The sequence below is a fragment of the Calliphora vicina genome, chromosome 1, assembly GCF_958450345.1.
Source record: "Calliphora vicina chromosome 1, idCalVici1.1, whole genome shotgun sequence".
Taxonomy (NCBI): domain Eukaryota; kingdom Metazoa; phylum Arthropoda; class Insecta; order Diptera; family Calliphoridae; genus Calliphora; species Calliphora vicina.
Window position 1 is genome coordinate 61,783,789 of NC_088780.1, and position 144,179 is coordinate 61,927,967.

Sequence of the window (144,179 nt, forward strand, 5' to 3'; positions counted from 1 at the left end):
TTTTTCAGAATAACTTCTGAATTTGAAGGTGTTTCTGAAATTTGTTGACACAATTTGTAATGTACAGCAAGTCCTATAACCCACGCTAGGTCATTTTCCATGTTTTTTCCATCGTTCTCTGATCATTTAGTGGTGTCCCGTTTTGGAAATTTCAAAATGTGGCAAGTCTATTTCTAATTGATGCGCTGTCCTTATTATTTCGCACAGCTAAAAACAGCCTCTCAACAATTAATAATTTGTTATTTATCAGCATTTCTCTCATTTTACTATTTGGCTGATTTTTTTATTCGATTCGAAATTTTCAGGAGATGGTTTGTAAAGAAAAAAATTCCTGGTAAAACTCTGAAATTTTAAGTTTTTAATATATTCTTATTTTTAACATTGAATATGAATAGGAGAAATGGGAAAACGGAAAAAACTTCCGGGGATTTTGTTCATAATTGAGCTGATTTTTCACTTCTCATTTTTCTTAATACGAGAAAACCATCAATCTTTAAATGAATATGTATTGATTGTTTTTTGATTAATAACACGGTGCTACGATGGAAAAAAACTTGGAAAACGGCCTAGCGGTCTTGCTGAGTACACTACAAATTGTCTCTAAACATTTCAGAAACACCCTCAAATTCAGAAGTTATTCTGAAAAAACCGTTTTCAGTGATGTTCGTCGACTTATCGACCTGTAGCTTAGTCAGTTTTTGTCCGACTTTAAATTTTTTAACGGGTTTGTAAAGAAAACTGATTACGCTTTAAAATGACGTGCATTTTTTGAAGAAGCTTAGGTTTTCTCTAGAAGCTTAGGTTTATTGCAAATGTTTAAAAAACAGTATTCAAATATGGAATTTTTTTAAGATATCGGAAAAAGTACCATTATTTACCCAATTTTACAACTTTCAATCGAATTCCGGAACGTGTTCTAGTTATCCGATTGCACTTAAATTTTGCACTAATTAGTTTTAGCTGCTAATGAACAAAAGAAGACCCATCGAAAGCAAATCTATTTTTTAAGGGCATGTCTAATACCTACATATATAGAAAATTTAGTTCTTAACAAAACATGGTTTTAATTATTCAAATCGGGTGAAAATTCTAAAAGTTATTCAACTTTTAATTAACACCATTTTTAGTATTTTCTCCCCTAGCGCATATAAATCAAAAAAACAAAAAACTGTAGAAAAAAAATATTTGTAAAATTTTGAATTTACAAGGTAAATTTTTTCGAACTTTTTTCAAAAAAGTTTAATAACTTTTGCAAATATAAACCGATTTTATAAACTTTTTATAAAAACTTACGCAATTTTTTTTTATATACATTTTGTGCATACATTTTATGAAAGCTTAATTCTTTGTCTATCCATAATTGTTTATAATTTTGAAATCGGTCTAAAAACCTACTCAAAAACTGTTTTTTTCAAAATATCTCAAAATTTTGAGGGTGTTTCAAAATCTTTGAAAACGGTTTTAGTATGTCCTCACCTAGGCCTACAACCCCCATTAGGTCGCTTTTCAAGTTCTGACAAAAAGTGTCATTTTGTAGCAGAGTGTAATTGTTTCACTTGTTGTTGCATACATATATGTAATAAAAACTGCATAATAGCTTTTCAAGCAATAAATTGATAAAAATTTGAGTTATTTTTTCTTTTACTGAAATTTTTGTGTTTTAATTCTATATGAAACACAAATCATTAATAAATTTCTTGTCAAAATAAGAAAAATTAGTAGTCATTTTTAAAACTTCGAGGCACATTCGGCACGGGAAAGAGCTAAAACTTTAACAATCGTATTTTTACACTAAATGACACAATTCTAGACGTGAGCATCTATAAAAATCGAAAATCGATTTTATAAAACCACCATAATATGCACATATCGTCTTTGCGCCAATAAAAATGTTCATGTGTAATTTAAAACAAATTTTCATTCGACTATCTGAAACCCTTACTGCCAAACTATTCTCAATTATGTCCATTGGTTCCAAAGTTATCAAAAATATAAATGTGTAGTTTTACATGTTATTCAACTATTGGATTTTTTGTTGGCGCATCGACGATATTTATTTACATTTTATGACATCAAAATTGATTTGATTTTATGATATTTTTTATTAATTATTTAATTAGTCTATTTTGATAACTATAAGTAAGATACAATGGATAAACGGCCAAAATTAGATTGTAAAGGAAATTGGGATTCGGAATCTGTTAAGAATTACACCTCATTAAATCAGATTAAGAAGCAGTTGCATGGTGGTAATTGGTCATATTTATGTCGGCATCCAGAAGTAAGACAACAGAGATACATACATACATATGTACATAGTTCAAAATTGAAATGTTTGTATATTAATCGAATTTTCCTGTTTTGTTATGCACTTAGTTGAGGGCTATAATACGTGTATTTCTCCATGAACTTATCAACAAACAACCGGAAAATATTAATGAATTTTCAGCTGCTCTATTTAATTGCAACAACTCTCCTCTGCTTGTTACCAAAGTTTGTTTTCAATGCATATTTATTTTTTTATATACAATTCAGTGTCAAATGTAACTTACAGATCAATCAACAGTTGAGACGGGTCAATGAGAATCTAAAGCAAAGTCGCTGGTCCCAATACGATGGCGAAATGTTTTTCTCAGAAATAGACTCAACACATTCGCTACTTTCAAGAGCCTCAATCGGTACCGACATAGACAACATGCTTCGCTATGCAATGTTAATGAGAGATAGAAAGTAAGAACTTTACATTGAATTTAAACTTTATTGCAATAATACAAAATCGAAATGTAATAAATAAATAAATAAATAAATAAATAAAAAAGTAGTATGTGGTTACTAAAACAACACTTATTCTATAACATTTGATGACTATTCTTATTGAATCGCAGCACCTTGTGGGCGAATGATACTATCGCTGAAGCTGGCTGTGTTGAAGCAAGGTCACAAAATATGTGACACTGATTGTCTCTGCCGCCAGTAGGGGGACGTGCCACAAATGCAAATATGGATTTATTGAGGGTGCGTTCGAATCCGGCATCGTATGTTAAAACAGTATAAAAGCGATTATCGGGATCCATGGCGATATGGGAAATGTTGTTTGGTGTATAATGTCGCCGAAAGAACATTAGTCTCTTGTTGTCTGTCAGTGTAATGCCGTTTTGCGATACCTTGAAATGTACTTCTATAGGTGACGGTAAAGCTGATTGTGCATACATTTCATGGACTGTTTTGCGTATGGCTTCGTCACCGGTCAATGACTCCATATTCATGCTAAATAAGTATAAAACGTTGCAAGCAGCTCCTTGTTCAAGCAATTGTTTTTGACTGTGAATCAGTTCGGCATCTTCGGGCGTGAGCATTAAGTCTCTAGTCGGTATAATGAGTTTGCAGGGCAGAGCCAGCTGATTGATAGAGTGCTGGTAGACTAAGGCCGATAGTGACGTAAACGTGGGTTCATTGGAACAACCTTTTAGTCGTACTCCTCGAGTAGTTGGTTCTAAAAGAAAATGGCGTACTAGTACATCGCTGTTCGTATTCGTTTCAGGTACTGCTACACCCTGTGGGGGTTTATACACCCTTAATACCAAACCAAAGGCATTTTTGTATGTTGTTGAGTTGCGTATGATAAATGTTCCAGGTGGAGCTTGTCGTAGTAGAGCAACGGCTTCCTCTCGTGTCATATGTGGTTTATACCAATATTCCGATGAATCTCTGGCAAATTTCACTAAATGTGGTGCCACATCATGTGGTGTTTCTGGATTATTTTTGTTAGCGACTTTCGCCTTTTGGTTACTCGAAATTAATGCAGGTAGCTTGAGAGGTGAACGACGTTCTTTAGTGTTGATCGTTACCGTTTGCTCTCGCTGAAGTGAGGGGGAGCCAGGTGTTACCATGGGGTAGGGACTAACACAACGTTCTTCAATTGTAGATTTGTTTGATACTGGGAAAGCTGGTGTTTCCGGCCGACCAGGTTCAGCTAGTATAAGTGCAGGTTCGTACTTACTGGGTGCCTCAACTACAGCTGTAGACATGCCACATTTACTGGTATTATCATGATCTTTTTCATCCGGCAAATCGATTGTCTCAACATGTTTGACTATCTCTCTACAGAGATTTTCCTTATAACCGTCAGTTGCATCATATGACTTGAACTGCAAGGTTCGTTTGTTTAATTTCTCTTGAAGTTCGTCCAAATCTTTTTGTATGGCAGCATTTTGAGCCTCCTTAAGGGCATGGTTTTGTTCTCTCAATGACTGTTCTCTACGTTCTCTTAACATTTCCTCAAATTCTTCACGTGACGGTGTCTTCTTCAAAACCGGTCTCGATGGAGAAATGCTCGGACGTCCGGATCTTCTCAACATTGAGGGACTAGGAGGTAACATAGCTGGTGCCTTATTAGCTTTTGGAGACTCTGGTAGCTCTTCGATACTGACATGATTAAAATCACGCCTCTGTACAGGAGGACTAGGTGGTAGAAAATGTGATGTTTTAGGGGCCTTTGAAGACTCTGGCAGTTCCTCTATATCTACATGGTTAAGATCACTTCTTTTGAAACCTTTTGGTAAGTTGCCATATGTAAATGGCTGTGCATGTTCTCTGGCATGATAAGGAATTTCATTTTCACTATCGTCCGATTCGCACGATATTTCATAATTCAACTTGATATCATTTTCACTTAAAAGCGGATTTCTTGATGTTTCTATTGTGGTCATTTAATAATTTTACCGAATTAGAAGCAAAAAAAAAACACTTTTATTTTATAAATGGAAACAAATTTCAAAAGCAACAAAATAAAAAAATAAATACTCTTTCGTTTTAAAATAGCACGATGCGCCTAGATCGCAAAGCTTCTCGAGATATACTAAATTAATTAGAGCACACGTTCGTTTGCCATCTGTTTTGCTGCGACTTTTCCACTGCCAATATTTAGTGAGCATAGATCTACATATGTACATATATACAAGCACACATATGCCCAAGCAGATTTGATTAGATTTCTATTGCATGTATGTATGTGCGTTTATTTCAAAATTACTATGTGATTCCGTTTAGTACATCAAAAACACCGAGAACATTGGCGCTCTAACGTCCACTCACGAACAGTGGAGCACAAATCCGGACATTAATTTTAAATGTGTATTGGATTATGAAGATTATTTAGCATGCACTCTTTACATTATGCAGAGTACATATTTTTCATCAAATGATTCAGAATAAATTCAATGACGCACAATAAATGCGATTCTTATAAATTTGACGTTTTAAAGAAATTCAGATTATAAGGTATAGCAGTGGTCGTCACTCATAGCCACCAGGCGCCGAACACGATCTACTATTTAGATATTCAAAACAATCTTTAGTTTTATTTGTCAGCGTTTTTAATTTTTTTTTAGTTGTTCTGAATTTTACTCGTATTCTACACAAAATTATCTTTTATTTGACATCAATTTTGTTGATCTAAATTCCAGGATATATTGATGATATCACAAGGATGTTGAAAATTATTTTTTTTCAGTTTCATCCTTATATGTTTGACCTATGGTAAAAGGGTTAAAAATTTGTTTGCGAAATACAATAAAAACATATCAATAAACTAATTTATATAAAACAAGTAAGAGAGCTATATTCGGCTGTGCCGAATCTTATATACCCTTCAACAAATTTTACTTCAAAATACAAATTTTAAATATTTTTTTCCAAAGTTGTTTTTTTAATTTTTTGGAAAAAGAAATTTTTCGAATTGTTCTTTTAAATTTAAAAATTTTATTTTTATAAATTTTAATTTTTTTTTTGGTGAAAAAAAAATTCGGGTTAAAATATATTTTTCCGATTTTGACCCATTGTAGGTTCAACTTACTATGTCGTTGCAAAGGTCTTTGAAATATCTATCATTAGATTATTGTCCATATTGTCTATATTAATGACTTAGTAATCCAAATATAGGTGAAAAATAGGTAAAAAAGCGAGGTTGTCCTGGTTTTTTCCTCATACCTCAGCCATTGGTGGACCGATTTCGCTGATTTTAAATAGGAATTTTCTCGAAAGCATGTCTGACAGAATTATTGAAGATATCTGGGGTCTTCAGAAAATTGATTTCCACAGACAGACATACGACGGACATGGCTTAATCGACTCCGCTATCTATAAGGATCCAGAATATATATACTTTATAGGGTCGGAAAATTGTATTGTGGAAATTACAAATGGAATGCCAAACTTATATACATATATACCCTTCTCACGAAGGTGAAGGATATAAAAATTTAAATTTTCAATATTTTTCGCATGTTTTTCTTATTAAAAAAACACCTACATGATTATACTTAAACTAAAGATTTATTTTTGTATAGTTACACTAGTTTACAAATCAAACATTTTTGTTTGCTCATGGAATGAAACTTATATTTTTGAGAAGAGCTAGGGACGCTAGTTAATTGACCATTTTTAGTTTCCCACCTATACGTCAAAATTTTGAGATATGTATATGGGTTTTTATTTTTCACCTGCCCTGAGTACTACTAATGCATACTGTAGTGTACCGAATTGTGGTAATTAAGTATTTACATCGTATTTGGGTACTCAACACTCTGCCGAAGCTACTAAATACTTTCAGAGTTGTATTTTTTTTGACAAAATCCAAAATAAATACTGTTTAAAAGTACATCTTTCCTGTAGATAAACGTTAATAAATCGCTATTAAATACAAAACTCTAAAGTATACTTTTATAAAAACTATTTTAAAATGTCTTCTAGAAAGTGTAAAATAAACCTAGACCATTTTTTTTTATTTGCGGAAAAATAATTCAGTCAAATCGAGGTTTTCCTATAACACAAACAGTGCAAAATGCTTATTTACATTGAAAAATTTCGTAAAAGCTTTAGATAAGACAAGACCAGCATTTCAATTTTTATGCAGCGTGTTCCCGAGTCTTTCTGAGGCTAAATTAAAAGAAGGGATATTTGTGGGTTCTCAAATAAGAAAAATTTTGGGTGATACAAAATTTTAGTGTCTATTAACCGATGTTGAAAATGCAGCATGGAATTCTTTTAAAATTGTTGTTCAAGAATTTTTGGGGAATAATAAAAGTCAAAATTACAGAGATATTGTTGCGAATTTATTACATAATTTAGAACTGATGGGTGTAAATATATCTCTCAAAATTCACTTTTTACATTCTCATGTGGATTTTTTACCGGAAAACCTCGGACACATGAGTGACGAACATGGAGAGCGTTTCCATCAAGATTTGAAGTTTTTCGAGAGGAATAATCAAGGTTTTTGGGATCATAATATGCTAGGAGACTACTATTGGAGTGTCGTGAGGGAGACAAATGAAAATAATTATAAAAAAGGACTAAAACACTTCACTTTTAAATTTTTTTCCTAATTTAATGTACATTTTTATATGTTTCGTTTTTAATAAATATCTCAAAAGTTTGACGTCCAGGATTTTTTTTAATATTTTTTCCGAAGTTAGAAGACCTAAATACACAAATCCCCATATGTTTCAATTCATGAGCAAAAACGTTGTAAACTAGTGTTATCAATCATATCCCTGTGTTATCAATTATATATATTTTGGTCAATATATTTTGATAATTCATAAAAGTTCTCATATACATAAAATGTAAATGTAACCAAATTAATTTTTTTGTAACGAAATACCTACATTAAAGTATACACTTCTAAATATAAGTGTGTATTTTTAAATCATCCAATTATTCCGACAGATTTATAAAATGCTATACTTTGCAACTAATAAACCACTGTGTTCATTCATTATTATGGTGTTGATGTAGAAATTATTTTGAGCAAAGCAATGAAAAACCAAAAAACTATTTTCTCTATTGTGTGTTTTTTTTTATACCCTACACCACCATAATGGGGAGGGTATTATGCATATATGCAGATGTTTGTAACGTACAAAAGTATTTGTCTAACACCCACCTTAAAGAATCACTTTCTGAGTCGATTAAACGATGTCCGTCCCTCCGTCTGGCTGGCTGTCCATGTAAACCTTGTGCTTAAAGTACAGGTCGCAATTTTGAAGATATTTCGATATAATTTGGTACATGAAATTGTTTCCGCCCAGGATTGAAACTGTCTGAAATGAGTCCATTATTTCACCTAGCCCCCATACAAATGTCCCTCCGGTCAATAGTGTTTAATTTATATAGATATTTACACAGATTTTCTCCAAATAAGCAAATTTTATTATGATCGGTCCATAATTACTTAGTCATAGCACCCATATAAGGCCCAGTTTAACGAGCATAAATTTCTTAAAAATGTTGGTATCGACATAGAATTAAACAGAAATAAGTTTCATATAGACATAAATCACGTGATCTATTTTCATGGCGATCGGTGCATAATTGCTGATAGCACCCATATAGGCCCACTTCCGAAAATCGCTCACGAAAATTAATTATTGATATTTTTAAAGAAAAATACTTTTGATCATTTACTCAGTGTAGGGTAATATATGGTCGGGCCTGACCAATCATATTTTCTTACTTGTTTTTAGTGTGTATTTGTTGAATCTTTACCCCGAAAAAGTGTGACGCGAAAAACTACAAAAACAACAATATCGTGTCTAAATCTGTTGGCCAATGGTTCCTCTATGCGTTTGTTTTCGTTTTTATTACAGTCGTAGTCATCTAATGAATTTTTATTTAGTTTTGGAGAAAACACCTCACAAAATGTGTCATATTTGATCGTAAAAAAAAACAAAAAAAAATATGCTTTTTATTATTATTATTATTTGTATTCTATTAAATTATTTAAATATGTACTAACAGTACTGTGCAGAATGATGGGAACTATAATATCGTATCCTATCTGTTGACTTTATATTTCGCGTTGATTTTGTTATACTAGTGGGATTTTTCTGAAACTTGAACACCGCACAGTGGTATAGAAAAAAAGATTGAAATAAATCTGTAACTTCGAATCGGTTAGTCCGATTTGAATGCAAAATCTTACATTAAAACGCACGATGTTAATTGAAAACAGGGTTCCCAGATTGTTTTCGAGACTTATCCCCAAATATAAATTTTTCAAATATAAATATTTCAGATTTTACCTTGTGCCCAATCTTCACTTTCCCAGATGGAATTATGCTTTTTTTTGAGTTGTTAATTTTGTTTGCCATTTTTAATGATACAAATTCTTCATTTGAAATATAGCTTCTTCTTCTAAAACAAACATTTACGTCTATTGATAATACATAATAACAAGGATTGTCAGTATAAATAAAATGTCAAATAAATAAAATATTTCGATATTAAAATAAACTCTTTCGATTGTAAAATAAACTCTTACATAAATAAAATAGATCAATTCCGTAAATACGAAAAATAACAAAAAATAAAAAGTAAAATAAAAATCCCCAAAAATATTCGAAAAATCCCCAAAACATACAACATTGCCCCAACTGTTCCGCTTATACCCAAACACGATTATTTATCCCCATTTACAAAATAAAATCCCCAATTTGGGGGAAAACCCCCTAATCTGACAACACTGATTGAAAATAAAACAAAAAGTTTTCAGAGAATTATCTTAATATTTTTTATTATGATAGATGGTGTTCATCACACTGTGATTGAAATTGGACGTGTTTTATTTTTACTCCGAGTTAATTTGTTATTTTAATGATTCTTTCGGAAAATAAATATAAAATAGACCTGTTTATTAATTACGCGAAAGGACGCTTTTAATTTAATAATATTATTAAATAAAAAAAATCAAAACAAAAACTAAAAGACAAATAAGTGAAAATTCTTTATTTTTTTTTTTGAACCTTGTGCATTAACTATTAACCCAATACCGCCCACTGTAACATATACGTAACGTAGACATTCCTTAATATTTAACTGAATTATCAATTTACTAAATAATATACAAATGTGCTTTCATGTTTATTTTATGTGTTAATGTCCCTCCTGCAGCTACAAATTATTATTTCCCTAGTTCTCCTCTTCTTGGGGTGGTGTAACGATATTTTGTAAAGTTTGTTTTTTGAAAGCTTCAAAAATAAGACATATGAAGACTCGAAGACTATTTTAAACATAATTAATACATGCATACTTATAGAAAGCATATAAAATTATATTATTGACGGGTAAAAAAAAATATTGGAGGTATATAGTAGAAAGTGAAGAAAGCAGGTGTTACGTATTTGTATCACTGGGCAGCACTCAGTTATTTTTGGGCCACTTTTTTTACATTACAAATATGAACAAATATCAACATATTTGGCATTAGTTTTACTTTTACAGTATTTTTTTACGGGTATTTAACATTGGATGATGAAGCCACACAATATCTTGAGGAGCTTTTGTCAGATGATGGCCAGGAAAATATTATGGAACAAGTGGTCATAGAGCCGCCCAGTGCTAACTATTTGGCATCTGATGAAGACTCTGGAGATAGAGATGGTAGTGGGCAATGGGCTCCCACAAAATTTGCCCAAAGCTAATTTCAATTCGGAAGTACGGATCATTTTGCGATGATGATCAGAAAAACGCGGAAGACATGGAACATTTTTTGAAATTTAGAACTGACATTGCAAGATGTTATAAATAACCTTCCCATGAATAGTGGACGCTATTCATGGGGATGTTATTTATACCAAATTAACCAGATTTTCCCGAAAGTATAAGAATCATGGTTCCCTATAAACGACTATAATCAAAATATGGTCGGAAATGATAGTATGGACCCTAATGTAAATGCATATAGAATTGGGGCGCTTGGAAAGAATTGGTGGTTTTCAATATTTAGATGGCTAGGAGATGTTTCAATACAAAATGCTTGGATTTTACATCGTAAGGCAGGAGGGAGCATGTCGCAGTTAAGATTTCGTCGTACAATAGCAACTCGGTATTGTAAATCTTATGGCAGTAAAAAACCACCTCAGAGTTATCGTTTAGTATTCAAACAGATATGATGGGGTAAATCACTTTGTCGTCGAAACAAAGGACAAAAAAGACGTAGTTGTTCATGTCTGAACTGCTTGTGCATTACATGATTTTAAATATACCAGTATTTTCCAACAAAAAAATAAAAAATATACAAAATTTTATGAATTACATTATATATTTGTTTATTTATTTTTTTATTATTTTTATTGTGTAAAACATACTAAATTAAAATAAATGTTTTCTGTTATGTTTTATTTAATAAATGGAAGTTTTTGTTAAGTTTTTTTATAATAAAAATACGTTACATTTGGAAAAATGCAAGGTCCAAAAATTGGATGTACTGCCCACTGTTACGTATGTATATGTAACAGCCTCCAAAACCCATTCTAGGCCAATTGGAACATTTTTTTTATTAAAATAAGTTCATTTGCATAAAGTAAATTGCTGTTCATTAATTTATATAGTCTAGATCGCTGTGGATACGTTACAGTTAATGCAGATGATTGTTTTTAACCGCCAAGCCTGTTAACCGTGCTCGTTCTTGTTCCCCCGCATTGTCAACAAGTAATGATTGTCAAACAAAAGAAAACCCAAAAGCTGTTAATCTGGAGTTACCAAAAAATACAAATACTTTATTTACGCCTGAAAGTATGCTAGCAATATCAGCTTCAGAAACGAAATCCATCACACCGACTACAATTAAAATTAACCCATTAAGCGGCGCTATACCCAAGATTAGTCAACCATTAAATAAAGATAATAAATCCCAAATACAGGTTGGAATGGACCGGTATGTTACAGTATTAAAACGGGCACGAAGTCACAAGTCTTCGAAAGCTGCACCCTTGGCTAAATTATATAAGGATAGTGAACCTGCTAGACTAATCAATGAAAATCGTTTTTCTATTCTGGAATGTGAAACAGATGAACCAGTAAATAAAATTACCTCTACAAGAACACCCCCTATTTACTTGAGAGAAAATAATTCAAATTCACTAGTTCAGAGCCTGGTTATCCCAATCAAGAAAGGCACGATTCATGAAACTAAAATACAGGTCAATAGTGAAAACGATTATAGAAAGGTTGTAACAGATTTTGAAACTCAAAAGAAAAGTTTTTACACTTATCAGCTGAAAGGAAGCAAGGGTCAACAAGTTATAATAAATCGTATTAACTGTAATGTTGAACCACTCGAAATAAAGCAAAGCTTAGAAGATAAAGGTTTTAAGACAAAAAATGTAATAAACATTAGAAATCGCGAAAAAAAACCCCAGCCACTCTTCCGTGTCACAAATCTGGAAAAAATGAAACACATCCCATATATAACCTGAAGTACTTATTGCATCGTAAAATTACGGTAGAAGAACCACATAAACGATTTGGCCCCGTCCAATGTATGAATTGCCAAGAATATGGACACACCAAGGCATATTGCAAATTGCCACCCGTATGTGTTATTTGTGGAGAGTTGCATAACACATCCCAATGTAACAAATCCAAGGATGATCCTAAAATGAAAAAATGCAGCAATTGCGGAGGTAACCACACAGCGAACTACAGGGGTTGTCCTGTCTACTCAATTGTTAAAAAATCACAAAGCCATAAACCGAAGATTTTCGCCGCTCAGCCATTAAATAACATCAATTTTAAATACCCCCCTTGCAACAGACATATGACAACAAAGAAACATATGCAAATGTACTAAGAAACAACCAAACGCAGACGCAAGTCCGTCAACCACAAAACCAAAATATGAACCCAGAGGTAAGAGAGCAATCGCCAATTTTCAATTTTACCAGACTAGAATCTACAATAGAAACTCTTGTGCAATCGGTAAATAACTTTACAAACTCAATGAGTAACATGATTAGGGTTTTGGGTACGGGAATTCCCGCCCGGGAAATTAGATTATTCAATCAATATTGAAAAAGAAAATCCTAAACATTTAAAATCAAATGCTGTAGCAAAAAATTTAGATTGTCTTTATAATGTTTTATTAACCTTAAAGCCACCACTGTTTAAAACGAATGAGTTTTCTTGGTGTCTGGAAACTTTGCCACTAAAATAAGAAATCGCCAAATGACTTACTGAATGCATTTTGAAAACTCATTTTTTTTAAAATATGGTTCTTGACGAACATATAACATTATTTATATGAAATTTTGTGATACTTAATTGCTCTTTTGCTCTACTACAAGGACAAGAGCTCTACATCATGAATATCGCTAATATTTCATTTATAGTAACAAATGATCTCCAAATATTTTATCAAACATTTTTTTTTGGTTTTATGTTAGTAGAATTGTAATGTATTGTTTTTGATTTTCTTTTAAAAAAATTAAAAAAAATTTTAAAATAATAGGTCTGTTCATTTACTTTCCCAGTAAATAATTGCAACGAGAGAATAAAATCAAAATTTACAAAATTACTCTCTTAAAATCTCAAAAATAGTAAAAAGTAAATGAACGCTTTTCCAGTAACAATTTTTTTATACACACAATTTTCATATTTTATTCCTTTTAAAATGTATAAATACTAGGGTATTCGAATTATTCGATTTTTCTCTTGTTCGAATAAAACGAATAATTCGAATAAGGGATTTTAACTCGTTCGAATAATTCGATCACACGTTTAAAATTAATCGAATTATTCGAATAATTTAAATTTTTTAAAAAAAGTAAAGAATGAAGTTTTGATGTCGGTTTTTTAATATTTTATTGTTTAAGAAAAACAATAAATAACGTTAAAGTTAACAATTCAAGTATTGATAATGTTAAAAAACTTTCGAAAACAAAGTCCATTATTAAATTTCAACAGAAATATTCTGATCAGATTAACTTCCGAACAATCTACAAAACAATGGACTAGCAAACCCTTTAGTTTCCGTTTTGGAGTTATGTTTTAAAACATTTGAGCTGGTTGGACATGATCCTGAATTCAAATGCAATATAAACGTTAAGAACTATTTTATGTCGTTCATTAATTCGGGTTTTAAATTTAGTAACTATTTCTTTAGTAAATTAATTATTCATTATTTCTAAATTATTTATAACAAATTGAATTATACATCAAGCTCTATCAACGTTGTCTTGGGGAATTACGCAATAAAGTGAATCTGTCCAAAGTTTGATATCATTGTCAGTGAAAGTGGCTAATTTGAAGTCAGGCAGTGCAACAAAACGTTAGTTTGCAATATTTGTGTTTATCATTCGATTTATTAAATATTTTTCAACACTTACGTACACGGTTAATAACATCACTTATATACATATATTTTACGATCATGGCCTTCATCTATTTCAATGTAATCAATGTTTCAAAATCATCACATTCAACTCCACATTAATCTAAGGTAATATTTTGATTATTTATTGCGATTTTTCTAATATTTCGCCAGCTAAATAACAAATATTTTATTCCGTACCTTTAATTTTCATTGGTTCAAGTCCTAATTTAAAAATTTTGAAAGATTTGTTTTTAGATGTATAACTTCTTGCAGTAATATTTATATATTTATAGAAGGAGCTATCGGAACACTCATCTACAGTGTCTTTAGCTATTTGAAATTTTGAAAAATTTGAAGCAATTTAATAAATTTAAATATACAGTGGTGGCCACCAATTTAAGACAAATACTTGAATTTTTTTCATCAACTGAATTTTAAGTGCGATAGAGCCAAAATAAAAGTACCTCTAAGGGTATGAAATTTATTATTAATGTTTCTAGTTTCTGAAAAATGTTTGGAAAAATCGGTAAAACATATATGGACAAAGATATGTGGAAATACGTTGACCCACCACAGCGAACATCCGCTGTTAATAACATGATATGACCGAAACTAATGGAACTAAAACTACGAAATTTGGTCCGAATATTTTATAATAATAAAAATATAATGATATAAATGTGAGAAAATATGTTTATTTAAAAAAAAAAATTTTGGTCAAGTTGTAGAAAAATCTTATGAGTTCGTGGTGAATATGTATGAATTGCTACAGTCGAATAAAACACACTTGTGTGTTAAAACAGTCCTCATGCATACATATTTGTGGAAATATTTGAAAAAATAATTGACAATCACGTGGAATTTAGAAAACAATTTTTGTCTTAAATTCCTGGCCACCGCTGTATATGAACATTTATTCGTTTTATTCGATTATTCTCATTTTCTTCAATTTCTCACATTTTCTTCAATTTTATTGAAAATTCATTTTCATATCTAATATTATTATACCCTTCACCTTCGTGAGAAGGGTATATATAAGTTTGTCATTCCGTTTGTAATTTCTACATTTTTCATTTCCGACCCTATAAAGTATATATATTCTGGATCCTTATAGATAGCGGAGTCGATTAAGCCACGTCCGTCTGTCTGTCTGTCTGTCTGTCTGTCTGTCTGTCTGTCTGTCTGTCTGTCTGTCTGTCTGTCTGTCTGTCTGTCTGTCTGTCTGTCTGTCTGTCTGTCTGTCTGTCTGTCTGTCTGTCTGTCTGTCTGTCTGTCTGTCTGTCTGTCTGTCTGTCTGTCTGTCTGTCTGTCTGTCTGTCTGTCTGTCTGTCTGTCTGTCTGTCTGTCTGTCTGTCTGTCTGTCTGTCTGTCTGTCTGTCTGTCTGTCTGTCTGTCTGTCTGTCTGTCTGTCTGTCTGTTGAAATCAATTTTCTGAAGACCCCAGATATCTTCGGGATCCAAATCTCCAATAATTCTGTCAGACATGCTTTCGAGAAGTTTGCTATTTAAAAGCAGCAAAATCTGTCCATAAATAATGGAGATATGAGCAAAAAACCGGGACAACCTCGATGTTTGACCTATTTTTGATCTATATCTGGATTACTAAGTCATTAATATAGACAATATGGGTATCTAATGATAGATATTTCAAAGTCCATTGCAACGATGTAGATAAGGCTATAGTAAGTTGGACCTGCAATGGGTCAAAATCGGGAAAAATATTTTTTAAACCGAATTTTTTTTTCATCAAAAAATTTTTTTTCTCATACATTTTTTTCCAAAAAAAAACTTTAAAAATTAAAAAAATTTAAAAATTTTTTTTTTAAAAAATTTGGAAAAAACTTTTTTTAAAAAATTTGGAAAAAACTTTTTTTAAAAAAAATTAAAAATAATTAAATTTTGTTTACCCAAAAATATTTAAAAAAATGTATTTTAAAGTATAATTTGGTGAAGGGTATATAAGATTCGGCACAGCCGAATATAGCTCTCTTACTTGTTTTTTACTTATTTTTCTAGTTGAAAATTAAATTTTTCATTCCCGTTTCCCGGGAAATAAAATTATCCGGGAAACCCCAAACCCTAAACATGATGCAAGAAATGCTTAAGATGCAATCAATGTTATTGCAGGCTGTGCTTAACAGACCATGAACTGCCTAAGAATATGTTTTTGGAACGCTAACGGCATTCGCCAACATAAAAACGAACTCGAGTATTTTCTAAAAAGTCATGAAGTTGATATAATGTTAGTTTCGGAAACCCATTTGACGTCTAGAAGTTTATTTAAGATAAATGGCTATGTTTTTTATGGCACAAATGATCCAAGAGATAGAGCATGTGGAGGCTCTGGAATTTTAATTAAAACCCGTATCAAACACCATTCCATGTGTGATTATCTTCAAGCTACGACAATCTGTTTGGATGATTGCTACAAAAACCTATTAATTTCGTCGATATATTCACCTTCAAGGTTTTCGATTACTGAAAACAAATATGAACATTTTTACGAATCACTAGGACCCCGATTCCTGTAACCCCGAAAGGTCGCGCTTTGCTTAATACAATTTCTAAATTGAATTTGAATGTGCTGTCGAGCGGAGAACCAACATACTGGCCTAATGACCCAAGCAAAATACCCGATGTAACTGATTTTGCTGTTACAAAAAATTTACCAATGGAACTAATGCAGGTTAAATCTTCATTAGAATTATCCTCGGATCACTCACCCACCTTCGTTACTCTATTGAACCCCCTAGAAATAGTATCCCCGACTGGTCACTCTGCAATATCAAGCACGTAAATAAATTGGTTGAAATATAGAAAATATATTAGCACACGCAGTACATAAAATATATCGCTAAGAACACCAGAAGATATCGATATCTCACTCACAAATTTTGAACAAAACTTAAAACTTGCTGTTGAACACGCCATTCAAATAACCCAACAAATAAGATACAATAGACTCTATTCTGCAGACATTGAACAGTTATTAGGCAACTCTACAGATCCCCTCAACTTAAAACGGAGCTTAGAAAATGTCGCAAACGCCTAAATATCTGCCGCACTTAGATGCCACCCAGTACTCAAATTACTCTCTATGGCGAGCTACAAACAAATTAAAAAGACCTGTTATGAGCAGACCTCCTCTACGTAATTCTATTGGAGGCTGGGCGAGAAACGATACTGAAAAAGGAAACCTGTTTGTTAGTCATCTAAAGAATGTATTTTTCCCAAACGAGTCAAACGACATAATAGAGTTACCACCTACTTTACCCCATATTACTCCAGCTGAACCACTTCGTTTTGAGATTTCAGAGATTGTCAAGGCTATTGTTGATTTAAACTCCAAAAAATCACCTGGTATTGATAAAATCAGTAACAAGATGCTCATCGAGCTACCCCAAATATCATTAAGAATAATCATTAAGAAAAGATCACAGTAATATAGAATCATATAGATTGGCCTATTGTCAAATATATAAAAGCTATTCGAAAAACTGTTAATGCACAAGTTAAAGCCGATAGTGAATCATTTTGATTGAATTCCAACTCATCAATTCGGATTTCGAGAAAAACATAACACCATAGAACAAACTCACAGGTTGGTAGAAATCATATCCAAGACATTTGAAGAAAAAAAATATTGTTCAGCACTCTTCATCGACGTTTCGCAAGCCTTCGACAAAGTATGGCATGAAGGATTATCGATAAAAATAAAACAATATTTACCAGTGAACACACACAAGCTTCTAGAAGGTTATTTAAGTCATCGAAAGTTCGTTCTTAAAGAGGGAGACTTCATAAGTTCACCACAGCCTATTGAAGCAGGCGTACCCCAAGGAAGTATACTGGGTCCCTTCCTATATTTGCTATATACTTGTGACAGCTATACTAGCCATTCTTGAAAACCCCCAAGAAACATCTGTACTTACTGGCAACACCGTTTCGTGGTGAGAGCGGAGAGAGTGTATAACTAATACAATCGTAAAATGCAATAGTATAGGTTGCCTTTCCCTGATCTAGACCGACGTCTTACCCGGAAAAAGCATATAGATACGAAATTGACTCAAATGAAGTTAAAATCACTACAAATTTACTGGCTAATTGGTAAAAACTCGAGATTGAGTTTAGATTGCAAACTTTTGCTGTACAGCTCAATAATAAAACCCATATGGTGCTATGGAATTCAATTATGGGGCACGACCTCAGCTTCTAATATTGAAAAAAATTCAAAGATTCCAAAATAAAATATTACGAATGATAACAGCAGCGCCTTGGTATGTGAGAAATATTAACATTCATAAGGACCTAGGTGAAAAGTGAAATAAAAAAACAAGCGGAGTCATATTTGAAAAAGTTAGAAGTTCACCCAAACCCACTAGCACGAACATTAATGAGAAGTAATGGCTACATCCGACTAAGAAGAAGGAATTCAACAGACCTGCGCTGATGATAGGATCTATAAATTAAACATAATTTTTTCGTTCAACTGTGGTGGGACGTAAATAAAAAATAATATTTAGATTTAAGATTTGAACAAATTATTGATAGTTCACATTATTTTGTGAAGATACAATAAATAAAATATGAAATAAAAATAAAAAAAAAAATATATTAGATCAGGGGCCGAATTACCGCATTCGATATCGAGTAAAATCGATCGTAATTTTCTTATTTGAGATTACGGCATTCGATATCGAGCATGAAATTTAGTACATTTTGTTATAATTACGATATCGAAATTATTTTTCGATACGATAGTTCATTCGATCACGAGTGCGGTAATTCGGCCCCAGGATTAGCAACGCTTCACTTTGCACTTATAAAATTTCATTTTTTGGCAAAGTGATAAGTGTTTCTGTTCCACAATATTCTTTGCAATAAGCTAATTTTTGCAAAGTCTTTGTTATTTTTGCCCTCTTTGCTAAGTCGTTGCTCTCTTTACAAAGTCTTTGCGCTCTCCGTGCATAGTGTTCCACAAAGCATTTGCATTTCTGTCTCTCTTTTCTCTTTGCTTTGCTAAATAGAACGTGTTAAAATTAGCCGCAAAATAAAATTGGAAAAAAACTTGCACTGTTACATGTGATTAAAGAACAAGTAAGAGAGCTATATTCGGATGTGCCGAATCTTATATACCCTTCACCAAATTATACTTTGAAATAAAAATTTTAAATATTTGTAGGTAAACAAATATTTTTTTAATATTCATTTCAAAATGTTTTTAATTTTCTTAGTGACAAAAATTTTATGTCAAAATTTTTTTTTTAAATTATTTATTTATTTACTTTTTTAGTGACAATTTTATGCCAAACATTTTTTGTAAAAAATTTATTTTTTAATATTTTTGCTTTTTTTAATTAAAGTTTTGTAGTCATGAAAAATTAATTTGGTCTCTCTAATATCTTGTTATAACAGCGTCTTCACTATAGTCGAACAAAAATTTACGTCTTAACTTTTTTAAAGCTTCACTAGTTATAGCAATATGAATTTTTAAGGCGATCGTTTACCTTGCAAATTTTTGATATACTTATCAAAATTTGATTTGCAAAAATAGAAATTACAGTTTTTGTGGAACGAAACAGCATAATTATTTGCAAAATCTTTGCAAATTACACTTATCAATTTCAACTTATCACTTATCAAATTTTATAGTTCTGAGGAACATAACGTTTTGCAAATTGACCAAAAATTTGATAAGTGCAAAGTGAAAAGTTGATAAGTTGTTTTGTGGAATAGGGCCGCCTACTTATAATTATCATAATATCGCACTTGTTCCTCTAAAGGGAGTCAACTCAAAATTTACAAATTTTCAGTAGAGGCAAAAAACTGTTTTTTTTGGAATATTTACAATGAAAGTTGAAAACAATTATGGCATTGTAAAGAAATATGAGTAAGAAGTATACAACGGTAGTTGTTTTTGTAATTTTTTCAGGGATTATTGAAAAATAACAAGTTTTTTGAGTTGTTCCCCTTTATGTGAAATTTGTTCATTTATATAGTGGTGTCATTTCATGTTGTGCCAGTTTAACTGAGAATTCTGTTTAATTCTAATAAACATGTCACTTATGGTTAGAAATATCAAACTTATGTATCCTAAAGTAAATCAAATTTATATTATTCAGTTTAAAATGATTTAATTAATGTTTATTCACATACATACATAACAAAAAATAGTAATAAATTTTAAAATGAATGAAAATTAGATATCTATTATGTTTTTGTAGTACGATTCGTAATACTCTTTTGGAATGATGTTTTTTTTTACCAATTCACTTATGTCTACTTTTTTAATTTCCGATAATGGTAACTTTTCGGAATAAGCAGAACAAAGCCTGAAAGGAGAAAAATGGTTAATTTTTTTACAACTTGTATTGCTAATTTTAATTAATAAAAACTTACTTAAGATTATTCCAATCGTCAGAAGACTTTAAGTTTTTTTTTTTTACATACACCTTGTCAAATTTTGTTTCTTTATAAGATGTTTTGTATAAAAACGAATCTAAGTTATCCTTTTCTACTCGTAGAACTTTAATGTTATTCCATTTAACTTTTTGGTTGCCCTCATTTATAACAAAATTTTGGCCCCATTCTTCTTGTAGTGACTTAAGGTCGTAAAATGCATCATGCGATAATTGGTGAACTGCATATGGAGTTCCGGTCTTTTTAGCGGCTGTTATTAAGGTGGTATATTGATCTGGCGTATATATTGGTTTGCTACCTAGATATCTCTTCACTTGTTTTTCTATTACGCTATGTACGTTGTCTCCTTCGTTTTGAGAGTGGCCTTGGATCAAATACTTGTGTGTAATGCTTCGTAAATTATACTTTTGAACTGCATAAAAGTACATTGAAAGTAAATACTTATTTTTTTGCTGTCCACAGCAGTTGTCTGAATAAAATATTAAATCTAAATCTTGGACGTTATCTGTTTTTTGTACAAGATTATTAATATACAAAAGTACACAAGTTCCAATCTCATTGGAGCCACGCTTTCCTTCCACTTCGGTCCAAAAAAAGCAATCAACATTTTTAACATAAAGGTCGCTGATGGTAAAATTATAGCAGTTTATTTTACTTTTGTAATAAAAGGAAGTTGTAAATCCTTTTGGCAATGGAAGGACTGCCTGCAGATCATATACAGCAACATTGCCTTTTTTCTTATCTAATTCTTTTTCTTCTCTACATAATTTCTTTTCTTCCTGGTGTAAAGTGTAGACTTCAATCAAATCTCTTTTGCCATTTTCGTCTGAATTCTTGAACGATTCGCAGAGTTCACATTGGTCTTTCTTAGGTTTAAAAAAAGATAAGTTAAATTCTCCATTGAATATCCTGTAGAACATAATTTTACTTCCGGGCGTTAAATTCTCTGATTCGCGATTCTCTTTGTAGTCCCTGTATAGATCTGCAATACTTTTACCACTTTCAATATATTCACGTGTCGTTTGAGCTCGCAAATAATGAGACTCAATTTTAGGTATATTTTTTATAAATTCCCGTATACTATTCCTAATTTCAGAGCTTACTTTCAGATGATTGTTATGCTTTCCACGAAGGTCACCCTCTACAAATCCTTCTTCATTCTTTTTTCTAACTGCTGTATCTATAACTTTGTTGGTTATATCAAGGGTTGCTTTAAAAAATGTCTTACATACCCTTATTGATTTTGAGTCGACTTTCAAGGAAAAACTGTTATTTAGTCTACGAAAATCTTGTGTGCAGACGTACCTATATTTTGGTTTAATTGGCTTTGTATGGCTATCTATAAACTCCCTTTGTCTTTGTAGGTCACCAAATGACCAATATTTGTGGAAAATTTGCATGCGTGTTGATTCGGTTATTTTTTCGCTGCATCGCAAACGACACTTTTCTCCGCAAGGTGGGCGCAAACTTCTAGATTTTACATTTTTTTTGGATTCAGATAACGATGTATACTGAAGTCCGAAGTCTCTTAAAAATTTTTGTTGTTTTTGCTTTTTATTTTTTGTGGAATTATAGCGGTATATCTTTCTTTTTCGACTAATTGCTTCTTCTACCTGATTTTCGAAGTCCGAAGAACTGCTTTCAGAAACTGCCGATGTATGAAACTCGTCCTCAGAATTGTCTATGAATGGATCCTCCGTACTATCATCGCTATTCTCAACGAAATAAGCTGAATAGTGTTCTAGATTCGCACACGTCATCGTCAAAAATTTAAGTTTTTATGTAAACCAGGCGAGAATTGTTCAAAATAATTATTTTTTTGTGCTATTTCTATTGTAAAACAAATTAACAACAGTTTTGTTTAATGAAAAAACTAAGAATTAAAATCATGGACTACTGACTAGGCATGATAGAAATAAAATGATAAGTAATTTTTGCTGTTTTTTTAAGGTTTTTGTATAGTGACTAGCTAAAACTCGGATGGGAAAATACTGTAATAATTTTAAGAAAATCGGTCCAGCATTTAGCAGTCTATAGAGTTCAGACATACATGCATACAAATGTACAAGCGCACATTCAGTTTTTTGTATATAGTTTAAAATGTCACAATAATTTCATAAATATAGAAACAAAACGAAATATAACAGCACAATAAACTTACCTATAACAACTAAAAAGAGACAACACAAAATCGAACATTATCAAAGTAAACCGCTGTGACATAAACACTAGCACAACTTAAAATATTTCTCTTTAGTTGAAACACAACTGATATGAATTCAGCTTACATTTGGGGACAACTCAAAATATTTCTCTTTAGTTGACTCTGGAGAAGCTACTTTTATATCAAGAAGAGGGATACAACTGTATTTTTTTGGCGAAAGAGTAGAGAAAATGATGTAAGATTTTTACAGCGGGTAGATATGACCACTGTACATCGATTTCCTGCAAAAAGTGAAAATTGAAAAATTTTGAGTTGACGCTCTTTAGAGGAACCAGTGCGATATGTTAATTAAATACTTATTTATAAAGGAGTTTAATAATAAATTTATTTCAATAAGCGAGCTTATAGGGATCCTTTAAAACAATACATTAATTAAGAATCTTCTTTTAAAAATCCCATTATTTCATATGATATTCGTAAATTCTAAACTTATTTACAAATTTATGTACATTTCAACTAATATTAAGTAAATTACTTAAACCAATAACAAAACATCACAATAGAAAACATATAATATGAAAAAATATTTCAACATTTAAAAATTGAATGCGTTTAATGCACTTCCCAAAGATCATTGATTCTTTTGTCCTGTCAAACCTCCTAGTATTTGTTTAACAAAACTTCGCAATTCCAAGGGATCCTCGTTGTTAAAATCATCCATAACCATTTGCATCTGATCCTTAAGGCCATCTGATATCGATGTAGTGATGCGATCTTTAAACAGATTCGTTATGGGACTTAAAATTACGCCGGTCAAGTGTCTAATAAATCGTGTTTGATCCAATTGTACTTGAATATTTCTGAAATAAGAATAAAGGTAAAATAATCAATTGATTTTTAAAAATATGTACAAGTTATTTAATTGTATGTTGTGGTATTTAGCTATGTAGAAAAAAATATAAAGGGTACTCATTTAAACGCTTAAGTTTCCCATTTGTGCAAATTTGCGCGACGTGTTTCATGAACCCACCTTTTCAATTTTGTGCAAGTTTATACAGAAAATTTATACATATTTTATAAAAATGTCAAATAAAAATAAATTCAACAAAAGCTTTAAATTTTTTTTTCAATTGTATAATTATTAATTTAAAAAATGTTGAATGAAAGTTAAATCATTGGAACAAATGGTGGTCTACATACATAGTTGATGTTCTAGCTGTTGGTTAATGTTTTCATACATAATGCCATTCTGTTCCAAAGTTTGATTTTTATTTCTTATAAATAAAAGTAAACAAAAGCGGCTGATTCATTAAATGCACAATAAATTCAAGTTTGCGAGTCTAAATTGTCGCGCAAACTTATCGGAGTTGTGCAAACGAATTTCCATACATTTTTTGACAGTTCATTTGCGAGAGTGTAAAAATACACAGATTTCAAAGTTTGCGAGACATTTAAGCGTTTACATGAGGCCCCTTATGAATTTTGTTTATTTAAGGGGATTTATTTCTTTTGTATAGCTTTTTAATAAGTGTTTATAAAGCTTATCCTTGGTGGCTTATTTTTTTTTAAACAAACACAAACTGCGAAGCGTTTTGCTTGTCTGCGAACCCGCAACCCTTAGATTAATAGTTCAGCACACTATCGACCGGGCTATCGGGTCACCCATATTTATCCTTATCACTTGTTATGTAAATTCCCTTTTGATTATGTGGTTTATGCAAAAATCGCTTGTAGAATTCATTAATTCTTATGAAACGTATAAATATTGTATTTTGTTACGAAAGCAAATTTTATCACGAATGCGGCAATTCGGCCTCTGGTAGTATTATTGCTTTAGTAATTAATTATTTAATAACTTTAAATAAGACTTTTATGAATCCAAGCATACGAACCTAAATTGAATAACACGAAAATCGTACAATTTCATCTTAAATGTTAAAATATCGACGGCCAATTCAGCATAGATAACTACATCCTCCAGTGATCCGATTACTTTGCCAAATCCTTCCAAAGCCATGAGTTTTAACAAAAAGTTGTACTCGAACTAAAATAAAAATTTTATTAAGTTAATTGTTATTGAAAAACCGATAATTAAAAATAAACTCATAAAAATGAATGCATTTTCAGAGCGATTTCTTCTGCCGATGCACGTTTGGTTGAACCATGTTCAAATTGGCGCTTAATTGATTTTTTAGAATTAATATTTATTTATTAAATTTGGTTTTGGGTAAAACATCAATAGTAGCTAAAATCGTTGTTCTAGTTTACATAGTTTTTCTGCATTATACTGTCAAAGTGGAAAAATGTTTCGTATTATTGGTAAGTGATTAAAATTAAATTAAGTTTTTTTTATTTAAAACATTTAAAAGCTAACTTTTTATGATGGAACCATCAACTTCAGGTATTTGAGTATATGAATAAGAAACCTTTATTTGGTTTTTTTTGTAAAAGTAATTTGGTTTTTTTTTTTTTTTTTAAAATTTCCAAATTTAGAGTATTTTTAATTTTTGATGGATAATAACTAATTATGTTTTTGGTTGTTTGTTTTTAAAATATATAAAAAAAAGTACAACATTTAGGCTTTTGTTTTAACAAAAAAATGTTGCGCATGTTTGCCCGCCTTTCTTTAAATTAAGATTTTATGAAAGACTCGAGCTGTGGGGGAAATGAAAAAAATGGAAATGAATCTGATTTTAATAAAATTCCCCATGGCTATAGACGAGGTGTAGCTGAGTTTAAGTTTTGAATTTTGAGTTTAAACATTAAGAGCCGGAGCCTCAAAGTGAGGTAACCCGTGAATATGACAAATTAAAAATCATGCCAACGATTTTTATATACGTTGAATCTACAAGAAGACCCCTACAAAAACCAGTGCTATACCCATATACATATATTTTAAAAAGTATTCTTTTTGCGTATTTTTTTTCGAAAGAAGTATTTACATTAATGTTTAGTTATACAGAAAATAATGTTTTTGTACTATAGAAGAAAAATAATTTAAAAATTTGTATTACTGCGAGGTTCAGAGTGTTATTATTTATACCAATACCAAATTATACCAATTTTTTATGTAAATTTCAATTTAATGCTAAAAGTTTTTTGGGACCTTTTTTTGCCAAAGGTATTCTATAAATTTTGTAATTCTTAAACATTTTATACATTTTTGAAAATAAAACACAAAAAGAGTGTTTTATGTGCATAAAATATGCTCTTATAAACGAAAAATATGCTCTTAAATAGTGTTTATAAAAACCCGTCTTTTTAAAATACCGGTTTGTCGGTTAACCGAAAATTGGAATGTTTTAGAAACCCGGATTTTCGGTTAAACCGGTTAAACCGGTTAACCGTCATATATGTGTAGAAAACATAAAAGTCCAATAAAGTATATACAGCTGTAAAATTTTTGGTTTTTAGTAGTCTGGAATGGTTAATATTAAATAACTATGAATATCGAGCCCTTAGCGCCAAATTATCGTAAGCGACAAAACACAAATTTTACAGGAGAAGGTTTTCTTGATTATTTTGAAATTTATATGTACATAGAATTAAAAATGTTATGATGCGATATAATATAAATTCGTTCAGGCTATTTGTCTATTTTTCAAAAATATTGATAACTTTTGACAATTAAAAATTCATGGAATACTTTATTGAAAAATATGAAAAAAAATGTTTTTTATTGAATTTTTGCATAGACACAAATTTTTCGAATTGAAATTAAATTTTTATTTATGAATAGTTTTTAATGAAATTTCACAGTTATGTAGATTTTATGGAAAACTAAAAATGAATTTTGAAATTTATTATCAGCAATCCCGCAATTCCCAAAAAAGTGCTGAAAAAAATCCAAAAATGGGAATTTTTAGTTTTTTGGCAATAATATCCATACCAGGGTCGGGGTTATCGAAACCCTTTACAAAATAATTAGAAACATATTAGGCCACCTAAAATTGGTTACTATATTTTGATATCGAATATGCGATTTTAGATTTTTTGCCCTAAAATTTAATTTTACATAAAAAATAGGTGGTTTATAAATGGACCTGGTCCCTTCGGTAACAAAAATTTTTTAACTTTTTTTCATTTAAAACATTTTATGAAAACTTAGCTTTCAGAAAGTATATATTACTTATACATCCTCTTAGAAATTTTTTGCGATAACTTAAAAAGAAAAAAGTACTTTTTTCCCAGAAAATTAGCGAACAATCGTCTTTTTAAAATTTTTTAAATTCGAATGCTTATAACTTTGGACTTAATCATTATTTTTAAACAATTCTTTTTCTATTTGACACATAAATGTGTTGTTACTCCAACAAATGAAAATCGGAAAATATTTGGACCCGCTGTTATCAAAAAACTGGAGTGCGTTGGGTAAAAATTTTGAAAATTTAATTTTCAAATGCGAAAGAGATATTTGACAGCTAGGACAAGATTTTTTATAGTGCTCGATGAGAAAATTATATGTGTGTAATTTTTTGGAAATCGGAACACAAACGAATAAATTATATTGTTTTAAAAATAAAACATGCCCGAGGTGTCCTACTTTAAGGACCCTTGGTCGCGCCTCCGGTGGGCCCATGAAGTCAAGGTTCAAAACTTAAACTCGACAACACTTTTTCTTTGCCATTTGGAAGTTACAGATTTATTTCCCTCTTTTTTTCGATACCACTGTGTGTCGCTTACGATAAAATTCGTTTTCTGTAAAATATAAATATTGACTTACGCTAAAATCTTACCCGCAATTTTGATATTCTGAGAACGCTAAAACATCCGACTGATGTTTTCCATAAAATTTTAGTTTTTGCAATAAAAAAAAATTTAGAAAATGTCGCTTACGATAATTTGGCGCTAAGGGCTCGATATTCAAAAGTGTTAAGTCCATTTTATTTTGTAAAAATTTCAAAATTATTATCTCAGTCAAATGGAATTGAGTATAAATATGTTACTAAATATATAATACTTGTTTTAATTACTGGTTTATTCATCAAATTTCAACCAAAAAATGTAAATCAATTTTTTAAATAAATATTTGATAATTTTGAAATTTTTATCACCTCGACTTTCTGATATGAAACAGAAAATATTACAAGTCCCACAAAGGACCTATAAGATTCAAACGCACTTCTTAGCTGTGATTATTTGTCATAATAATTCATACCAAATATGTAAGTAATAAAACTCCATTGTATTTGTATTGTAAAACTGCAGTTTAGGTTTCAAATCAAATCGATAATGTGTGTACAGGTACCGTGAAATAGCTTCCAAATGAAATAACTCCCCACTAAAAGATGAAATAACACCCAACAAAAAAAGCTTAGCGTTCGGCCGAAGCCCAGCAATGCAAAAAACTTTTCAGAGCGAAGCCAGTTTTTGATACACCCCAGAGTAGAAAACCTTAGCGCCCGGCAATGCAAAAAACTTTTCTGAGCGAAGCCAGATTTTGATACACCCCAGAGTAGAAAACCTTAGCGCCCAATGCAAAACAAATATTCTGAGTGAAGCCAGATTTTGACACATCCCAGAGGAGTATTGCGCTACGCAATGCAAAAAATGTTTGGTAAGCGAAGAATAATTTCACATTTAAAGTTCCTTTTTTTAGATTGCATAAATAAATTTCTTCGGATTGGGAATTATTTCATTTCTTTTGGGATTTATTTCATTGGGAGTTATTTCGCTTTTTTGGGAGTAATATTTTTAAAATTATGAAACCGCCGATTATTGGGAGTAATTTCATTTTACCCTTTGGTAGTTATTTCATTTTTCAAGTTTGGGAGTTATTTCATTTTTGATGGGAATTATTTCATAGGGAGTTATTTCATTGGGATATATACCGTCAACGGTACCGTGAAATAGCTCCCAAATGAAATAACACCCCACGAAAAAATGAAATAACACCCAACAAATTTGTTATACAACTTAGGACTTATTTCATTATGAAACAACTCCTAACGCATAGGGAGTTATTTCATAATTTTTTGTTGGGAGTTATTTCATAATGCAATAACTCCTAATGAAACAACTCCTAATGAGATTTTTGTTGGGTTTTATTTCATTTTATTTTGGGAATTAGGAGTTATTTCACTGTATTGGGAGTTATTTCATTTTTGTTGGGTTCTACTTTGCAAAAGCAGAACCCATAAATATCAAAAAATGGCTTCACTCAGAAAAGTTTTTTGCCTTTGGCCGGGCGCTAAAGTTTTCTCCTCTGTGGTGTATCAAAAACCGGCTTCTCACAGAAAAGATTCTTTTTACATCGTCGGCCTTAGTCAGGTTGCAACGATTTCTTAATCTGGTGCGAAATGAAAATCGGCTTTCTGAAATATTATAAAACCTTTCTGCAATGAAAGAAATCTTTTCTGAGCGAAGCCAGATTTTGATACACCCCGGAGGAGAAAACCTTAGCGCCCGGCCGAAGGCCGACAATGCAAAAAACTTTTCAGAGCGAAGCCAGTTTTTGATACACCCCAGAGGAGAAAACCTTAGCGCACGGCCGAAGGCCGGCAATGCAAAAAACATTTCTGAGCAAAGCCAGTTTTTGATACACCCCAAAGAAGAAAACCTTAGCGCCCGGCCGAAGGCCCGCAATGCAAAACAAATTTTCTGAGTTAAGCCAGTTTTTGACACATCAATATGCCACAATAGGCCCGCAATGCAAAAAATGTTTGGTAAGCGAAGAATAATTTCACATTTGTAGTTCCTTTTTTTAGATTACATACATAAATTTCTTCGGATTGGGAATTATTTCATTTCTATTGGGAGATATTTCGCTTTTTTGGGACTAACAAACTTATGAAACCGCCGATTATTGGGAGTAATTTCATTTTACCCTTTGGTAGTTATTTCATTTTTCAAGTTTGGGAATTATTTCATTTTTGATGGGAATTATTTCACTGGGAGTTATTTCATTGGGAGTTATTTCATTTGAGAGTTATTTCATTTGGTACCCTTGTTGACCAAGTTATTAGCGAATTTAGATATTTTGAGTTTTTTTTTTTAAAAATTTACTTTTGGCCAGACATATGAGTGATCACAGATCGAGCTTTTTTGATTAAACTGTTATTAGATTAAACGTTTAGGGAATCCCCTTATATAAAAATGTGTTTGCATCCTCTAAATTAATTTTTATACCCTACACCACCATAGTGGGGAGGGTATTATGCGTTTGTGCAGATGTTTGTAACGCCCAAAAATATTCGATGTCCGTCTGGTTGGCTGGCTGGCTGTCTGTCCATGTAAACCTTGTGCGCAGAGTACAGGTCGCAATTTTGAAGATATTTCGATAAAATTTGGTACGTATTATTTTCGATCAAGGACCAAGCCTATTGAAACTGGCTGAAATCGGTCCATTATTTCACCTAGCCCCCATACAAATGTCCTTCCGAAATTGGACTTTATCGGTCATAAATGTTTAATTTATAAATGTAGATCGTGTCACCAAATTTTGTTACGATTGGTCCATAATTAGTCATAGCTCCCATATAGACCCGCTTCAGAAAATCACTTTAACGTGCATAAATAGCTTAAAAATGTTGGTATACTCACAAAATTCTACATAGTAAACTTTGATTACATAAGTAAACTTTGATATTGACATAAATCACACGACCTAATTTCATGGTGATCGGTCCATAATTGGTCATAGCCCCCATAGGCCCACTTCCGAAAATCACTCAAAAATATAAATTATTGAAATTTTAAAAGAAAACAATTTTTGCTCTTTTACTTAGTGTAGGGTATTATATGGTCGGGCTTGACCGACCATACTTTCTTACTTGTCTTGTATGACAACGAATGAGTAATTTTATTTGCTATGTAATTTTATTTCCATGGACATTTTTTCGTGATCTCATTTTCGAATTTCAATTAATAATTTTAGTTTTATATTTTGATAAAGCAGTTAATAATAAAAGAATTTCACGTTCAAGCGTGTAAAACACAGGTTTATATTGTAAAATTTTATATTTTTCTGATGGAGTTTGACAATCGCTAACATGAACAATTTCATTTTCGATTTTAGATAAATCGAAAAAAGTGGGAGTAAAAGTAGGCGTGGTCAATTTTTCCATCAGTAAAAACATAAATTGGATAATAAAAAAAATTAGCCAAATCGGTGCAGCCGTTTTCTGATTTTGGATAAATCGAAAGAAGTGGGCGTAAAAGTAGACTTGGTGAATTTTTCATTCCCTAAAAACCTAAGTTTTTTGTCTAAATCGGCCGTTCTCGACTGATGCAATTACCAACGAACGACATTTGATTTTTATTTATATAGATTTGGATAGGAAGTCTTCATTAATTACATTTTTTCCACTTCATTACCATACAATGTCCAGCATATTTCAGCTATAAGCGTTCTTCTATGGGTGCGCATTAAACATGCCCTTAAACAATAGATTTGCTTTGGATGGGTCTTATTTGTTCATTAGCAGCTAAAACTAACTACTGCAAAATTTAAGTGCAATCGGATAACTAGAACACGTGCCGGAAATCGATTGAAGGTTGTAAAATTTGGTAAATAATGGTACTTTTTCCGATATCTTAAAAAAATTCCCTATTAAAATACTGTTTTTTAAACATTTGCAATAAACCTAAGCTTCTAGAGAAAATTATCTTTCTAACAAGGTATAAAACAATAATTTCGAATGAAAAATAACAAAGTTATACGAGTTTTATCTGACCAAATATTGAGCAAAAAGTACTCGCATTTCTATTGTTAACATAGTTGTTTACATAACTTTTGAATGCAAAACAGTGAGCAAATAATACAAAAATATCGTTTTTCTTGAATATATGACGTAGGGAAATGCTAATAACTTGGTTATCTTTAACTCGATGTTCATGTTTTATACCTTGTTAGCAAGATAATTTTCTCTAGAAGCTTAGGTTTATTGAAAATGTTTAAAAACCAATATATAAATATGAAATTTTTTTAAGATATCGAAAAAGGTACCATTATTTACCCAATTTTACAACATTCAATCGATTTCCGGCACGTGAAGTTAGTTTTAGATACTAACGAACAAAATAAGACCCATCCAAAGCAAATCTATTTTTTAAGCGCATGTCTAGTGCGCATGTTAAATTTTAAATAAAATTCTTAATAAATGCGAAATTAACCCTAAGCTCTCTTTTGATGTGTCTTATTTCTGACTTTCTGGTTGAATTTTCCGTTTTGGTGTATGCAGGGACTTATAGTAAAATTTCACGGATAATATTTTTGTGGAACATTTTAACTCCTTAAATCCCTGTTTTAATGGAGTTTGTTGCTATTTTTTAAAAGAAGGACAAAAAAATACCCATGCCTTGAGGATTTAGAGTTAACATATTCCACAAAAGTTTTCTCCGTAACATTTAGCATAATTTTACTGAATGCATTTTATACTGCTGTGTTAATGGTGCTTTTTGCTCATATTTAAAAGAAGGACAAAAAAGACCCATGCCTTAAGGATTTAGAGGGTTAAAATATTCTAAAAAAATGTTCTATATAAATTTGCTGAACACATTTTATACCTAAAATGTAAGGATCACATGGTTTCTTATGCCTATTAACAATAAGAATGTGTCAGAGATGGGAAACATTAACCCTCCCTGAAATGAAATTCAGATGTAAACTTTCAAAACGCCGATACACGTGCCTTTTTTTTTGTCTCCTCTATCAAAAATTTATTGAACGGACCTAGTCATTTTTTTTGGTGTTGTACAGTGTTATGAGTGAAGCTATTTAAAAAAAAAATAATAAACTAAATGCATGCTTCATTATTATTCGGTTTTTTTAGTTTTACCATAAAATTCAATGCTTTAAATCTGAATATTTATAAATTATAAATTATTTGTAAAATCGGGAAACACACATTAATTAACATCAAACAAATAAAGTTAGCTGAATAAACATTGTTATTCTCAAGATTTGTTTGTAAAAGCCGCGATGGGTCGTAAGGAAAAAATACGCTTTCTCATTACAAAAAAGAAAAAAATATTGCTTTCGTGAATTTAAAAAACCGAAATCATCAGTTAAAATTAGGTAAGGAGCTTATAAAAAAATATGAAGACGTAATTTTTCTCGAAGGAAGCAAATTTAACTTTGCTTGGTGTGGTGGACGCCGAATTAGAAGCTAAAAGTAAAAAATATTACTCCAACAGTTAACCATGGAGGAGGAAGTGTAATGGTTTGGGGCTGCATATCACCGACAAAGGTTGGGAAACTGGTATTTATCGAAGGCATTATGAACAAGGATGTTTATTTGAACATTTTGAGAGTCAGTTTGTAACAATCTGCAGAAAAAAGCATAAAGCTCACGTTGTTTTTGAGTGGTTGCTTTATAAATGTCCAAAAGTGATTAAAAGGCCTGCTCAGTCCACAGACATGAAGCCCTTAGAAAATTTATAGGACCATTTATATCGCCGAGTCCGCGGAAATCCCGTTTCTTCGAAAACCGAACTCAAAAAAAGGCTGCAGGTAGAATGGGATAAAATCATGATGATTACTTGCAAAAATTTATTTAAAATATGCCAAAACGCCTTTCTGAGGTTATAAAACATAAGAGCTATCCAACCCGATATTTGTATTAAATTTTTATTTAAAAAGTTAAATAAACTTCAAACTTATTTTTAAGGTTTACATTAGTACACATTAATATTTCAGTTTATCAGAAATTTGCTTTATGTTTATTTTTGGTTGTTTATTTTGCATAAATTATTCACCAAATTCATATATACAGTGAGCCTCAAAAGTGAGTATACACCAAAAATTATTTGATTTTTTTTAGATAATAAAAATCTTAAAATTTATCTATAGATTAAAATTTAAAATTTCGGTTTGTTGGAGAATGGGCTGAAAAATAGATTCGGTTGTGAAAAAAAAAGATTTAAGTCGGACTATAATGATTTTCGTGACCTTAAAAAAAATCTAATAATTTTTGGTGTATACTCATTTTTGAGGCTCACTGTATGTATATGAAATTATATTGTATCATTTTTAAAGAAAATAAATACATGGCCATTATTAAACATTCTTACCTGTAAATTTTTGATATTCAAATAGAATCGAGTTAAAAATGATTTATCCTTATAAGTCATGTAGGCCGGTCCATAACGTTCTATGCCTGCAACATTGTAGACGATGCCATTTGTTAGGTAAAGTCCAGCTTCGTATGTTAAAAACAGGGGCTTCTGAAACAAATAGTTTGAAATATCTTGCTCTTGGTTTTGGTTGACGAAAAACGTCCTCTTTTAATGCGTTACCTACCACAGATAGATTCTCTTTGATATCAGGCAGTTGTAAATGCTCTATTTGTAGTTTTTGCAAATGTTCCAGCAGCAGAGGTATAACAGTATCGACTTCTTCATTTATTATCGACCAACCAACTTCAGCATCGTCTTCATTGTCCCTTCGAGATCTCGTCTTTATTTCACTTTCTACATTTTGATTTAAATTCACTTGCATTGATTGCAAACTGTTCAGCTGTCTGCCAAAATTAATGTATAGATCGAAAAGAAAAAAAAATTATTTACAAAATAATATTGTTTGGTGGTCTGTGTAATAATAAAAAAATTAATTAATTTTTTAATCGAAACTTAAAAAACATGACTACATTTTCAAATCAACATTGATTTCAATGGTTTAAATGGTGCATTTCCATTATGGCGTGACATGACATTTGTACGACAAAATGTTAAAAAAAATAATGAATAATGTTAAAACATTATTCAGAAAAAATATTGCAAAAATTTTAGGGTCAATTGAAGATATTAGCAAAAATATGCGGTTGCGTGACGTTACCAAAAACAGAAGAGCGGTTTGACTTGCATTACAAGATTGCATAACTCTGTGAATTGGGCAAGACTTTTTGAATAAAACCTTCTGTAGTAGGATTTGGAATAATATATATTTATTTTCCAAATTATAAAATTTAAAAATCTTTCCTCGCTTTTTATTTGTTAGCATTAGTATCTGACGTGACATTACATGACGTTACATTACCAAATTTCCATTTGATATATTTTTTGGTTAAGAAATAAGAAAAAGAAAACAAGTATGTAAGTATGGTGGGTCAAGTCATATAATACCCTACACTGTGTAACATTTCCTTTTAATTTCAATAATTTATTTTCCTAAATGATTTTCGGAAGTTGGTGTTATATGGGAGCTATGACTAATTATGAACCGATCGTCATGAAATTAGGTCGCGTAATTTATGTCTATATGAAACTTATTTATTGTTGAATTTTATGTGGATATCTACATTTTTAAGAGATTTATGCTCTTTAAAATGATTTTCAGAAGCGGGACTTATATATAATTTGCTATTTTCAAGTAAAAAATATATTTTTTGCTTCAATTTGTTATAACTACTGAGCCGATTAAAACGCAATATATAAACGGATTTTATATAAACGGATTTTTTTTTCTTAGCTTGGTCCATATAATTCTCTGTGCCAAATTTCAGCGCTCTTCGACCACATTTGCCAAAAAATGTATAAAGCCATCCCTCTGTGAGGCGGACATGGCTCAATCGACTTAGAATTTCATAAGGATCAAGAAAATATATACTTTGTTGGGTCTCAGATGAATATTTCTCAATGTTACATACGGAATGACAAACTTATTGGTGGTGGTGGAGGGTATAAAAAATCTATCCATAGAATTAAAAAAATTTACCATTTTTGTACATAGGTAACCATGATGCATCAAATCTATATACTGGTTGCTGTTGACCTGCGTTATACATCAACTATCTTAACAATGTATTTTTCCCAATTCTTCAAACTTTTTTCGCTAGCATGGGCGATCTTTGTGTTCCGTGTCAATATCGCCACTTCAGAACCGAACAAACCACATCTCGCATGTTGAAACCGATGGAGCACATTCACCATAAGCAATCGGTGTGCTTCAGCGGTACTTTTTTCAAATTAAAGAAGTAAAGCAAAACTTCCTTCATATGGCACTTTGTTGGCGCAAAATTCGACATCTATAATTTAAAAAAAAGTGCCGCTAAAGCACACGGATTGCTCATCAAAGCTTAATGTTCAAAAAATAAGTGAGAATGATAGATATTTACTCTTCGAAATGACATATGTTATTAAAAACAAAAACCGCATTTAAAAGATACGCCATCTATTGTAAATCCCACATTAACAAGCATTTAAGTATTAAATTATTTTTTAATATTTGAGTGTTAAATTGATTTTTGAAAGCGGCGATGAACATAAGATGGACATAATAAAGGACATTTTTTGTTGTTTTAGAATTCAACACAGATTGAAAAATAACTGGTTGTGTAAACAAACTCTTTTCTGAATAAATATTTTTTTAAAATACAAAATTTCAAGCATTGCTATTGTCAGCGTAGAGATAATAATGAGACTAAATGTTTGTCTGGTGTGACGTTATCTTATAATATCATTAAAAGATAATAAAAAATTAACCGTTAATTGATTTTTTTTTGCTCTTTTGCATTTATTTTACGGCAGTAGCAAAAGTTTTGCGGTAAGATAAGGTGACCATACGTCCTCTTTTTTAGAAGACAATCATCTATTTTAACTGGCTGTCATCTATAAAATTTGTGTCCTCTATATGTCATCTTTTTTCATAATCTGCCATCTTTTGTCATCTTAATTTTTAAAATCAAAACAAATTTTGTAAATACTAGACTTTATGCTACAATTTTCAATAGTTTCATTAAAATCGTCCTAAAAATATACATATAACGTTTCGCTATCTTTCAATTAGAAATTAAGAGTTAACGTCTTCCGATCTTAGTAAAACTTTCAGAGTATGTTTAAAATTATCTGTACTATAATATTCTTTATTTAAAATTCATAACAGTAAGAAAATTGGGACATAAAACCTCGTCGTAGCTATTAGGAGATATTCGCATTTGAAAATTTAATTTTCAACATTTTTACCCTACCTACACCAGTATTTTGGTGACCGCGGTTCCAAATATTCTCCGATTTTATCCATTTTTCCTTTATAGGATTAACAATCTATATATCAAATAAAGAAAGAAGTGTTTAAAAATTATGACTGAGTCCAAAGTTACATGCATTTGAATATAAAAAAATTTAAAAAGGCGATTTTTCGCAATTTTTTTGGGAAAACAGTACTTTTATTCTTTTTAAGTTATCTAAAAATGTTCTAAGAGGATGTATAATGAATTTGTACTTTTTGAAAAGCTAACTTTACGCCAAACATTTTAAATGAAAAAAACATTTCTAATTTTTAATACCGACGGGACCTGAGTTCATTCAAAAAATGCCTATTTTTATGTAAAATTCAAATTTAGGGCAAAAATTCTCAAATCGCATACTCGATATCAAAATATAGTAACCTATTTTAGATGGCCCAATAAGTTCTTAATTATCTTGTCAAGGGTTCCGATAACCCCGCCCCTATTATGGATATTATAGCCAAAAAACGAAAAAATCCCATTTTTGGGATTTTTCAAGATTTTTTTGGGAATTGCGGGAAACTTGATAACAAATTTCAAAATTTGTTTTTATTTTTCCATTTTAAATAGAAAAATCTACATAACTGTGAAATTTAATTAAAAAATATCTATGCAAAATTCAATAAAAAGCATTTTTTTGTCATATTTTTCAAAAAAAAGTATTCCATGAATTTTTTAATTGTCAAAAGTTATATACATTTTTGAAAAGCAGACAAAATCCTCTATCCATTGATATATAACATGTCTACCTTACGTTTTTTAAGTGGCAAATTAATTAGGGAAAACTTAACAACTCGCTGAGCATTAACCCCTGGTCCCGCTCCTGGTGGGGTCATGAGGTCCAAATTCAAAACTTAAACTCGACTACACTTCCTCTTTGCGCATGTGAAATTTCATTCAAATCAACGTAAGAGTTTAGAAGTTACAGATTTATTTCCCTCTTTTTTTATTCTCATACCACTGTGCGTCGTAGCGCCAAAAACACGCGTTAACGTTATCCTAATAATACACTTCTAGTGGGGGACTGTACCCTGAAATGTTTCTTCGTCCATACAATCTTGGAGCACTCTAATATACATACATATGTATATGTGAACGTAAATTTGTCTGTAAAATATGTAAAAAATGTTGAATTCAAATAAATTTTTTAATTTTTTCTTTATGTCATCTATTTTCATTTTCAAAATCTGGTCGCCTTAGGTAAGAGTGCAATTGCACAATTATTCCTAGAAATATAAATTGTAATTAGAAGATGCCCTTAGCAATGAAACACAACTGACCAAAACGAGAATAAGTTTATTCCGAAACTGCTCTGTCAACTCTGATCGAAAGTGTTTAAACACATTAATTAAAAGTTATGATGATAATAACAATAATGATGTTGAGGATGTGGAAATTGGACTTTTCGAAATATTTATTATATTATTTTAAACCTAATTGTAAAATAACATTTTTAATTATTTTTGTAACTGCCAAAAAAACTCATAGATTGGTAAACAAATTTTACCATTTTTATTATTATAAAATGTTTTTAAATAATTCATTCTAGAACGAGTGTTATCAAAAACCTTTCAGACTATTTAATGACGACATTCTAACTAATAACGATCTAGTTAGTTACGAGTGTTGTCAGAAACATTTCATTCTATTTAATGACGACATTCTAACTAATAACGATGCAATCACTTCTAAAACCCGTTCTTTAGAACACAACACCAGTTATTTGGAAATAGTGATACTTATATTCGGTTTAGACTAGTTCTGTAGATCTCTAATTAGTTCTGAAACATTATACTTATATATCTCAAAAAATTTTACATACAATTATCTTTTAATATCAAAATTAATATTAAAAATTAAATTATATAGTTGGACAAATAGGAATACACAAATTATAATATATTGTGGATGCAACATACTTATGTGAAAGTAGAGTTTCCAAAAAACTGAAAAAATTCAAAACCACGGTTTCGGTTTTAAAAAATTGAAAACCGATCGTTTTCGGTTTTGTGGTAATTTATTAAATATTAAGTGTTATAGAAACAAAATGAGTTGATAATATAGGAAATACTATACAAATTTAAAATTCAAAGTTGACAGGTGTTCAAGAGGATAGTGGCAAATTTATTTTAATGGTACTTTTTTAATACGTATTTTAAATTAGCTAGCATATATATAATAAAGTTGGCTAATATACTTCTCAGTAAAGAAATAATCAAGAATAGGGTGCTCAATGGTATTATGATACCAAAAAAGGAGAACTAAAACAAACTAAGGAGTACTTTTTGGTTTTTCAAAATGGTACTTTTTGAATTTATTGAATATTGAACCTAGAATCTAGGAAATTACTTACTTTAGAATCATGGAAACTTGTCGGGGGTTTGAGTGTGGATAATTGGTACTTTTTCTTCGAATGGTACCTTTTATTATATTAAATTATTTTACTCATATACATAATAGTTGCCTGATATGCTTCTGAGTAAAGAAAGAATCAAGGATAGATTACATTAATTGCATTGAGATAACAAAAACTATTAGTATTTTTTCGTTCTCCGAATAGTATTTTTGTAAATTTGTATAATAACACTATACAACAAAATCAAATTTTTTCCAAAATTACAATATCCGACCAATAAATTTAGATAGAGATAGAGGAGACAAAAAAAAGACACGTGTATCGACTTTGAAAGTTTACATCTGAATTTCATTTGAGGGGGGTTAAAGTTTCCCAACTCTGGCACATTCTTATTGTTAATCGGCATAAGAAACCATGTGATCCAAGGCGAATTTATTTATACAAGGTGGAGTCAGTCAAACAGCTGATAATTTTTTTTTCACTTTTTGGTTCTAACAATTGTTAACTGTAACAGTTAACTGTCAAAGCTTGATTTTATATTTAAATATCTACATTAGGCATATAATTAATTTTGGCTATATTTTTGGCATACCACCACGTGATGGCCAATGTTGTATAAGTAATGAAAATCATTTTTTTAGGTCATTTGGAATCAAAAACATCACGCACCAACACCAATTTCTAAAATAAACCAAATTTTTTTTTCTCTGAAAAATTATATAAATAATTTCATATTTTTTTTGCAAGTGTGAAGAATACTTCCCTTTTTAAAGTATGTCCGCAGTTATTATTAAAATAAAATATATTGTTTTTCAAAATAATTGAAAAAATTTAATGAAAAACTTTATTGCGTTTGGTGCGTGAACTTTTTTAACAACCGCGAAAAAATAATACCGTGGTTTTTATATTTTTAATACTCTATACGACTATGCTATGCCAATTTGCATATTTGCAAAAATTGTCAATAGTTATATCCCTAATCTACATATTCTAAGCTTATTAACAAAATATTTATTTTATTCAATTATCTACACTATATTAAGTTTAAATAATTATTTGTTTAATTTTTCATTTTGGTTTTTTGACATTTGTTAAGACCAATCGTTGTTTTTGTAGAACTCACACCACCTTGTATAAATTCGACTTGATGTGATCCTTACATTTTAAGTATAAAATGTGTTCAGCAAATTTGTGTAAAATGTTACGGAGAACATTTTTGTAGAATATGTTAACCCTCTAAATTCTCAAGGCATGGGTCTTTTTAAAAAAGAACAAAAAACACCATTAAAACATGGATTTAAAGGGTTAAAATGTTCCGCAAAAATATTATCCGTGAAATTTTACTATAAGTGAATACACATTTTATTTGGTGTTGTACAGTGTAATGATCTTATAAGCTGAAAATTAAACACATATGATTCTGACCGAGTTATAATCTTAAACAGGTACTTTTTTCCATTTAATATTACTTATTGACTATTTTATAATAGTAAACCTAAAAATTAAAAATTAGGCACACATGATTCTGAATGAGTTAGATTTCACAAAAGGTGACTTTAGTGGTATATTTTTATCGGATATTTGAAAATAACTAAGTCTTTGTTACAAAAATTTTACATAATTTTTTTAAATTAAATAAATAAAGTCATTTGAAGTTTAATTGCCAGGAAATACTCGTATAATCAATATTTTTAAACATGTTTCCTTGCCTGGGAAACGGAGCCTGCTACATCATCTGAAGCAATTGTGGAGCAGCAGAACTAAAGGTACTTTTATGAAAATTTAAAAATTTTGAGAAATTGATTTCAATCCAAATATTATAAAAATACCAAAAAATCAATTTGTAAAAAAATTCGAAAAAGTATATACGCTTTGTTCTGCGGCTGCTCAATTATTGTAATACAATTTAAAAAATTTAAAGAAATCTTAAGATAATTTTACATCGACTTGTTTTTAGAAAAATTATATGAATCATTTGATGAAAAAGTTTGTTTTTCATTTCTAAATTTTTAATTTTTCTACTGAAAATAGATTAGTAATAAAAACCGAAGAATAATTGTCGGTTTCGGTTTTAGGCCTTGAAAATAGCGAAACTCTATGTGAAACCAATCATCTTACAAAAACCTTTCAAACACAATTCAATAAAACGTATTATAACGCGCTTTTATCTCTAAATAACTATGTATATTTTATATTGTATGAGTCTTCTTATGTTTATTCTATAAATAATATAAACCAAACAAACAATAAATATTATAAAAACTACGATTAATAATAAGTCATACGTGAAACTAGAACAAGTACTCTCTATAAAAATAGTTCTCGAAATTTAAAAAAATTAGTTGAAATTTAATATCTGATATCTTATTTTGAATTTAAGCGTATAGCAAATTCCTAATCTACGGAAAATTCTAAGAACTTTTCCAGAAGAAACCTGGTTCTAAAATCAAAATCGAGCTTCCGGTTTTTAACGAGAAGATTTGGAGCTCAAGACCTCTTTTGCTAGGAGACCTCGGGTATGTTCAATTTTAAAAATAATAATATTTCTTCGTTTGTGTTCAAAAAATTACTTATATATAGAATCTTCTCGTCGAGTACTACATATAACATCTCGTAGCTATCAATTATCTCTTATAGCGTAAGAGATATTGGCATTTGAATAATACATTTTTAACATTTTTACCCACCCTACTCCAGTTTTTTGATGACCGCGGTTTCAAATATTTTTTCCGATTTTCTCTATTTTTAATTTATAGGACTAACAAGAAATGTATATATAACATAAAGAAAAAATTGATTAAAAATAATGACTGAGTCCAAAGTTATGCTTATTCTTTTTAAGTTATCTAAAAAAATTTCTAAGAAGATGCGTAAAGAATATATAGCTACGAGATGTTATATGTAGTACTCGACGAGAAGATTCTATATATATGTAATTTTTTTGAAATCGGAACACAAACGAAGAAATATTATTATTTTTAAAATTGAACATACCCGAGGTCTCCTAGCAAAAGAGGTCTTGAGCTCCAAATCTTCTCGTAAAAAACCGGAAGCTCGATTTTGATTTTAGAACCATGGTTTCTTCTGAAAAAGTTCATAGAATTTTCCGTAGATTACGAATTTGCTATACGCTTTACCACGTTTTTTGGGCCCGAACAAATTGACCCACCCTACTGCCCACAGTCCACTCTAATCCAATACAACTTTCTGAACTTAGTTGTATTATAATAAAATTCTCACTAATACCTTTTGATAACAACGTAATACTACAAAGTGCAAGTATGATTGACAATTAACACATTTATTATAAAAATGGAAGATAATGCGATTGACTTTCAAATATTAAAACGTAAGTAGATAATTAATTTAATGCAATAACGTATGATGATTGTTGAGTTTCATGACCACGTACAATTTATATTACGTATACCTATATATGCATTTACAATTTTATCGCACTTACCCGAATTTATCTTTCGACTCAACCGCATTTAACAATGTAAGAACCGGCAAAACAATTAACAAATTGTTTACAAACATTTTCACTTGTAGTTGTTTTTTATTGACAGAAATAAAAATAATAGATGGTGGCAATTTACAAGTAAATTAAATAATTAAAGAAAGACTGCGTTGAAGTCCGCTTTAAATTAATTCTAATGTCAGCCGGGATCACTTCAGAACATTTGAGACTTTTAATAACTTGATGATTTCATAGCAACAAGATCACGTACATATGGACTCACTCGCTTGTAATATCTCTACATTCAGATTGAACGAACTGAGATTATAATTTCAACTGAAATATAATAAACATTAAATGAATAAATAAATAAATTAAAAAAAGTACATACTACATTCATACATACAAAAAATGTACACAATTTAATATTCTACTAGCAAATTGTTAATAATCTTTTTATATATTTATTTAATTATTTATTTATAAGTGCAAGGTAAGCATGAAATGAATCGATATTTATAAGTTTACTACAGTCAAGCGAAATTAAACACATTCTAATTTAATTTTATAAAAACTAAAATTAAATAACACAGTAATTCGAAATTGAACGAAATACACTCATATGCAGGGGATCTCATGTAGCAATTCTGTTTTGTTGGATTATATAGATTACGGAAATACTTATAGTTTTTCTCGATCACTTCGTTTTAGGGATTCTTAAAGTCACAACTTCAAAACATCATAAATATGTATGATATTTTGAAACTAATTTTAAAATTCATTCTTTACGGTAGTTTAAAGTCACTATGTTCCCCAAATAAAACAAAATATGTATGTATGTTTTTAAAAAAAATTATAACAACATGATCAAGATGCATTAACCAGGTGGCAGCGTAACTACAACAATACAAGAACAATAGTAATTTTTGTTTGTATAATCCCTTCTAAACTGTCAAAAAGAAGTTCACAAAAACGCACTTTTTAAAATGAAATAGTTTTTTAGCACAAAAACACACGTGACAAAAACACGCTTTTATTATATTAAACTAGTTGATCACCCCGCCCCGGCTTCGCCCGGTAGCATTTACTAATGTTAGTTCTTCAAGTTTCTCCAACCCACTCACACCAGCCTGTTCTTATTTATTTGTAAATAAAATATCTAAATTTGTACTGCATACTTTAGGGAGCTTTTTTATTACAGTTGACTGGACTCACAAAAAAAAGAATTTCCGAGTTTTACCCGGAATTTTTGAATTTTTTTTCTTTACAAACCATCTCCTCAAAATTTCGAATCGAATAAAAAAAATCTGCCAAATCGCCCCAGCCGTTCTCACGTGATGACATTACATACATGGACCATTTCAGTTTTATATATATAGAAGATAGATATAAAGGAATCTAATAAATTTAAACATGTTTTTGAAATTTCAAAAGGGAAAACATGAGTAGAGTAAAATAAATAGTCACACAAACAATATTTTCCTTCACAGCGCACAGTGGTATAGAAAAAAAAATATAGGAAATAAATATGTAACTTCTAAACGGCAAGTCCGATTTGAATGAAATTTCACACGCACAAAGAGGAAGTGCTGTTAAGTGTAAGTTTTGAACTTGGGCCCACCAAGGGCGCGACCAAGGATCCTCAAAGTAGGACACCTCGGGTATGTTACATTTTTAAAACGATCCTATTTCTTCGTTTGTGTTCCGATTTCAAAAAAAATACATATATAGAATCTCTCCATAGAGCACTACAAAAAACCTCAATTATCAATAGCTATGAATTATCTCTTATAGCTTAGGACCTATACACATTTGAAAATTAAATTTTCAAAATTTTTACCCATCCTACTCCAGTTTTTTGATAACAGCTGATCCAAATATTTCCCGATTTTCTCCAATTTTCCTTTATTGAAGTAACAACACATGTATGTGTCAAATAGAATTTGTGCATTTGAATTTAAAAAATTCGATTTTTCGCTAATGTTTTTTCGGAGAATGGTTTCATAGCATATCTCAGCTGTTTTAATTGAGAAATTTGGGCTGGAAACTGGAAAATTTTATATTTTCTTTTTAAGGTAGTTCTAAAGACATTTTTATTTTTAATAATTTTACATGTAAAAAATATATTATGTTTGCACTTTTTCTTAAAATCACTCTATTAAAATCAATTAAGAAGAGAAAAGTGTAAGGAGAACAAAAATAGTTCGATTAACGGTTAATTTTTACTTTGAATCTTATCTATGTTTTAATCGTACGTTCGCGACCTAAAAAATCATTTTATTGTAATTACCTTGCATTAAACGTCAACTGGAGCCAGACAGAACACATTTTAATTAAGCTCGGTGTCACTAATTTGTAAATAAAAAAAACTTCTGGGTTACAATTAAATAAAGTTTTTTTTTATTTGCAAGTAAAGTAAGTAAATTTTTTTTATAAAGAATGCATTTATTTTCTTAACACGTATCAGAACGATAAATATAATTTTTTTTGGCCCAAGAACGAAGCCTATCGAAACTGGCTGAAATCGGTCCATTATTTCACATAGCCTCCATACAAATGTCCGTACGAAATTGGACTTTATCGGACATAAATGTTTAATTTATACAGGTATATACTTGGGTATTCATTCGACTAATGATCGTTTTATTAATCGAATAATTTCGTACGAATAATTATTCGAACAATTTAAAAATGGCCATTTTCGAATAACGAATAATTCGGACAATTTTATATAGAACAATCGAATAAATGTTCATATATATTTAAATTTATTAAATTGCTTAAAAATTTTCATAATTTCAAATTCAAATAAGTAATAATAACTCACAAAAATTGTATTGTTTCTGAAATTAGACAAAGGGACTTCCTATCACTGTAGGTGAGTGTTCCGATAGCTCCTTCTATAAATATATAAATATTACTGCAAGAAGTAACTTAGGAATTGAACCAATGAAAATAAAAGGTACGGAATAAAATATTTGTTATTTTGCTGGCTAAGTAATGAATACGTATTATCATCGAAAAACACCGAAAACCCACAAAATTGTTTGTGTGTCTACAATATGCGTTGCAAGTTGATTTTAAAAATGTCGCCAACAACAAATGTTCTTGCAAAGAACGAAATGTTCTTGCTATGTTGAACGAATTAAAAGAAAATATTAAGGGAAAGCCAGTACTGTCATGTTGTCAATATTATAAAAGTACTGAAAAAAATATTTTCGTTAATTTTTTTTTTTAAATTAATGAAATTTATTTTTAAAAATGTCATTAATATGTGTTGTTGTATATTTGTGTTTTATTTTATTTTTTAAATACATAGAAAATCTGCTATTTTCTTTTACAAATTTCTAGTAAATTGATATAAAACTCATTCTTGGTAACACTGTTTCTTTATTTGTCATTTTGCTTGCGATAAGTGACAAAAATTTACTTGCAAGCTGTGCTGCAGAATGTGTTAGTAAAAAACTGTGAGTGTATTGAGTTTTAATAATCAAAATTTTAACATAGATTAAAGTGGAGTTGAATGCGATGGAGAATGTGATTTTGAAACGTTCGTCGAAAGTGATATTGAGAATGACATTTATAATGATTACATTATCTGATCTTTAATAAATCGAATGATAAACACAAATATTGCAAACTAACGTTTTGTTGCAAGAAAAGCATGCAACAACATGATTTTGAACACCGTTGAACATCTTTGTTTAACATAGTAATAAACTTTTTTCGTATTTGTAAATGCATCAATCATGAACTGCCTGATTTCAAATTAGCTACGTTCATTACAATGATATCAAACTTTGGACAGATTCCCTTTATTGTATAATTCCCCAAGACCACTTTATTAAGCAAAGATTTGGCAACGTTGATAGAGTTTAACCCATTCCCAGCCATTGTACCTGCTTGAGTACAGAAAAAAGGCTATATTCAAATACTCATAAATTTTTTAACAAGATAAATTTGACTTTTTTTGTGATTTTGCATTCAACACACTGTGCTTTTAAACATCAAACATACAAATTTTAAAAAAATAATACCCTTAAGGTATATTTTGTCCTGTTTTTATAATGCTACATCATTTTTTGGAATATTAGCGAGGTTAGTAACAATTGAGCTGCGGAGAGCAAACACAGTTTTACGAAAGCAAGAGTTTTTTATAATTTTATGAAGTAGAGTTATTATGTGTACATTTTATAAAAATGTATAAGAAAAAATAATTTTTTGGGACAAAGTTGTGTGATTAGGAAAATCGGTGTACCCAATTGGGTACAATGGCTTGATATGTATTATTTTTTTTAAGATTTTTCTTACGCTAAAATAGAATTTCAGACCATCAAAGTTTTTAATGCAAATGTTTTAAAAACTAGATTTTTTGGAAAAATATGAGCACCACAATTTTGATAGCTATTATTTTATCAGATCCGGATTGTAATATGGATGAAGATGAAGGTGTTGCTGACGACTGTGTTAGAGATCGCATGTACCAGGTGAAATATAAGTATTTTGTGACAGTGATAGCGACGATGATGTTCCACTTGAGATGTTCTGACAGAAAATAATGCCCTCAAGATCAAGCAAAACAAATTCTATTTGGATACTATTTTTTGAACAATGAGTTCAATATTATTTCATACTTGAATGGGAAAAGGTTATTAGTTTAATCATTTAGCAGGCTTGCATTTATGCATCGCAAGCTAATAAACACAATTTATCCTTCAACGCAGAAGATTTGAATATATTCTTGAGTATTTTGCTTTACAGTGGATTTCGCTCTATGCCAAAAGAAGATATGTATTGGGTGCTCTGCGAGGATACTCGCACTCCAAAATTTCCGAAATTATATCACGGAACAGATTCAATGAAATAAAACGTTTTGTTAATTTGGCTGATAACACTAATTTAGATGCTACTGACAAGGTGAGACCCATATACAATTTACACCGGCTTCAGGTGTCGCAACTACTCCTGGAAACCAATTTCCTTAAAGGATAAAAAATCCCCTACGATGGGGTGAATGTCATAACAGAATAAGATGGTTGTCTGAACAATGCGATATTGCGATGTGTTGAAAAAGTAATGTTTTAAAAATGTTCACACATTATAAAAATAGCATACACTTTACGCCATTGTACCCTTTCAGGTACAGCCCCAAAAACACGTTTCCTAAAATTTTTTTTTAATTTTCTATGTTCTTTAGTTTAAATAAATAAATGAATTTAAAAATTTTTCATTTTAAATGGTCTTGGTTTTTAATGGGTTAATGTATAATACAATTTATTATAAATAATTTAGAAATAGTGAATAATTAATTTACTAACGAATTAGTTACTCAATTTAAAACCCGAATTAATGAACGACATAAAAAAGTTTTAATACGTTTATATTGTATTTGAATTCAGGATCATGTCCAACTAGCTCTAATTTTTTAAAGCATAGATCCAAAACGGAAACTAAAGGGTTTGCTAGTCAATGGTTTTGTAGATTGTTCGGGAGTTAATCTGATCAGAATATTTCTGTTGAAAATTTAATAATGGACTTTGTTTTCGAATGTTTTTTAACATTATCAATACTTGAATTGTTAACTTTAACGTTATTTTTTGGTTTTCTTTAACAATAAAATATAAAAAAACCGACATCAAAACTTCATTATTTACTTTTTTGTGACGTGTGACCGAATTATTCGAACAAGTTAAAATCTCTTATTCGAATTATTCGTTTTATTCGAATACCCTAGTATATACACAAATATTGTTCCAAATAAGTATATACCGAATTCATGTCACCAAATTTTATTATGACCGGTCTATACTTAGTCATATCTGCCATATAAGACCCGATGCACATAAAATTCAACATAATTAACTTTCATAAAGACATACTAAATCACACGACCTAATTTCATGGTGATCTTTCAATAATTGGTCATAGCTCCCATAACTTCCGAAAATCACACATTGAAATTTTAAAAGAAAAATGTTTTTGCTCATTTACTTAGTGTAGGGTATTATATGATCATACCGATCATACTTTCTTACTTGTTTGTTAAGGAAATTTTAAGATATTTATGGGAAAATGCATGGTGATAATAATAAAAAAAACATATGGAAATATCGGCCGAAAGTCCACTGATGAAATCATATTGGGCCCTATGGAATAGTTTACAATTGTTAAATAACTGCTTATACAGCATATGGGAAAGTGCTGACGGTAAAACAGTGACAAATCTAATTGTTGTACCATCCTCTAAAATAAACGAAGTAATGAAAGAGTTTCATGACGGTACCAGTGGTGGTCATCTTGGTGTGACAAAAACCTTAGAGAAGCTAAAACAACGTTTTTATTGGGTGGGTTGTCAGCAAGCAGTAGCCGATTGTGTAGCCAATTGTCCACAATGCATAGCAGCGAAGGGCCCAGTAAGAAGAAGTCGTGGACAACTTCAGCAGTATAACTCAAGTGCGCCATTCGAGCGGATTGCGATGGATGTGTCAGGCCCTTGCCCTGTCCGTGATGTTGGAAACCGTTATGTTTTAGTGGTTATGGATTATTTCAGCAAATGGCTTTTCTATTGGCATACAGGTCAGCTGTTCATGACTCGACCTCTCGAACACCAGCAAAAATTGTCTTCGGGACAGAACTCAAGTTGCCTGGTGATTTATAATTCGGTATTAAGCCCTCATCAAATAATGAAAACACTTCCCAAGAGCAAGATGACCTTAACGAACTTCACGAATTCGTACGCAGACGAATAAAAATTATCAGCGACAAAATGAAAGCCAGATACGATCGAGCAGCGAATTCTGAGGGATTTAATGAAGGCCAACTTGTACTGCGTATAACCCACAACGCAAGAAAGGACTGTCTCCCAAACTACAAACCCATTGGGATGGACCATACAAGGTGATTAAGAAATTAAACGACGTGGTGTACAGAATACAGAAAGAAAAGAGCCCGAGATCTAAAATGAAGGTCGTACATCTAGAACGACTAGCCGCATATGGGAGAACTGAATCTATGCCTATTCGGGACGAACAGGCTTAAGCGGAGGCAGTCTTACGAAATTGTACTTGAATTCAAATATAACGATTTTAAGGGCTGATTTAAAAGTAGCATAATGCTTTCAAATAACAGTGCTGTAATAGCAAACTGTAACATATCTGTGGGCATTGTTAAATAAAAGCTTTCAGTTGGCCATTGATCGTAAGTTGGCAACGCCGTTTGAATTCGAATATTCAGTTAAAGAACATTGTAGAAAGTACACCACAGATGGCGTATGATCTAGAATATTCGAACTTTGACAGTATAAATAGTGGCAGAGGTTGCAGTCGTGAGTGAGTTTATCAGAGACGCTTTTCGAATAAACATCAACTGAGTGCCTTAAAGTGTGTTGTGTTTTTCAAGTAAATTCGTGTACACTATAAATTGTGTCTGTATTTCTGAGAATTTATAAACGTGTATAAAAAACATTGAGTGGCTATTTAATTCTGTTGTTGTTGTACATTTTAAATAGATAAAGAGTTGTTACAATTTTTAAACTACTAAACGGCTTTTATTTGCAATCAAAAGTATCCGGTTTATTTAAAGGAAATAAACCAGCGTTTTAAAAAGGTTAAAACGTAACAATATATATTTTTTTTTTGTTTACGAAAAATATTTTATTTTTGTTTCATTGCGGTCTAACGTGTAGTAGGTTTTTCAAAAAAGAGAAGTCCAAATAAGTTTATTTCAAGTGTTTACTTCAACATTGCAGTACCAACAATGTCATCGCAAGATTTGAGTTTTGGCCATAAATTGTGTATTTCTAGACCTATGTGACATGTCCCAATACATATGGAATACATTCCGTTTGACCTCCCGTTTACAGAGGGGTCACACTCGTGCCTTATTATATGGTGTTTTCTCCAGCACTGAAGTTAATTTTTGGTGGTTTAAATATTCTGTGTTTAGTCACTAAATAAAGAAAAAGTCATACACCAGTGCTCATGCGTATTCCTAGTTGTCTCGTTGAGTGGACAACGACTACTAAAATGTAAGAGCATAAGAATACGTGTGATTTGATTCTGCACAATTGTGCTATGGGCTGCGCATTACTGGTTTAGTCACTAAACCAGTAAAGGCTGGGTTAGCCGACCGTTGATGTAATGTAACCGTAATGTTGACTTAACGTAACACTTTAGTGCAATTATAGAACATTAAAAACGTGTCATATGATTTTGACATAAACAAACAAATTTAAACAGCTGTTTGAAAGTGTTATCAACACAATTGTTTTAAATACTGTTCAAGCGATTTTATAATTTTTTTCTGCGATTTTAAAAAAAAAATTATTAAACTTTTTTGGTAATAGTATTAAAAAACCGTATTTTTTTTACACATAATGTATTCATCGTCATTGTGAAGTGCTTCGAAGTGACTTCATATACAGACTTTATTTATTAAAGGTCCGATAACTTAAAAATTAATTAATTAAATTGCCTTTATGTTCGTAATAGTAATAGTTAACTTTAAGGGTACCTTTTTCTATTGCTTAAAGTTTCACCTTCACTATTTCGAACATAAAGGCAAGTTGTAATAATTTAATATTTTCAAACTTATTACTTTCGACTATTATTAGTATACATTTTATAAATGCCTGTATGAACTAATTTGTATAATAAGTAATACACACTGTACCTCTTCAAACCCTCGCCATCAAGCTTCGTATGTCTGCCTTTCAATTTCTGCATTGTAAAAGTGGACTATGCGCATTTCACTGGTTACTGAGGCCAGATCATCAGGAAACCTTTTCCCAAAAGGCTTTAGAAAAACTAAAGATACAAATCAAACTATAGAGTGAATGAGAATTACAGACACTCAAGCTTTATTTGTAAAAATATCAAAGCTTAAACAAAACATCAACAATAAACAGTGAGTTTATCTTTTCTTACATTTTGTTTTTTATTTATGTATTTATATCATTGAAATATTTAAAACATTGAAAATATTGTTAAGCGTTCTGAGTAGTGTTTATAAAAAACCGACTTTTTAAAAAACCGGTTTATCGGTTAACCGAAAATTGGCCTTTTTTAAAAAACCGGTTTTTCGGTTAACCGACATTGAAAAACCGGTTAACCGTCATATATGTGTAAAAGCATAAAATGTCCTATAAAGTATACACAGCTTTAAAATTTGTAGTTTTTAGTAGTCAGGAATGGTTAATGGCTAAGTCCATTTTGTTTTGTAAAAATTTCAAAATTATTATCTCAGTCAAATGGAATTGAGTATAAATTTTTTACTAACTATATGATACTTGTTTTAATTATTGATTTTTTCATTAAATTTCAACCAAAAAATATAAATCAATTTTTTAATTAAATATTTGATAATTTTGAAATTTATTATCACCTCGACTTTCTGATATGAAACAGAAAATGTTACAAGTCCCAAAAAAGGACCCAAACGCACTTCTTCTTACTGTTTATTTGTCATTATAAATCATAACAAATATGTAAGTAATAAAACTCCATTATCAGATCTCATAAATATTTCAAATCATGGATTTTAGAACGTTTTTTGTCTCTCCTGTAATATTTCTGAAAAGGACTTTGTACACTAAGCTAACGAAGATTTAGATTAACTTCTAGAATTATGCGGAATTTAATTTTTAATTTAAATTTATTCTGAAAAAGTTTTTAAGTAAACCCATCGTCCTCTACTATTTAGAATCATTGAAATTCTTAAAAATATCAATCTAAAGAGGTCTGTATTGTAAATCATTAGTTTAGGTTTCAAATCAGACCAATGATGTGTGTACAATGAATATAAAAAATGCACAAAACCATGAGATTTCTTAAGTTTAGACCTAAATTTTAAAAACCGGTTAACCGAGTGATAAAAACCGGTTAACCGAAAATCAACATTTCAAATTAACCGGTTCGCAAAAAACCGAGATTTCGAAGAAAAATCGGTTTTTCGGTTAACCGGTTTATAAACACTAGTTCTGAGCATAAGTATTTTTCATACAAGACTTTTAAAATCAACAAGTTGGCAACACCGTTAGTAAATGTCACGTAGAAACGTAAAGAAATTCTGTTTTTCACAGGTTCAGACGTTGCAGTTAAGTTACATTTTGTCACTATAACTGCTTTAACTACTTTACACACAATAGAAAGGATCAGCTGTTCCGTTCCGTTAAGGTTACACTACATTACAGTCGGCTAATCCACCCTTAATGCACTAAACTTTAGTGCAGTGATGTTCACGCCATACAACAATTGTTCAAAAAATTTACACACATTTGTTACGCTCTTTTAAAAACTCTTGTTCATTCAGTGATGTTAACTTTTTAATTTCGATTACCGTACAGCCCTAAAAAAATTACCGTTTTTTAAGTAAAATTACCGTATGTAAAGTTTTGTACAAAAATAATAATATTTTCTTATTGAAACAGGTTTATTTTTATAATTCAATATATCGAGGGCCTATATTCAAAACTCTCTATCTTAAAAAACACAACTTTTCAGGAAAGCCAAAATATTTTTTTTTCGCGTATTACTTGATTTATTAAAATTCGGTATGCTACAATTATTTTAAAGCAACTACTGAATCTCACATATAATTTGTTTTTAAAATTTTGCATTATTTATATTTTCTTCTCAAAATATTCAATTCAAAAGATATGATAAGATAGAGGATTTTGCATTTTAATAGAATTAAATTATTTTGATTTCATTTATGCCATCTGTCAGTTTTTAATGTGATTTATTTAGATAACGGCTAATAATACAACATAATATAAAAAACACTTTAAAAGTAGACACTTTTTAAGCAAACTCCAACTTTAACCATTAATTGTTATGCCATGGAAATTATATTTTCCAAAAACAAAAAGGTAAAATATTTCCATGGTAATTCATTTTTTTAAATGATTGAAAAATGTAAAATTCATGTTCAGCATTCAAAAATTAGTAAGAACACATGAATTGCAAGAAGAAATTATTCCAAAAAAAATATTTGAAAAGATAGAGACTTTTGCATTCGGAAAAAAATAATTGTATAACATAGAGAAATAACAAAAATGCAAATAAAATAGTAAAAAACAATATGCTTGTAAGAAATTCACATCATAGATGAGGGCTGTTTTATTGAACATTTTACCATCAAAAACTAATTTTCATGAATATCAAAGATAGAGGGTTTTGAATATAGGACCAATTTTGTAAAACAGCAGAATACCATTTTTATCAACATATTTTATTTGCCTTTTTCCTTATCAATTTCATTAAATTCATCCATTTGAACATTTTCTGGGAAATGCAAAACTAAAGGATATTTTAATATTACAGAAATATTGGTATCGAACAAATGGGGGATTTATTACATCAATATTTTTAATGATTGCATTTGATTTGATTCAAAAAAATGTTTGCAACAGTTTTTAATACTAATTTTCAAGCAAAAACTTTACTTACAAATAAGCCGAAAAATAAGGGGAATTTGACGATTCGACTACTTATTTTTCTATTGAAAGAAGTCATTATTTTTGTTCGCGATGTCCCAAAAGTAATCCTTTATATTTTGGCCGGAAATAAGTTGTTTTGTTAGTAGAGTTATTTATAGAATTTTGTATTTGCAAACAAAAAATAAAAAAAAAATAAGTCGCAGCCAAGAGTCGAACCATCAACCATCCGTTTGCTTGTCTGTTGTTGTACTCACTACACCACTGCTTAGTTATTTTATTGTGCGTCAAATAATGGTTTTCACACAGTAATGCAATATTCTTTTGTGTTTTTCTAAAAATTAACATGCAATAAAAAAATGGGCAAATTGAAAAAAAGTAACAGTTTTTTTGTTTTCTTTGTTTATTTTATAGTGAAGTCTAAAAAACAAAAACAGTATACTTAAAAAATAAGTTATTAAAAAAGACATTACTTAAGTAGCAATTGTAGCTTTGTAAGCGAAGTTTTTGCTGGGTTGTTTGTATTTATATCCATACCTGAAAGACTTGCGGTAGTTGGTTATCATCATCCTCAAAATTTTATTATTATTTTAATGAGAAATATGTATGTATATCATATGTAGACACATTATGGAAATATAACTTTTGCGATATAATTCATAAAAATTTAAACTTTTTAAAATTACCGTACAAATGTAGAAATTACCTGCCTACCGTACGGAGGACTAAATTACCGTACAATACGGTAATTACCGTACGGTTAACATCACTGTGTTCATTCATCGTTTAGCAAGCGATGTAAACACATGCGACGGACTATCGTAATTTTTTTTCAGAAATTTGTTAAGCATTGTTGTTGGTTGTTTTTGAACGAAGCATAGCAAACACACGCGTTTCAATTACAATTGGACACAAAACAACAAAGTCAGAAATAAATAAAAAAATTTAGAGAATTTCGGCCGTATAATGTGTATTTTTTTATTTCCTTAAAATTTAAATTACATTAATTTAATAAATTGGTTATATCTGGCAAAAATTCTAAATCTAAACATTCTTTATTTTGTTCTTATTTTAAGTGTTTGACATTATGTTTGCTGGGTAGCTCTCTCACCAATACATCTTCATTTTTATTTTTGCACATCACTGGTTTAGTGCTACTTTTAGCTTCTCTAGCTGTGATTATTCTTTGCAATGCCAGCTCTCGAATGCGGTCTATATCTTTAAGTTGATTTTCCGGGTTAGCAAAAAAAAACATTTCTTTCGATAACAGAATCAACAACTGATCTCATATTTTCCCGTAAAAAACGAGAGTACATAATCAGATGAAAAATATGTTTGGCTCCTTTTTTAAAAGACGTTTTTTGTTTGATTAGAAAATTTTCTGATGGATTAAGGGTACTTACGTAAACTCTGAGTAGACGATTAGCAGAGGTAAGCCAACTCAAGTGCGCAATTTTTCCAGGTTTACGGTTTGCCAGCTCAGGACTACAATAACCAGTTTTGTACAACTTTACATATCTCATAAAGATATTTTTGATCCGTAATTGTGGATCGACCACATTTTTCGGCAACACTGATTGAAAAATGACGTTGCAAAATCGACAACGGTTGTGTCATTTTGACACCATACGGTGACACTTTTTTTGACACCGTACGTTTACAATTTGTAAACAAACAGGTACGAAACGACAACGCAATGTTATTAAATTAAACACCGACGCATTTCAACGTGAGTTGCTGTGCTTTGTTTTTATAAGTGAGTTTTAATTTTATTTACATTAAAACATTTTAATAAATATAATGATAAAAGTGAAGTAAATAAATGGTTTAAAAACCAAAATATGAAAGAAAGAGTAATTGTGTTTAATAGCGAATTTGTGTTGATGCAGATGAAGATCCATGCAGTGAGAATATCACCAAATCCAGTGACGACATACAACTCCAAAAAATCCTGGAAACAATAAATAATCCTTCAGTTTTTCTACATTAAAAAGGTAAGTAGAGCTATATATATATATATATATATATATATATTTAGGCCGGGTCGATTTGTACGGAGGATCAAAAAGTAAAAAATCGTATAGCAGAAACGTAATCTACGGAAAATTCTAAGAAAGTTTCCCCAAGAAACCATAGGTCTAAAATCAAATCCTATCTTGCGCATTTCGTATTTTATCTAATAAAAAAAACTATTAAAAAAAATATATGGGCAAATCCTGCGTGACGAACGTTTCATTCGTACACGTTTTCATATTTAAATATGAAAATTTTTTGGTTTTCCAAATAAGATACTTCCAATGTACTATACGCTATAGTTAGATTTAAGTGCAATTCCAAATGGCATAAGATATTACCTTTTAGTTGCCATTTCTTGCGAAATAATTGATCGCAAAGGTTTGTGACGCATGTTACAAAAAGTGGAAGTAACATTAAATGTTGAAGTGTTTATTCTAGAGTATCCAAAACCGAAAACCGGTCAACCGATTTTTTCATCTTTGTAAACTCCACCGGTTTCGGTTTTTTTAACTTTTCGGTTTTTTGACAAACCGGTTTTTGTAAGACGGTTAACCGGTTTTAATGAAATATATTTTCTAAAGCTCATTCAATCATATATATGAAAAACTTTGATACCATTTTTAAAAATATTGATTTATTTTATAGAAAATTATAGCATTTGACAATATTTCGTAAAAGATATAAAATAATTGCATAAAGATAGAGCCTTAGGAATTCAAAATTGCTAAACTTCCGAAGATTTAGTACACAATTCTTAACAAATTTCTTATTAGCGTCCACAAACAAAAATAAATATGTATAAGGAGACCTTTTTCATATTAAATAAAAATTTGATATAAACCGGTTAACCGGTTTTTTTTTAAGATAAAAACCAAAACCGTTTAACTGGCTTTTTTAAAAGGCAATAATCAAAACCGGTTTTTTCAAAAACACACTTTTTCGGTTAAACCGGAAACCGGTTTTTCAAATTTGCCGGTTTTTTGGACACTCTAGTTTATTCGTAACTTCAGCGAATTTGGCATAATAAAGCACACAAAATCTTATTCCTAAAAGAAAGATGAATGAAAGAGAATTCTAATATAATTTATTTGCATGAACGTTCATTTGCCGTTTTTATAAAAATCCGAGAACATTTAGTGACGCACGTTTTATCCAGATGCTTGAAAAGTATCTCCTTTTCCGTGAGATGTTGCGAAAAATTCCATTCAAAGTGAAATTACTCAAAATTTATTTGTATTTAAATTGAATGGTCAAAAATATAGCTGTCAGTCGAACATCCCAGTTGGACATGTCTTCAAGACAACGTCGACGATGCGTACACGACAATGTTAAATCCTAGACGACACGTAGGCGACAGCCCATACAAATCGTTGACGACTTTTTCGAACAAAGGGCACTTAAATCGTACGCGACAATGTGAGCGACATTATCATGCACATTGTCGTTGACGATCATATGGATGACAATGTGGTTAAAGTTGTCATCGACGACTATAAACACGAATTTTCTCTCATGGCATCGTTGATGACAGTTAGCTACTGTATCTTCCATATTGTCGTTGATGACCATATAGTGGACACTATCCATAATCCGGTCGTCAATATTCCTACTTTGTAACCAGACTTTTTTGTAGAAATAGATTATGTTTTTTATTCATTAATTATATTAAATAATTTTATTAATGCTAAACATATTTATTAATGCATATAAAATATTTTAAATAAATAAAATTATACAGTTTATTTAATTCATTTTTAAATAATACATTTATAATTTCGAAAATATAATCAATTCATTTAATTATTACGGGGGATTTTGTTTGTCTTTTTTTTTGACCGGTATTATTCTTGAACATTACCTCGTCCATCAGCCACATACAAATTTTGACCCGGAAGTTGTAAAATGTCTGCCAGCACATAAGTTTCATCATCCAGGTGTATATTTTTATAAAATTTGCCTTAAATTTTTTCTCTAGTTCTTTTGCTTCTAAAGTTAAAGAACAACTTATACGACTTCAACCCAGCATTAGCTTTGGCTCTGCGCACAAAATAATCAGAGTATTTAACTTTACGAGCTGCTTTTCTGATAGAAGTGTTCGTTGCTCTTCGAAAGAGTTGTTCGACAGTATTTGATATTGGTAATATCTGTCAGACCTTTTACTGATCCAGGTTTTCATTAAATATTCAAGTCATCCTCTTACTGATTAATGGATTCTGAAACGATGAACCTTCAGATGTTTTGCTATTATAGATTTTCAAGAAAATAGCAAAAGATCTGAAGGTTCATCGCCACACTGTTTCGTTACTTTTTTCGCCGTTACGCACTTTAACCACCTTTCACTAGAACTTTAAAAACTCAACTGAATATCTATACGTTCCTCCTGCGTTAGTTTGTTTTGTTTTCTTATTTTCTGTTAAAGTCCCGCTATTTTGCATTTTTAAATGAAGAAGTGTTTAAGACTTCGTCGCTCATCTGGTTGTCAATATAGTTTGAAAGACGTCAAAATGCATGCAATTGTATTACTGATCTCACAACAGTATTACTGATGATAAGCTGAATACATTGTCGCTCATCTTGTCGTGGATGTGGCTTGATACAGGTCAATATGCATGCACTTGTCGCTCACATTGTCCTGAATAATATTTTATTCAATACAAGATCATGAAATTGTCGTTAGCTAATCAACAATGGAGCTTCAAACACGACAACATATGCGACTTTGATTTATACTTGTCCTCACAGGCATTGTATAGACGACAAATTATAAAATGTCCTGAAGACAACATTGACGAAAATTTCGTCCATGACTCTCTGGCCAACTGGGATCTTGTTAACATTTAAGTAATGATAAAAACACATTAAAAAAATATTTTTTTTTGTATAAAATTAAGATATCTGCGCTAGTGTTGGATTTGATAATCATTTTTGTATGAATGACCATAGAAATACATTTTGTTTATATATAAAATATAATACACATGTATGATATATCTAGTCTAATATTACAATTAAAAATTTCAAGTTTGATTCATTTAAAAATTTTTTTGTTGGTAGACTGTTTCTGGGATTTGCCCATATGTACATTAAAGTTCGTTTGTTACCAGGTCACGTCATTTGTTTTTCGGATATCATGACTTTTCTGAAGCTTTTTGCGCAAGTAAAAATAATGGCGTCCTTTTTGTTGGAAAATTTTCAATCCTTGTGGCGGTTCAACGCACCTAAAGATGCGCATTTTGATCACATTTTTCTTTAGAGCAAAAACGGTTGAATATTTTGCAAATCTGATTGCACCAGTCGATTGTGCATCAAACATTAATACAATTGTTGTTTTTTGAATCCTTAAAAATAATTCCAAAAACCCACAACAGGGTCGCACATTTCATAAACAAAATAAAAAAAAGTATTTTAGATTTTTTAAATATACACATGAAAGGACATTTTAAGCTTATCAAAATGGTACCAATATTTCTTTTCTATCACAACCCGTTAAAAAGTTATGTGGCTAAAAATATTTTGTAAAGGCAAGCTAATAAAAAAATTTATAAACTTTTTTTAACAATATAAATTAAATAAATAACTTTGAAGCCACATAACTTTTTAACCGTTAGAAAGGAAATATTGGTGCCGTTTTGCTAAGTTTAAAATGGCTTTTCATCGTGCATGTTTAAAAAAAACTAAAATTATTTTTTAATTTTTTTATGAGATTTGCGCTGTTGTGGGTTTTTAGAACTAGGTTTTTGGGGAAAAAAATGTATGACAAAAAAAATTTTTTGATGAAAAAAAAATTCGGGTTAAAAAATATTTTTCCCGATTTTGACTCATTGTAGGTCCAACTTACTATAGCCTTATCTACATCGTTGCAATGGACTTTGAAATATCTATCATCAGATAACCATATTGTCTTTATTAATGACTTCGTAATACAGATATATATCAAAAATAGGTCAAAAATCGAGGTTGTCCCGGTTTTTTGCTCATATCTCCGTTATTTATGGACCGATTTTGCTGATTTTAAATAGCAAACTTCTCGAAAGCATGTCTGACAGAATTATTTGGATATCTGGGGTCGATTCTGCTATCTATAAGGATCCAGAATATATATACTTTATAGGGTCGGAAATGAAAAATGTAGAAATTACAAACGGAATGACAAACTTATATATACCCTTCTCACGAAGGTGAAGGGTATAACAAGAAACAAATTAAATTATTCAAAACTTAATAAAATTTATGTTTTTTGTTATTATTTGTATCTTTTGTATGAATTTATGTATATAAGTGAATATTTTAGTTTTGGTCAAAAAAAATGGCTCGCCAGACCTATGTGCATTGATTGGAACTTTCTTAGGTTTTGAACATGAACAAAATTCAAATGAAGTGCATTTGCAAGCAGCATGACTCAGATGACTCCAAAAAACACATTCGTTTGTTTTCGACACCACCATAATGGGTGGATATATTGGGTTAGTGCTGAAATTTGTAACGTGCAAAAATATTGTCCTAACACCCACTTAAGTATACCAATCTGCCCAGGACCACTTATTGGTTTTGTTTTTCTGAACATTATTTCTATAATATATTTTTATTTATACATACATTATTCGTGTTTAAATTTGGCTTCTATTCATGGACTATTTTTCTTATTCTAAACTGAAATGTTTAATTATTCAAAGAAAATATAATTTTTTCCTCGTTTATTCGAATGACAATCCCGATGTGTACATATTGTTACCTTAATATAGAAAGCCCCTAACTCGTGTTTTTTTTTTAATCCCAGATTTTCTTTTTTTGATCATATATCATATTTAGCCAAAAAATCAAAACATAAAAAAAACACGAGTTAGGTCCTTTCTATATTAAGGTAACGATATGTTATATTATTTCTTGTAAAAACAATCCATTGTATATTTAATCGCCAACAAGACAATACGGATCATTATTCAACAAATTTACAACTTAAATTAAACGCTTTGGTGAATAGATAAAAACTACAGAAAAAACTTAACAATAAGTTTGTTCGTTCAGTTCACAAACAAATATTTTGTTTATTATTTTAATCACATACATTTGTTTGTATGGAAACAAACATACTACATACATACATACATGTTTGTATTAATACTAGGGCGGTACTTTTTTTGTAAATATAAGAAACATTGTCGAATAGAGCAATCATAGAAAGTTGTAAAGAAAATTTATTACTTTTTCACGATTTTAACAAAGTTTACACTCAACGTATACAATATACTTATACATATGTATGTATGCAAATTAATACATAGACACACTGCCGCCCAATTGAATAGACATTTTCAGAAATATTTTTGTCTATCAATATCTTCCGAACGAACGAAATTATCTTAACCATAATTTCATTTAATTATGATATTATAAGGTTTATGTACTTGTTTAAGTAAAAATCTAAAAATTACGATGTCATATACATTTGTAAATAAGATACCCTGGTTATCTGGTAAATTTCGTTTTACGTTTGTTTCATAACCGAAACCGGTTTTTCGGTTTACTGACTTCGATTAAACCGTTTAACCGACATTGAAAGGAATTATTTTAAAAGTTTAAACAATTCTTTTTTATATGTAGAAAACTTTGTAGTTTTTAGTAGTCAGTGCTAATTCCATTTTATTTTGCAAAAATTTCAAAATTATTATCTCAGTAAAATACTTGTTTTAATTATTGGTTTATTCATTAAATTTCAATCTTTCCTGTAATATTCCTGAAAAGGATTAATAAAATAAAATTTTAAGGACAAAACACACTAATGAAATCAAATTTATTAAAAGAAGGTATGTACATCAAATTCAATATAACGTTAGGGAAAATCATCACTAAGTTTTTAATGAATCATTAGCAAGATTTATCCTAAACTTCTAGAGTTATGCGGAATTTAATATTAATTTTTAACAGTTTCGTTATGTGCGCACTTGGTTCTGAAAAAGTTTATAAGTAAAATCATCGTCCTCAACTTTTTAGAATCATTGTAATTCATAAACAAATTGTGTCGATAGAGGTTTATATTGTATATCAGCAGTTTAGGTTTAAAATCAGACCAAATGTTTGATATAATGTGTAGATAATTTTTGCAATTGAAAACACATTTTTGTTATTTTTTGTGTTTCAATTACGAAAATTATCTATTCAATAATATTTTTTCTGTGTTATTTTAGTCCCAAATTTTAAAAGCCGTTTTTAAAAAATCAATTGAAAATCAACATTTTAAATTAACCGGTTCGCAAAAAACTGAGATTTCGAAGAAAAACCGATAGCCCTTAGAAGGTAATAGCTCTCATATAAGGACCACTTCCGAAAAACACATTAACTACAAAATATTTTATACATATCGATATTAAAACAAATTTTTACACAGATCAGTAATATTTAAGCAAAAACCATTTTGCTAGATTTTGTGTATATTGGACCAATATACCAATATATATTTGACCATTGTCCCCATATAAGGACCTCTTTCGAAATTCAATTAAAAACCTCTTAAAAATACCGTTATCAGGTATCAGTTTGACAAAAATAATTTTCATACATATTAAAATCAATGGTCCCATATAATAAGGTGATCAGATTTTGAAAATGAAAATAGATGACGTAAAGAAAAAAATTATTTAAATTCAAGATATTTTACTGAATAATTTACGTTCACATATACATATGTATGTATATTAGAGTGATCCACGATTGTATGAACGAAGAAACATTTCAGGGTACAGGCCGTCCCCCACAAGAAGTGTATTATTAGGATGATAGGAAAACAACTGGTGGCGCAACGACGCGTTGTTGAAGATTTGAGGTACATTTAAAAGGGGAAAAAATAATTTTTTTAAGTTTTGGTAAAAATTTTGAGAAATATTAAATTAAAATCTAATTTTTACTTAAAATGTATCCATATTTACTTGTATTTGAGTTTTTGTCTACGTAGGAAACCGGGAACTTATTCGCAGGTATGATCAAAAAAATTTAATTTAATTAACGGTAGTTTCAAAACTCCATTTCAAATTTAAAAAAAAAATTTGTTTAACAAATTTCAGAATTTTTTGATCATCTTAATGGGATTTATAAAGAATATAAAAGGGAATAAAAATATGAAAAAATTATGTCAATATCTCCTCTATTTTTTCAGAACCTGCTATTTAAATTTTGCGATTTTCGGGAAAAACTAATTATTTGGCCATATTTTGGCGAATGAGCCCAATTTACTTACTGTTATGAATTTTAAATAAAACTATTCAGAATATTATAGTACAGATAATTTTAAACATACTCTGAAAGTTTTACTAAAATCGGAAAACGTTAACCCTTAAATCGTGAAGGTCAAATATTTCAATATTTGGAATTTCTAATTGAAAGATAGCGAAACGTTATATATTTTTAGGACGATTTTAATGAAACTTTAGAAAATTGTTGCATAAAGTCTAGTATTTACAAAATTTGTTTTGATTTTAAAAATTAATATGACAAAAGATGGCAGATTATGAAAAAAGATGACATATAGAGGACACAAATTTTATAGATGACAGCCAATTAAAATAGATGATTGTCCTCTAAAAAGAGGACGTATACCTTATATATAATGACTACATTCGAAAAATACATTGACCTAACAAATATTGATATTAAACCAGCATACTACTGGATTTTGTGAATATCACTCCATATTTGACCATATATCCCATATAAGTCCATATAAGGACCTCTTCCGAAAAACACATTAACCTATATAAATATTTGAAATATAGTATATCGAACTAAAATTGTATTTAAATCAATTTGTATCCTGAAATAATACTATCGGATTTTTTAAATATCGGTCTATATTTAACCATAGCCCCCATAAAAATTTGTATATCAGGTTGAAATTAAACACCGAGTCTTATGAAGATCGGCTAATAACACTGTTCAACGACATTTTTGGTCGAAACGAGCATTATACTAACTGAAAAAAATGTTGTAAGTTAATGTCTGAGAGAATTTTTATTGTTAGAGTTATATTGTGGAATTTTATGGGGATCATTTTTGTGGAAGATCTTTAAGGATTAAAATATTCTGCGAATATTTTTTCCGTAAAATTTCCGAAGATACAAAAGTTTTAAATAAAGCTCTTTACTCTTAATTAGCAAAATTATAATTTCAAGTTCTGACAAAAAGCAGTGTGTTTGTCATTAATCTTATAAACTATAAATTGTTGAAATGTACACACAGGACAGAATCGGTAGTTATATCAATTGTAAATTGCTGAATTAGATAAGATTATTAAGCATTTGAAATAAATTGTCTTCTGCTCTATTGTTTGTCTTTCTGACAATATGTATATAAATACATACTGAGTATACTCATACTGAGTATGTATATTTTATTCTTTACACCAATATAGTTTCTATAATTATCATTACAATTAGGTTGAGGGAATTTAAGATTCGGCACAGCCGAATATTGTTTTCTAACTTGTATCAATTGTTTTGAAACATAATTTTTACCATTAAAAAATGCCTAAAATATACGTTATAATTTTGAAAAATCTCTCTAACTCCGGAATAATAGGCTTTTACAAGGAAGATAAAACTATATTATAACACTGCGAATGTTTTGTAGTATTCTGGTAAAAAAAATAATTTATAGTTATTTCCTTCTTTGATAATATTAGAAAAAATTGTCTATTCCTAAAATATGTCACGAATCTTGCCCGTTTTTATACCCTTCACGTTCTTGAGAAGGGTATATATAAGTTTGTCATTCCGTTTGTAATTTCTACATTTTTCATTTCCGACCCTATAAAGTATATATATTCTGGATCCTTATAGATAGCGGAATCGATTAAGCCATGTCCGTCTGTCTGTCTGTCCGTCTGTTGAAATCAATTTTCTGAAGATCCCAGATATCTTTGGGATCCAAATCTTCAATATTCTGTCAGATACGCATTCGAGAAGTTTGCTATTTAAAATCAGCAAAATCGGTCCACTAATGGCTGAGATATGAAGAAAAAACCAGGACAACCTCGATTTTTGACCTACATATATCTGGATTACAAAGTCATTAATATAGACAATATGGATATCTAATGATAGATATTTCAAAGACCTTTGCAATGGCGTATATAAAACCATAGTAAATTGGACATACAATGGGTCAAAATCGCAAAAATATTTTTTAACCCGATTTTTTTTTCACCAAAAATTTTTTTCCAAAATATTAAAAAAAATCGAAAAAAAACAATTCGAAAATTTTTTTTTCCATAAAATTAAAAAACTGCAAAAAAATTAATTTTGTTTACCTGAAAATATTTAAATTTTTTATTTTGAAGTATAATTTGGTAAAGAATATATAAGATTCGGCACAGCCGAATGTAGCTCTGTTACTTGTTTTATGTCATTTGATTCTGATTCTCTTTGAAGTCTAAATTAAGATTTTATTCCATAGCCTGAAGTGTTCGAAGGAAATTTGGTACTACCACAATTTGTTAGCATTACTTAACTAATAATAATTCGAGAGAGAATCTTCCAATTTTGAAGTAATTTAACTTGAAATTGTTTAAACTTTAAAGACAGGCAAATTCATTACTCAATCAATTCAAAAATAATAATAAAAAGTATAACATTCTATTTCATTTTTTATAGAAAGTTGAAAGAAGTTAATCAAATGAATAAATGTAATTTTTAAAAATTATTTTTCTACTTTACAACTGCAATAACATAAGCTTTGAACTACAGCAACAAAATTAAATAAAATGTAGATGTCGAACTTATTGAAGTGAACGACAGTGTACATACATACATGCATGTGTGTGTATGTATGAATATTTATGGAGATGTGTATTTACGTAAATACATACATTGTACGTATCGGAGTGTAATAAACTTTGAACTTGCTAAAGCATAAAAAATATACATTTAATTTAAATTAAATGTTGAACAACATACAAACAAAGCAAATAAACAAAAAATAATAGAATAAAATTGCATGCGTGCATAAATGTCAAATTCATTATTTCATTAATTGTTTACATTTTATGCATACATATAAGTATAAGTATAGGGCGATCGGTCCGGTTTTTAATAACCGGTTATAACCGTTTTTTTGCTAGGTCGGTCTCGGTTTTTTGAAAAGCTCACATTTCGAATATCGAAGAAACCGGGTTTTTCTCCTCGAATAGCCGGTTTTTTCTAAAAGTGTGTTAAAAAAATAATCAAAATCCAAAAAAAAATTAAAACAAATACTCTATTTTAGAAGACTTTTTATATTTACCTAGCGTTTACACATGCAAGTGACAGTTGCAAAAACTCAATATATTCATACTTTTGCACTACACAATTGTGTAAATTTACACATGCATAGTGATTGTGTTAGTGCAAACATATGAATGTGTTCAGTTACTTGCACTGTTACTTGCATGTGTAAGCCCCAGGTTAGAAAATCTCACAAGTGATCTGGAAAGCCTGAAAACTTACTCAATGCTTTGTTTTCTATATCTCCTACAAATACACCAAGTAAAAGATAATTTTCAATGTCTAGTTTTATAAAAACAAAAAAAAAATCGAGATACTCCAAAGCATTTAAACTGTGTTTTACTTATTCCTAAGAGATTATTTTACCTTCATAAGGTATTCAAATTTACTGACGTTAGAAAAAATGCAATTTTAATTTCAAAATGGGTAACATTTTACCCAAAGACCTTATGAAGGATTAGGTCTTCAGCAAGTATGATGAAAAGAGAGAGATATATGTATCAGAGAACGGATTGAATTCTCTATTTTGTGGTTTTGAATGCATTCTCATAAAATGAGCCTTTTGTAGACAATATACATTAATTCTGTAAAGCAATACATGACATTATTCATAAAATGGAGTGCAACGAAAAATTATGCTTATATTGCTTGTCTTTTATAAAAGTAAGCTAACACTCCCAAAAGCAACGAATACTTAACGAATGGTGTGAATGGTTTTAATGCTAATAGAGTGAATTTACGTACATGTTAAAAGTTTTAATGTTACACAAGTTTAACTTAACATATTGGTGTTGCACAGTGGTATAGAAAAAAAATAGAGGGAAATAAATCTGTAACTTCTAGACGCTTAGTCCGAAATATTATCGAGTTTAATTTTTGAGTTTCGACCTCATAGGCCCACCAGATGCGCGGCCAGGGGTCCCCAAAGTAGGACACCTCGGGTATGTTACATTATTAAAACGATCCTATTTCTTCTTTTGGGTTCCGATTTCCAAAAAAATTACATATAAAGAATCTGCTTGTCGCGTACTATAAAAAACCTCATCGTAGCTACCAATTATCGCTTTAGTTTAGGAGATATTCGTATTTTAAAATTAAATTTTCAAAATTTTTACCCACCCTACTCCAGTTTTTTGATAATATCGGATCTAAATTTTTTCCCGATTTTCTCCATTTTTATTTAATTGGACTAACAATAACTTCTAAAAACCTAAATGAAATAAAATATCAAACACTCACTTTTAGAAAAAATTAAATATTAATTTCAAAATGGGTCAAATTTTAACCAAAGACCTTGTGAAGAATAAAAGAAGTAATCAAAATGGTTTTAATCGCTATTATTTTAATAAATAAAACTGTTTTTCTTCTTATTTCTATGTGTTTTAATATTTTTACAAAAAATCGATTAACCGGTTATTATAAAAAACCGAAACCGGTTTATATTAAATAGCAATTTTTCGAAGAAACCGAAAACCGGTTTTTAAAAAATGTCGAAGAATCGATCACCCTAATAAGTATGTACATTAGACTTGCCCTTAAGAAATTTGCTTCGGATGGATCTTATTTTGTTCTTTAGTATCTAAAACAAAATTCGTTGCTAATCGGATAACGAGTACCCATGTCGATAATCAATTAAAATATACATATGGGAGAATCCATATCAAAACGGACATAAAACTGCTATTTTCGGATTTGACATCTTCGATTGTAAAGAAATTTAAAACACATATTAGTATTCCAAAGGGTTCCTCAAATCAATTACTTTTTCATCAGACCCTTTCCATTTCAAATATATCGCGATTTGAAAATTGAAAAATTTGTTAAAATTGTCTATAATTATTTACATAATTTTTGATTCCATTTTAAAGCCTTAAAATGGTGTGAATGAAATTGTTTACTTTCAAAAGTTTAAAGGTCAAATTTCGGAGTATATATTTCAATGTAAAAAATATCAAAGATCGCGGTGTTAAAAATTAAAAAAAAAATATATTGTATGAGGACACCTAAACTCTCTCCTATATTCGTGCAAAATAATTTCGATGAAGACTCCATTAGTTCAGGAGTTTTAAAGAAAAACATTACTAAAAGTACGTTTTTTCATATAAATTCATATAAAAATTTAAGCACCTGTGTTTTACCATATAAATTGAAATTGATTCAACTGTTCTGTTTTCTATTTGCTTAAATTTTTATATGCACACTGCCCACTCAGAATTCCCATTGAATTTGAACCATAAAGAATAACCAACTTGCAAAATAATTTGGAATGAATGCACAATGACACATAAGAAATTGCTCGAAGTGCTCGACAAGTCCCTGCGTGATTTTCGAGGAAACAACCAACCGATGCACTATAGGTAATTTTACCCATTTTGCGGCAAAAATTAATTTTTTGAACTTTCATGAATGCATTTTTTGTTGTTGGTATTTGATAAAGAAAACATTAACGCAAACAACTTCAAGTTTTGTTTTTTGTAAAAAAAGTAATATTTAAGAAAAATATTTCGTAAAAAAAAATTTTTTTTTACGAAAGACTCATACTTTGACATAACCTTTAATTTTATAATATTTTCTGAAAAATTAACTTTGGATCAACTTTTAAAAAGTTGGCCGAATTTGGCCGGGTTTAAACAATCAGAAACGTGTTAAATGTAGAATTTTGAGTTTAATTTGTCAATTTCATGTTGCACTATTTGAGAAATATCATTTTTCGTAGGCAGCCTACGCTTGCAAAATAGCGAACTTGCGGAAGTTTGGATGGATGAACAAAAGAAAGAGGAGAAGAATGCTGCTGTTTTTTTAAAAATTACGCCGCCATATTGGATCCGTCATTTTGAATTTGAAAAATTCTACCTCAGATTCGAAATCAGCAATCTTGGATACCGATTTTCATGAAAATCAGAAGACATTTCTAAATTTACGCCGCCATATTGGATCCGCCATTTGGAATTTTCCTTATAGTTTTGGCCACAAAAATGGGTAAAATTACCTATAGTGGCGATGGGAGCCGCTGATTGTATACGCAAAAATATTTTTCACGTTTGTGTGCAACTACACGTGTATTTAGATGTGCATAAACATGTTGTTGTTGTTCTTCAAGCAAATTTAAAACGTTTTTTAACACTTTTATGGAAAGAATTTTTAAAAAAAAATTTATATTGTGCACATCTAGAGAAAATAATGTTTTAAACCATATAGGTTTCATCAATATTGGTGGACAATAATATACTTAAAAGTGTACCACAAAAAACGTGTGGCCTATTTATATATAAGATATACATATATAGAGTCCGAATTACCGAATTAGATATCGAGTAAAACTGATCGTAATTTTCTTATTCAAGTTTATGGCATTCGATATTGATTAAGATATATAGTAAATTTTATTATAATTTCGATACGATAGCTCATTCGATCACGAATGCGGTAATTCAGCCCCAGTTTTTTATACGATTTAGTTGGCTAAATATTCTCTACATAACATTCTCTATATTGTATACTTAATTCTGGTATTTGTCAGTACTTAAAACAGGGACTTATGGTAGAGGAGGGAACGCTCACGAGATTCTTTATGTATGCTTGAATAATATTATTTAAACTAGGAAATCGATTTAATAAATCACTAAGAGCTAGTTTCTGGGATAGAGATAATCTACATTCTTCGCTTAAACCTAAATTAAACTAAAAATTGTGTTTCTCACTTATTGTTTATATGGTATATAATCTAGGTTTAACTGAGCATCATTGGTGAGTTAAACCTAAGTATAAAATGCCAAAGCACAAACAGATGAAAAATAAAATAAACAAATCAGCACAGCAACTCTTTGTTTTTATTTGCTTTATTAACATCAATATAATTTTTAATATACATTTTATATACTTTAGTGTAACTTTTTCTTTTAGCAAGTTAAAATTTACAAAAAAAGTTATGTAACGCGGTTACTTTTTCTTATAAAATTTATAGTATTGCCATATTTATATGAAAAAATTTGAAGAATAAACATGTGATTTGACTGAACAGTATGGCAATGCTAACAAAATTAATCTACTAGTGAGAAACACAATCATTGGTTAAATTCCGGCAAAATATGTTTCAGGATTAATATAACAACGTGTTAAGCTGAGTTTAACTGACAAGTCCTTCTGATTCAGTTTTTTCTAAATTGAGCTAATCTCCTAGATACATTTTTTCAAACGATAAAAAGTTTGATTTGAAAATTTACTTTAAAAACAAGTAAGAGAGCTATATTCGGCTGTGCCGAATCTTATATACCCTTCACCAAATTGTACTTCAAAATAAAAAATTTAAATATTTTTAAGTGAACATTTTTTTTTCAGTTTTTTTAATTTTTTGGAAAAAAAAATTTTTCAAATTGTTTTTTTTTTAAATTTTAAATTTTTTTTTTTAATTTTAAAAAAATTGATTTCAACAGACGGACATGGCTTAATCGACTCCGCTATCTATAAGGATACAGAATATATATACTTTATGGGGTCGGAAATGAAAAATGTAGAAATTACAAACGGAATGACAAACTTATATATACCCTTCTTACGAAGGTGAAGGGTATAATAAGAGGTTGTTTTTATATCATTAAATTCTAAATTGTTGTAGTACAAATTTGTTAACTTTGGTTGCGAAATAAGTTTTTGTTCATATCGTTTAAAAGTTGTAGAGTGTATGAAAGGAACTCCAAATATATTTTTGTTATACCGATGCTTAAACAATGAAAGCAATCTTAAAATTTTATGGTTGGCTAATTAAAAGAAATGTTGGTATTTTGAAATTTATATAACACTAGTTGATCGCCCCGGCTTCGCCCGGTAGCATTTACTAATGTTCTTCAAGTTTCTTCAACCCACTCACACCAGCCTGTTCTTATTTATTTGCAAAAAAAATATCTAAATTTGTACTGCATACTTTAGGGAGCTTTTTTATTACAGTTGACTGGACTCACAAAAAAAAGAATTTTCGAGTTTTACCCGGAATTTTTTTAATTTTTTTCCATCTCCTGAAATCACCATCTCGAATCAAATAAAAAAAATCAGCCAAATCGCTCCAGCGGTTCTCACGTGATGACATTACATACATGGACCATTTCATTTTTATATAGATAGATTTTGGAGTTTCAACAAAAATATGACGCGATATTTTTTATTATACCTTAATTTAAATTTTCTAACTTCTAGTATGATTTTAAGGCCACTAGGTGTATGAAATGACAGCTGTATTAATTACATACGATATTTTCCAGACTTATTTAAGTGTCTATAAACAGAGTTACAATTTTTGTATCTGGTGAAATCTTCCAATTATAATAAATTACAAATAAATCACACTATTGTTTAGAAACATCCATGGCTTGATATGAATTTAAACTTTAAATTTTAAAGTACTAAAAATGTTTACTAATTTTTCATCTTGTACTTACTTTATTTAGACGCAGTGCTGAAAAGTTACGAAAATAAGGTCCATAACAAGAAAATTATATATGTTACGTAGAAAAGTTACGAAAAATATAACCAAACGGCACCACAGATTGTGATAAATATCTAAAGGAAATTTAGACCATTCGGTTAATTGTCTGATAAAGTTTCAGAATATTAAGCGACAAATCTGACAAAAGTCTAACTGAAAAATTAAAGCGAAAAATTTAGCCATTTTCCAGCTAGATCTAGCGATTTTATTTTCATTTAGCCATAACAAATGGCTAAATTTTATCTAGCGGGTGATCTAGACGTTTTATTTTAATTTAGCCTTTTTTAATTTAAAACTTTTATTTAACATTTTTGGAATATCACTCAATATCACACAGAAAAAAGAAATTCATAATCGAACATGACTTTTTCTTCCCAAACTTTTTCATTCAGAATGTTCATAAATATTATAAAGTTCTACATGACGGAAATTTTTTCCTTTTTTTGATATTTTATAATAAATTGCATTACAATTATATTACGTAATGATTTTGTTAAAATATCTTTATATAATGGCCCTATATTGACCAATCATTCAAGATTAATCAACAAAATCTGAAATGTAAACCATATCAATAAAAATAATTAAACATGCATTAACATTAAAGAATTTCATCTGTTTCAAATAATGCAGTCAATTTCGCGCATATTTTCACATTTTATAGCTGAAAATCATAAAAAGTAAAAAAATTTCCAAGGAAAATTTCAAACATTTTTAAACAACATAAAATATTTTTTTGAAGCCTCCTAGATTTTATTTGAAAACAAAAATTATAAACAAAATCATACTATGGGGGGATTCAAATGGTCTGCTATTTGATCGTATTGTCATAATCTCGTAAAATATTTTTTTAGTTTAAACAAATCTTGTTGTGCTGCAAACAAAAAAAAGTGTTATTTTATGACAAACCAATAAACATAGTTCAAAAAGTCTTATTAGTTTATAACATTTTGTTTGAAAACCAACAAAAATTTATTTATACTAAAAAAATATTTTATGAAATTATGACAATACGACCTAATAGGAGACCGTTTGAATCCCCCATATGTATTCCTGAAATTATTTATAAATGTATAAATTGAAAATCAAATCATGCTATTTATGTTGAAACTTTTTTCCATACGGTAACATAGAGACGAGACGTAATTGTCAAAAACCTAAGTCTGCTGTCAATAACCTAACTCTTGCAACAACAAAATACATACTAGTCAATATATTTTGTTGTTGTATCAGACATATGATTTGTTGTATTTTTTGTGTTTGACAAATCGGAGTGTCTCGTCTCTATGTTTAATTCTCTATGCTTTTTTCTGTGAGCTTTTTGTCAAAATTAAAACAATATTTTTTTTATTAAATAACAAAGAAACAACTTCGCATATAATTTCATCCGTTTTTTTATGCCCTTCACCTTCGTGAGAATGGTATACGTCCCCTCATTAAAACAATAGTGTATAAGCATATACACCATTCTTTTTTTTATTGCATAGTAAGAATATGCATAACCTATTCAAAATTTGTGGTCAAAAGATCAATTGAAATATTTCTTTTGTTCTAGATGTCTACTAACACAAAAATTTTAAACTCAATTATTTCGAAATGGCAAAAATATTATACACTATTGTTTTATTAAGGGGACGATATATAAGTTTGTCATTCCGTTTGTAATTTCCACAATATAATTATCCGACCCTATAAAGTATATATATTCTGGATCCTTATAGATAGCGGAGTCGGTTGAAATCAACTCTTCGAAGCCCCCAAATAACTTACATACACGATTTATACATCAACAACCGCAATTTTGTACCTGTTTTTACCTATAACTGGATTACTAAGTCATTAATATAGACAATATGGATATCTAATGATAGATATTTCAAAGACCTTTGCAACGACGTATATAAGACCATAGTAATTTGGACCTATAATGGGTAAAAATCGGAAAAAATATTGTTTAATCCTCCGTTATTCGCAATCATTTTCAATCGAGACTAGTCGCAATGTATAAAATTGATATCAATGAAAGAAAGGCGCGTTTGAAAATAATATCTTCACTTTTTATTTCAAAAACATAAAAACAATATTAAATTCAAAGTATTTAAAAGAATAATACAAATAAAATTGCAGTACAAATATATTTCTATCAAAAAATAGCTTAAAACTTAGGGTGTTAAAAAAAAATTTACAATAAAAAACGTTTGCATGTATCAACTAGATCAGTTGCGAGTAACGGAGGGTCAACCTCCATTTTTTTTACCAAAAAAATAAAAAAAAAAAATTTAGTAAAACAATTCGAAAAAATGTATTCCAAAAAATTAAAAAAACAACTATAGAAAAAAAAATTTTTGTTTATCTAAAAATATTATATTGATGTATAATTTGGTGAAGGGTATATAAGATTCGGCACAGCCGAATATAGCTCTCTTACTTGTTTAAATACACATTCAGTCCAATTATGAATAAAAAATTCCCCGGAAGTTTTTTCCCATTGAATTTGAATTCCAGAAAAGGGAAAGAACTCCCGGTGAATTTTTATTCATAATTGTGCTGATTATGCATTCGCCTGCAGATGATTGATGGCAGAAAATATTATTGGTTTTTGAAATTGTTTCCAAATAAAACGCATTAGAAAACTAGACAGATTTATGGAACACATTTTTTAAAATATATACATATATATATCTGCTAAGTTTTTGTAGTTTTTTGAAAACTAGTAAAGTTGAACTCACTTAAAAAGTAATGTGTATCAATTTGTATTCACTTATTTTGGTTTTCAGCCATTTTTAATACCCAATATTGCTAAAACTACCAACGATTTTTTATAAAAAAAAACAGTTATACACATGATTTTCAGTAGAAAATAGTTACCTATAGCAACAAATCGTTCTGAGTTCATAGGAATTTGTAAAACTATCTATTGGGATTTTCAGTCGTTTTCATTATTTGTTTAAACGGTTGCGAGTACCATATATTCATCATTTACTACAATCGAATTGTCAATAGTACTTGCAACCGTCCAAATTCGATTGGCGACAAATTCGGTTCTCTTTGTAGTTATTTTAACATGTACGGGTGTTAATTGACCTCAAATAGTCAGTTAAAATGATATCTCATAAACAGTCTAATAAACGATTGCCTGTAAACAAACCTTCCTCCATAAACTCTTCAATAAGTGTAGTTTAATTTAAAATTCAATACGATAAAGGAAAATTGGTACTCTTTCTTTTAATGGTTCTTTTTTAATATGTATTTTAAATTACTTAGTTTATATACATTAACATTGGCTAATATGCTTCTCAGTAATATAATAATCAAGAATTGGGGGCTCAATGGTATTATAATACCAAAAAAAGGAGAACTAAACCAAACTAAGCAGTACTTTTCCGTTCTTAAAATTATACTTTTTGAATGTTCCATAATATTGAACCTAGAATCAGAAAATTACTACCACAAATGAATTAAAACCCCAAAATTCATTATGAATTAAAACCCAAAAGTTTAAATGAAATAAATCGCCAACAAAAGGAACTAAACCCCCAAACCAAAATGAAAAAAAAAACGGATTCGCATACTAAAAACTTTTTGCTTTGTCCACTTTCGGCCGAGCGCAAAGGTTTTCTCCTCTGGGGTGTATCAAAAACTGGCTTCGCCCAGAATGCGCAATGTAAAAATCTTTTCTGAGCGAAGCCAGTTTTTGATAGGAGAAAACCTTTGCGCCCGGCCAAAGGCCGGCAATGCAAAACCATTTTTCTGAGCGAAGCCAATTTTTGAAACACCCCAGAGTAATTTCATTATGAAATAAATCCCAGAACTAGAGACATGTTATCTTGAATTAGTACTAATTCACAAAGGGAGACTTAATAGTACTATTTTTTGGGTGCCCCGATAGACCAGTCGATAGTGTGCTGGACTATTAATCTGAGGGTTTCGGGTTCGATTCCCGTCAGAGACCCTGGGTGTATCTGCAGGCAAGCAGTTTCTGTTCGTTTTTAAAAAAAAAAAAATAAAAAAATTTCTTTCTTCCAATTGGGATGGCAAAGCACACCGGCCATATCGGATATTTGAAAATAAGTAAGTATTTGTAACAACTATTTTGCATTATTGTTTTTAAATTAAATAAATAAACAGTCATTTGAAGTTTAATTGTCAGGAAATACTCCTATGATCAATATTTTTAAATGAATTTGTGTCATTCTTTATTAACAGGTTTAGTTGCTTAGCCTACGAAAGGTAGCCTTCAACATCATCTGAAGCAATTTTTGTAATACAATTTAAAAAATTTAAAGAAATCTTAAGATATTTGATCAGATTTGTTTTTAGAGAAATTATATGAATCATTGATGAATGAAAAAGTTTTTTTTGTCATTCCTAAATTTTTAATTTTTTTACTGAAAATAATTTAAAAGTGAAAACCGAATAATAATTGTCGGTTATGGATTTAGGCCTTGAAAAACCGCGGTTTCGGTTTCGGTTAAAACCGAACACGAAACTCTACTCTAGATTACTTAAAGTAACTTAAGTGAGGATAGGCTTCACACTAGATTATTTGGGATGTATATAGTAAACAATTGACTTCTATCTGAACTACAAAGAGCACATTCGTGTCAGACAATTAGTGACAATTACTGTCTATAAGGGATACATTAACTACTTGCTTAACTGCTGAGATCTCTAGTTTATTACCTTATTTATCGTTTCCTTGTTAATTTTGTATGGTTTTCCAAAATGCGATAATAATTTCTTTAACAAAACTAAAGAAATATCAGGCTTCGAATATATCAACGAATTTTGAATTTTAAACAAAATGTTTTGTGCGATACTAAATATAAACATCTATGTATGTACATTATTAATATTAATTATATTATTATAGATACAATGCACTAGACGTAAATAAAACATATGCATGGATTTGTTATTGTTTCTTATTTTATTTATTCTAAGAAATATTTAAATTAAAAACACACACTTACACTTTACGAGTAATATAATTAATTTTTTTTTTTGAGAAATAATATTAATATTTTTCAAAAAGTTTAACTTGTATATTTTTGCAGTTATTAACACTTCAATTAATAATACATATCAATTAATAATTTAGAGACACTTTTCATAAATTTCTAGGTGTAACGAGGAAGTAATAATTTGAAAGTCACAATCAATATTTATTTATTCGGATGTACATATTTTATATTATATGTACTATGTAGGTACCTACGTAACTATTTATGAATATACTAAGTACGAAAACATTCACATATGTACAAGTAACAAAAATAAGTAACAGAAATTATTTATATGCATATAGGTATTAGTATTTTCTATTTTTTCTTTTTTTTAATTTTTATTGTATATGCGAACGCTGTTGATTTGTTGTCTATTTATTTGTACAATATCTCGACTACTGAACGTACCGGTACGTCTGAAAGCGTTCGGAAGCACCGATTTATTTCTTTACACTGCTACTTGTGAATTGTTGTTGTTTTGGTTTGATTGTTGTTTTAGCGTTGCTCTATGAAAGTACGTAGCTTAAGTAAGTAGTTAAATACTACAACAATTGCTGTCTGCCTACGTACATATGTGTGTATGTATATTAGTATGTATGTACATTAGACCAGCCCCTAAATAGCCTGTAAAATCATATGGATATAATTTGGCTCTTAAGTCTCTAAAACAAATATTTTTGTTTAACTTTTGCAATTTAAATATTTTTTTTTTGTTTCGATTAAATTTTTTTTTAACAAGATAGAAACACTAATGTCGAATTTTGGCTAAGAATTTTTTTTTCACTAAATTTACAAATTTTTGTTCACAAAGCTGAAAAAATGTTAATTTTATATACAGGCAAATCCCGGTATAACGAACGATATGTTGTCAGGCCCATTCGTTAAATTGAAAAATTCGTTATATCGATATGTTTTTTTTTTTAATTTTGGACAACTTTTTTTCTATTTTGGAATTTAACTAAACGTATGTCGTTTTGATCCCTAGGTTGGATGAGCGGTGTGACATTAGGAGGCATGAATATCGAATATCGTCCGTTGTATATATTTAGTAGTTTTTACTAATTGTTCTTCTAGAGGATGTCTTTTATCCACGATTAATAAAGCTTTCATTGTAAGGGATTTCGATTCTGAAACTGCTTCAACCTTTAGAAAATAAAACTCAGGGACAAACATTAAAAAAAACAAGTAAGAGTGCTATATTCGGCTATGCCGAATCTTATATACCCTTCACCTTTGTTGTGGATGCATTATTATTTTTTATAATTAGTAAATATGTATGTACATTGCCCACTTTCAGCGTACAGCATCCTAAATTTATCAAGAACACAAAAAACAACAACAACGCCAAACGAAACAAAACACCAAAAGAAAAAACAAAAACAAAATACGCAAGCCAATGAAACCAACACACATCCAAACATACGTTTAATTGTATAAAAAACAACTCCAAAAGAAACAAAACACAAAAGAAAAACAAAATACGCAAAGCATGCACATCCAAACATACGATTTGTTGCTTTTTTGTCAAAAAAACCAACACACAACCAAACAAACGTTTAGTTGTATAAAAAACAACAACAACGCCAAAGCAACAACCATACGTTTTGTTGCTTTTTTGTCAAAGCATGCAATACATTGTGTTTTTTGATGAAATTTTCAGAGGTTGTCTCGGATTTTTGCTCATATCTCCGTTATTTATGGACGGATTTTGCTGATTTTAAATAGCAAAATTCTCGAAAGTATGTCTGACAGAATTGTTGAAGATTTGGATCCCGGAGATATCTGGGGCCTTCAGAAAATTGATTTCAACAGACAGACAGACAGACAGACGGACGGACAGACAGACAGACAGACGGACATGGCTTAATCGACTCCGCTATCTATAAGGATCCAGAATATATATACTTTATAGGGTCGGAAATGAAAAATGTAGAAATTACAAACGGAATGACAAACTTATATATACCCTTCTCACGAAGGAGAAGGGTATAAAAACAGATTTTGAAGGTTCCAGATTCCACTTAATTTGTGTAAAGATAATTTACAGGAAAAACTTATTCACCATGAAATTTTTGTTTTTATTTTCTTCAAAATACATGTTGAGAATTTTGTTATTCCATATTTCATACATTCATCTAAATTTTTAGTTTTTCGTTCAATGAAATTCTTCTATGGTTTCCCATATTTAATTCACGCGAATTATAGCCTGTTTCACAATATCGAATGAAAGATTTCGTTCTCATTCTAAGCGGAAGAAAGTTGATTTTGGATTCCCTAACTTCATGTTGATGTGAAGGAATCAGTTTTCTTTCGCTTAGAATGCGAACGAAATCTTTCATTCGATATTGTGAAAACAAGCAATTAAAATCACTATAGAAAAAATGACAGCAGCTATTATTAAAGATACTGTAACGACTTATTTTCTTATTTTTACATTCTTTCTTATACTTTCTGTTCATTATATTCAGCGTACCATTTTCGAAATATTCGCTATATAAGGTTGTCAATGTTAAAAATTTGGTCGTTTGTTTGATTTTGTTTGTTTTTTTTTCATCATTCGTTATATCGAGCATATAATTTAGAAATGTTCGTTATAGAGTAACTTCGGGTAATGTGGACTACCGTATTGTTTCTTCTAAATTTTGGCCACAATATATATGGATATTAAAAAAGTTGTGAAGCAATATATTAGCTAATATATTCCCTAATTATACCCTTCACCTTCGTGAGAAGGGTATATATAAGTTTGTCATTCCGTTTGTAATTTCTACATTTTTCATTTCCGACCCTATAAAGTATATATATTCTAGATCCTTATAGATAGCGGAGTCGATTAAGCCATGTCCGTCTGTCTGTCTGTCTGTCTGTCTGTCTGTCTGTCTGTCTGTCTGTCTGTCTGTCTGTCTGTCTGTCTGTCTGTCTGTCTGTCTGTCTGTCTGTCTGTCTGTCTGTCTGTCTGTCTGTCTGTCTGTCTGTCTGTCTGTCTGTCTGTCTGTCTGTCTGTCTGTCCGTCTGTCTGTCTGTTGAAATCAGTTTTCTGAAGACCCCAGATATCTTCGGGATCCAAATCTTCAATAATTCTGTCAGACATGCTTTCCAGAATTTTGCTATTTAAAATCAGCAAAATCGGTCCACAAATGGCTGAGATATGAGGAAAAAACCAAGACAACATCGATTTTTGACCTATTTTTTTGCCTATATCTGGATTACTAAGACATTAATATAGACAATATGGATATCTAATGATAGATATTTCAAAGACATTTGCAACGACGTATATAAGACCATAGTAAGTTGGACCTACAATGGGTCAAAATCGGGAAAAAAATTTTGAACCCGAATTTTTTTTTTAAAAAAAAAAAAATTTAAAAAACAAAAAAAAATTTTTTAAAATTTTAAAAAAAAAAAATTTTTAAAATTTAAAAAAAAAAATTTTAAAATTTAAAAAAAAAAAAATTTTAAAATTTAAAAAAAAAAAATTTTTTAAATTTAAAAAAAAAAAAATTTTAAAATTTAAAAAAAAAAAAAATTTAAAATAACAATCGAAAAATTTTTTTTTCCAAAAAATTCAAAAAACAACTGGAAAAAAAGTTAAATTTTGTTTACCTAAAAATATTTAAAATTTTGAAGTATAATTTGGTGAAGGGTATATAAGATTCGGCACTGCCGAATATAGCACTCTTACTTGTTGTTTTTGCAGTTGAAAATTTTTTCCGTCAAAGGATAAAAAAATTATATGAAAATATTGTAAGGAACCCAAAAACCAGCATTAAAAAAATTGGAGGGTAATATGGACCACTATATTAGGGTAATGTGGACTAGTATTTAATACATAAAATTCATGAACCAGCTAATCATGAATGATTAAAAAATTTAATTTCAATATATTTTTATTAATACAAACTAAAAAGTCGCGTTCTTGGCTTAGATATATTGCTTACAAAGTACATAGTTATTGTCGGGTAATATGGACCAGTAGTACATAATCAAGTAATTTAAGTGGTCCACATTAAACGAACTTGGGTTACAGTGGTAAAAAAATATTTTTACCTAATAATCTAAATGTGCTTAAATTCTTACCAAATATATGCAAAACTACGTGTCCACTTTAACTATATAAAACAACCAAACATTAAATTCTACAAAGTAACTGTACCAAATTTTGATTCTTACTTGAGCCGTAAAAAATGTTGAGCACGCGCATTAATTTCAATACAAGAATAAATAGCCAACATATCAATTACTCATGAAAGCAAATGTGCAATTGTCGTTTCAAACAAATTGTAAAATGTACGACAAATCAGTTTTATCATACCTTCAATAGTTTCTGAAAAAATACACTGGTCCACATTAGACGCATAGTCCACAATACCCGAAGTTACTCTATAAGGTGGCCAATGTTACGAATTTGACCGTGCGTTAAATCGGATTTTCATTAAAGTGAGATTCGTTATACCGGGATTTGCCGGTACTTTGTTTTACTCATTTTATAACGTTTAGTTTAAGATATAACTCTGTATGAATTTATGTCAATTTACTTTAACGCTTATTTTTAAATGCAACTCAGAATTTAACGTTTATGCATTAAACACATTCAAGGCAGCAGCAGGCTACCAACTTCTATCTGTCAAAAATAAAATGCACACGTTTATGCCACGTTGCCACATGCAAGTAATTACTTGCAAGTAATAAATACGTATTATCATCGAAAAACAACAAAATATTTTGTGTGTTACTAAAAAACTATGAGTGTATTGAGTTTTTCGAACTTGCACTTGCATGTGGCAACGGGGGCTTATATGTAGACCATTATTTTGACGACATCACAGCTACACGGCCACACGACTACTTATGCCGCTGCAGTCGAATTAGGCGAATTTCTATTTTTGTCAACTGCAAAACAGAAATAGTGTTGCTAATATAATATAAAATGTAAATCAAATTAGTGCTAAAAAATATATATTTTTTTACTTAATTAACATAAGTTTCTGATAACCATATTGAAATAAATTAATAACACGTACATAATTAATTATAACCATATATATATGTATTTTTACTCAAAATAATTGTTTAAATCTTAATTACTCTGGAATTTTGTACGGTTATTTTTTATTAAAGATACCACTGAATTATAAATCAGCTGTTTACTTTGAAGCTGCAGCTGCCGCACGACTGCAACTGCAGCCAGAAGCATTTGTGTTCGTGAAGCCTGCTGTCATCAATGTGTCTTTAATGCATAACGCTTAATTTTAAATGCAACTCAGAATTTAACGTTTACTTTACATAAACCCTATGCTTATTTTGAATACTATTTAGAGTCAACTCTGTGCATTGACATTACTATTGTAAATACCATTTAAACAACCATGCTTAAAAATGGTATAAAAGCAGCGATACTGCTGTGAAGAAGTTGAGTAGTATTTTAAAGCTCAAACAATAGACATCATTTTTCGGACTTATTACAAGTACCGGACGTGCACTTTTTATTGAGTTGAGAATCTAAAACTACTAGTAAAAGTCTTTTATATTAAATTCATAAATTTTTTGTTTTTAATTAATTACTACATACAATCTTCGTTATAAGATTGTCGCAGTTTTATTTTAATTTAAGCTGTATTTTGTTCCTACTTTGATAGTAAAAAAATAATATTTACTTGTCTTGCTGCAACTTCGCATTAATACACAAATTGCAGATTAAAATTTTGCACAATTTCTGTATAAAAATATAATTTTAATTAAATATTCTTTATTTGTACATTCAGTTTGTATTTTAATTGTTATACCCTTCACCTTCGTGAGAAGGGTATATATAAGTTTGTCATTCCGTTTGTAATTCCCACTATGTAAGTTTCCGACCCTATAAAGTATATATATTCTGGATCTTTATAGATAGCGGAGTCGATTAAGCCATGTCCGTCTGTCTGTCTGTTGAAATCAATTTTCTGAAGGCCCCAGATATCTCCGGGATCCAAATCTTCAACAATTCTGTCAGACATGCTTTCGAGAATTTTGCTATTTAAAGTCAGCAAAAGCCGTCCATAAATAACTGAAAAGTTCATCAAAAAAACACAATTTATTGCATGCTTTGAAAAAAGCAACAAACCGTATGTTTGGATGTGTATTGGTTTCATTGCTTTGCGAATTTTGTTTTTTTTGTGTTTTGTTTCTTTTGGCGTTGTTGTTGTTTTTTATACAACTAACTCAGCAGTTAAGCAAGTAGTCAATGTATCCAGTAATTGTCACAAATGTCTTATCACTTGACTAACTCCAATTTATATATTTTGGTCATTTGACACGTGTGAGCACTTTGTAGTGCAGAGAGAAGACAATTGGTTACTTTATACAAATTGTGTTGATATAATTCTCATACAGTTTATTTTTATTTTTGCTTAAGTATCTGGTATACCATGTAACATAGCATGAAGTCAATAGCCACTTTAGTGCCTCTTAGTAACCTATGGAGAAGTCACTTCATACTTTTTTTTTGTACTGCACTTTATTTTACCCACCAGAAGCGTTGACTACTTTCGACAGCTATCAGATTGTCACATTGTATCAAAAGAGTCAATTGAACCCCTGCTTAGGACATGTACGTGTTAAAATAACTAGTCAAGTAGCTGATCAAGTAACCAGTTACAAAGCTAGTAAGGTAACTGACGCTATGTAACCAGTATGTGAATCTAATGCATTGCCTAATTTGGACCAGCTATTAGACAGTCCCACTATAATCAAAAAGAGACAATTGACCCCCTGCCTAAGACATGTCCGTGTTAAAATGACTAGTCACGTGGCTATCGAAGTCACTAGCTCCCACCCTAAAGGATGGGTAAAATCACTAGTTCGGTACTGTCTCCTCGAACTGCTGGGAAACGTATGTTTGGTTGTGTGTTGGTTTTATTGCGTTGCGTATGTTGGTTTTGTTTTGACAAAAAAGCAACAAAACATATGTATGTTTGGATGTGTGTTGGTTTACATGTTAACTCATAACATACAATTGGTCAATTCACAAGGTTATCATGTCATATTGCCCTAATATTTCACAATGGTTTGAAAATATTGATATTGCCTTTCAAGATAAAAATTTCCTAAAATAATACTAATCTGTATGCTATGTTTGCGTTATCGTAACCAACTAGTCGGATAACCGAGCCACCGAGTCGTTAAATATGAGGACAATAGACATGATAGGAGACCTTGTGAATTGACCAAATATATAAATTTTACTCCCTGTCTATACTTGACAAATATTTATCATAACAATTAATGACGTTTGTTGTCAAGACAAAGTTGTCTGAGCAAAAGCACTAACAATTTTGTCATAACGAAGCAATAATACTAATAAATGTAGACTATACCTGATAATTTGTTATCTTGATAACCATTTTGACGTTTATCATGATAAAAATTTATCAGGTATAGACAGGGGGTTATGAAATTGTCTGTGAGCGTTAGAAAAAAAAAACACAGCACATATGTATATTTTGTTAGAACTATAATTTTGTACAAAGAATAAGTTTTTTTTCACATGAAACGAAGTGCAGGTTTAATGTACATGTTATTCACCAGCCTTGATCTTGTTAAGCTTTTGAGTTTGGAGACAGCTAATTTACGTTTATTTTTGTTTGTTTGTTCAATTCACTACACTTACATACACACAGTGTCGGTCAAAATAATTTGTGCTAATTTAACATAATTATAATTTTTCTCACATATCGTTCATAACCACAGAGAAATACACATAGAGGAGGAACTCTACATAAACCAATATACTTTCTGTTCTGTATCTTCTGAAAAGTTTTCGATTCGGAAAAATAAAGAAATTTATGCAATGTACAATATACAAATCTTTATAAAATGTCAACATAAGGTTAATTCAATGACAAGTTGTTTTTTAGATAATTCAAATTCTAATAGAATAAGTATCCCTGTTTTTCTTCACATGCAGAAAGGGATGCAAGCAAATATTCAAGTTATCTTTTAAAAACGGTGGTATATTTCCTTTAAATAAACCGGATTATTTTAAATTGTAACAACTCTTCTCTTTATTCATATTCACTAGGGATGCCAAACGGGACTGGGTTTTACAAATCCCGGGATTCGGAATTTTGGAAATGTAAATCCCGGGATCCCTGGATTTTTCGGGACTTCGGGATTTTAATTAAATGTCAAAAAACATCAACTTTAACAATAAAAACTATTTATTTCGTTAATACACTAAGTAGAAATATAACAAAGCAAAAACTAATAGATTGAACTAAAATATATATAAAGTATTGCGGAAACCGGGCTACATTTGTCCCTAGTCCCCATACATGGTCCCCTTCAGAAAATGACTTTAACATTCATAATTGTCTTATAATAATTAATATAGTGATAAAATTTAATAAACAAGTTGTATATGAAAATTAATCTTTCTACCAACTCTTGTGAGGACCAGTCCATAATAATATAACCTCTATATCAGAAAATATTTTATTGTCAATAAATAATTTATATATAATGATATTAACATAAATTTCATTCATTCATAAATACTGATTCAAGTCCCCATAGAAGACCAAAACTTCATATTGATGGTGGGTATAAAAGATGAATATAACACTCTTACTTGTTTTATATTAGTATTATAACGCCCATTTTCACAATGTACGATTATTTCATTTTAACCGGGAAATTAACTAACTGTCGGTTTGTTTAACGGGGACCATTTAACCAACGGTTACCGATTTACGTTTCACCATCATTTGATTACTTAACCAAAGCATTCAGTAGAAAGTATGGCAATAATGCATACATTTGTTTACGAAAAATAGTGTAATGAAAGATTGAAATATAAAAAATTGTCTAAAAGACGGCATAAAAAATAATAGTTTGTGTTTTCTTAGTGGTATAATAAAAAAAAAGTATAAAACTCAAAAATATTAAGGTACCTAACTGTAAAATTTACAGAACAAACTGAACAACAATTACTGAAAACCAACAAGCAAAAGTGCACATTTGTTGTTTGGTTTGTAAGTGCAATATCCGGGTGGTATATGGATCACCCCGTGCAAAATTTACTTTTCTTCGCTTTACACTTTTAAAAATTATAAATATTACAAAAATATAAATGTTTTTCCATGTTCTTTTATTATATTTCTTACAATTAAGATTGTAACCGGCGAAATTTGTTCGGTTATATTTAACAGCAACTTTGTTGTTAAATAGTGTCAATTAAGAATTAATCGTACATTGTGAAATTAAAATTAGCCTAACTTGCGGTTAAAGTTCACGTTAACTTTTAATCGTACATTGTGAGAATGGCCGTAAGTATGCTAAAATTTAGCTTTCTAGGTTTCATCCTAAAATATTAAAAAAATCTCGTAATTTTCGGGATTTGTTAATCCTGAAAAATCCAGGGATTGTTTTTCACAAATCCCGGGATTCGGGAAATCCCGATCCCGAAAAATTCCGGGATTATCGGGATTTCGGGATTGGCATCCCTAATATTCACACAACAACCCAGCGCACAATGGGGCAGAATCGAAATTGTTTGCAAATAAATCTGGCATTTCCGGCTGGTCCGGTCGGAATAAAATTTGACGTGGGCGTAGCCAAGAGTATTCGAGCTTAAGTTATTAAAATGGACTCTACAAATGCTACAGGGGCAGCGCTATTTGGGCTCAAAGTAGGGTACCTTCGATATGTAAAAATTTTAAACACGTGCCATTTTTTTTGTTTCCAATTTCAAAGATATTTCAAAGATATTTGGAAAGAGTTCGCCTTGAAAAAATGTGCCTGCGTGTGCTATTTATCTCTTATAATTTCCGAGTTATAGGCATTTCAAAATTTAAATTTTAAAATTTTGCCATACATTGGTCCGATTTTTTAAATATATATGGCGTACTTTTGGACCGAATGGAGTCGAATTTTTTGTTTGTTAGGCAACTAAATTACCAATAATATACGAAAGATTTCAGAGCAATATCAATTTTGCTGTTTTTTGGACGAAAAGGTGACTTAACTCTTTTTTTATAAAAAAAAAACTTTCTTTAAGAACATACAGTAGCCCAAGAAAGTCTACATACAGGAAAAATTATTATGTTACTTTAATTTAAAGCAGTTTTTTTAGTTTTTTTTTATGAGATATATAATAATAAATGCCTTATGTCGATTTTAGCAAAAAAAAATTCAAATAACGCCCAAAAGTTCACAGTTATTAGAGTTATTGATTCTGAGTAAAATAGCGAAAAAATTTATTCTCGGTCACGCCTACTTTTAGGTGGGCGGGACTATTAAGTTTCATAATATTTTGAACATTAAAGCCAAAAAAACTAAAAAAAATGTTCGTTATTTGACTCAGAATCAAAAAATTTAATGACGGTGAAATTTTGGAAGTGATAGGAAATGTTGCTAAACCCGACTTAAGTGATGTTGTTTTAATTTTTTTTAGTGTGAATTTATTTTTTTAACAAATATATTTCACTACTTTTAACTTACAAATACAGCTTTCAACGAAAGAAATTTAATTTGAATTCCTGTATGTAGACTTTATTGGGCTACTGTATAACAATTTTATGTTTTTCTGCAAGGTATCTTTACGGAAAACATTTTGGTATAAAAAAAATTTAAAATTTTTCGACTACTTCGGCAATTTACCTATTTTTTTATCAAAATTTCAACTTTAAGCCACATGTTCTAAAATCCCAAAGCTGGGATTAGAAAACGGAAAGCAGCTTTGGAAACCTTGATATGTTCTCTATTTATCCCCTAAGTATCTTCCCAACCCCGAAGAAAATGTGCACAAATTGTAAAAAATACCATTTTTGGGATTTTTCGCTCCAATTTTTAGGTATTGCGGGATGCCTTTGACCTTTTGACAAGTTTTTTTAAACTTTGTTATAGAATGACAAATTTGTAAAAAATAACATTTTTGGGATTTTTCGCTCCAATTTTTAGGTATTGCGGGATTGCCTTTGACCTTTTGACAAGTTTTTTTAAATTTGTTATTTAGAATGACAAATTTAAAAAACGTTAAACATTTCATTGAGTTTTTTTTAATAAATAAATATTTTATTACATATTTATTGAGTTTCTGAAACTAAAATTTTTTATCAAAATTTTAATAGAATTACAAATATTAGGAGCATTTTGATCCACATTTATTCCGAATTATTTTTTGGTTTAGACAAGTTAATTTTTGGTCTTACAAAAAAAAATTTCAAGTCAATATCAAAAATATCTCACCTTAAAACTCCGTCCTTCATAAATCAGTTGAATAAAATATTAAGACAATTTATAAAAAAAATTTTACAATATTTTAGTGCAATATTTTTGAAATCTGGTATGGCCAAATTTTAAAATTTAAATTTTGAAATGCCTGTAACTCGTAAATTATAATCGATAAATAGCACACGCAAGCAAGATCTAGCCAAGCGCTTTCCAAAAATATAAAAATCTTTGAAGTCGGATGGGAAACAAAAAAATTGCACGTGCTTAAAAATTTTACATGTCGAAGGTACGCTACTTTGAGCCCCCATAGTATTTTATTCAACACAAGTCATTGGTTCTGACCCACGGCCATTTTCACAATGTACGATTATTTCATTTTAACCGGAAAATTAACTAACTGTCGGTTTGTTTAACGGGGACCATTTAACCAACGGTTACCGATTTACGTTTCACCATCATTTGATTACTTAACCAAAGCATTCAGTAGAAAGTATGGCAATAATGCATACATTTGTTTACGAAAAATAGTGTAATGAAAGATTGCAATATAAAAAATTGTCTAAAAGACGGCATAAAAAATAATAATTTGTGTTTTCTTAGTGGTATAATAAAAAAACGTATAAAACTCAAAAATATTAAGGTACCTAACTGTAAAATTTACAGAACAAACTGAACAACAATTACTGAAAACCAACAAGGAAAAGTGCACATTTGTTGTTTGGTTTGTAAGTGCAATATCCGGGTGGTATATGGATCACCCCGTGCAAAATTTACTTTTCTTCGCTTTACACTTTTTAAAATAATAAATATTACAAAAATATAAATGTTTTTTCCCTGTTCATTTATTATATTTCCTACAATTAAGATGCTAACCGGCGAAATTTATTCGGTTATATTTAACAGCATCTTTGTTGTTAAATAGTGTCAGTTAAGAATTAATCGTACATTGTGAAATTCATATTAGCCTAACTTGCGGTTAAAGTTAACGTTAACTTTTAAACGTACATTGCGAAAATGGCCGTCAGTCACATTAAGAAAATTTATAATTTTTTGGTATGAAAAAGAACAATATTTTTGAAGGACGGAGTTTTAAAGTGGAATATTTTTGAATATAATAGAGATATTTACTTGAAATTTGTTTGTAAAACCAAAAATTAACTTATCTAAACAAAACAAGTAAGAGTGCTATATTCGACTGTGCCGAATCTTATATACCCTTTACCAAATTATACTTCAAAATTTTAAATATTTTTAGGTAAACATTTTTTAATTTTTTGGAAAAAATTTTTTTTTGATTGTTATTTTAAATTTTTAAATTTACATTTTTTTTTTTTAAATTTTAAAAATTTTTTTTTTGTTTTTTCATTTTTTTTTTATAAAGCAAAAAAAAATTCGGGTTAAAATTTTTTTTTCCGATTTTGACCCATTGTAGGTCCAACTTACTATTATGGTCTTATATACGTCGTTGCAAATGTCTTTGAAATATCTATCATTAGATATCCATATTGTCTATATTAATGTCTTAGTAATCCAGATATAGGTCAAAAATCGAGGTTGTCTTGGTTTTTTCCTCATATCTCAGCCATTTGTGGACCGATTTTGCTGATTTTAAATAGCAAAATTCTCGAAAGCATGTCTGACAGAATTGTTGAAGATTTGGATCCCGAAGATATCTGGGGTCTTCAGAAAATTGATTTCAACAGACAGACAGACGGACATGGCTTAATCGACTCCGCTATCTATAAGGATCCAGAATATATATACTTTATAGGGTCGGAAATGAAAAATGTAGAAATTACAAACGGAATGACAAACTTATACATATATACCCTACTCACGAAGGTGAAGGGTATAAAAATATAGCTCGGAATAAATGTGGATCCAATTGTTCCCAATATTTGCAATTATTTTAAAATTTTGATACAAATTTTAGTTTTAGACTATCAATAAATATATAATATGTAATAAAATCTTTATTTATTAACGAAACTCAATTAAATTTAACGAAACTCAATTAATTTTTAAGTTTGCCATTCTAAATAACAAGGTGTAAAAAAATTTGTCAAAAGGTCAAAGGGAATCCCGCAATTCCTAAAAATTTAAGCGAAAATCCCAAAAATGGTATTTTTTACAATTTTGCCTATGGAGTCCACATTTCCCTTGGATCTGAAACAAAAATACTTTGGCGATAAATAGGAAACACATCTAGGTTTCCAAAGCTGCTTTCCGTTTTCTGATCCCAGCTTTGGGATTTTAGAACATGTGGCCCAAAGTTGTAATTTTGATAAAAAAATGGGTCAAATTCCGAAGGACGTAGGGGCGACATATTCAAAAAATGGGACATATTTTTTATAGCAAAATGTTCTTCGTAAAGATACCTTATAGAAAAACATAAAATTGTTATATGTTCTTAAAGTCACCTTTTTGTCCAAAAAAACAGCAAAAATCAACTATTTTTTGAATATTTAAATTGAAAATCGTTTATTTTTGGATCCATAATTGATATTGCTCTGAAATCTTTTGTATGATATTTACAATTTAATTGTCTAACTAACTAAGTTATATATATGTTTAAGATGTAAACAGAATATGTTTATAACAACTAAATAATGATAAATAGGTAAACATATTGTATTATGTAGTCATAATATGTTTAAGATGCAAACAAAATATGTTTACTTTTTTCCCGCCATTTGTGAGTGCTGGTGTTTGTCTAAGCTGTGTTATTGTTACAAGTAAATTCTGAGTGTCTGTAATTCCCATTCGCTCTATAGTTTTATTTGTATATTATCTTTCCTAGAGCGAATAACAATGCATTTCAGTGAATTTATCAACAATATTTTAATTGAGAATTTCGTACCTTAAAACTAAAACCTATTAAAATAAAATTTTGTATTTCTAAAAATAAATTTTAATAATAATATGATTTTGATAATAGTATGATTTCATTGGATCAAAATATGATTTAATTGGGTCATAAACAAGGTTGCCAACTCTTCAGCTATGAAAAGGGTTTTTTTACGCTTTTTCCATATTTTGTGGCGCTTTTGGTGCTTTTTGTTAAAACCATGTGATTTTGTAACAAATCAAACTTATAAAAGATCTGAGGGCAAATTACCGCAGTCGAACACGATCGAATACTTATTCGAACGTTCGTTTTTTAATTTTTGGATTCTCTTATTTGATATCGAATAAAATGTATAGAAAATTATGATTGCGTTCGAAATTTATTTCGATTACGAGTGGGACAATTTGCGCCCTGAGTATTTCATTATAATCGTTTTGATGATGCTTATTAAAAAGATGTATTTTAAAATGAAATTGTTTTTCTATAAAAAGTTAACCTAATTTTGATTTTTAATGAATAATTGGCGCCAAGAGAAAAAAGTATAATTTAAAAAAAAAATTTTTGAAAATTTACATTACACATTAAAAACGGGTAAAAAGGGTAATAAAATTGGCACTCAAAACAGGGATAAAAAGCAAAAAACTTTAAATATAAAAAGCAGGTTTAAATTTTTAATTAAATTGTTTATTTTATTATTAAACAAAGTAAACAAAATCTTAAAATAAAATAATTATTCATTAAAAATCAAAATTAGGTTAACTTTTTATAGAAAAACAATTTCATTTTCAAATACATTTTTTTTTTACTCTTTTTTTTACCCTTTTTACCCGTTTTTACTATACACTTGACGCTTTTCTTCATTTCTAAAATGGCAACACTGGTTACACTGACAGTTTTTAAAAATAATTTTTACCGACTTCGTGTTAATGGGGTTTAGCAGATTAACACCCATTTTCTCAATCTCCGGTTATCGTTTTTCATAACGATATACTTCCAATTAATAGAATTTTTGGATGAGAACTGTCAGTATATCGTCACGATAAGAAATAACCAGAGATTGAGAAAATGGGGATTGATTGTAATATCAATAATTTTTTTTCCTTTTTGATAAATTAAACTAATTTCAGGGCACTTACATTCAAAATAGGATCCATTGAAGAAATGCAAAATTGATTTTTGAATATGCCTGATGTATTTGCTTTGGAAACAATTTCGAAGCCTGTTTTCATAAAATCAATAATATTCTCATCAAATCATCAATAGACGGATTTGTTTAAAAAGACTGTATTTTTAAAAAATTCCAAAAATGTTTAAGAAAATTATCAAATAAAAATGGCTAAGACAAATGGCTAGATCTTCCGTCTAGATTAAATCTAGCCATTTTTTATGGCTAAATGAAAATAAAATCGCTAGATCTAGCCGGAAAATGGCTAAATTGGCAACCCTGGTCATAAATATGATTACTTAGGGTCATATTATTATTGATTTATATCATAATATTATTATTTCAGAACATAATATTGTTAAGAAATTGTAGTTGAATTCAAATATAACGATTTTAAGGGCTGATTTAAAAGTAGCATAATGCTTTCAAATAACAGTGCTGTAACAGCAAACTGTAACATATCTGTGGGCATTATTAAATAAAAGCTTTCAGTTCATTTGATCGTAAGTTGGCAATGCTGTATTCGAATTCGAATATTCAGTTAAAGAACATTGTAGAAAGTACACCACAGATGGCGTATGTATTAGTAAGATCTAGAATATTCGAATTTTGACGGTTAAAGAACAATCTAGAGTGCAGATGGCAGTGTTATAAATAGTGGCAGAGGTTGCAGTCGTCAATAAGTTTATCAGAGACGCTATTCAAATAAACATCAACTGAGTGCTTTAAAGTGTGCTGTGTTTTTCAATTGAATTCGTGTACATTATAAAGTGTGTCTTTATTTCTGCGAATTTATAAACGTGTATAAAAAAACACTGAGTGACTAATTCTGTTGTTGTTGTACATTTTAAATAAATAAAGAGTTGTTACAATTTTTAAACTACTAAACGGCTTTTATTTGCAATCAAAAGTATCCGGTTTATTTAAAGGAAATAAACCAGCGTTTTAAAAAGGTTAAAACGTAACAATTGGTGTCGGAAGTGGGATTGCAAAATAATAAGCATGAAGTTTGGGGAACTAAAAGTCGAACAACTCAAGAAAGAACTGAGTAAGTTTGAGTTACGAACAGCAGGTAATAAGGCGGAATTGCAGAAGAGGCTCATAGATGAATTTAAGCGCCATGATATTGACATCGGTGCTTACGAATTCGAGTATAAGGAAGAAATGGAAGTTTCTACACGTTCAACAACAAGCAACTTGGATTTAAGCGCAATGTTCGCGGCTATGATGGAAAAAATGGAAACAGCCAACGAGAAACTTCTGTCTGAAGTTAAAGAAGTTCAAGAAACTTCTAAAGTAAACAACGAGAACCTGGAAGCGAAATTGAATGAAAATTCTAGAACCATCCAAGAAATTTCTAAGCTACAGACGAGAAACTTCAAGAACTTTGTGTGGTTATAAGCAGCAGAGTAGATAACCTTGAAATGCAAGTATCCAAATTTGACAAGAAGGTGTCCGAATTAGAGAACGGCCTAGAAATACAATCCCAAAAAGTTGATAATAAATTTCTCGATCTGGAAAGGAAAATTAATAATCTTCAATGCCAAGATGGACCGGTACGAATTATTCCAGAATCCTCTAGCAGAATAAAGGCCCCTAGTTTTGATGGCAGCACACCATTTAATGTTTTCAAGTTCCAGTTTGATACAGTTGCCATTAGAAACATGTGGAACAATGAAGAAAAAGCTATAGAATTAATATTGGCCTTAAAAGCAGAGTACGGAAATAAACAAATCGAAACGTTTGATATCGTTTTGTTTTGTTCTTTGCAGTGAGTAAAACAAAAACCAAACATAAACAATGAGAATGATTGTCCCATTTTGTTTTGTATTGTTTTTGCTCATGAGCGCAAACTGTACATTAATATAAACGTACGCAGCTAGAAAAGAGTAAGAACAATATTGAAACATTCTGATAAAAAAACGTTTAACAAACGTTTGGTAATTGATTTACTCATTATAATAGAGAACACAGTACAAAAAAAAAAACAAAAACGAATAAAAAATACGTTTCTCTATCTGTTTTGTACTCAAATGTACGATTGTAACGGTAAATTAAATAATGCAGATGAGTGAAAAGCTAATCGTTTCGTTTTCTCTCTTTGTCACTTGAAAAGTTTTTGTTTTGTTTTTGCTCATGTATAATACAATATAAAAATTTTGATTTGTTTTGTACATTTTGAAAACGTTTGCGAAATGTTTTGTTTGTTTTCATAATCTGCTTAAAGGGAATGCAGCAGTAGTTCTTGAGAGCGTGCCAGTGAGCAATAGAAATTGTTATGATGACATAATGGAGGCGCTACAACGTAAGTACGGTGGCGAACATAAAAAAGAATTATACCGAATGGAATTGCGTGGTAGAGTGCAGAATGCCAATGAGACGCTACAAGATTTTGCGATGGAAATCGAGCGTTTGCTAGAGCTTATTTATCCAGGGGAGAACTATCCGATTTTGGAGCATTTGAAGATAGAGGCATTTGTGAATGGTATTCGCGATCCAGAGATAAAATATGCGGTATGTGCCACCAGAGTATGAAAACGTTTGAAAAATGTACAAAACAAATCAAAAATCAAACGTTTTTTATCAGAATGTTTCAATATTGTTCTTACTCTTTTCTTTTATAGCTGCGTACGTTCCCAGCAGTCCGCAGGTTATTACAATTTAAAACACATCCAAATGTATACTATTATGTCAATAGGAAAACATAAAATAAAATTGGATAAGAGCAAAAACTTTTTTAACTTTTTTTTCAAAATGGGTCCTTTTTTTTCTTAAAATAAAGCTTAAATATTTTCTTTGAAGATCTATTTGGTCGCTTAGTGGGATGCTATTTCGATATCTATCAAAATAAATGTTTTGTAGCTCAAAACATGCTTTTTTTTGTTGCAAAATCTAACTTTTTTTTCCAAAATGGGTATTTTTCAATTTTTTTTTTGCTCAAAAGAAAGCTTGGATCCATTCCTTTAAGACCTATTTGATCGCGTAGTGGGATGCGAATGCGATATATAGCAAAATAAATGTTTTGTTACTCAAGATATAAAATTTTTGATTTTTTTTTGGCAAAATCAAACTTTTTTCCAAAATAGGAAGAAATAGTATTATTTTAAAAATTGAACATACGCGAGGTCTCCCAGCAAAAGAGTTCTTGAGCTCCCAATCTTCTCGTAAAAAACCGGAAGCTCGATTTTGATTTTAGAACCATGGTTTCTTCTGGAAAAGTTCATAGAATTTTCCGTAGATTACGAATTTGCTGTACGCTTTACCACGTTTTTTGGGACCGAACAAATTGACCCACCCTAATGTGTAGCTCTATTTAAGTTTGTATACTTCATGTGATACTTTCTTATACTCTTGGTAAACTTGAAATTCACTACTTTTATTTCATAAAATTATGTCTTAATAGTTTCACAATCCAAAAAGAAAAGAACGAGCGCTTTTTCAAAAATGAAACATCATTCGGGTCTAGTGTTGTTGAACTTTTCCCGCTAAGTATAACGATTATTGACCAACGATTACTTATTAATGATTATTGTAATCATTCATCAAAACTATATACACAGCCATTTACCTAACTTGCAAAAAAAATAAAATACATATATACATATGAATAAAATTATCCCATTCATAAATTAAAATTATATAAATATTACTCTTAAATGTTTAAATTTTTCCATTCGTAAATAAATCAATAAATATATAAATTATTAATTTTACATTAAACTTAAGAGAACCTACTGCAATGTATATAAGCAATATGTTTACAGACATAATGTTTATAAACATAATATACTTTCTCTTATGCATTTGTATATTAATATTTATATGCAAATGTTTATGCAATAAGCAAAAGTAAAATAAAACAAACTATATTTGTTTATTAAAAATTATTACAGAGTTACTAATTATTCGAATTTAAAAAAAATATCTCGGCAATGTAATTGTGATATCAAAAGAAAAATGTTGTGTAGAACAATATAAATTTTGTTTAATATAGATGTGTTAAGAATTTAGTTGTAAAAAATATTGAAATTTTAACAAGATAATGAATAGATGAGATTATTCGAAAACCGTCTATTACAGAATAAAGATTGAAATCTGTTTTGAAAATGTTTGGTGAGTTGGTGGGTGGGGTGGAGTTATCAGAAAAGAAGGGGGGGGGGTTATTGCCATTTTTTTTAAAAATACTTATCCTAGCAACAGGGGTCTCTACGCAAAGTTTTATGATGGTAGCTCCCTTGGAAATAACTTTTACCGCAATTTTGGCCTTTGGACACATAATGTGTTGGCTAAAAATTCAAAATTTTAAGTTTTTAATTTTTTACAATACCATTTATTTATTTTTTTTCTCTAATATGTATGTATACAAGTACTATTAGTAAAGTAATTCATAATAACTTGATCGATCCACTTGATTTTAACTTACTTTAAATAAACTATATAACTAAAATTGGAAATAACTAAAAAAATTCATTTAAATTTTAGAGGGATTACCATCGCGAATATATTCTTCGAAATTCTTATCATCCTTCACAGCAGGATCAAAGTCATTGATTATCTGAGGCAGGATTGGGTTGTCCAACATGGTAGTGTGGGTGCCTTCGATTACCTTCATGGTGACTTTTCCACTGGTAATACGGGAAAGACAGTAGTCTTCTTCAATGTCCTGGAGTGCTACTTCAGCTGGGCGAATTAGGGTTATTGGTGTTTTTATTTCCTCAATATTTTCCGTATCGTAGTATGCAGCCATTTTAATGCGTCTGAACATTGCATTGACCATGGTAATTGAGTATTCTTTGCTGTAAAGGTCTTGTTTAGATATATATTCCATAAACTTCTCTAACTTGCCCTCTAATGTAGGAATCTTATGGAATACTAATCCAGTTGATTCTTTTGTTTCTTCTGGGAAGATGAGGCTCGAAATATGGGAAAGTAACAAATCATACAAATCATTATCAGTGAAGTCTTCACTCAACTGAAGTCGGGTAAGTTTGGTTAGGAAGTGAGGAGCACCATCGATTAGTAATAGTTGTCCGCGGTAGCCGGCCTTTTCAAGTAGTGCAACCAATTGTAGAGCAACATATGTACCAAACGAGTAGCCGATAATGTAAAATGGTTGTGAGGCACTCAAAAGTGATTTTACATGTTCAAATGAGGCTTCTGCAATATCTTTCACCGTTGTCAGCTCAGCAAAACTATGCAATTGCAAAACATTAGCCCTACTAATTATCTGACTTCCGATCTTGTACCAAGCTTGACCTGCGGTACCTTCCAAGCCCGGTATAACAATTGTTGGAGGCATATTAATTTTTGAAGCATCTGCGGCAGTGTTTAGTTGTACCAAGATCTCATTGCAATTGGCTTCATCACCGAGATTACGCAGTAACATGTCCATTGCCTGCTCTTTACCTTCAGAGGCAAATATCATTTTAACTACGTCGGTATTATCACGTTCACGTGCATCAGCAAACTCTTGCAATTTCTGGAATGTTAAAGAGCGCAAGTCTTGAGGTGAGAGAACTAGTTCAAAATCTCGCTCCAAGGTCTGTTTAATTTCTACCGCCATCAATGAGTCCATTCCCATTTCTGACAACGTAGTTCCTAAAGATACGGATTTTAGATCTCGAATTCCCATAATATTCATTACCGTTTCGACAATGCTCTCGCCGCCTGATCGTCCGACGCGTTTTTCGGCTACCACCATACTTGCCACAATGGCATCTGGGACAGACATGAGTTTATCGAGTTCTTGCAAACATGAAGAAATGCGCTGTTGCAAAGTGCCACCGATTTCCATATCAATCTTGTCTTCAGCCATATCAGCCACAAGACCAACTTCCCCAACAGCACCCCATTGTATGGCTTTCGCTGGATAGCCATTTGCAACACGATCCTCTATTATTCTTTCCATTATAGAATTGGCCATACCATAATTGGTCTGACCAGCATTTCCACGACCACATGACACACTGGAAAATACAACGAAATGCTCTAGTTTGGGACATTTTGCACGGGATAATTTATCCAAATATTTTGTTGCAATGGCTTTCGGAGCAAAGCTCTCTGCAAATGTATCTTTAGTCAAATTTGTAAAAATACCATCACGCAGAACAACAGCCAGATTGAAAATGCCGCCAACCGGAGCCAATTTTTCCGCCTCTTCTAATAATTTGCTACAGCCTTCATATGTTGTTATATCACTAGTTGTAACCTTTATAGAACATCCATAAGTCTTCCACAAACTGCAAAAGTTAAATTTTATTACATTCCTTTTCTTTTGTGAAAATGTACTTACGAAATGCGATAGGATTGATAGTCTTTTGTAATTCCTCTACTTGAGCTTAAAACTATATTTTTAGCACCACGTAGAACCATCCAATCTGCCAACTCCAACCCGAAACCTCCTAGACCTCCGGGTATTATATAGCTCAAATCTGCATTGAAATATACTTGTTTCAAGGCAGTAACCGGCTTTGTGCATATTGATTCTTCATCTTCACGAACCTGAATGATTACCTTTCCTATGTGCTTGCCTCCGACTAAGAAACGGAATGCTTGTTCTATCTGAGGCGCTTGGAATACAGTTGATGGCAAAGGTTGTATAATGCCCTTGGCTATGTCAATTTCGATTATTTCTTTCAAATGCTGCGTATATTAACAAACACAAAATAATGAAACAGCTAAGTTAAATTTTCGACTCTCAATTATATGTTCCTTACCCTAATTTCTTCATCGGAAGCATTTACCAAACGATCAGCCAAAACAGCATGGAATGTTAGCTCCTTAAGGAAACAACTCATACCAAGTTTGCTGTCATTCGCCATGTCAAATTTACCTATCTCGAGGAAATGCCCACATAAGCCCAAACAACGTATCGATGCAAAGAGCTTATCTTCAGCCAATGAATTCAAAACAAAGTCTACTCCCTTTCCATTGGTTTCACGCTGAATCATATACTCAAATGAAGTGTCTCGAGAGTTTCCAATGTGAGATTCTGGAGATGTAGGAATACAAAGAATATGTTAGTATTTAGTAGGGATTTTTAATTTTTGCTAATTAAAGCCAAGTTTGTTACCTTTTAGTTGAGGGAATGTTTCAAGAAGGAATTTCTTTTTCTGTGGTGTACTGCAAGTTGTGAATACTTCCATATTGTAGGCCAAGGCTGTTCGTATAGCTGCTAAGCCAATTCCACCCGAACCGGCATGTATGAGGATGCTTTTACCTTTACGTATATCAGAGCACATGAAGAAAGCGTAGTAGACGGTAATGTAGACCGCGGGTACGGTAGCTGCTTCTTTCAATGACCAATGATCTGGTACTGCGAAATACAACTTGGATGGCTTTTCAATATAAGAAGCAACGCCACTCTTAGCAACCATACTCATAATACGACGTCCCGTTTTTGTTTCAATACCTGCAATCTCAATGCCCAAAAGGCTGTTTTGGTGAAATCTACTAGAGGTATACAATTCAACACCTAAACGACCGGTCGCCAGCATCACGTCACGGAAATTAATTGACGAATATACCACCTTAACAGCACAGTTTTTAGGATCCATTGGTCCCTCAAACCAGCGGAAAGACGACAAGTCTCCACGCTGTAGAACATTTCCATATACATGATCTGCCCTGGCAATGGATTGTTCTTCCATTTTAAGCTGAAGATGACGATAAGAACCCCATTTACCCTGAAAAGTTTGAATCGATCATTAATAAATACAAGTCTGCAAAAATAACTGTGTGCTGCAGAAACTTACATTTTTGTAAACGTTGATAGCCAGTCTTAATGCATACTGGTTGCCATAGAATGGATCACTGAGGCTAAACGAGGGAGCGTTCAGGTCGTCAACAAAGAAACCAGTAATCAAGTTGCCATCGGGCTCTTTTCGTAAACAGTTTACTAGACCAATTAGACCATTAAGCTTCTCATTGAATGCATAAACCACAACAGGTGTTTTATTGGTAATGGCCTGTTGTACTTGTGTCAACCACTCGAATTCGTGATCAGATTCACTAACCTCTATTACCAATGGTTCGAGATTGAACTTTTTATTTGTTTTTTGCAACAGCAAAATAACCTCTTCATTATTGTCGAGTGGCATGACAGCCAGCATTTTGAAATGTTCTGGAATAATCAGGTTGTCTATGTTTGAAGTAGTGCGCTCCCGAACGACTAGATACCCACTGTCTATCAATGATTTATTGGTCGCTTTTATTGTTTCCTCATTCATCTGGCCACCTAAGCCGCCGACAATAATAAAGTTGCAATTAGACTGTGTGGAGATTTTACCATTTTCAATGTGTATAGCTGCTGGTACATCTGTGGGAATCTGACTGGAAAGGAACATGTAATCTCCTGTTATAACTGGTAAATCTTCCACAGAATCTAAAAAGTTTGATAGAATAGGCAATCGTCCATCTGTATCGACTTCAACAATTTTCATTTTTAATGATGGTGTATTCTCTAAAGCCAGCTGAACGCAGATACGAGCCGCATCAGCTTCACTCACTACAGGTGAGGGGAAATGAGGCAAAAAATTGTACTTTTCCAATACTGGAACTCCTGGGGGCTTGCGGCGTTGCACCGGACTAGCATGCAAACCGATCAACTCAATTCCACCTGCAACAATTCTCTTCGAATCGTGATCAACATAAACATCAAATATACGATTCTCGGGATCCATAGTGGCCATTAGATTAAAGTGGTGAAGGCCATAAATACGTAGTTTACGAATTTGAGTTGGCAACAGAAGGCTTCGAGAGTCAGATCCTAATATATGTATTTGCAGCATGGCATCCATAAATGTCACCCAATTGTATTTCCATTCAACTTTGCCGTAGAGCCCATCACCTCGTGCCTGCTGTACAGCTTGGAACGTGCCATTGTAGTGATAACCGCGCAATTTTAATTCCTTATAAAAGTCCTTCTTCGAGACCATTGGAAAATCTGATGATTCTTTAAAGTTATTCACTTTTGGAATCGTTGGATTTTCTATTTCGGAAATCTTTCCTGTTACTACCACAGCTCCTGATTCAGTAATCTATAGTTGAATACATAATAAACAAGATTTAGTCGACCATTAAATATTAGTATATCGATCATTCTCACCTCAAAGTTACCAGTACCATAGTGAATCATAACTGTCAAATCTACGCTATTCTTTGCATTTATATTTGTTGCTCTCAGGAATTTAACATCTTCAAATTCAACTGGTACATCCATAAAACTCGGACCATGGTACATAAGAGAAAAAGTTTCCCATACATACTGAAGATAACATGTCGCGGGAACCAATATTTTTCCATCAATTACATGGCCAGTCATATACTCCTCATCATCGCTGCCCAAATTAACAGTGAAAGTACGTTCTCCACTTGATTTTGTTTTCATGTTTTCGTATTTTGTTATAAACCAGTCTTCCTTATGATCCCAACGCACCAATGAACTAATACCGGGTGTGCCACGAGAGACTGGAAATTCTACTTTTGGATAAAGATTTTGTACCGGGAAGTTAATGCCACTTGTAAAAAGCCTGCAAGAATTCAATGTTTATCAACATTACTGATAATTTTTGTCAGTTAAAGGGTCTTACTTTCCGAGAGCTGTTAGGAAAAAAAGTCCGTTATTTTTATTTGCGCGTTGCGTCAGTGGAATATGAATACCACCAGGCATTGAGCGTTTTAAAATAGCCTGTAAAAGACCATGAGGAGCAATTTCGATAGTTAAAGCATTTTTGGGCAAAAGAGCGAATGTTTCCTCAAAAAGCACGCTGCTTAATAAGTTATTTGTATGATATTCCGCTGAGCACAAATTGCGGCCTGGTTGATCCCATTCACTTTTCGGTACACTGGAGCTAAGCCATTTCGAAGATCTTGGTTTAGGGTTGGGAATAGTTTGCTGCAAATATTTTAGCAGTTGTGGACCCATATGTGCTATATAACGGGAATGGTAAGCAATATTCGAGCAAGGGACTTCTTTTGCAAATATGTCCTTGGATTTAAGTTCAGCCACAAAGTTGGCGACATCATCAGCAGGTCCAGAAATTGTGCATGAATCAGCGCCATTATGACAGGCTACTTCAATTGCACTTGGCAACAAACTAACCATTTTTTTGAAGCCAATGCCAACGGCCGCCATAGAACCTTTTATTTTTTCGATTTCTAAACTGACTTTTCCACGGTAGTAAGATGCCAGAATCATTTGTTCAGGGGTAAAACCACCGTCGGCATAACCACAACCGAGTTCGCCTACAGAATGTCCAATAATATAGTCTGGTTCCAAGTTAAGTGATCTCAAGACATCCACTAAACCGATTTGAATGGCTGCAATACCAACAAATGAATGCAAAATATTGTCGAAAACAGCTGGGTCATCCGATGTCAAAATATGAATGAGATCAAGACCTTTGGGTAGAAGAGCTGCATGACAGCGTTCGATGGATTGTCGGAATTGAGGAATAATCATTAAGGATGATCCCATTTGTGACCATTGCGATCCCATACCACTGAACACCCATACGATAGGTCTTTTTATTCCAGTATAATGTTGTACATCTCTAACCAAAACTGTGGCTGGATCTTGACCGTTTTTACAACAAATACCAAAACCGCGAAAAACCAGACCAGAAACTTCATCATTTTGTATGTTTTGCAAGAGAGCTATAAATTCTGCATCTAAAGGACGTTTTTCAATGGCATCCAGAATAGTGCTTACAGATTGATCATTCCTACCAGCCCACGTTACTAAACGTGGAATATCATCTTCAGGTACACCATTATTTAGCTTGGACTTCTCGAAGGCTTTCAATAAGGCATGAGCATTGGCACCACCGAAGCCAAATGAATTTATGCCGATGTACGGTTTCTCCAAGTCCATAACATCCTTCACTACAACCAACCTTCCTTCCGCCAATGCAGAAATTTCTGGTTTGATTTCTTCAAAGTTAATGTTGGGTGGAATTTTTCCATTTTCGAAAGCAAAACATGCCTTTATTAATGAATTGACACCCGAAGCTGCTTCAGAATGACCAACATTCGATTTAACAGAACCTACCAATAACGGCGATGAACGTTGACTACAAAGCACATTATCAATAGCACGACATTCCTCCGGATCTCCAACTACAGTACCTGTGCTATGTGCTTCCAAATAACCCAGCTCATTCGGGCTAACGTTGACTTCATTGTAAAATTCATTTAGCAACTGTTCTTGCAATTTACCAGAGGGATATGTAATACCCTCGGGCTTATAACCATCGCAATTGGTCTTCGAGTACACTACAGTTGCATACACACGTTTGGCATTTCGCTTGCGCTGTAGAAACATACAATTGATAGCTTCTGAACGAGTGTAACCGCTTGCATCCTTGTCAAATGGGCGACAGAAACCATCAGAAGCCAAAACACCAAGTCTATTTGAAAAGAAATATTTTCGGTGGTTTTAAAAATCATCTTAAAATAAATAATGAAAAGTAGAACCAACCTGGCAAACTGTAATGTAACAAATGGATGCAATAATAAATTTGCGCCGCCAATTATGGCGGCATCGATTTCACCATTTCGCAAAGCGGTAAAGGCATTATCCAGGGCATACATCGAACTTGAACAGGCAGTGTCCACAAGAAAAGAGGGACCGTGCAGGCCGAGCGCATAAGAAATTCTGTTTGCCAACATAGCACGACTGCACCCCGTTATACCAAAACCACCCGATGATACTTTTTCATAAAACCAAGTTTTCTCCGATTCTGAAATACAAGAACCAATGTAGACTCCTGTTTTGGTGCCACGCAAAGTCTTTGGATTGATTCCAGCATCAATGACGGCCTCATATGCCATCTCCATTAATATACGGGTTTGAGGATCCATTGTATGGGCCTGTTTGAAGTGCACGCCAAAGAAAGTGGCATCGAATTTCTCAAGTTCGTAGATTTTTCCAGAGCGTTTGGGAATTTCTGGATTAAAATGACGCCAACGACGTTCGTCATCATCGACCATGTCAATCTAATGAAAATTAATTACATGTTAATTTAATTTTTTTAATAACAATGTTTTTGCACATATTTATTTTTCGATCTTCACACCCAAAAATTTTTTTAAAGCTTTGATATAATGAAAAAACCTTTTTTTTAAATTCAGTATAGTCGTAACTTTGATCATTTATGTTGGTTGAAACTAATAGAGCTCTCAAGATCAAAATCTCTAGGTCATACAATACAGTATTTTGCAAAAACTAAATAGTAGATTCAAACTATTTAGTATTGCAAAAACTCAAGATGAATGCATATGTTTTACACATGTATTTCACATTTAAAAAAATTAGCCATGGAAGCAATTGATTCTTTCGGAAGGTATTACAAACTAATGTTTCGGCTATTTCCAATTTATAAATGATTGCCTTCATAAATCACATTCCTTAGTTTTGCAATCTTTTAAAAGGAGTTAAAATTCATTACAAATAACAGAAATTAATTTTACTAAAATTAATACTGCTGTTTCTGCATGTTAAATATTCGTTCTCAAAATAAATTTCTTAAATACAACTTTTTGTTGTTCATTCACAATCACAAATAACACACACCTTATTGTAAAGATTATATTCATATTCTGCAGTGTTATGACAATTTGGAAATTTTCCAGAGATTCCCGAAATTACTATATCATCTCCTTCTGTTTCTGGAAAAATTCTCGAGTATTTTTTATATTTTTTTTCACTACCCGATGTTGAAGAAATATTCTCTGATGTTTCTTTGTTATTCGACATGATTCACTATTAATATTTTATATCTTTGGGTCTTTAAGTGAAATTTTTCAGTTTTTTTTATTATTTATTTTTTTTATTGATTAGGAAACCGAAGATTGTGAGGTGTTACGCGTAATCCAAATAAAGCGAAATATATCCTGTATAATCGAACGAATTGCCAATCAAACTGCAATTGATTTAAAGCCGAAATTGTGGCTACTTTTATAATTTGATTCTTCCTCATTAAAAATTCCAACAAGTGTCGGCTTTTCAATACATTTTAATTACAATTTAACAACGCCGACCAGTCAAATAAAAAATCATCCAACATATTGTATAATTAAGAAACAATTTGATAATTTATGTATAGAAAAAATTAAAAAAACTCAATGCATAGTGGTTTAGTGAGGTTAAATTTTTAAATCTTTTCTTTTCGTTCTATTAAAAATATAATTTGTTTACACTTTTTTTAATAACCAACCCCATTAGCGGAACAATAGAAATATAATGTAGTTAGTTGTTATGTAAGTTGTATGTAGAAAATTTATTTAAATTCTAAAAATAACTATAACAAGTAAGAGAGATATATCTGGCAGTGCCGAATCTTACATACCTTTCACCAAATTATAAATATTTTTAGGTAAACTAAATTTATTTTTTTTCCAAAGTTGTTTTTTGATTTTTTGAAAATTTTTTTTCTTCAAATTGTTACTTTAAATTTTTTTTTTTTATATTAAAAAAATAATTTTGGTTTTTAAAATTTTTTTTGGTGAAAAATAAAAATTCGGTTTAAAAATAATTTTTCCGATTTTGACACATTGTAGGTCCATCTTACTATGGTCTTATATAAGTCGCACAGTGGCTCATTATCGAATTTTCATCTGCCAAAACTCTGTAACTTTTGAACCGATTTTAGAAATTGTTTTGATGGACAGATAACTTCTCGAATTTTTCTCCAGTTTTAATTTCATTAAAATCGGTTTAGCAGTTGTTGAGCAATTTAAGGTTAAAGTTGAACTTTTAATTTTTGTATAGCATTTAGTATGAAAATTAGGGTTTGGGATCCGGGAATTTCCACATGGGAAATCCCGGGATTTCCCGTAAAATTGTAGTCGTGAATTCCCGGGAAATTTAAATTTTGTTCCCAAGAAAAACGGGAAATTTAAAATTAATTAAAAATACTTTAATATATTTAAATATGACATCTCTGTTTGATGAATGGCTTGTTCCAAATATTAGTGGAGCTTTTAAACCCCATTAAGGATACAGTAGAAGCATTAAGCCGAAATGAAGCCATTTTTCTGATAGGTGATGCTATAATGAACACACTTTATGAACAGCAGTTATCTAAAAATTCTACGATTTCTCAAAAAACGGTTCATTCAATTAAATTAAACCTAAAAACTTCAACATTATAAGACAAATTATAATATAAAAACACAATGTTAAAAATTTATGGACAGCATATGTATGAACGCCTATGACCACAAGTGAACTGACAATTCAAACTGAATAAAAAAAATAATCAGCTGTTTCATCGCAGTCACCTTTCTAAGTGTGCCCTGGTTTGTAAAGAAAAAAAAAGAAAAAATGGCGGCTAAAACCGGTTTTTTTTGAGTCCAGTCAACTGTAATAAAAAAGCCCCTAAAGTATGCAGTACAAATTTAGATATTTTATTTGCAAATAAATAAGAACAGGCATGGTTTGAGAAACTTGACGAAATGCTACCGGGCGAAGCCCGTCAACTACTTTTATATAAAAAAAATATAATAGAAAATATAACAGAAAAATCAAAAGAAAGAAGCTAAAAAGTTCATTAAAAATCCCATTAACATATTAATCGACATCGTATTATAAAGCTACGTTCACAATTTATAAAATTTTGTGACACTTAATTGCTCTTTTACTCTACTAAATCATGAATACCGCTAATATTTAATTTTATAGTAACAAGCGTTCGCCAAATATTTTAACAAACTTTTTTTGGTTTATGTGGGTACAATTGAATTGTAATGTATTGTTTTTCTTCTTTTTTTTTAATAAAATTACACAATTTAATAAAATAATTTTCTTTTTTACTTATTTTTCTAGTTGAAAAAACATTCCCGGAAATGAAATTTTTCATTCCCGTTTCCCGGGAAATTAAATTATCCGGGAAACCCCAAACACTAATGAACATTTTTTGAATCAGCTATACTTATTAAAAAAGTTATCATATCAGCAGATAAAAACAAGTAAATAAGTATGTTCGGCCAAGCTCGACCCTACACTATAATTTTGTTTTGGTGAATGATTTTCGGAAGAGGGCATTATATGAGAGCTATGACCATAGCTGCCAGATTTGACGATTTATCGTCATTTTGACGATTTTTGGTTTCAAAAATAGCAATTTGACGATTTCTTTCTCGAAAATTACAATTTTCTGCATTATGAAAATATGGTACTATTTTATGAAATAGTATCATATCTTGATGGGGAATATTTAGATTTTGAATTTTGTCAATTCAAATTTTTAGATTTTATATCAATTTTTGTAAATAAAATTACTGAAATAAAACGGAAAAATTCTAAAGCAACTTTTTCTCTTTTGACTAAATTTATTCAGAATATAATGACATTACCCCATTCAATTGAAGCCGACAAGCTCGAATTTATGCTTTAATCTCAGGCATTATTACTTTCCGAATGGACCACCTACAGCGTGGTGCTATATTTTAATGAAAAAGTAATGTCAGGGATTGTTCTTTCGGGTCATAATAAAGATTTAGACATTAAATTCTATTTTATGTGTTTTTTATAAAAGTAAAGAAAACTTCTGAATGAAACCTTATATTATAATTAAATTGAGCTTTACTTTTTTATTTTACTGATCCCTTATTTATAAACTTCAATTTTAAGAAATGTTTTTTGATAAATGTGATGTTTTCGTTCACTTTTTAAACAGAAATTTAAAATTCCTGTTAGAAATCTTGACCTTTTTATTTATCCGATTTTTTTTGACGATTTTTAAAATTGGAAATGACGATTATTTTCTTTTTTATCGGGATATTGACGATTTTTTCCCAAATTCATCTGGCAGCCTTGGCTATGACTAATTATGGACCTATCGCCATGAAATTAGGTCGTGTGATTTATGTCTATATGGAAGTTATTTCTGTTGAATTTTGTGTTTATACCAACATTTTTAAGAGATTTATGCTCGTTAAAGGGATTTTCGGAAGAGGGCATTATATAGGAGCTATGACTAATTATGGACCGATCATCATTAAATTAGGTGACATTAATTCAGTTTTTATAAAACTTATTTGGAGCTAAATTTGTATAGATACATATATAAATTAACCATTTACGACCGATAAAGTATAATTTCGGGAGAAATTTTCGGTTAACCGAAAAACCGGTTTTTCTTCGAAATCTCGGTTTTTTGTGAACCGGTTAATTTAAAATGTTGATTTTCGGTTAACCGATTTTATTCACTCGGTTAACCGGTTTTTAAAATTTGGGACTAAATAAAATTAATAAATCTCATGTTTTTTTTTCATTTTTATATTCATTATTGGTCTGATTTGAAACCTAAACTGCTGATACAAACCTCTTTAGATTAATATTTTTAAGAATTACAATAAGGGTCCTCATGTAAACGCTTAAATGTCTCGCAAATTGTGCAATCTGTGCATTTTTACACTCTCGCAAATGAACTGTCAGAAAATTTATGAAAATTCGTTTGCACAACTCGGATAAGTTTGCGCGACAATTTAGACTCGCAACTTGAATTTATTGTGCATTTTATGAATCAGCTGCTTTGGTTAACTTTTATTTATAAAAAATAAAAATAAAATAAAATATAAAAATTTTTTGTGAAAATTGTGCAACTTTGGAACAGAACATAAACAAAATCTTCCAAACTATGTATACCACCATTGTTCCAAAGACCTACATAACTATCATTCAACAATTTAAGAATTAAAATTTATACAATTTGAAAAAAAAAAATTGTTGAAGCTTTTGTTGAATTTATTTTTATTTGACATTTTTATCAAACATACATTTTCTGTATAAACTTGAACAAAATTGAAAAGGTGTGCTCATGAAACCGTCGCGCAAATTTGCACAAATGGGGAAACTTAAGCGTTTCAATGAGTACCCTTAACGATTCTAAATAGTACAGGACGATGAGTTTACTGAAAAACTTTTTCAGAATAAATTGCACATAATGAAACTTAAAAATTTTATTCCGCATAATTGTAGAAGTTAAGCTAAATCATAATAAACGTTAATTTGAAGTTGATTTACATACCATCTTTCAATAAATTTGACTTCATAAGTGTATTTTACTCTTAAAATTTTATTTTATTATTAATTTCAAAGTCCTTTTAAGAAATATTACAAGAGAGACAAAAAACATTCTAAAATTCATGATTTGAAATATTTTTGAAATAGGATAATGGAGTTTCATTAATTATTTGGTATGATTTATAATGACAAATTATCACAGCTATGATGAAGTGAGTTTGCATCTTGTAACTTTTTCTGTTTCATATCAGAAAGTCGAGGTGATAATAAATTTCAAAATTATCAAATATTTAATTAAAAACTTTATTTACATTTTTTGGTTGAAATTTAATGAATAAACCAATAATTAAAACAAGTATTACATATTTAGTAACATGTTTATACTCAATTCCATTTCACTGAGATAATTTTTAAATTTTTACTTAGCACTTTTGTTTATTTATATGTAGTTATTTAATATTTACCATTCCTGGCTACAAAAAACTACAAATTTTAAAACTCTGTGTACTTTATAGGACATTTTATGTTTTCTACACATATATGACGGTTAACCGGTTTAACTGGTTTTTTCGATGTCGGTTAACCGAAAAAGTGTTAAAAGTGATATAAATTGGAAAGTTAATTGTCTGTATAGGAATCGATTGAAATCAGTCATTAGGAGGGAAATGTGCAAAGTATTCGACCATAGCACAAATGCTCAGACGTGGAGGAGGCTTAGACAAATAGGTTGAACTGGTAATGATAATATAAGGGAGTCATTGAATGTGGACGAATTTAATAGGTCATGTTTGTTGCCGTCATTGAATAATACAGATGGCTATGTTTCCTTCGTGGTTAGTACAATTGGGGGAGGATTTACCTTTAGGTGTATACATGAGTCTGAGTTATGGAATGCTATTTCGAGCATTAAATTTAAAGTTGTAGGTTCTGATGGAGTGTCGATAGTTTTCATAAGGAATGTTTTCCCAGATCTTTGATTGCATTACATATTGTGAACACTTAATCACTACATCGAAGTTCATGGAAAGTGGCTCGGGTGATACCTATTCCAAAAGTCCGGAGTGCAAGATCTGTTTCCGGTTACCGACCGATTAGTATTTTACCGTTTTTTCAAAAATTTTGGAGGTCATTGTAAGAGGTCTTAGAGTCCTCTCAAACTCACAGGTTGGCAGAAATCATATCCAAGACATTTGAAGAAAAAAATATTGTTCTGCACTCTTCATCGACGTTTCGCAAGCCTTCGACAAAGTATGGCATGAAGGATTATCGATAAAAATAAAACAATACTTACCAGTGAACACAAACAAGCTTCTAGAAAGTTATTTAAGTCATCGAAAGTTCGTTCTTAAAGAGGGAGACTTCATAAGTTCACCACATCCTATTGAAGCAGGCGTACCCCAAGGAAGTATACTGGGTCCCTTCCTATATTTGCTATATACTTGTGATATGCCTACAAACAGTCGAACCCACATATCTACTTTTGCTGATGACACAGCTATACTAGCCATTAATGAAAACCCCCAAGAAGCATCTGTACTTTTTCAAGACCATATACTCGACATAGAAAGGTGGTTAAAACAATGGAGAATAAAAGTAAACGAGCAAAAATGTATACATCTTACATTCACATTGCTAAGAGTATCGTGCCCTCCAATCCTAATAAATAATCATATAATACCTCAACAAACTGAAGTTAAATATCTAGGTCTGCATCTAGACCGACGTCTTACCTGGAAATAGCATATAGATACGAAATTGACTCAAATGAAGTTAAAATCACTACAAATTTACTGGCTAATTGGTAAAAACTCGAGATTGAGTTTAGGCTGCAAACTTTTGCTGTATCAATAATAAAACCCATATGGTGCTATGGAATTCAATTATGGGGCACGGCCTCAGCTTCTAATATTGAAAAAATTCAAAGATTCCATAATAAAATATTACGAATGATAACAGCAGCGCCTTGGTATGTGAGAAATATTAACATTCATAAGGACCTAGATGTCTCCCTGGTGAAAAATTAAATAAAAAAACAAGCGGAGTGATATTTGAAAAAGTTAGAAGTTCACCCAAACATCCGACTAAGAAGAAGGAATCCAACAGACCTGCGATGATGATAGGATATATAAATTAAACATAATTTTTCGTCCAACTGTGGTGGGACGTAAATAAAAAATAATATTTAGATTTAAGATTTGAACAAATTATTGATAGTTCACATTATTTTGTGAAGATACAATAAATAAAATATGAAATAAAAAAAATTTTTAAGACGTCAGATGGCGGAATTCTTTGTAAATAATAATTTGATTAATGGTTATCAGTCTGGATTTAAAGTAGGTTTTTGGATTTTTCAAAGGCCTTTGACTCTATCTGCCATGATCTATTAATTATATTTCTTTTATTTATGACTTTTCTTATCGAAGCGGATTCTGTACGACCAATTTTTGATTAAATAAGGTCCGATGATGCCGCCATGTAAATCGCCCCAAACGGTGTATTTTTCTGGATGTAATGGAGTATGTAGGGTCGGTTGTATATAAGTCTCACTTCATATGCGGCAACACCGGGATTTCCCGTAAAATTATTGTCGAGAACTCCCGGGAAATTTTAACTTTATTCCCGCGAAAAACGGTAAATTTAAAATTATGTTAAAAAACTAGACTAGAGTAGATGTCTAGAATAGAATAGTTATGCATAAACAGTTTTTAAATTTATCAAAGGTTTATAAAACTGATTTTGTATACAAATTTTGTAGTAGAACTGAAACCATTTTGCAGGTAGGTGATGCTATAATGAACACTCTTTATGAACAGCTGTTATCTACAAATTCTACAATTTCTCAAAAAATGGTCCATCCAAGAAAAGTTAATAAACGATATAATAGCAGACTTATGTAATTGATAAATTACCGAACAACTTGACAACATAATGAGCTAAGTTATAATTAAACAACGACATTCGTAAAAATTTATGGACAGCAAATGTTCCCTCATCTCATGATAGTAAGTGTGTTCGCGTACTTTCCAGTAAAAATTATCCAGTAACTTTAATTTAGAGCGTAAAAATACATTTACTCTCAATCTAATAAAATATCCAAAAAGTACGCGAACAACAATTTGTAAAAATAAGATATATTTTATTATAAATCAATTTAAAACGTTTGTTTTGTGTTATTTTACTTCTTTTCTTTGCAAGACTTGTAAATTGTGTTAATTTTCAACTTTTTTGTTTTGTTTACATTTGCAACAACATATTTTTCATGTTGATATTTTTTACTGGACAAAAAATGTCCAGTAAAAAATATCATTTTCACAATTCTACGAACTGTCACTTTTAACACTCTCTCGTTACAAGTTTTTAAAAGTAAACGAACGGAATCCCGTAACTACCAGTGATAATTTGTACAAATTATTACAAATTATCAAGTACGCGAACACAACTAATGATTCCGAAAAGCAATTGGAGCAAAATTAAAAAAAAAGAATTTTCCATTTTCAAGGGGAAAAAAGAAAGTTTTTATAACAACAAAATTAACAATAATAATAACAATATACATGAAAGTGTTTTAATTGACGATGGTTTAAATATAAATATTATTATGAAAATTAATCAATGATAAAAGATGTGATGAATCAAATCATTGTGCGAAGTGTGAATCCAGGTGAATACTTTCATTTGGGATTTTTATTTATTTATTTAATTCGCCAATGAAATTACAATTTCTTACAGGCTAGCATAATTCTTAAATCTTAATTAAAATCTTTTTACTATAGTATAATTTAAAAAATACAAGGTTTAAATATCATCAGTTTAATAAATGAATACTCCAATTAATTACATTAGGATCAGTCGAATAGTCAATAAGATGATAGAAGTTGTTGAATTGAGCACTAACTCTACGCATCGGATCAAAGTTTTCATAATTTGAACGGAAATATTGGATATTAATTGGAATATATTCATATATATTCTCCTACTTTTTAGAGTAGGGAGTTCTATGATTGCTAATCGACTTTCATATGATGGTAGATTAATGTTAGAATTCCATGGGATTTTGCGAAGGCAAAATAAAAGAAATTGTTTTTGGACGGATTCAATTTTCCTTATATAGGTATCGTATTGCGGATCCCAGACAACACAAGCATATTCTAAAATTGGTCTCACAAGTGACGTAAACAATTGCTTTGTGGCATAAGGATCATCAAATTCTTTTCCCCAGCGTTTGATGAAACCTAATACCCCTTTGGCTTTGTTAATAGTTTGTGAAATGTGAGAATTAAAACATAATTTATTATCAAGTAATACGAAAAGATCAAGGAATAAATATCTGAACTTTATCAAGTTGATGATCATTGATCGAATATCTACAGAGTACTGGACTTCGTCTGTAGAATGTCATTCTTTTTAATTTTTTCAAATCAAGAAAATATTTAGATTCTAATAAAAACTGAAATTATGGACTATAAAGAATTGTATTTCGACGTCGGCATTGACGGTTTGCCATTATTTAAAAGTTTCAAGAAAGGGTTGTGGCCCATTATGGGACATATGTATACACAGTATGGATGAGTCTAAAGTGTTTTTAATAGGGTCATATTTTGGAGAAAAGAAACCACAAAATGTTAACCAATATTTACATGATTTTTTAATGAAATGTCAGATTTGCAGGAAAATGGCTATATTATAAACGATGACAGTTAAAATATGGACAATTGTATGTGTTTCACCAGCACGACCATTTCTTTGTTGGACATAATGCATTTAAAGGTTGCTCGAAATTTTCACAAATTGGCAGACGAATTGCTAATGTCACAGTCTATAGTGATCGTGATGGTATTAATCGAACCGATGAGGACTTTTCAACCCGAAAAGATCTTGAATACCACATAGATATTTTTAAGCAAGAAAAAACTTTTTTGAAAAACTCAATGTGAAAATGGTCATTCAATTTCCTATTGACGTGATGCATTTAATATATCTAGGAGTACCGAAGAAGATCTTGAATTGCCTGATTGATAAATTATATAAGGAACAAGTCAATTTAATTTCGCAAAAGTTTCTTTCTGTATATTCATTTATTTCCTGTGAGTTCGCAAGAAAGCCAAGAGTTCTAGACGAGTTGCCAAGGTGGAAAGCAATTGATTATAGGCAATTCATTTTATACACATTTAAAAGATGTTTTAAAATGTTTACTATTATCACCGGATGTTACTTCACTGCTCCTATAGACTGGTACTTTCCGATGCTAATCATTTAAAGCAAATTGACATTTCCGAAAGCATGCTTAAAGATTTTGTAAAAAATTTTACTATTTTATATCCTGAAAAGAGATTCACTAAAACATCCACAATTTACTACATATTTCTCAATGCATCCGCGATATGGGCCATCCTCGAACATTTTCGGCATATAAATTTGAGAATTTTCTGCAAATTATAAAGAAAAAAATTAAAAGTCCGACGAATGTATTAAATCGACTTAATAATCAGTTTTGTAATCACGAATATCCTCTAAGAATGAAACGTATTGAAATAAAAGGAAACAAAAATGGATTGATTAAATCTTCTGCAACAGATTTGTTTACATTAACAACAAAAAAGCCGAATAATATCTACGCTATTTGTAGACGAAAATGCTGAATGTTTTGCTGTTGGAAATACAATTCATTCACTGTACAATTTCTTCCAAGCGCCATTGAAATCAGGAACTCGCTTGAAAGAAGGAATAATATTTTTCAGTGAGATATATTTTATTCAAACACGTATCACTACCATACAATGATAGTATTGTCCTGCTACCTATTATTCATAATAACGATATTTATTAATTATAATATATTAAAGATGAAAATATAAATTATACTGCGAAAAAACATATACAAGCACCAACAACGAAAACGAAAGTAACTATAATCTTAATGCTTGAGAAAATAATAAATAATCAAACAGTTTTATTGGAAAAGGTTACAAATATTGAAAATGAATTGGGTAAAATATAATAAGATTTAGAATAGAATGAGGGAATGAAATGCATACGGTCCTAACTAACATTTAAATAATTTCACACTATTTCCAATTGTATTTTAGATTTTCAATTTTCAATTGCATTTTAGATTTTTCTATTTGTATCTCCGAAACAATTGGAAAAGGTGTAGTTGACAAAAATATACTATGTGTATATTAAAACTTACAGATTAATAGCATATACTTTTAATTAAAACATATATTTTGCTACACCTCTAAAATTATTTAAAATTTTATGGCATTTTTCGTTTAAATTAACGATATAATACAAATTAAGATATAAATAAATGTTCAATAACATTAATTATTTCAGCTGATCAAATCCAAGCAACAACTATAATAAAACAACTAGTAAAAAAAACGTACAGATTTTTCAATTTTAAATCTTGAGGAAATGGAAAGGATTAACAGCCTTTTTAGCCGATCCAGATTCATTTGTAACTTTGAAAAATCAAAAAACAAAATCCTTTAATCTACAAAGATACATACATATGTATCTATTTTTCTATATTGCAAAAATAAAAACCATTTTGAGGCCAGGAGGTTTAGAAAAAAAATAGCATAAAGATGTATATTTGTCATTAAATTATGATGGATTAAATTGCAAGATGGGCCTGAAAGAATTCAACTCACTGTATGATCCAATCTACGGTAAGTTTATTTCACACTTTCTAATTTTAATATTGACAATTTCCTCTTGTTTTTTGGAGAAGCTGTAAAGGAAGATGGCCACACAGAAATGTAGAGTAAAAAAGAAAATTTAATTTTTTGTAAAACACCATCTAATTTTTTTTTTTCAAATAATTTTAAAAGTGTTGAATTTACTAAACACCAAATTAATTGTTTTATGTGATGGATAGTTATACTATTTTTAACATTTTTTTATATTTACCACCAAAACTTTTATCCATAAAAAAATACATTTATTTAAAAAATGTTTCTTTTGTATGTTTTTAAATATTAATGGCACCTACTGTTATTGTGGATTACATTCTAAGCAAGAGCACACCGAAAGTGAGTGCAGTTTGACAGTTAATACTTTCTTAACTTCTATATAAATACCCTTCAAATTTAATACAAAATTTAGTGAGGATCGGACCACAATTGACTCCCATATACGTATGTATATTAGGTATATAACTAATTTGGCGAAATTTTTGGCATACCTCCACGTGATGGCCAATGTTGTATAAGTAATGAAAATCATTTTTTTATGCCATTTGGAATCAAAAACATCACTAGGGATGAAACGATACGAGTAACTACAAGTAAATATCGATACTTTTGTTTCGATACCAAGTATTTTTAGCACCGAGTACCAAGTAGGTATCTGTCAAAAGTACTCGTATCGGTCAAAAATACTCATTTCATATTATTAAACAAAACAAAGCTAAGTTTCCGCTATTTTCAATATAATTTTTAATTTATGTTGTAAAACTTTAATTTTTGTCAAAAATCCCTAGAAATGGAACCCATTTTTTTTTTATATTTTAATGAGTATTTTTAAGGATTCAAAAAACATCAATTATATTAATTTTTGATGCAGAATAGAATGGTTAAATCATATTTGCAATATATTCAACCGTTTTTGCTCTACAGAAAAATGTGCTCAAAATTCGCGTATTTAGGTGCGTTGAGTCAAAATTTTCAAAAAAAAGGACGCCATTATTTTTATTTACTCAAACACCTTCAGAAAAATGATGATACCCGCAAATGAAATTCTTTTTTAATTAAATTTTATAAAAATTTGATTTGTAGAACGTTTTTTCAGTAAATAGAGTTTTAAGCAATATTTATATATACAAGTATACATCATACTTAGAACCATGTACATTTGAATTTACTTCAGTTTTCCACTGGTTCTTATCATGTGAAGAAATTGACCGATACAAGTAAGTATCGATGCTTTTTGTTCGATACCGAGTAGGTATTTTTTACTACCGATCGAGTATCATGTATCGATATCGATACCCAGTGGTATCGTTTCATCCCTAAACATCACGCACCAACACCAATTTCTAAAATAAACCAATTTTTTTTCTCAAAAATTATATAAATAATTTCATATTTTTTTTGCAAGTGTGATGGATACTTCACTTATTTAAAAATTATCTTTTGAAGTATGTCCGCAGTTATTATTAAAATAAAATATATTGATTTTCAAAATAATAGAAAATATTGAATGAAAAACTTTATTGCGTTTGGTGCATGAACTTTTTTAACAACCGCGAAAAAATAAAACGTGGTTTTCCATACTTTTTAATGCTCTATTCGATTATGCTATGCCAATTTGCATATTTGCAAAAAATGTCAAAAGTTATATCCCTTATGTACATGCGAAATTCTGAAAAAATAATTTTGGTATGAACTGACCACAAATTTGTTGATATCTTCTTTTTTACTCTTTGAAAAAGCAAGCGGGTTCGAATATATTATACTTTCGAATTATTCGATAGGCCGTTTATTTTGAATTTGATATATTTTAATGATTAAAATATATCAAACATATCATAGTCGAACACTTAAGTCGGTTCTTTTTAAAAACAACTTTAAAATAAAAACCAGCTTTTAATTAATTTGCAACTATAGTCAAAATTAAAGTATGTTTTAAATTGAACCGAATTTAACTGGGTGGCACCTCAAATGTTGAAATTTTTTTCTTTCAATATACAACCAAATACAGAAAATAAAAAGGTAAACAATAAAAGTAACCGGGACTAAACCGGACTAAAGAAAAAAAGTTGTTTGTGGTGGAAAAATGGAAAAGATAAGATTAATATCGGATTTAGAATATTTTGGTACTAATTTTATTGATATGTAACTGTTCAATAATTGCAAAATCTCTACCAATATCTTGTAACTTAAACATTTTTTTACTTTTTCCGAACTTTTTTACTTGGCGAAGAACAGCTGATGCTGTTGTTAAACGAGTTAATAACAGCTTCAGCTAGTTTTATATTTAGAGTCGACTTCAACGTCAGAAGTATACTTTAACTTGTCTATGATAGACCTAAAGTACTCTCTTAAGTAAAGTCGAGTTTAATTCTCCATTGTTTCCAATTGTTCCAAATTTATTTATGTTTTTATCGGTTAACCGGTATTTTGAAAAATTTAATTTTACAAATACAAGCGGATTCGATTTTATTTTTGTTACTGTCGCAAAAGTGTGTAATTTTCAAGTTTATGCTATTTTGTATACTGATTTTTATTAGAAATATAAACATACAAACCACTGTGCATTGAATTCTCTCTCTATAGGCTTAAGTTATGCTGAATTTCTAATTTAAATAATTGTAAAATAAAACTTTTGATTTGTTTTCATTAAAAGTACAATGGACTTTGCAATTATTCAATAAATTAATTAATTGTTAATTGTTCATACAAAATTTAGATTTTTTTTGTTGAAATATTTGATATCTTGTTTTGTTTCTAACTAAATTTGTATTTCATTGTTTATTTATAAAACAGTTTCTTGCAACTATTTATGAATTTTCATACATTATTTATATTCAGTAAAATAAAATATTTCAATTAAAATGGTCTACGTCAGACCATTTAAACAAATAGCAAAACATTTTATTATAACAGAAAATAAATTACAAATTTTGAGTAGATTAGACCATTTTTGTGGTACATAAGTAACTACTAGGGTATTCGAATTATTCGATTTTTCTCTTGCTCGAATAAAACGAATAATTCGAATAAGAGATGTTTACTTGTTCGAATAATTCGATCACACGTTTAAAATTAATCGAATTATTCGAATAATTTAAATTTTTTAAAAAAGTAAAGAAAGAAGTTTTGATGTCGGTTTTTAAAAATTGTATTGTTAAAGAAAACATAAAATAACGTTAAAGTTAACAATTCAAGTAGTGATAATGTTAAAAAACATTCGAAAACAAAGTCTATCATTAAATTTTCTACAGAAATATTCCGATCAGATTAACTCCCGAACAATCTACAAAACAATTGACTAGCAAACTCATTAGTTTCCGTTTTGGAGGTATGCTTTAAAAAATGTGAGCTAGTTGGACATGATCCTGAATTCAAATACAATATTCATTAATTCTGGTTTTAAATTGAGTAACTAATTCTTTAGTAAATTAATTATTCACTATTTCTGAATTATTTATAACAAATTGTATTACACATCAAGCTCTATCAACGTTGCAGAATCTTTGCTTAATAAAGTGGTCTTGGGGAATTAAACAATAAATGGAATCTGTCCAAAGTTTGATATCATTGTAATGAACGTGGCTAATTTGAAGTCAGGCCGTGTATGATTGACGTATTTAAAAATACGCAAAAAGTTTATTACCATGTTAAACAAAGATGTTCAACGATGTTAAAAATCATGTATAAGGGCGTGTGTGAAACGGTAGCAAAGTATGAGGCAAAGTAAATTTTTGATAGATATGAGGTAATAATAAAATTTAATTAGCTCATATGGCTACACAAATTTTTGACAAACGAATAGAAATTTTGACAAACTTAAAATAAATAAAAAAAATATACAAACTAAAATATGATAAGATATGTTGTGAATTTGTGTTATTTTATGTTTATTTAATTTGTAAATCCTAAATAAAATTCACTCATATTTATACAGAATGGAAATCGTATAAATTCTTGGTATGTGTTTTGAATTTTCTAGACAGTTGTAGTCATAGCTCCCATATAGACCCGCTTCCAAAAATTAATTTAACGTACATAAATCTCTTAAACATGTTGGTATACACAGAAAATTCACCATAAATAACTTTCATATAGACATTAATCACAGGACCTAATTTTATGGCGATCGGTCCATAATTGGTCACAGATTTTCCTGAAAAATGTCGAAATCGAGTTTTTGGTCGGAAAAAAAGTCAAACAATCGATTATGTTCTCTCAAAAGTCGACTTTTTAGATAGGTAAAAACAAATATTTAATTGCAACATTATACTAAAACTATTGCAATTTTGTACAGTTGCATTTTTTGTAGTGTATGCTAATATATGTAAATAATAAATAAATGTTTATAAAATAAAGCATTTTTCTACACAAAATTCTTCTAACTATTATCGCCTTGATACATTTAATTTGTATTGGTAAACATTACAAAAGGCGCATTAATAAATGTAGAAACCATGTATTTTTTACAAAACATGGTAAAAAGTTGAAAAAAATCAAAAAGTCGATTAACAAAAAAGTCGAAAAGAAGACGTTTTAAAATCGGTAAAAGTCGAAAAGTCGACTTCTTGTTTCAGCTATAGAACTAGGGTTGCCAGACGGGCTTGGTTTGGCTTGATTGGCAAGCTTTTTTAATGCGTGTCAAGAATCAAGAACAAATTTCATTTGTCAAGCTAAAAAGGAATTTTAGAAATTTTTCCATCAAATTAATTTGCCACGTCAAAAAAATTTGTTTATTTTTCAAAAATATTTACATATAACTTTTGACAATTAAAAATATTTTTCTATTGAAAATGCTAATATTTTATGTAGAGTTAGCTTTTCAAAAAGTATAAATTTCTTATACAAAATTGTGATGAAAATTGTTCACCAGTATTTACTTACACCAGATGCTACGAATTTGATTAAATTTGCCATTTTCTCAATTTGTGGTTATTTTTATCTTGACGATAAACTGACAGTTCTCATACAAAAAAATGTTAATTGGAGTTTTACTGTTACGAAAAACGATAACCAGATATTGATAAAATGGGGGTAAGAATACCAAATACATGTGGTGTTTTATTTTCAATGTTATGCAATGAACTTTGAATTTTTGTTTTTTCTTTAGGTTTTTTTTAATATTAGTTTAGTGATGAAGTCTAAATTAAATGTAATTTTATTACTGCTTTTGTTAATAAAAAATTATTTACGTATTAACGTAGTTGTATTTTTAACTGTTTTATTTGAAATACCCTTTATATATCCTCAAACACTGTAAAATATTCAAAATTTGTTCAAATGAAAAAATATATAATTTTTCTTCTGTTAATTTAACTGAATTTTAAATTGTCATGAAAAACCAAGTTTTTTTCCTTATCGTCAAGAAAAATCAAGCTTTTTCTTCTGAATGCCAGGCTTTTTACCAATTTCGATCTGGCAAGCCTATATAGAACCCTAATAATAGTACGTACCCCCTCTAAAATTGGATCGATCAAAAACTAACTACAAAAATTCCGGTTAACTTTCCGCTTATTGTACTTTTACAGTTGAAACTTAATCTAGCAGCACAGATAATTATAAGTACGATATTAAACGGCGTCGGTACTTTTTAAAAATAAGCAGATTTAAAGACAAAATAATATACGGAAAGTGTTAATTAAAAGCTTATTCTTGAAGACAACAGTAATTTTAAGAAAAAATTTACTTTTTTTGTTCAAATGGGTAAGAAAACAAAGGACATTTATATCGAAATGCGTGAAAATATTTTAAAATTGAGAAAAGGTGGGAATTCCTTGAGATCAATTGCTAAAATTGTTAGAGGTGCCAAGTATACAGTGCAGACTATAAAAAAAAAATTGTCTGAGTCTCAATCCCTCCTAGAAAGCAAGCCAAGAACTAGACGTCCACCCAAAAAATCCTAAACAGCAGTGGAAATTCGAATCACTTTGAAAAATTACCACAATATTTATGTTCATTCAGAAACAGTAAATACAGAAGTATTTTGCGAAAAAGCGAATTCCATAGCCGCGTACCAAGAAAAAAAATCATTACGAAATAAACAGAAATACGAAACTTAAGTATACAAATTAAAATATTTCTGGGCGAATGTGCTTTTTAGTGATGAAAGCAAGTACAATTTATTTGGTTGTGAAGGGAAACAAAAAAATTTGGCGCAAACCTAATGAAGAGCTGCAACCGATGAACCTCATTCTAACTGTTAAGCATGGTGGTGGTTCTGTCATGGTTTGGGGCTGCATATCGGCGAATGGAGTTGGAAAACTGCGATTTGTGGAAACAAATATGGACCGATTTCTTTTTTAAACATTTTGAAAAGCAGTTTGAAAGATTTCGCAAGTGTTTTGGGTCTTAGTGGCGCCTGGTATTTCCAGCAGGACAGCGATCCAAAGCACATTTCGCATGTTGTCCAAGAATGGCTACTCTATAACATCCCGAAACAACTCCATTCGCCTCCCCAATCACCAGACCTGAATCCCATAGAGCATTTATGGGATGAATTGGAAAGGGCATTCAAAAAAAACTTAAAGATGGCTTGGAGTATGAGTGGAATCAAATAACGTCAGAGACAACAAAAAACAGGTATTTTCAATGAGTAATTGATTTAGGTCATTAATTGAAGCAAAAAGAAGTCCAATAAAATACTAGTAAAATAATATACATATGTATACCTCAAATTATTATTGTACATTAATATTTTTTTAGAGTACGTATAATTATCTGTGCCATGATAGAAAAATAGAAGGTCTCACTTTCTCATTTTGTCGCCATATTGACGTTCTGACCAGTGTTGCCAAAACTTTAAGACCATATCCCACCAGATTGCACTTAAAATAACGCCAGAAACTACTAAATCTTTAAATAAAACCACTGATTAAAACCACTAAATTTTTATTTAGCGAATTATCAAGCAAAACAGTTTTAAAAACAAAAATAATTAAATTTTAAATTAAAATGTGTGCCATAAACGTTATCGGCCGTATTCATAAAAATTTTAAACAGCATTTTAAGGCATTTTTAAGCAAAATTCCTTAAAATTGTATTCATAAACGTATTTTAGCTTAAAATACCTATTTCAAATGTTGTTTTAAATAAACGAATTTTAAAATTGCTTCGACCCTATTTTAAGGTATTCTTTTTACATTTTATCTTAAAAAAAAGGAATTTTAAAGATAAATGTTTATAAATTTGCAATAATAGACGATAATATTGCAATTGCTAAACGTAATTCTAACTCCGCTGGGGAATAATTACCATTATAATAATATATGATTTTGTTAGATATTCCTCCGGCAGTGAGCTACATGAGGTTCACAAGTTAGTTTTATAGACATTTTTGTAATTTACTATTAACCTGTAACGGAATATAGTACTTAAATGTGAAAACATCGTGGAGGAAGGTCCACACAATCTAATATACTCACTCCGGCATTAAATTTAAGAGTTTTCTCATAGAAAATCATTAGATTCTGTTACAATTTAACAAAATTACAATAAAAATAAATTAATAAAACAAATCATAAAATAGTGATGTTTATTTAATCACAGAATATTCGTCATTCGAATACTTTTAATAATAATTGAAAAAAACATATAAAAATGTTTGTATATTAATACATTTAGGCATAATATCAATAGGAACGGTTTTTATTCGCTGATTGTGTAAGTTTAACAACAAGTTTAATCTGTAATTTCAGATTTTATTTACTGAAAAATAAAATATTACGAGAACTTTATTATTTAATATTCGTTGTTTTGCTGCACTATGATTGAAGTGGCACATAAAAGTTATAGTGTTACCATCACAGAATTTAAAAAAAATAAAATGCTGATTATTTAAAATGCTGATTATGAATACGAATTTATAACAAAGCTATTTTAGGCCTAAAATGTGTTTTAACTAAATTGTATTTTAAACCTTAAAAATGATTTTTTTATGAATTAGAAATTATCATTTTGAGTATATTTCTGGGGTACCAACCAAATTTAACAACTTTCATGAAACTTCATAATCATAGCAGCACTTTTCATGGCGACGAAGGCAATTTTTAATAAAAATTAATTTGATTAAATTAAAATACATATACTTTACTGTCAAAATTCCATTAACCATCTGAGAGTGCAAACAAGTTCTTAAGTTTGATTTTACAATATTAAGCTGACTAAAAACTCGTTCCACTTCCGCATTTTACTATGACATACAAATAATTTGCAAAGTTAAATAAGCTAGTTCTTTGAAAATATTATTTTCTGCGGAATCCTGATACTGCAAAAGCTTAAACCAAAACGATGTAGTATTTGAAAGATGTGTCCACCTAATGATGTAGATGTTACTGAAAATTGTCTGGACAACATCCAAATTGCTCCAAATACGGAATGACATCTTTTTTATTGAAATACATTATTTATTGAAAAACTATCTATTTTTGACAAAATGTCTCGGTTTTTAGAATCAAAAAGTAAAAAAAAAAATCTTAGAATCAATTGCTTCAACAGTGATATACAAAAATGTACAACACATCGTTGTCTTATTTCTGATTCCTTTTCAGACATATTCCCATTGCATTTGTATTTTCGTATTTCAGTTTCAGTTTTCATAACCTAAATAACTATTAGGCTTAATGTAGTTTTCAAAACATTCGATTTGGAACTGTTTCTGTTAAGTCATTAAGGCGCTTTGATTTTTGTTTGATATGTGCAAAACACCATTTATCGATAAACCATATAAACAACACAAAGAACGGCATACACTTAAAAAATGTTTGTAAAATTGTATTATTTTAGTTTCGCTTAAGTAAATACAAGATATAAAAACAGCTAAAAACCACCAACTGAAAATATTTTGCAGCTAGAAAAACCACTTAGAGGTTTTTTCTGAAAAATACCCGCTAACGACGAAAAAATTCGTCCAGATCTAGCTGAAAAACCGCCGTTTCGGCAACACTGGTTCTGACGTTTGTTGGAATTATGAAAAAAATAGCTACCATTCATATAACAGTAATCCCACTTTTGTTGTTTTCAATTTGTTTGTTATATTTCAAATTGAAACAAATATAAAAAATTATTAAATAAAACGCTTGAAAATTTTTAAATAAATTTATTTCCAATATTGTTGATTGTGAAAAATAATATTTAGAAATTAGAAAGTAATGAAAATGAGCTGCCTTTTCCCTGGGTGTGACAATACATAACATTTTTGGAAGAACTCGGAAATAAAATTTTATAAATTTTCTTCTCTACCATACCATGCAGCAAAAGTGGCTTTCTTCTTGTAACTTATCGGAGTCACAATTTCCGAAAACACCGCTTATATGTTCGGTACAGTTTGGCAAAAATTACATTGTCGTAGGCAATAAATGCAAATTAAACAAAAGCGACTTTAATTAATATTATCTTTATAGCTTATAGAACAACAAGAATCTGAAAAACTTTGGGGAGAACTAAATGATATAGAATTCGATGCATTAGAAAATGTTGCGGGATACATTGTATCAAAAATGGGACTGAAAGAATTTGGATTCAGAACGTCAGTACAAAAAGACAACAATTATACATTTGTTAACCTAGTGTCCGAGGGTGGCTTATATATTCCTAATGAAGATTTTTTGGCTAAAATAAACAACTTAATTCAATATTTGTCAAAATTAATGGTAATAATTATGTGAAAAAATTGTTACATATCTTATTCAAATTCGTTATTAGACAAAACTAATTTAAAAATATTAACTTTGGGAAGAACTTTTTCTAGAATTCGTTTTCTAAATCTATAAATAAAAAGATGAAAAAATTTAAATTAATAAAATTGTTTTATAAATTCTGTTATTTTCAGACGTCTGCTTAGTTCGATTGTTCTCGTGTAAGAATTGAATTTTTCTTCTTAATACCAATATTATCGAAAACCTCATGTCAAAATATGCAGATTGGAGATCTACGGTCTAATTCATAATAAATTAAAACAGCTTTATAAGTCGTTAATAAGAAAAAAATCGAAAAACAATATTCATAAATGTTTAATAGTTATAAACCATTCACAAATTTGAAATATTTATTGTAGGTTCGACACTACTTTAAACCTACTTTAAGGTATTCTTTTTCCATTTTATCTTGAAAAAAGCGAATTTTAAAGGTAATTGTTTATAAATTTGCAATAATAGACGATACTATTGCAATGTCTAAACATAATTTTAACTCCGCCGGGGAATAAATCCCACTTTAATAATATATGATTTTGTTTCATATTTCTCCGGCAGTGAGCTACATGAGCTACGTGAGTTTGATTGCCATTTTTGTCATTTTCTTTTAACCTGTAACGCCATATAGTAATAAAATGTATAAACATTGTGGAAGTAGGTCCACACAATCTAATATACCCACTCCGGAATTAAACCTTTTCTGGTTCAGATGGTAATGTAAGAACTGCCGATATACGTACCGCTAGCGGTGTAATTAAGCGTCCTATCGTCAAATTGTGTTACCTCCCTTTTCTAAATCAAGAGGAAGCTCAATTTGATTTAAAAAATTGTCTCAAATATTTCTTATTATTATTAATACAAAGTCTCAAAATATTGTATTCAAAATTATTGTCATAATAAAGATTTCCTATTATTCAAAATTCATTGCTGTTTAGTTGCTTTTAACTCACACTCATTTATAATCCAACAATTTCCCTATAATATACTAATTGAACTGTGTTTTCCTTGTTCTATATTTTCCCAGCAGGTCCAATCGACGAAAAGAAGACGTGACATAGTGGAGCGTTTGGATTATTGTACAAATTGTTTGGCTCGAAGCCATAACATAAGGTCGCGTACTTCGATGGAGTCATGCATAAAATGCAAGCAGCTTCATCACACCCTGTTGCACCCAACGAGGACACGCAGCCCACAGTCCAACATGTCCACCGTTAGCAGTCGACGCAGTCATGATACTGTAACTCAAATACAGCAGCACCATCAACCACGTCAACAACAGCATCGTCAACATTATCATCAGTATCGCCAACACCGATACCATCAACCTCGAGTTTATGACGATGCTGAATAAACGCCAACAGTCGCATCACCATCGTCAGCATAGTCAACAACATCAGCAAACTCAACTACACCAACTTCAACAATCACCAGCCCCAATTGCTTCACCTACCACACCACCCGTGCCAGATCAACATATATTGACTGAAGCTATCAAATCGGTAGCCAACGTGTTATGCTTCCAAAGTAAACCTGAATAGATGAGCAAGAATATTAGTCTAACACCCAAGTATACCGATGGACTTAGAATCACTTTCTGAGTCGATTAAACGATGTCCGTCCGTCCTTCTGGCTGGCTGTCAATGTAAACCTTGTGCGCAGAGTAAAGGTGCAATTTTGAAGATATTTCGATAAAATTTGGTACATATAATTTTTTCGGCCCAATGACGAGGCCTATTGAAACTGGCTGAAATCGGTCCATTATTTCACCTAGCCCCCATATAAATGTCCTCTCGAAATTGGACTTTATCGGTCATAAATGTTTAATTTATATATGTATCTTCACAAATTTCGCTCCAAATAAGTTTTATATATACAAAATTCATGTCATCAAATTTTGTTACGATCGGTGCATAATTAGTCATAGCTCCCATATAGACCCGCTTCTGAAAATCACTTTAACGTGCTTAAATCACTTAAAAATGTTGGTATATACACAAAATTCAACATAAGTAACTTTCATATAGACATAATTCACACGACCTAATTTTATGGTGATCGGTCCATAATTGGTCATAGCTCCCATATAAGTCCCACTTCCGAAAATCACTCACGAATATAAATTATTGATATTTTAAAAGAATAATATTTTTACTCATTTACTTGGTTTAGGGTATTATATGGTCGGGCTTGACCGACAATACTTTCTTACTTGTTTTATTTAATGTAATGTTTTAAAATTAATTTTTAATTCTTTCCATTAAAAAAACCAAAAAAAATCTGAAATATCAGCGGAATTCACAAGATATATATATGGGGCATTTCACGTCAAGTGAACCAACTTTTGAAATCGATGTCCGATCGCGATGAAATTTGCACCAATGTTAGTTCTATTGGATAGTAATTCGGACACCATTTTTCAACAAGATCGGTCAAGAACTCTCTGAGTTATAGGAGGTCAAAATTTGAGTTATAGGAGGTCAAAATTTTGGCCAAACAGGTGTTTTTTTTTATCCATATAACTTATTACCTATTGTTCTTAGCAAAATGTGTCCCAAATAGTTTAGATAGCTATTTATGCAATCTTTCGAAAAAAAAATTTAATAAAATATTTTTGATTTTTTTTTAAATCAAAAATATTTTTGACTTTTTTTTTCAAAATGGGCCCTTTTTATTTTTTTTAAGAAAGCTTAGGTCTTTTCCTAAGCGACCTATATGGTCGCTTAGTGGGATGCGAGTGGGATATCTATCAAAAAAAATATTTTGTAACTCAAGATTTAAAATTTTTTATTTTTTTTGCAAAATCAAAAACTTTGTTGACTTTTTTTAAAAAAATGGACCCATTTTTTAATTTTTTTTTTTTGCTCAGAAGAAAGCTTATGTGTTTTCCTTTAACACCCTTTTTGTCGCTTAGTGGGATGCGAGTGGGATATCTATAAAAAAAATGTTTTGTAACTCAAGACATACAATTTTTTACTTTTTTTTTGAAAAAGTAAAAAATTTAAAAATTTATTAATTTTTTTTTCTCAAAAGAAAGCTTAGGTCTTTTCCTTTAAAACCTTTTTGGTCGCTTAGTGGGATGCGAGTGGGATATCTATCAAAATAAATGTTTTGTAACTCAAGACAAAGGTTTTTAAATTTGCACTATTTTAATTTTTTTCATATTTGTGTGTAAACCTTAAAAGTTAAACTTACGCAGAGAAACTAGACACATTAGCCTTTCCGATGGTATGTAACATACCCAACTAAAATTTCATAGCCTCGATACTGTAATACCCATAATATGTTAACCTCAGGAATAAAAATCACTTTTTTCTATGGAAATGTTGAATAATTTAATTTTGTTATTTATTTGTAATAATAATTAATTTAATATATAATAATAATAAAAAGATGAATAATTTAGTAAAATTTAATCTTAATCACAATAGATCAATTTATATAATAACTATTTTTACACTTAATTTATGAAGTTTTTAAATTTTCAAATATCCATACTTTTATCCTCCTTATTTGTCACCTTTATTAGCTGCTTTTTTTTTGTCAATCCTTCTTTTTTGGTTCTTTTTTGGCTTTGGAAAGAAATCGCATTGAGTAGATGCAGAAAACTTTTTTAATTTGAGTCTTCCATCGACAAGCGGTATGAAAGCATGGTATTGAGCAGTGCCATCGATTGTTACCGCAGCATCGAATCTGCTCTTTAGTGTTTTCAATGTTTCCTCATGATCCTCTTTGCTACTAAAAACTATTTTAGTTTCTTTACAATAATTCTTTGCCCAATGGAATAAAGCAGTCGCATCTAAGATGCGATCTTGATGAGAGCACTGGAGGCTATACTTCGCTGCATTTCTTTTGAGGTTTGCTCCAATACCATCACATGCTCCTTTACCATGAGCAGTAGGATGAAAATGCCACTCAGCTGGCATTCCAAAATCTTTTTCATGAGCTGTAAGATTTGCGAAGCTACTTTTGTTTTTAAAATGTTGACGAGCTCCGTCCGAAACGTAGTATACCTTTTCTACTGTAAATTTTGATTTTAGATAATTTAGTATTATCTTCTGGTACTCATAAACTGCAACGGTGGCATGTTTTAAATTGTCGGATATGATTGCCATACTTATGTGTTCCAGGTTTTCTTCTTTCATGTAGTAAATAACTACTGTGAATATAGTTGCTTGGTCGTTATTGAAGTGGAATGCTTGTATGGAATCCTGAAGAACATATTTATAGTTCTCTGCGAAATCAAATGAAATAATGAATTCACCAGACTTCAAATGTGTTTTCAAGTCCTTGAAGAATGACCACTGCTCTATGACTAAAAAGTCATGGGTTCTCAAATTTAGCAATCCTCTACACAGTTCTTCCACAAAATCATCCACATTTAAAATTATGGTTTTCAGTGTGCATCTTTCAGTCTGAAGCCAAGATTCAAATTTTAACTCCTCAATACATTCTCGATCAAAAGAGTTGATTAAATTTTCTTTGATGGATGTGGTTTCCGGGCAATTCGAACATTCACCTAAGTGGCAAGAAGTTGTAGCATTAGGGCACATAGTCAATTTAAGGCAATCGCGGTAATGGTGTAAATCTTCTGATGAATCATCTTTTAAGTAATTTAAGTTGATTTCCTTCAACATCAATTTAACATTTTCATGGTAAATACAAACACATACTGTGTGAGTTCCGCTGCTTCCTGCCAAAACGCAATGTTTTGGCCTCAGTTGTGTAAATTTTTTGAATCCAATTTTGACATCCTCGTATTCAGATTGAAATGTTGCGAATAATTCATTCAGGTTACAGAGAACCATTCTCTTCTGCATTTGAACTTTCTTGCCATCGATTCGTACAGACATCCAGTCTTTCATCCCTGGCATCAGGCGACTCATATCATCTCGCTGATAAAACTGAGTTATTAGAGATTTAGTATCGCACTCCAAAGTTTTTCCCTTCTTTTTGTTTGGGAGTGTGAGAATCCCATGCTCAGCAACCAATTGTTTAGCAATTCTTGATTTTCGTTGAGACGTTCCAAACTCAGTCATTGTTTTTGCAGAACTCCATGTTCTTGGAGCAAGCGTGAGAAGTTGAATTCTTTCAGCTTCACTCTGTGACGTTTTGTATTTCTCTTTTATTTGTTCAAGAACTTCTACTGCATCCTTATGGTATTGGTTTCGACACTCATTCGTTGAATTTGAAAAGTTAGAATAACCATCATCATCAACAGTTCTGTCTTCATTCTCGGAATTACTTTTGTCTTCATCTGGAATAACTTCAACGCAAGGCTCATTACTATTCAAATTCGGTAATTCGTTCAACTTTCCGAGCTCTTTCCTGCATGATCCACAAATTTTCAATCGTTTTGACAGCGTAGGGAATTTTTTTAATAAGCCGCCGTATGTCTTCAGAATGACAATAAATAGTTTTTTAAGATCATATAGTAGTACGTTTTAATGAATGAGTCTAAAATCTTTTATTAGGGTCAAGAAGGGCTTACACACTAAAGTACCTAGTTTAACCAAATGTTACAAATAATAATAAAAATAAACCACCATATAAATAACCTACCTGTCAACTTCTACCTCTCCACCCACTTCTTAAAGTCAAATGTCATAAAATAATAAATAAACTGGTACTTCGGAGAAGGGCCATAAAATATTTCCACTTGATTCCAAAAATTTGTTTCTGGGGCACCTGATATTTTAACAATGAAAATCACGTGCGCTGAAAACTACCTCTAGGATTGACTAAAAAAGCCGCAAGATACAAAACTCATACAAATTTTGGGGGTGGAAAATTAATAGCGGTCGGCCTCATATTGCTCCAGTGGCTATTATCGGTCAGTTGTTGTGGTTTTTATTTTTAAGGTTTTAGAAACACACACAAATATGAAAAAAATCAATTTAAAAACATTTGTCTTGAGTTACAAAACATTTATTTTGATAGATATCCCACTCGCATCCCACTAAGCGACAAAAAGGGTGTTAAAGGAAAAGTCCTAAGCTTTCTTTTGAGAACAAAAAATTAATAAAAAAAGAGTCCATTTTGGAAAAAAAAAGTCAAAAAGGTTTTTGATTTTTCAAAAAAAAGTAAAAAATTGTATGTCTTGAGTTACAAAACATTTTTTTTATAGATATCCCACTCGCATCCCACTAAGCGACAAAAAGGGTGTTAAAGGAAAACACATAAGCTTTCTTCTGAGCAAAAAAAAAAATTAAAAAATGGGTCCATTTTTTTAAAAAAAGTCAACAAAGTTTTTGATTTTGCAAAAAAATTCAAAAATTTTAAATCTTGAGTTACAAAATATTTTTTTTGATAGATATCCCACTCGCATCCCACTAAGCGACCATATAGGTCGCTTAGGAAAAGACCTAAGCTTTCTTAAAAAAAATAAAAAGGGCCCATTTTGAAAAAAAAAGTCAAAAATATTTTTGATTTAAAAAAAAAAATCAAAAATATTTTATTAAATTTTTTTAATTTTTTTTCGAAAGATTACATAAATAGCTATCTAAACTATTTGGGACACATTTTGCTAAGAACAATAGGTAATAAGTTATATGGATAAAAAAAAACACCTGTTTGGCCAAAATGTCAAATTTTGACCTCCTATAACTCAGAGAGTTCTTGACCGATCTTGTTGAAAAATGGTGTCCGAATTACTATCCAATAGAACTAACATTGGTGCAAATTTCATCGCAAAGACATCGATTTCAAAAGTTGGTTCACTTGACGTGAAATGCCCCATATATTTATTAATTGAATTTTGTAATATTAATGAATTTTTATTTGAAAATGAATTGTACTGAATTTGTATTAAATGAATTATGTTATCTATTGAATTTTATATAAAATTAATTACTATATGAATTATTATTATTTTAAAAGGAAATGTCAGTATTATAATCAATATAAATAAGCAGAGACCAAAAATAACTGTTATTAAATTTTGTGAGACTGAAAACGTTAGGCATAAATCAATGAATAATTTTTTTTACGTTTTCAAATAAGAGTTATTCATAATAAATATTTTTTTTCGTTGCCCATAACTTTTATTTTCGATGTATATTTTTTTACGTTGCCTAATAAGTGTTATTCATAATATATATTTTTTTACGTTGCTCATAACTTTTATTTTCGATTAATATTTTTTTACGTTGCTCATAACTTTTTTTCAATTTGTATGTTTTTAAGTTGCCTAATAAGAGTTATTCTAAAGAATATATTTTTTTCGTTGCTCATAACTCAAAAGAAGTTTCTTTCGCCTACTTGGTTGCATTTTATTAGTACATACATTGAATTTAACCTTTAAAGTCGCAAAAAATAAGCTTGGTATGAGATTGATGTTTTTTATTGTGTGTTTTTTAATCATGAAGAATTTTGTTTCACAATCAATGTTTTAGCAAACGCATTGTCCGCCAAGTTGCACCTTTTCTCAGTCAACAAAATACGCAAAGCAGAAAATGCTCTTTCAACAGAAAGCCGTTTAGCCGGCAGTGCATAGACAATATGAACCGATTTATTTAAAAATTGCAAAAGTATAATTTTTCTCTTCCTAATATTGCAAAAAATCGGCTTCTACGTCCAGTCTCATAGGTTTAAAGCTCTCTATTTCAGCTATAGCTGCTAATAACTCTCGCGATGTATTGCCTTTGTCATCTTCTGAAGATAAATGCATTTCAAATTCTCTAATTGATGTTCCGAATAACGATGACGTATTTAGATTCGTCGATTCGTCAATCAGAAAATCAGATATTGGTTGAAGTGGACATACTTCAGGTGAAGTTAAATCGAAAATAAAAGTAATGAGTAACGAAAAAAATATTTATTATGAATAACTCTTATTAGACAACAAAGAATAACAAGAAGGGAATAATCTCATTTTTTTTACAACAACAACTTCTCTCTCTTCTCACATACAAGTAGTATGTGAATTCAACACACCTGAGAGAGAGATTTAATTTCAAAACTTTTTCTTGAAAATTGCAATTCTAACACACTCACATAATATTTTTATTATTTTGTTACACACTTTTAAACCATTTAAATAACCGAAACGTTTATATTTTGCACAGACGAAAAAAATATATTTTTTAATTTTTTTGACATAATTTTTTTAGGAGGTGAAATAAAAACTAAAAAATACACATTTGTAAAATTTCGTATTGGAAATAAATAAAAAAGTTCAAATAAACTTAATTTTTGCAGAAATTATGGAATAAAAAGCTGAAAAATCTATTTATAAAACCTTTCCAGATCAAATATAATTCAAATAATTCGAGAATGGTTTTAATATTTAAATTTAATTGTAATAAAATTTTGTTAAATTTTTAAGGTTGCTTTTTTACAACTCTGTGTGTTTGATGAGTGTGGTGAAAGTGGTTTGAAAACCAATACACATAGATAATAACTAGATAGGAAACTGAGAGAGAAAAACCTATGTCTGCCCAGCAGTTCTAGGAGACAGTACCGAACTAGTGATTTTACCCATCATTTATGGTGGGAGCTAGTTACTTCAATAGCCACGTGACTAGTCATTTTAACACGGGCATGTCCTAGGCAGGGGGTCAATTGTCTCTTTTTGATTACAATGGGATTGTCTAATAGCTGGTCCAAAGTAGGCAACGCATTGGATTCACATACTGGTTACATAGCGTCAGTTACCTTGCTAGCTATGTAACTGGTTACTTGATCAGCTACTTGACTAGTTATTTTAACATGTGCATGTCCTAAGCAGGGGTTCAATTCACCCTTTTGATTACAATGTGACTATCGGATAGCTGATCGAAGGTAGTCAACGCTTCTGGTGGGTAAAATAAACTGCAGTACAAAAAAAATTTTGAAGTTACTAAGAGACACTAAAGTGACTATTGACTTCATGCTATTTTACATGCGATATCAATATACATAAGCAAAAATAAAAATAAACTGTATGAGAATTATATTAACACAATTTGTAAAAAACCAGTTTGTACGAATTACTCACAAAACGTTTAAAGTGACTACACTCTAGATTACTTAGAGACACTTAAGTGACAATTGTCTACACGCTAGATTACTTGGGATGTATAAAGTAACCAATTGTCTTCTCTCTGCACTACAAAGTGCACACACGAGTCAAATGACCAAAATATATAAAATGGAGTCAGCCAAGTGATAAGACATTTGTGACAATTACTGTCTTTAAGGGATACATTGACTACTTGCTTAACTGCTGGGTGTTGTCAGAAACCTAATTCATGAGAATGTATAAGTGAAAAAAAATTCATTAGTATTAGTTAAAACAAAAAAAAATCACCACAGTACTATATTATTTATATATAAATGTACTTACGGCCATTTTCACAATGTACGATTATTTCATTTTAACCGGAAAATTAACTAACTGTCGATTTGTTTAACGGGGACCATTTAACCAACGGTTACCGATTTACGTTTCACCATCATTTGATTACTTAACCAAAGCATTTAGTAGAAAGTATGGCAATAATGCATACATTTGTTTACGAAAAATATTGTAATGAAAGATAGAAATATAAAAAAATTGTCTAAACGACGGCATAAAAAATAATAATTTGTGTTTTCTTAGTGGTATAATAAAAAAACGTATAAAACTCAAAAATTTTAAGGTACCTAACTGTAAAATTTACAGAACAAACTGAACAACAATTACTGAAAACCAACAAGGAAAAGTGCACATTTGTTGTTTGGTTTGTAAGTGCAATATCCGGGTGGTATATGGATCACCCCGTACAAAATTTACTTTTCTTCGCTTTACACTTTTAAAAATTATAAATATTACAAAAATATAAATGTTTTTCCATGTTCTTTTATTATATTTCTTACAATTAAGATGCTAACCGGCGAAATTTATTCGGTTATATTTAACAGCAACTTTGTTGTTAAATAGTGTCAGTTAAGAATTAATCGTACATTGTGAAATTCATATTAGCCTAACTTGCGTATACAAAAAAATACTTTTTGCTTTTTATGTTTAATAATCAATTTAGGAAACATATTTAAGTAATTTTTATATTTTCTAATAATTTTTCTAATAAAAGATTAGAAGTTTTGAGTACTTAAAAGCTCCAAAATTTACATTTTTTTTTAAGTATGCATTTTTTGATACTAAAAATGTATTAGAAATACAAATCTGTGTAGTTTCCAAGGTGTATTTCAATTTACAATTAAATACACCATAGACAATAAATGACGTTAAAAATATATTTACATTTAAAAATTATTATAATTGTTTAAAAAAATAAAGATTTTATTTGCGAATTTGTGCAAGTTATTTACCAAATTATATTTAATTTTTAATATATTAACTTTTGTAGTGTTTATTGACTTATCAAAAATATTAAAATTAAAAAAACTTAAAACTGAAATAAAAAAAGCAAGAAAATAAAAAATGCCGCGTAATTGTGTGATGGGATGCTCTTCATATTCAAAATTGTTCAAGTTCCCGGCGGAAAGTGAAAGGTATTTGTATTTTCTTATGAATGTGAATTGGGTCCCCTAATTATTAATCATATATGTATTTTTCTCATGCTAACTTTTGCAACTGATAACTAAATGATGCATTGGTTGCACAAATTTGCTTCATTATTGCCAACGATATGCATTAAAAAACGTTTGACGTAAAGCAATAATGGCAAATATGCATGTTCGAAAGCTAAACTTTTAATTTGCTGCAGTGATGCAATCTTACTGCAGTTTACATTTTGACCATTATTCTTAATGAATGTCAAAATATTCCGTGCGATATACGCCAAACGTTTAATTATACATATTAGTTATTAAAGAAACTACCTTAGGGTAACATAAAGACGAGACGTAATTGTCAAAAACCTAACTCTTGGAACACCAAAATACATGTTAGTCAATGTATTTTGTTGTTGCATCAAACATATGATTTGTTGTATTTTTGTTTGAAAAATTGAAGTGTATGTATATTTCTCTATGGAAACTACTTTAACCCAGATATGCCTATTGCTTGAGCTTGATCATTTTAAAAGTACTTTTATATTATTTTGGAAGCAAATGAGAAACAAAAAACAGTGGAATTATAGTTTTTTAAAAATTTATTGAAAAAAAGTGTTTTTTTAAGTTGTCCTATATATAGGATATTGGGGTCACAACAGCAACACTAAAACACAATAATAAAATGTTGACGCATATAACATTCAAGCTACTCTTCATAAATATAAATTCCAAAAAATATAGTATTTATTCACTTGTAAATGTACAAAATTTTACTTTCCGTACAAACGTGATATTTCCATAATAACTGAATATGGGCATTATGAGAATATCAAAAATTAAAAATTTAATAACTCGATCACACAATCTACCTGAGGTATTGATGAGTACTATGTATGTGAACAAAAAAAACGGTACTTTGATAAATGTCACGTATCCTGCAAACAAGAACTATATGTACTACATGTAGGACGTTCGGCATATTTGGGTTAACATTCAATATTTTATTACAATAATTCAATTAACTATTACACAACAAATGTATACACATATATTTTTGTTTCTAGAAGGAGTGAATGGATTAAAATTTTAAAAATTCAAGCTCCAATAGAAACGATGTTTGCCTGCTCAAACCATTTCTCCCCGGCAATGTTTTCCAATAAATGCCTTACAAGATTTGCTCTTCCGAATCAAAATTTGTCCCCACAAGATGAAAATGTACCAAATAAAAAATTATGCACCACAAATATTTTAGATAATAATATAAATAACCTAAATTGTAATTGTGACTTTAGTTATAAAAGTTATATTAAATGTTTAGAAGTTAGAATTAATAGTTTAGTTTCGGAAAATAATAAGTTGAAATCAGAGAATGAAAATTTGAAAAAGGAAAAAGAGTTATTGCAAAGTAAAATCGTTAGCGTTTTTAAGAATAACTCGTCGGGAAATAATTATGTTGTTAATTATAATGAAAATTTAACAAAAAAAATAACATTCTTATTTTGGAAAACGAGGCTTTAAAAGAAGAAATTTTAAATATTTTTGATAAATCTATCTCCATATTAAGTCCAAATTTAAAAATAATTATAAAAAGTGCAATAGAAAATGCTAACAGACCATTGGAAGGAAAAAGGTATGACGCAAAATTAAAAACAGTAGCTTTGTCGACTTAGAACATTGCAAGAGTTTGTTTCGGAGTGGCCCAATTCACCTGGACTAAAAAAAGCCCATCTTAATTTATTAAAGGTAAGGGCAAATGAGTTAACTGACGAACAGAAATTTGTTAGTATTTCATGTGACGAAATGTCACTTAAAATACATATGTATTATGATAGAAAGGCTGACAAAATTGTAGGATTAGAAGATTATGGCGATCAAAACCGAACTTCAAGATCAGCCAATAGTGTAATGGTTTTTATGGTACAAGGGATAGGTGGACAAGCTTGGAAACAGCCAATTTGCTACTACTTTGCACATAACAGTTGTAATGCACAAAACTAAAAAAAAATATTTAATTGATGTTATTGAAGGTCTACAAAGCATTGGTCTTAAACCAGCTCATTTTGTATGCGATCAGGGGACTAATTTTGTGAATTTATTTAAAATTTTAAATATATCAAGAGAAACACCCTATTTCAAAGTTAATTCTAAAAAAATATTTTTAATGCATGATGCTCCGCATTTGATTAAGAGTACTAGGAATTGTTTAGTGAATTATAAAAATTGTGTTTATTTTCAAGACCATGTAGTCAGTTGGAAGGATATTGAATATTTTTATGCCATTGATTCAAAGTTACCAATTCGATGTGCTCCTAAATTAACCGACAATCACATAAATCCTCATAGACTTCAGTACATGAAAGTACGATTAGCCACACAAGTTTTTAGTAAAACCGTGGTAGCGGGGATGAATACACTATACTCATCTGGTCTTATGGATTCATCAAAAGCCCCAACAATGACAATTACATCAGAATACCTCCTATTTTTTAATGACTTATTTGACCTACACAACAGCTCAAATCCAAAAAAGAAGTTTGGTAAAGAATTATATTCCGATTCAGAAATTCAGGTAAATTTATTGCAACATCAAGTGAGAAGATTAAAACTATAAAAATAATTGATAGGGTCATAACATTACCAATAGATTTTCGTTCCTAAATGGCTGGTGTTTAAATAATGAAAGTCTTCGTCAACTGTTCGTTTTATTGAAAGATTGTGGATATAAAGAATTATCCACAAGACGATTATGTCAAGATAACTTAGAGCATTTTTTTGGTCAAATACGGTTCAGGAAACTCTGAGACCGTAACACCTACAATGTTTTCGTGCTTGTTCAAAAAACGATGGGGAATTAACTATGTCAATGTAGTAAAAGAAGGTAATTGTGAAATCCACGATGAGGTCGAATCACCTCAGACAATTTCCAATTCCCTTAATCGTGTTACCGAAGATGCAATTTCAAATGCTTGGAATGATTTGGAAGATACAGAACCAACAAGAAGTTCAGAAGACACTTTACTAGATACATATTTAGATGAAGCGATGTTTATGGGAGACAATGCTTTTACGTATGTGTGTGGCTATTTATATAAAAAATTACGACCAATGCACAAGTGCCTAGTTCCACTACCAATGTTTAAAGAATATTCTTTTTATGATAAATATGCTTTTACACAAGCTAAGGAGTTTGACAAAAATAATCTAGTACGTCCATCAAATGAGTTTGTTTTATATATGAAGAAATTGAACTCTGAGTTTGTTAAACATTTCGATTCCTGCTGTCATATGATTGGAATATCAAAAGTGCTTTATGAGCATTTAAAATGTGTTCCGCAGTATAAGTGCTGCGAAAACATAAATAGTGAAGATTTTACATATCTCTTTATAAGAACTAGAATTTACTTTATTTTGAAATTTTTTAACAGAGATGCAACAACACCAAACTTAAAAAGTAAAGTTTTGAAACTGTCACACATGTAAATTTTTGTAATCTCTTGTCTGTTGTGTAATAAGCTTATTTGATGAGATGTATGTGTTTGTCGTGTACATTAGATAAGCCCTTAAAAAATAGATTTGCTTTGGATGGGTCTTATTTTGTTCATTAGTAGCTAAAACTAACTACATGAACATCGAGTAATAACCAAGTTATTAGCATTTCCCTACGTCATATATTCAAGAAAAACGACACTTTTGTATTATTTACTCACTGTGTTGCATGCAAAAGTTATGTAAACAACTGCACACAGCCTCAAAAGTGAGTAAACAAATAATAAAGTTCTTCAAGGACAAATAATAAAATAATTATCGATCAATTCATCAGTTTTTGCGCACTTCTGAAAAATGTTGAAGTTACACTTAATTCTTATATGTAAGTAAAAATTAAATAACTAGCGATACTGCAATAATATTTATGTCAATAGTATTTGGTAAATTAAAATTGACCCTTCGTCTATTAAAAGTTATAGTTTGTAATAATTATTTGAGAGCACTACGGATATTTAATAATATTATATAATGTATGCGCTATTATTTCAGTTACCCAGAAATTACATTAAGGTTATATGATGCAAAAATTTATACGAATTTCATGATCGTTGAGTTGTTTATAAACATTAAGAATTTGATTAGGACTTAATATTTATTCCAGGAGGATATTTGTAGATGAACCATGTAAAATCAAAGACCTATTTTACCCAATTTCAATTTTGGCAGCAATTCTGTTGTGCGACTTACCACCATTTTCTCAATCTCTGGTTATTTTTTATCGTGGCGATAAACTGACAGTTCTCATACAAAGAAATGTTAATTGGAAGTTTATCGTTAGGAAAAACATTAACCAGATATTGAGAAAATATGGGGGTTAGTCTTGTGATCATTGTAAAAGTTGCAATTTTTAGAATACAATAGATCAAATGGCATTAATTTTTGGTAAAATATTAATTATTTTTAATAAGATTTAATTGTTTTAGATCAAAGTTCAACAACAATTTTTATGAAGTGTGGTTGAGATAAATCGTGGAAAATGAGTAATTATTATTGAAATAGAGCTTCAATAGCTCTTTACTTCTCCAGAATAAAATGAAATACATTTTTTGTATTGTAACATTATTTCGACGAAAACATAGAAAACACATAAATTTTATTTAGGGCTGCATATTTTTGTTTATAAATAAATGCACTGAACAATCATCTAAAATACTTGTGATATTTTCACAATTTTCAACATACATGCACATTTCATGCAAGGACGAATGACCGATAGCTATTGTAAAATAATGAAGCTGTTAAAAGTTTGTTATTTTCAATTTCTTGGTACAGATTTTATTAAAAACCATTATTTTCCATGGACGTTTTTATTGTCATCTATTCCCATATGAAATCAGAATTATTTGTTCAGCCCATTTATGATAAAATAAAAAAATATTTAATTGATACAATTTTAAATTTTCAAAATATTTATATTTTTATTGGTTTATATTTTTATTGTCAAAATTGTATGGTGAACTTACTTGTCTATGTTGAATTCACACAGTACTCGTACATGTGAAGAGAGTAATTATAATTACTTTAAATATATTTCTAACAAAGAATACTAACAAGAAGTGAAACGCTGTCAAAAAAAAACCTAAGTCGGTTCCCTGTAGGAAATGTCAATATTAAAAATGTGTTGAATCGCTATTGATTTTGTCAACAGTACTAGTTTCGAATTATACCCCATACAAGGCTTAGTGCTATAGACATTTAACATGTGCGTGTCATTGAAAATCCACTAGTAACACTATGACTATTGACTTCATATTGACTAGGTACTTCTCATGGATCCATATGGTGACATTAGAACCTGGATTTTCCTAGTACTTTTCTATAACTTATGGAACTTTCCTGTAAGCAATGTCAATAGTAAATATGTGGTGTCATACTAGCAACATTGTCACCAGTTTTTTGGTACTTTTTTTTTAATATTAGGGCCTTCAAGGCGGTACCGAACCAAATGAATTAAATCGTATTCTGTTTTAATGAGAAGTTTATTTAACAAAAATAAAATTAATTAACTAATTCACAGCTCAAATTACATATAAATATTTATATTACATACTATATATGTATGTATGTTAAAAAAAATGTGGCACATTTTTTCAGGGCAGGCTAACCCTTTTTTAATTTTAAAAAATTTTTAATGAGAAGTTTTGTTTAACAAAAATGGAGATAAAAAACTAATTCAGCTCAAACTATAAAATATTAGTCAAAAAATTAAAAATTGAACACATTTTTCACGGCAGGCTAAGTGGGCCTTTTGAATACTTAAATATACTAACTATAACTCTAAATCAGTTAAAAATGTATGAGATATTTCACTAGATTAGTTGCAATTAAGAAAAAAAGTTTCTTCGACAAAAGCCAGGCTGGTTTCTCCATTTTCATTTTCTTTTGTGGTATTATTTCCTTTGATTTTTTCTCTACTGCTTTGCTTGAAAAACTTTTTCTTTTGTCTTTGAAAAGCTGTTCTCAAAGTTTTTTCCGGCGAATCGTTGTTTGTTGATATTATATATATTTATTAAAAAAATACATTTTAATAAAAATATTTGAGAAATTGTATAACAAAAATTTTACCTATTATTGCATTGAATACAGTGCCGTAATCCCGCAGTCTTTCTTTACCGAAAATTCCGTCGACATTAAAATTTAGAATGATGCCTTGTCCAAAAACATAATGTAAATTTCGCTCTACATTTCCAGCAATCAGAGTTCTAATCTGCCGTTTCTACGAAGAAAAAAATAAAAAAGGGAATGTAATAAACTCACTGTTTATTTTTGGAGTTTTGTTTAAGCTTTGATATTTTTACAAATAAAGCTTGAGTGTCTGTAATTCTCATTTACTCTACAGCTTGATTTGTATAATATCTTTAGTTTTTCTAAAGCCTTTTAGGAAAAGGTTTCCTGATGATCTGGCCTAAGCAACCAGTGAAATGCACATAGGAACTAGCTTAGCCCCCAACAATAAATGTCAGTGAATTTATCAATAATTGGGAAATTCAGCACAATTCTTACTATAATAAAAAAAATATATTTTGTTTTCGTTTTAAATTTGTGTGCTTACATATGGATCTGAATGTGAGCCTAAAAGGGAATCAAGTTCTTTTAATTTTTCCACCGTGTTTACTGGAAATATTTGGATAACATTGTCGACGACTGCATTTTGGGAAACCAATCTATCCAGCAAAACTTTGTGCTCAGCTAAAATTTCAATTAAGCTATTTTGTTGTTTTTCTATTATATCCAGCCGTTTTGAGACCTATTGGCAGCAACCGCATTTTGAATTAGCTACGTAAAACAGAAATACAAATCAGTAGAAATTATAGTATGCACTAAAAAGCTTTAAAAACTTACCTTGAGGTGGAAAATATTTCAATTTTCCTTTTGAGAAATTTGCTTGATCAGTCATTTTTCTGGAATGCAGGTGTGCAAAATTGGAATTATTAAAAAATTTGAATTTAATGGTAGGCATACAAATTTAAACTCAAAGTCTTTTATAGAAAACTTTTCTATTTCACCAAAAGCTAAATTTGTTTTGAATATTCCTAACTCGCAGGAATCGACGGGTCCTTCAAAAAAACTTTCTAAATCCAATAATCTACGACCTTCAATAAATATTTCATCATCCTTAAAAATGTGTGCAATTTTTATTGGAATACAGGGTCGGATACTACAAATATTATTAGGTTCTTTTGAAGAAATAAAACAATCTTTCACAAAAACGCCGATAATGCAACCTTTTCCATACTTAGTGACTTATTTTACCCCAAACAATGCTATTTACTATAGACATTTAACATGTGCGTGTCATTGGAAGTCTACTACTGACGATATTACTATTGACTAGGTACTGATTCACTAGTACATTTTAGTAATTCTAATCTACACTTTTGGTACTTTTCTGAAGTAGATGTAAATAATGAAACTGCATATTTTGTTAACATTTGATGTTGTATTAAACAAATTAAAAAACGAAATGGTATGAATTCATAACAGATGGAAGAGTCGTCTTCGTTGACGCTTCGTTGACAATGTCGTTAAAAAGTCACCAAAATTGTCGACAAAACTGGTGACTTGGAGACACTTGTCCCCAGGTTTCCTTCAGGGTGGTGACTGTGTCAATAGTAAATCAGTATAGTTTCACTATTGACACTTCCTGCAGGGTTATTCTATGCCAATACATATAAATAAAATGATACCAATACATCCAAAGAGTTAGGTTTTTTTGACAACCGACTTAGGTTGTTTTTGTTATTATTCTTTGTTAGACAACTTAAAAAAATATAAATCGAAAATAAAAGTTATGAGTAACGTAAAAAAATATTTATTATGAATAACTCTTATAAGGCAACGTAAAAACATAAAAATCAAAAATAAAAGTTATGAGCAACGAAAAAAATATTTATTATGAATAACACTTATTGAAAAGCAAAACTTATTTTCATTGAGAATAACTATTATTTAAAGAAACAAAAATTTATTTCTACAATATAACAGTTATGGCTAAAGTTTTTTAGATATTTCTTATAACAGTTATGTCTCTGTAAAGAAGTACTGTCCTAATATTTATATGATAATTAACTACAGTGTTAATAATTTAGTACAATTAGGATAATGTTGCTAACGGTATGTTAGATATACAGTTCCGGTCCAAATAATAGCACCACAGAACCTTAAAGCAATTAACATGGAAAATATTTTTATTTCCATAGTAATTTTAATTAAATATAATATAAGGTCGTTAATTAATCTCTAATTCTTCTATGAGTAAAGTTTTCTTTAAGAAATATTAACCTTTCAATCAATTATATTGTTACGTTTTAACCTTTTTAAAACGCTGGTTTAT

At 30.2% G+C, this 144,179-nt stretch overlaps 4 protein-coding genes and 1 pseudogene across 7 annotated transcripts; 1 reads left to right on the plus strand and 4 right to left on the minus strand.

Annotated features, from left to right (window-relative positions):
- The first annotated feature begins 1,676 nt into the window (after positions 1–1,676).
- Positions 1,677–2,841, plus strand: LOC135949188 (uncharacterized). Its single transcript, XM_065498661.1, has 4 exons — positions 1,677–1,812; positions 2,121–2,281; positions 2,377–2,493; positions 2,555–2,841. The coding sequence occupies exons 2-4, from the start codon at positions 2,150–2,152 to the stop codon at positions 2,732–2,734; spliced, it is 429 nt and encodes a 142-aa protein (XP_065354733.1). The 5' UTR covers positions 1,677–1,812; positions 2,121–2,149; the 3' UTR covers positions 2,735–2,841.
- On the minus strand, positions 2,811–4,799 carry LOC135949187 (tensin-1-like). The gene has a single exon (XM_065498660.1). It carries the CDS (start codon positions 4,707–4,709, stop codon positions 2,850–2,852), a length of 1,860 nt encoding a protein of 619 aa, XP_065354732.1. The 5' UTR covers positions 4,710–4,799; the 3' UTR covers positions 2,811–2,849.
- An 18,293-nt stretch (positions 4,800–23,092) lies between these two features.
- LOC135949189 (uncharacterized) lies at positions 23,093–77,086 on the minus strand. 4 transcript variants are annotated; one of them, XM_065498662.1, is made up of 6 exons: positions 76,651–77,086; positions 42,502–42,834; positions 33,979–34,198; positions 33,750–33,902; positions 24,629–24,780; positions 23,093–23,596 (listed from the first exon to the last, which is right to left on the minus strand). In XM_065498662.1, the coding sequence occupies exons 2-6, from the start codon at positions 42,576–42,578 to the stop codon at positions 23,368–23,370; spliced, it is 831 nt and encodes a 276-aa protein (XP_065354734.1). In that variant the 5' UTR covers positions 42,579–42,834; positions 76,651–77,086; the 3' UTR covers positions 23,093–23,367. The 4 variants fall into 4 exon arrangements, with proteins under 4 accessions (XP_065354734.1, XP_065354736.1, XP_065354735.1 ...); XM_065498664.1 differs by having other exon boundaries at positions 33,750–33,899; positions 76,651–77,083; XM_065498663.1 differs by lacking the exon at positions 76,651–77,086 and adding an exon at positions 76,361–76,474.
- A 19,124-nt stretch (positions 77,087–96,210) lies between these two features.
- On the minus strand, positions 96,211–104,799 carry FASN3 (Fatty acid synthase 3). Its single transcript, XM_065514780.1, has 9 exons — positions 104,485–104,799; positions 103,390–103,907; positions 101,501–103,318; positions 101,017–101,440; positions 99,665–100,948; positions 98,983–99,595; positions 98,627–98,901; positions 98,203–98,552; positions 96,211–98,149 (listed from the first exon to the last, which is right to left on the minus strand). The coding sequence occupies exons 1-9, from the start codon at positions 104,665–104,667 to the stop codon at positions 96,382–96,384; spliced, it is 7,233 nt and encodes a 2,410-aa protein (XP_065370852.1). The 5' UTR covers positions 104,668–104,799; the 3' UTR covers positions 96,211–96,381.
- Positions 104,800–141,659: 36,860 nt separating this feature from the next.
- Positions 141,660–142,742, minus strand: LOC135948983 (uncharacterized; annotated as a pseudogene).
- Between the last annotated feature and the right edge of the window lie 1,437 nt (positions 142,743–144,179).

Excerpts from the sequence above, each read along its gene's own strand:
- LOC135949188 (XM_065498661.1), top strand. The coding sequence starts at position 2,150 with ATGGATAAACGGCCAAAATTAGATTGTAAAGGAAATTGGGATTCGGAA. Across the intron at positions 2,282-2,376 it reads ATTTATGTCGGCATCCAGAA|TTGAGGGCTATAATACGTGT; the intron begins GTAAGACAACAG and ends TTATGCACTTAG. Across the intron at positions 2,494-2,554 it reads CTCCTCTGCTTGTTACCAAA|ATCAATCAACAGTTGAGACG; the intron begins GTTTGTTTTCAA and ends TGTAACTTACAG.
- LOC135949187 (XM_065498660.1), bottom strand. The coding sequence starts at position 4,709 with ATGACCACAATAGAAACATCAAGAAATCCGCTTTTAAGTGAAAATGAT.
- LOC135949189 (XM_065498662.1), bottom strand. The coding sequence starts at position 42,578 with ATGTTTGTAAACAATTTGTTAATTGTTTTGCCGGTTCTTACATTGTTA. Across the intron at positions 33,903-33,978 it reads TCAAAGAGAATCTATCTGTG|AAGCCCCTGTTTTTAACATA; the intron begins GTAGGTAACGCA and ends TATTTGTTTCAG. Across the intron at positions 23,597-24,628 it reads TTTCGTGTTATTCAATTTAG|AAATATTCAAGTACAATTGG; the intron begins GTTCGTATGCTT and ends TTCTTATTTCAG.
- FASN3 (XM_065514780.1), bottom strand. The coding sequence starts at position 104,667 with ATGTCGAATAACAAAGAAACATCAGAGAATATTTCTTCAACATCGGGT. Across the intron at positions 103,908-104,484 it reads AATATAATCTTTACAATAAG|ATTGACATGGTCGATGATGA; the intron begins GTGTGTGTTATT and ends AATTTTCATTAG. Across the intron at positions 98,150-98,202 it reads TATCAATCCTATCGCATTTC|TTTGTGGAAGACTTATGGAT; the intron begins GTAAGTACATTT and ends TAACTTTTGCAG.